This window comes from Nymphaea colorata, chromosome 12, assembly GCF_008831285.2.
Source record: "Nymphaea colorata isolate Beijing-Zhang1983 chromosome 12, ASM883128v2, whole genome shotgun sequence".
NCBI classification, from domain to species: Eukaryota; Viridiplantae; Streptophyta; class Magnoliopsida; order Nymphaeales; family Nymphaeaceae; genus Nymphaea; species Nymphaea colorata.
In genome coordinates, this window is record NC_045149.1 from 15,939,056 (window position 1) to 16,057,774 (window position 118,719).

General features: G+C 40.2%; 8 protein-coding genes across 13 annotated transcripts; 7 read left to right on the forward strand and 1 right to left on the reverse strand.

The window, feature by feature from the left end:
- The first annotated feature begins 13,497 nt into the window (after positions 1-13,497).
- On the forward strand, positions 13,498-18,106 carry LOC116265154 (cytokinin riboside 5'-monophosphate phosphoribohydrolase LOG1). Its single transcript, XM_031645679.2, has 7 exons — positions 13,498-13,874; positions 14,482-14,579; positions 14,673-14,703; positions 15,011-15,110; positions 15,688-15,758; positions 15,899-16,042; positions 17,804-18,106. The coding sequence occupies exons 1-7, from the start codon at positions 13,755-13,757 to the stop codon at positions 17,894-17,896; spliced, it is 657 nt and encodes a 218-aa protein (XP_031501539.1). The 5' UTR covers positions 13,498-13,754; the 3' UTR covers positions 17,897-18,106.
- Positions 18,107-27,533: 9,427 nt separating this feature from the next.
- Positions 27,534-37,061, forward strand: LOC116265542 (clathrin interactor EPSIN 2). The gene is made up of 14 exons (XM_031646223.2): positions 27,534-27,758; positions 28,876-29,007; positions 29,113-29,164; positions 29,364-29,443; positions 29,525-29,603; positions 29,694-29,777; positions 29,885-30,030; positions 30,123-30,485; positions 30,748-30,789; positions 30,880-30,972; positions 31,094-31,251; positions 34,012-34,199; positions 34,866-35,607; positions 36,167-37,061. Exons 2-14 carry the CDS (start codon positions 28,973-28,975, stop codon positions 36,634-36,636), a joined length of 2,532 nt encoding a protein of 843 aa, XP_031502083.1. The 5' UTR covers positions 27,534-27,758; positions 28,876-28,972; the 3' UTR covers positions 36,637-37,061.
- Positions 37,062-39,617: 2,556 nt separating this feature from the next.
- Positions 39,618-43,865, reverse strand: LOC116265399 (BTB/POZ domain-containing protein At1g30440-like). Its single transcript, XM_031645980.2, has 4 exons — positions 43,574-43,865; positions 41,844-41,913; positions 40,531-41,739; positions 39,618-40,369 (listed from the first exon to the last, which is right to left on the reverse strand). Exons 1-4 carry the CDS (start codon positions 43,630-43,632, stop codon positions 39,869-39,871), a joined length of 1,839 nt encoding a protein of 612 aa, XP_031501840.1. The 5' UTR covers positions 43,633-43,865; the 3' UTR covers positions 39,618-39,868.
- A 6,276-nt stretch (positions 43,866-50,141) lies between these two features.
- Positions 50,142-55,454, forward strand: LOC116266373 (uncharacterized). 3 transcript variants are annotated; one of them, XM_050081042.1, is made up of 4 exons: positions 50,142-50,294; positions 51,477-52,570; positions 52,981-53,651; positions 54,075-55,454. In XM_050081042.1, exons 2-4 carry the CDS (start codon positions 51,489-51,491, stop codon positions 55,091-55,093), a joined length of 2,772 nt encoding a protein of 923 aa, XP_049936999.1. In that variant the 5' UTR covers positions 50,142-50,294; positions 51,477-51,488; the 3' UTR covers positions 55,094-55,454. The 3 variants fall into 3 exon arrangements, with proteins under 3 accessions (XP_049936999.1, XP_031503414.1, XP_031503413.1); XM_031647554.2 differs by having other exon boundaries at positions 50,150-50,727; positions 51,473-52,570; XM_031647553.2 differs by having other exon boundaries at positions 50,150-52,570.
- A 1,875-nt stretch (positions 55,455-57,329) lies between these two features.
- Positions 57,330-62,353, forward strand: LOC116266198 (UDP-xylose transporter 1-like). The gene is made up of 8 exons (XM_031647313.2): positions 57,330-57,489; positions 57,732-57,867; positions 58,007-58,191; positions 60,497-60,564; positions 60,914-61,046; positions 61,133-61,294; positions 61,605-61,886; positions 61,975-62,353. Exons 2-8 carry the CDS (start codon positions 57,744-57,746, stop codon positions 62,062-62,064), a joined length of 1,044 nt encoding a protein of 347 aa, XP_031503173.1. The 5' UTR covers positions 57,330-57,489; positions 57,732-57,743; the 3' UTR covers positions 62,065-62,353.
- A 137-nt stretch (positions 62,354-62,490) lies between these two features.
- Positions 62,491-69,673, forward strand: LOC116266196 (pentatricopeptide repeat-containing protein At4g39530-like). 3 transcript variants are annotated; one of them, XM_031647309.2, is made up of 4 exons: positions 62,491-63,073; positions 63,189-63,217; positions 63,542-63,628; positions 65,933-69,673. In XM_031647309.2, the coding sequence occupies exon 4, from the start codon at positions 66,453-66,455 to the stop codon at positions 68,547-68,549; it is 2,097 nt and encodes a 698-aa protein (XP_031503169.1). In that variant the 5' UTR covers positions 62,491-63,073; positions 63,189-63,217; positions 63,542-63,628; positions 65,933-66,452; the 3' UTR covers positions 68,550-69,673. The 3 variants fall into 3 exon arrangements, with proteins under 3 accessions (XP_031503169.1, XP_049936979.1, XP_031503170.1); XM_050081022.1 differs by lacking the exon at positions 63,189-63,217 and having other exon boundaries at positions 65,933-66,017; positions 66,112-69,673; XM_031647310.2 differs by lacking the exon at positions 63,189-63,217 and having other exon boundaries at positions 65,933-66,017; positions 66,365-69,673.
- Positions 69,674-72,129: 2,456 nt separating this feature from the next.
- On the forward strand, positions 72,130-79,642 carry LOC116266197 (dolichyl-diphosphooligosaccharide--protein glycosyltransferase subunit 1B). Its single transcript, XM_031647312.2, has 9 exons — positions 72,130-72,611; positions 73,368-73,412; positions 73,524-74,155; positions 75,305-75,452; positions 77,145-77,324; positions 77,461-77,529; positions 78,543-78,632; positions 78,934-79,079; positions 79,304-79,642. The coding sequence occupies exons 1-8, from the start codon at positions 72,489-72,491 to the stop codon at positions 79,057-79,059; spliced, it is 1,413 nt and encodes a 470-aa protein (XP_031503172.1). The 5' UTR covers positions 72,130-72,488; the 3' UTR covers positions 79,060-79,079; positions 79,304-79,642.
- A 2,405-nt stretch (positions 79,643-82,047) lies between these two features.
- Positions 82,048-115,663, forward strand: LOC116266165 (DNA polymerase epsilon catalytic subunit A). Of its 2 annotated transcripts, XM_031647272.2 has the most exons (50): positions 82,048-82,339; positions 84,345-84,410; positions 84,556-84,615; positions 84,837-84,932; positions 86,224-86,384; positions 86,765-86,859; positions 86,935-87,152; positions 88,579-88,665; positions 88,800-88,934; positions 89,219-89,341; positions 89,927-90,010; positions 90,227-90,391; positions 90,693-90,869; positions 91,644-91,757; positions 92,569-92,673; positions 93,854-93,972; positions 94,071-94,212; positions 94,282-94,376; positions 94,592-94,697; positions 94,781-94,860; positions 95,071-95,247; positions 95,867-95,951; positions 96,055-96,135; positions 96,246-96,389; positions 97,456-97,551; positions 97,789-97,989; positions 98,922-98,976; positions 99,074-99,216; positions 99,294-99,751; positions 100,020-100,170; positions 100,250-100,447; positions 100,527-100,601; positions 100,813-101,003; positions 101,153-101,336; positions 101,424-101,488; positions 101,740-101,872; positions 107,493-107,594; positions 107,707-107,790; positions 107,982-108,056; positions 108,822-108,881; positions 108,991-109,253; positions 109,325-109,373; positions 109,545-109,705; positions 109,781-109,847; positions 110,553-110,699; positions 111,536-111,706; positions 111,810-112,025; positions 113,103-113,209; positions 114,900-115,259; positions 115,350-115,663. In XM_031647272.2, exons 1-50 carry the CDS (start codon positions 82,181-82,183, stop codon positions 115,357-115,359), a joined length of 6,696 nt encoding a protein of 2,231 aa, XP_031503132.1. In that variant the 5' UTR covers positions 82,048-82,180; the 3' UTR covers positions 115,360-115,663. The 2 variants fall into 2 exon arrangements, with proteins under 2 accessions (XP_031503132.1, XP_049936812.1); XM_050080855.1 differs by lacking the exons at positions 82,048-82,339; positions 84,345-84,410; positions 84,556-84,615; ... (3 more) ...; positions 86,935-87,152; positions 88,579-88,665 and having other exon boundaries at positions 89,931-90,010.
- Positions 115,664-118,719: the final 3,056 nt, after the last annotated feature.

Genomic DNA, 118,719 nt, shown 5'->3' on the forward strand with positions numbered 1-118,719 from the left:
TTCCGAAATATTGAGCACTGAATTTTAGTATTTAAATGGTGTCCAATGCTTACATCGTGCAATTGCTTCCAGAAGCCACCATAAATTTCAAATAGCTGACCATCGGCGGAGGTTTTAAGATGATCTTTTCCATAACAATATAGACCTTTTCCATATTACGCGATTTTGGCTTTGACTCCATCTGCGAGCTTACCATGAACGTTTGGTCTGAAAGGCATGCGCGGTCTCAAAACTTCGATCGAGGCTACAGTTTCACCCTACAAAATTGAACAATCCATAAAAGTGACTCTTAATTATACGCCAGCATCACTTATTTCTTGTGATCAAAGAAAGCAAGGTAAAATAAGTGGACCATGTGGAATTTTAACGAGCAAACCTTTTACCAAATAGACACAGATGTGCTGGTAATCAAGAAATTGCAACCTTTCCTTTCCATCAATTGGTAAGGGTCAACACTAATGGCATTGGTTACTCAACTAATCGTGTACTGAGAGTGGAACAAAACGAAGTTCATTTCGAACGGAAAGAACTGAATACCTATTAGATCATGAAGCACTCCCGTTAATGATCGTTAACTTAGGATGGTAGAGCTCGACAAGGGTATAATCCCTTGGCCAAGTACGAGAGTGATGAACAAGAAGCCAAGGACGGTTTCTACTATAGCTTGGATACTAAAGATCGTCCGGAAATCTACTCTTTATTCCTATTGTTTGTCAGGCCAGATCCTTTGGAATCGTCGGACAAAGCCTTGTCCTTTCGCTTGATGCTGAAGAATCTATGAGCCGCACGCTCAAAAATTAGTTCTGGCCACCCACAAAAATTCCCGTTTCTACAAATAAAGATTCTAGCCAAACGAGGTGCGGGGGGAGAGGATGCAGGCCGGGCGAGCTTCTCACGGCTTCCATACAATGGAATTAGGAAATTCAATGTTTCTGTGAAACAATAAAACAGAGAGACGCAGAGGTACTGTAACTGAACTTGTCCGCTGCAGAAAAAACTTTCTTATGAACTTTTTCCTTAAGGTTTCCGGCGCTCTTGTACAGTGGGAATCGCAAAAGAACGCATATTCATGTCATAGCTCTAGCTTACCGTTCAACGTACAAGCTAAAGTTTTTCTTCGTATAGTAAGCTGCGCTCAAACTTAATACCGCTAATTGAGCACTTGACTTCAAGCATTTTTGAAGTCCCTTGACCCCTACCCAAGTTCAGCAAAAGTGCTCGAGTAATTGTATCCATAATGATTTGCCTACTCTCCTCAAGCGCTGTTCATCTTTGGGTTTTTCTGTCACTCACAATCTCAAGTGTCAAATTTCAGTATGCAGTGCCACAGTGCAGAATCCTCTCCTTTTATCAAATAGCAGCACAAGTAAAAGGTTAAACCAAATCAACCAACAGTTTATAATAGATTTTTACGTGACAGTTCAGCGCGGTGTCCGAAAACTCAAGCACCTTTTTTGGCTTTCCTTCTTTGCAAGTTGGTGGCGTTTTGTGTAGGCTCTCTGGTCAGAACACAGTCAATCTTGAAGCTCTAATGCTCCATTTATTTCCCACAATCATCCCACATCTCAAGCATATCCAGTGCCCTTTGACCCGTATCTTCGGCACGATTTGCAAGATTATCAGCGAATCGCAGCAAGCCTTATCACATTTGTGACATTGACTAAACATGCTTTTGTCTCTTGCTTTTTTTGTGGTGTCTGATCTTATCAAATCTTTGATACAACATGTTCTCTTGCTCCATGAAAAAGAGTGACCGTCCCACAAGCTTCAAAAATCTAACAATGTCAACAGTGGCATACAAAAAGCAGGTCTCGTGTTTAGGATCCAGCAACAGTGGCACATGAATGACAGGCGGAACCAAAAACTTGTGAAGTTTTTAGATATTACAGTGGAGCAAAGACGTTTCCTGCTTCAAGATTAAGCCTTTCAAAATGCGCGCACGGCAGCTATGCTTTTGAATCAAAACATGGGGTACACAACCCTCTTTTAAGAGAGATGGTCCAGTACTTCCCCTCTGGATCTATGGCCCAAACTTTTGGCACATACATAGAGCCGTGACTTCTTCATGCCTTTGTAAGTTCAGTGTTTTGTACAATGTCTCCCCCTCCCAGACCCCTTGGAGATGCCGAGGACCACATGCATTGATGTCAGGTGACTTCATTTAAAAATGACTGATATCTTTTAGGCCTCTATCATGGCTCAATTAGGATGTGAAACTAAACCTGGTTGTCACTTGTTTGGTCATTCTATCAGTTTTGTTGCCTTATGTGCCCTTAAATTCCTCAAACAATTGACATTTAGCCCCCCTCAAGGGCATAAAACATTTCACTGTTGTCTTTCTGAAGATGTAAACATTCTAAAGATGTAAATTAAGGGAAAGACAATGTCTTTCACTTTATTTATGAATAGATCTTCCATTTTTTTTAAGTAAAAATTGAATTTGCCACTTTTTACTTTTATTTGTTGTAGTAGGCTCCCAAAAAGAAGGCGCCCGTAACTTCTTTTTTTTTTTTTGTTTTTTTCTTTCACCTTCCCTAGGAATGAGGGCTCTGTTTCCCTTTGGCGTACGTGTTGAACACCCATCCGTTAGGATCAATTTTTGGTTCTATTGCATGTTGCCAAGAAAGGAAGAAAAACATCAGGTCATAGATTCCAGTGTCCAATGAAGACCGCATTTGTCGTTATCATCAGGGAAACAAACCTTTTATCCTTGTCTGATATTCTGAGAACCTTAGCTTCGCACTGTTGATCGAAGGATAGGTTGACGCCTATCAATCTACGAATTGATAAGGCGTTGTTATCTGGACCACGTGTTCAGATTGCACTTGCTAAAAAGACTTGAAAGATTTATCTCCAAAGAAAGAAAAAGAGAAAGCATGCGAGTGATTGACTTCCAATCTCAAAGATCACAGTGGATGTGGTTCACAGCTAGATCGCAACCACAAGCACATGCATGGCCTATAAAAAAGAATTAAAAGCGAAAAGAACATCAGCTTGGTCAAAATTGGTGCCTCACCACCCCGACTGCTCAAGTTTTTTATTATTATTATTATTATTCATAAACAAATCGTGATTAATTACAACATTAGTGTCAAATTAATATCCGACCCTAATTTTAGGGCCCGGATACCCATCCAGGCAGATGCCCACTCACCCTCCAATTAATAATAACAGTAGTAATAATCAAGGCCGACGCTTGGCTTGGATGAAAGCGGCGGACAACATGGGACATCCCGATACTTGTGACTACTGGTTACTGCCTGAAATTGAAATGAAAGGGACGGTGGAGGGAGCAGGCAAATGAGTGCACTAACACCATATGGCTTCGAACAGCGAAGCAAACACCAACTGACCATCACGCCTTTAATAATTTACTTGCAATTATTTCTACCCTCTCCCCCTCCTTTTTCTGGGTCGCACTCGCTTACAAAACGCTGTTTCGGGAAAAGGTGCACTGCCCAGCCTATATTTTATTGCATGTAACTCTTTCTTTTACCAACATGGAACAAATAACTACACTTGCTGTGTTTCATACGGAAGCCACTGCTCTTGTGTCATCTTGTCTTTTTTTTTTTTTTTTTTTAACAAAGAAACAAACACCCCGCGGGTTTGTGTGTGTCCATATCTATACACATAGATAGATATAGATATACATATATATATATATATATATATATATAGAGAGAGAGAGAGAGAGAGGACAGTAATAAGAAGCTTGCTGCAACATAGTCGGTCTTTTTCCAACAGAAACATGAGACCCATACACTTTATTATGTTTGGGCGGGAATGCTTTGCTTTTTGGAGGCATATTGGGTAGGGGTGAGCCCGATGGCTAATGAATGATGGCACAAAAATGAATGTGCCGTTCCACAGCTACACCCACGAGGGCCAGGGTGGTGCAGAACTGAAGATAATGCACGGTCGCTAACAGCATATGGTGATTCATTCAGTCCATTGTCATTTGTGGGCTTGTGTCGGTCAATTTCACTCACAGGGCCATATATATATAATGCGTAGTCATTCACTTATTCACATGTCGCTTGCCTCTTAAAAGTTAACAATTGGAAGTCTCAGTGGCCTTCAGTCAGTATACATTGTGAGTCTTTCAATAGCAAAAAGTGTTATTAATTAATGACGTCAATTGGTAGTATGTCAAATAAGTATATAAAATTCTTAAAAATTTCTGATTACAACACGTGATTATTTCAAGATTTAGTGCAAGAGTATTATGAGCGAGCTGCTCAATTTGACGATTGTAATAATGTTGTCCAAAGCTAACTCACCCAGTAACGTACGTCATCTACTTGGGTTGGTTTCAAATTTTAAAGCATTCCGAACCAAAGCAACAGATGAACGGAGAGATGAAATTTCTTGGAGACCAGCTTTTACGTAAGTTATTCTCAAGCCCCATCAATTTGCTAACGGACGTGGCAGTCACACCTCATCAATGATGAAGCCATTGTCAACGCGTTGGGCAATGATCTGGCCAGGGTGTGAAAAGTAAAAGGAAGAAGGTTTCAGTGAAAAAATCAAGGTAAGAAACAACAGTGGGTAAAGGTACGGGTAACGAAAGAAGATTGTACCACAATATTTATCTTTTCCGTCCTGTTCAACTCCGTAAGTGACTGGACATGGTGGAATAAGGCAACGACGGGACGAGATGAAAAGCAGCAGCAGCAGCAGCAGCAGCAGCAGCAGCCGCAGCCAAGTATGGCCGCTCGTCCGCCAATTGGGCCATGTGAATGAAAGCGTGGAAACTTTTAATCGAGCCCACGAGCAGGAAACGTGGTTGGGGGACAGGGAAGGTGGCTGGAGTCCGGAGCTGCTGTTCCCCTTTAGAGGGATCGTCATTATTATGAGCCCCGGCCCTTTCCTTTCTTTCTAACACTTGTACACCACTCACTCCTTTTAGTTTTATGTAGGGAACCATCATTCTAGGGGCGCGGCTTCAAGAACCCAGTCTTTGAGAGAAACCCATCAAGTGGTCACGTTCGGAAAATGGATTACAGTTCACGAACTCGCTCGATATCATTTAGGCTACCACAAAATCTTTTTAGCACTCTTTTATGTATTATTATTTTACATTGATAAATCTTGATCCGTTAATTTTCTAGGACAACTCACGCTCAAGTTCTTTTCACATAAATCAAGTGTGGAGGTGAGATGCTCTAAGATGAGCCCCATTTTTTGCTGCATCAAGTAATGTGCCCAAATGGTGCTCCTTTTGAGTTATGGCCATTCAATCATGGTGTCCACTTGTGTTCTTGAACAATTTGGGTGTGAAAGAATATTGGAGAAAGAGGAGAGGACCGATTCTGAACAATGACAAAATATTTTTTTTTTTTTTGTCTAAGTTGAGCGAACTAGATTGTCTCCTACTCAAGAAAGGAAGTTTTGTTCATTCAATGTGGTTCAAGTGGCCGGCAAATGATTCACGGCCATTGCGCTCCATGTGCTAAACGACAGAAGTACAGCATCCCATCAGCCGCTTCTCTTCCTTTGGCTTCATGTATGTAAGAATTCATTTAACTGTTCCCGACGATGCTGCGAAACGCCACCACCAAACTGCCAGGGAGGTCACTGCCGCGATGTTAATAGTAGTTTAGGCTACTAACCACCTTTCTGCTTCCGCTTTCACTATGTGATGTAGGCCAGGTCAGAGAGAGAGGGCGCGGAATAGTATTGGCATGCTATAATAAGACAACTGACTTGGCATGAGTTCCGGTGCAAACCTTTCGAGAGAATCTCCTGTTTGAGGTAGCAACAAAGATCAGACAATCGATATGGCACAACCATGGCCACCCATAAAACAAACAAACTCTTCTGCAACGCTGTTCCTTCACGATCACACAGTGTAGCCATTACGAGCCAAGTATCATACATCATCTGTGCCATCATGGATGAGCGAACTTATTCTTGTCTACACAACCTTTTTTCCCCTCAAATGAAAGCTTGACAGAAATGGGATATATGAAACGTTTTCTCATGAATTACTGATTCTTGGCGCCCTAGAAATGGATATCAACCGTTCCTGTGTGGATCATGACTCACCAGTAACACAATGCCCATACGGAAGATGCTTCTGGCTTACAGTGTGCAGAATCCTCTCTTTTGGTATATGCATGTACACTTTTCCAAGGTCCCCATTGCAATTTTGGATCTCTACACACATCGGTTTTACATGCATCAATCGACTCCACAACACTGTCTATCTTTCCTCCCTACATGGCTTTTCATATAACCATTAAGATCACCTTAACTACATTTCATTTTATGCAGCCGAGTCAGTCCTTCCCGGTTTTGGCTGCCCAGAAATATACAGTAGCACTAGGTCAAATGTTGGGTCTTGGCCACTCGGCTAGTTCAGATCAAGTGTGGTATGGGTTTCATCATAGTCTTGCACCTCAACTCGTCCACATCTTCCGAATGTCTATATCCAAATTTTTATCCCTAGAACTCCATAGACGTCAAACTTAGTCACAATTGCCGACGGACCAAATTTGTGTTGGCTATCAATTAGCTTGGTTTCTTTTAGTTACAGGTGACCTAGTGCCCGGCTTCCTTTTTCCCCCTCAAGCTTAACCAAGTTCTCATGTTCATCTCCATGGTAAACGTCTAGGCAAATGCATCGTTAATCGATACACATATCACACTTTGTTAGTTTCTTGGTCTTCTTTTTTTCCGTTTCTCTGTATTGCCAAATTTTATTAGTCGAAAATATATGTCGAGAAGGATCTGATACGGATATTTTCTGAGGAGCACCAGTTGTAAACAACATTGTTTTGCTAACAAAGTGAGGAGGATCGCTCGACTGCTGAAGCCCACGTGGCTCAGCAGGGGAAGGAAAGGCTTATCCTACTGCAATGAAGGCCAGATAGACATAATCGCGGGACCGGAGGCGAAAGAGACAGTCCTCCACAGAACCCATCAGCAGGGGAAGGAAAGCGGTCCGTCCGTCCTCCTCTCCTAGGCAACCGCAAAAGCAGAAATATACGATCAATAACCCTGCTGCGCAGGTTGGATAATGCAGCCAGACTGAAGAACGCGTCCGTAGCCGCTTTCCCCTGCATTCCATCGGTTACATACATGTTAGAGCAGGCGATGAGCGGCGCAGAGTAAGCTACTTAAATGCCAACTCTTCCTTGTCAGTCTGTCTGCCAAGATGCAATAATGTTCAAAGGGGAACTAACATTGATTTGCGCATAGCGATGCAAGGAGCTCGAATCGGGACACTTAAACACGATCGAGAGAGTGAGAGTTGGAATTAGGTTTCCGTGCAACCAAAACAGACAAAAACTTCCAATACCAAATTCAGCCTAAGGATGCTACCGCGGTTGCTAGCTAGTTTTCAGCCCGGCCACGTTCTTCCGCTTTCCAGCGATAGTCGATAGGTAGCTGCTTTAACTTAGAACGACGGAATGCAGTTCACTGTAATCTTCATTGTCATGTCGCGGCACCCAAAACAAGCGCGTTTCTCCGGTTCAACCAACTCAAATAACTTTTTAAGTGGAATCTTTATTCAGGGGCTATAAGTAACCTCATACTGCCATACATTTCCTATTTTCCTGAAACAGGAAAAAAGGATATCAACTTAAACCCCGACATCTTGGAACACATACAAAGTCTATAATTTTCAACAATGTTCGCTTTAGTTAAAAAATTGCTGTGTCCTTTATGCCGAAAAAACGAATTATCATCTGTGCATGTGATAGCTTAGCATCAGGTAGCCCGGTGAAGGGGGAGGTGCCCGTGCGGGTTTACAGTTCAAGGAGTCCCGCACCGCCATGAGATTATGACGGTAAATATCCGTATGGTACAGACATGCCAAGATTCAGATCGATCGCAATCGCCATGCACAGCAAGACAAATACATCACACAGAAATCCATGATTTATATTTTGAGATTGTCCATAATAAGAGATCATAACGGATTGGATTTGAAATGGACGTACCTTTTACATATCCAATTTATTGGATGCTTTTCACATATTCAGACTTGAATGAGGATGAAGAAAAATTTATACCATATTCCAATCTGATTTGTGAATCCACCACTCGAATATGAAAAGGATCCATTTTTTTTTTTATTTTCACATCTGAATTTGTATCTAACTTTTAGATGCACCACCAAATCCAAACCACATGATGACAGTTTAGGAACCGAATTTCAAAATACATAGATATTGAATGAACAACAATTTTTTTTTTTTAAATTGAATCAAATCCAAATCCAATCGAATGTTTATTTAAATCAATTTAAATCGAAGGTCACAGGTTGTTAAATTTGACTCTATATTCATCTTTTCGAAGCAGGTCAATCAGGATATCTGATCCGAACCCAAACCATTTGCATTCTCATCCATCATCAAAAGTATATATATTTTTTTTTATTGAAAAAAGAAAAAAAAAGTGTTAACCTTCGGTAAAAGGACAGTCATAACATTATCTAAGGTATTGTGGACATGGTCTGGAGGGGAGTGATACAGAGAGAAAAAAGAAAAGAAAAAATCTAATTTGTACATGAACAATTAATCTACCGATAATAAGCCGTGAATGGGAGTGAAAATTTCTTTGTTTATACCTTAATCGACTGAACTGAAAGCATTAAATTTTGCTATCTGGTTGACGGTGGATGGAAGGGGCAATAAGGCTTAAGAACTAAGTGCTCTTTTGTCCTCTACGAATACCGATATTACAGGGAGCGATAGTCCTTATCCGTTAAAAAGAATGGGGATTGAATTTAGAATTTTGAAAAACAGCACGCCACTGACATGACTCGTCAAAATCTTGAGCGTCGCCAGCAAAACGAAAAGTGATGTTGCAGCACTTAAAAAAACGTATGGAGTCCACGTTGCCGGCAAAGCAAACTGGACTTCGTCTAAATTTTCCGCTTGATCTTCACCTTCGCCGAGGGCCAAAGAGAATCTTTTTCTTTGCCTCTGAAAAAGGACCGCCCGGTCGATTCACGAAACCCACATCACCACCATACATAAGGTGCTCTGCCTTCCACATCTCACGCAAGCAAAGCAGCTTAAATGTTCGGGGTCGAGCACAAACAACCGGTCCCAATGTCTTAAAAAACTAAGGAAGGGCCTTTTCTACTTACCAAGTTCTGAAGACCAACAAGTCTCCTCAAACGGCGAAGCACAAGAGCAAAAAGCCAAAGAAAAACCTCTCCGGTAACAATAAAATGGAAAAGAGGTGACTGTGACGACCGGGGCGTGCTCCCCGAGAAGATGGACAGGACGCGTCGCAGGCGGCGTTGATCTCTACATACGCGAACCCAGGCTCCAGTTATTACATGAAAAATTAAAAACAGAAAAACCTGCTCTGACCATTGCCGTGTTTCACTGATTGTTGCATGCGCGCAACCCGAGCATTTACGCATGCACAGCATTACACCCTCTATCTCTGTGTCCCTCTACAAACACTATCCTCTGGTGCCGTATGGTATGGGTCAAAAAAAAAATTTAAACAACAGATTTTGGTTTGAGCCGCCTATTTTAATCGTTGCCTAAGCTACAAATTCCCGTCTCTCTCACACACTAATATTCATGGGACTTCAACGTCACGTAGGAAATGTCTCTAAGCTGCTCCGATATGGCCCAATGCCACCCCAATCCAGATAGTGAATACATTTTATATATCTCCTCTGCCTGGTGAGCTAGGGGTTAACAGCAACAAGTGCGTGTAGACACTAGTATAGCAATAATGGCGCTAGGTATGGGCCTCCAGAGCACTACTCGCGTATAAGACATTACTTTATTGGTCAGTTGCAGAACCCCACAGTGAACTTGGAAGGCTATGAAACAGATTTCGAGATTACGCGACAAAGGAAGCTGTCTTTAACAGTTTGGTGTTGTTAGTTCCGAGGCTAAACCATTTAACTATACGCATTCTGTGTTTGTCCGAACACTTCCGACCAGAGACCCACCTTTTCCTTCCTTTTGACAAAAGAAGAAAAAAAAATATGTCGAGAATGTTCATACTCTGACAAAATTCAGAGTAATGCAGTTTTTTCTCCACTTGTCTCTCTCAATATCAATGCTTCCATCTTTTTCTGTGCTGGTTTTGGACCGGTAGAATGGAAGAGAGCTTCGTTCTGCTTCCACATTATATGTCTAGTTTATAAATGTCCACAATATCTAATTAATTAAAGTCAGTTTCACTGTCATAGTCATAGTATTTTTTATTCAAAAAATTGTGCAAGTAATTTGAAGAACATTGATCTGTGGTAGATCTGTGGTATGAGAAGGGAATCTAACCCAACAAAAAAAAATGAACGAGTCTTAGTAATGTAAAAAACTTATATACTCTATCATTAACTGCCGCAGAGCTCGCAGTTTTGTCATCAATCAATCAAACACAATTGCTTTTATTTTTTTTCTAATTGATCTTCAATAATTTCCGATGTTTAGTCGAAACACATGTGAAAGTGAACTGAAAATATAACAGGGTCATGATTGATTCATAATTTAGTGGCCAATAATGTTTCTTATGGGTGGGTCAACCTTCCAAGGAAAAAATGAATCCATGTCATTCCTAGGCCTACTCCCCAGGCACTACTATGGCACTCTTAAGAAACAATTACTACTACCGGAGAGCATAACCAGATTATCTTAGAGTGGTACGGCTACTGTAAATGTAATACATGCTCTATGGCAAATTATAGTCTCGACTGCGCATAAACTTATAACAGACGAAAATTTTGGCAGATAATTGCAGGTCATTTGTTTGGGTTTCTCAGGTTCCTCAACATTAAATACTTCAATACAAAGGTTTCGTTGGTGAAGTAACCAAGATATATCATTCCAGTTTCAAACGTATACAAGCTTGTACAATCATCAACATAACCTAAACCTTCGTTCATAACAGCCTGTGTGTTAGGGACAATCATAGTTGTAAAATAATATCAAATATTTTGTCTGAAAGACTACCTAGTACTGGCTTCGGTATCACGATTTCATGCCCTATGAAAACGTAGCAAACAAAGAATTGCAATTCCCATATTTGACTATGCAAAAACAAATCATAAAGGTAATCTAGGACAAAATTTTTTAGCTTAAAAACCGCAAAACAACAAGCTTTAATTAGTCGGTTTTACTCCCAATAGAACCAAACGAGCAAAAATAGCAGCCTCCTTAGTTGACTAAGCACGCGATTGTCCACATAAACAAGTTGGATACAGCCAGCTGCTGTATAGCTGATGACATATAGCTAAAGCAATGTCCGTTCTGGATCATTAGTTTAATCATTAATGGCATACGTTCCAGTAAGTTTACATAAACAACAAAATTAAATGACGATCGGATTGTACACACTCACACTTTAACACGTGACCCAAGGTTGAGCCATGACGGAAATTTGAAATTCACGCATTGAAAAGCTTGGGTCAATCTTGGTTAGAATGCTTCTAGGTTAAGCATCAGATGAAATGAGACTGGATTAAGTGTTAACTGAGTCATGTGGTACTCGATCCATCGAACCATTCTGGAATTTTGGAGTTTGAATTAAAGAAGTCTAACCGTCAGGTATGTTGAACTGAGTCATCTAGTACAAGACATAAACTCCCCGCATATGCTAATGAACCTCTGATGACTTCTAACAACTCCAAAGGAGCTAGACTCTTGGCTAAATCGACTCCCAAACAACTCTGATATAACCGCTATACAATCTGAATGTTGCGTGCAACGCTTAGCGCTAGGCGGTGCGATTATCAGCTTGATTGGTCGAGATGTCCCTGGTTTTCAACATAGAGCACAAGAGAGACGCAGAGCCCCGCGGGAGATGTGGAACGGCAATGAATGAACCTGTGATCAACCGCATTGAATGTGACCTGATCTGCTGTTCTTCTATGGGGCGTAGCCGAGCCATAGTTACAGAATAGCTATAAAGGATTACAAGATAAAATCAGGTGGTTGTGTAAGTAGGTGCGTGGACAACAGCATTTCCATAGTAATACTATTATCATAACTGTGAAGCCGGCACTAAGTTTTTACTTTTTAAAGCAATGCATGAAACAGACTGTGGTACGCGTGCCACTGTCAAACCGGAAGAGGGCGACAACGTTAAGAGTAAGGGCATGTCTGGATGGCGGGACGCATTGTCCAAAATTTCTTTCTGAAACCCTCAGTGTCAGGTTTCAAAAGTAGAGCGTAACAACATCTGTGGCTAAAAACAAGAGTCGTTAGCGCGGATTCACTGAAGGGAGAGAGAGAGCAGAAAAAGATTTCATCGTTACTAGGCTGGGTTCCAACAGGAGCAGCGAGAGAAATAAAGAGAGAGGACTAAGAATTGCTAAAAAGAGAGAGAAAGTAAATCATTGAGTACCAGAGATGAATCATCGGGAAAGAGATCGCTGTAAAGATTGAGGTTTCGGGTTGGAAGACCAAATTGAGTCAATTAGATCTGCTTTCGGAATGGAAATAAGCAGAGACAAAAAAAGGCTACATACGTGAAGGAAACCATCCGAAAAGATAATACGTTCCATGTTTAAATCATAAGATGAATTTATTCAAAACACTAGGTCATACTCCTGTTCAATCGTGTGCGCATGCACGAGCTACACGGGTTCTTTCACCTTTCTCTGTACCCTTTACGTATAAGCTTGGCTATCTGCCACTTAAACTAGGCGTAGAAAATGATGCATCGAACCGACTTCCATCGGATACCATCCGCAGTCCCTACCAATATCATGATTGGCACTAACGTTCTAGACAGATAAAATTATGTTTTGCACTAACATTCTGCACACGTAAAATCATGATTTGCACTAATATTCTCCACATGGATACTTGCTTTTGCATCCCAACCATTTTCATCTACACGGCCGGTTCCAGGCATGATGATGATGGACGAGGGATGTCGTATAATTTTGTCGAACTTGTAATTATATAAGCATATGAAAGTCATACATATGTGAGCCAAAAAAGAGGGAGAAAAATATCAAGGAGCAGTGCATGAATTTCTAAAAGAAAAGAAGAAGTGCTAAAGTTAATCAGGAAGCACACGCGACAAAAGCAATCAACAGTGACACATCAGAGACCAGCAAGACAAACCCAGAAAGCTTACTGGAGACTTACTACAGATGAGCGAACGCGAGTGGTCGTAGCGGGCATTACATGTTTGGGAAAAAAAAAAAAACAAACAGACAGACAGACACCATTACCGACACTTATTAGTTTACATTTTCCATGAAACTCAAAATTGTGAATAAGAGGGGAACATAATATTTCTGTAAAATAGAGAGGAATTTATTGGCAGAAGTGAGCAAAACAAGAAGAAGAAGAGGGGAAAAGAAATTAGTAGCAGGGATGGCGACTTCTCGGGCAGCATGGCTGGTTGGGGTTGTCCAAAGGTGAGCATATTAATAAAACCAGGATGTTTCGACCGGTACAACACCCTGTGTCGTTTCGGGGGGTGTGGCGAGGGCTACAAAACAAGATGGGGATAAATGTTTAAAAAAACCATATAGGTGTCTTTTAATGCTTGGATCAGGTGTAAGACTCCCGCCCTGTCTGCTTGCGTGCCCATCTGATCCACATGTGCGAGCACGAGTATATATATTCATACGCGTATTTGGAGATCGCAGTGGACATTGCCATTGGGGGCTCACTGAGAGGGGCACTGAACTGATAAAGAGGAGGAGACGGGTGCTGGTGCCACCAGGTGGGCCGTTGCAGGACAGAAGAGAAGAGAAGCGGGTAGTAAGTGAAAGAAGGACCTTGTAGGTAGCTTCGTTAGGTAAAGCAAAAATGGAGAGGGAGAAGGAAACGAAGCTATCGAAATTTAGGAGGATCTGTGTGTTCTGTGGTAGCAGCCAGGGGAAGAAGAAGAGCTACCAGGATGCAGCTATTGAGCTTGGAAAAGAACTGGTATGTGCTGCATCATCAACATGCCAAAGCATGGCATCTCTCTCTCTCTCTGGGTTTTTTCCAGAGCCTATATATTAAACGGTCATTCCGAGGATTTTCTCTCTGTCTTCCCCTTTGACTTCTATTCCAGAACAGGCATTATAGGGGCTTCGTTTTGTATAGTCATGATCGTGATGTTCTTCCTTCTTGAGCCTATCCATATACTTGTTCAGGGAGCCCAAAATAGGCATGTCGATCTTGATTTTAGGTTTACCTATTTTCTTGCCACAAGTTTGCACAAGTGGAGGAGTAAAAGAAGAGCCAGATCCTCTTCGAGGCGATTTCTCTTTGTTGGTTTATTCTTCCTTCTCTAACCTTCGCCCCGAGACAAAATTGCTGCTCGTCCATCTTTATCTAGAGAAAACAACTTCGTCTCTTTATATGTGCAAATCCTGTAATGCATCTTACCGTCGAGTCTATATGTGTGGCAGTGTGTCGAAAGTAAATATGCCTGATGCATCGGGTACATATAAAGCGCCCCCATCTCATGAAACATGAGACTTGTATTCTACGCTCAAAGAAATTTCGTGAGCAACATGAACATTTTTCTTGTTTCTTTGGTATCCAGGTGTTGAGGAACATAGATCTCGTTTATGGAGGAGGAAGTGTTGGGCTGATGGGTCTGGTGTCGCAGGCAGTGTACGATGGTGGCCGCCATGTCGTTGGGTAAGTCCTCAAAATTTTAGTCAAGACTTTCGGTAAGCCTCCGGTTAATTAACCCTTCGTTTCTGTTCTTGTCATGGTATGGTCTTTTTGCAGAGTCATTCCCAAGACGCTCATGCCCCGAGAGGTAACGTTAACTCATTGCCTTCGGACTTGGATTCTTTGGGAACTTTTAAGATCATCCAAACCTCTCACTAGTTTTGCGCCTCCCTTCTTCCAAAAACTTGGCAAGTCCCGGTCCCGAGGAATCACCACCTGCTCATGTGCCCTCCATGACTTGGCATGGGCATCATGAGAGTCAAAAGCAAAAAAAACCGAGTTCCTTGTCAGATTTGGGAGGCAGACATTGCGTTGTCACCCTTGCAGTATTTTTAAAACCACCCACCTGAAAGCATAACAACACGCACTCTCTCATCTATAGCTTGCTTCCGCAGATAACAGGGGAGACTGTGGGAGAGGTGAAGGCAGTCGCAGACATGCATCAAAGGAAGGCAGAGATGGCACGAAGATCGGATGCCTTTATCGCCCTACCAGGTGAGTGTAAAAGTCCAGAACCTCAGAGGAAAATACCAAACACATCCCCACCACCATCCTTTTCCTATCCAAGTTGATTTCCTGAAATGCCCCTGTAGGTAGACGCTAGGGTTGCCAATCTTTTTGTCGTCATTGCAGAATGGGCATATTGATGGGTCTGTCTGTCTGTCTACGCTAGATGGCATCTTTTTCTTTGGATCTCAGCCTCAGGCCGGGTGAGAAAGTAACTACTGCTGCTCAGAAGATAGATAAAGCCCTCCTCCTCCTCCTCCTCCTCCTCTCCCTTTTGTCATTTTTTCTTCTTTTGGTCAGTCGAAACAGACTGCGGACACAAGGATGCCTTCCAAACCCATGATAAGGATGCCTTAGTCTAATAAAATAAAACCATAACCCATGTAGGAACTGAGGGCTGTTGGAGAAACCCAATCACCGAATAACCGGTGATCCGTGTGCCAGACAAATCAAAAGTAGAATAGCACGGCCCAACAATTCTCTGCAATATTATTATTATTATCACCACCACCACTAAAGCATTGAAAGGACAATTAAAAGAAGGTCCACCTTCTATTTCGCGCAGGGGGATACGGGACACTGGAGGAGCTGCTGGAAGTCATAACGTGGGCGCAACTAGGGATTCATGACAAGCCGGTAAAATACCAATCTCTGAAAACTGGAAGCTCTTGGAAGGGGAGAAGGATTTTTTTAAAATCCTTCCTGCCGATACTTACAGTCCCACTTACATATCAAATGAATGTCGGTTGAGCAGCTCCCTTCTCATGTTCTTGCAGGTTGGGCTACTGAACGTTGACGGATATTACAACTCCCTTCTCTCTTTCATCGACAAGGCTGTGGAGGAAGGATTCATTAGCCCCAGTGCCCGGCATATTATTGTCTCCGCGCCAAACGCCAAGGAGTTGGTGAGGAAACTGGAAGTAAGCTCCTTTCTTACTCAAACTCCTCCTCTACTTCAGTTAAACGCATCACCATTTGGAAAAGAAAACCTCGCCAAGAGAGAAAGAGACCAACGGGTAGAAAAAGTGGCCAAACACCTCCTCCTATGAGTGGGGCCGTGCATGCTCCATGCTACTGAGTACCGTAAACCAACTCAACTCCAGTCAAATTAAATAATCACTCACTTGACCGACAACACATATAGTGCCAAGACACGATGGTCCAACTGCGGCACCATTTACGACGACGCTTACTGCGCTAATGTAGGTTTAATGTCATCTCTCTTCTTGTTTTACATGCCACGTAAACTCCTCTAAACTCTCTATCAAATCAAGACACCCTCGATTAACATAAAATTATCGAATGCTACAACCTGGAAGACTAGGGACTTTCACTATAGTGGTTCAAAAGTCATGTTGGTTTTTGTTTCAGCACATGACTATAGCAAATAGGTCCAAACTTTACTCACAATTTCAAAACTCGTCTGCTTTTTAATATGCATGGATCAGTTCAGGTTTTGTTGTAGACAAAAAAAAAAAACATAACACGCTTTTGAAAGCGATAGGTTTCATGCATTAGTTTAATTTTGAAACACGAAAATAACTTTTGCACTTGATATTAATGTACTTTCATCCTAAACCGATCCGGCAGTTCGATCTGTGATTCATGACAAAGAATAATATAGCTGTTTCAAAATGCTTTACTTTTTCAATAGTAAGTTGTAAAAGAATTCATGAGAAAGAAACCATTTCGATGCGTAAGTTTAACACGCGCACACATAAACACCAAAAGGACCCGTGAAGGAAAAAACCTTGGTCTGTTGCCGTCATTAAACCATGACATCTTCATCGCAGTCTGAGTAAAGGCATTTTAAATGAAGCAGTTATCTTGTCACACCGTAAATTACCTTCAAAAATCCTGGTTAAAGTCCTTTGAAATAGGAATTTTGTAGCACCAAACATGGCATAGGTCTTTCAACATAAAAAAGAAAAAATGACCCACGCTACGAAATGATAGCATCCAAAACACGTCGAAATTTCTCAGCGGTTATAGAACATGACAACCATGATAAGTAGGCACATGATATTTGATTTCTCATGTTAGCAAGTTTAATCATATCGGTAAGGTTGAGTGTTTGACAAAGAGGGTAAAAATTACTAATTTCCTGTAGAGATCATCATTGATGATCTTTAACCATTTTTTTAACATTTGACACACCGCTCCTTCACCATGTCCGGTTTAATGAAAACATGCTTCTCGTATTTAATAGTTTAAACAGGTTAAAATACAGCTAAAAAAGTGGCACAACGCGTGATGGGTAAGGCATCAATTCTATGTTATTGAGAAGCTCAACTCCATGATTTGCTCCTTCTTCCACCGATCAAAATCCCATTTATTATAATCCGCAACATCCTGTGAAATTTCCATATAGGCGAAAGCGTCAGCCATCGATGTAATGCATCCTGGGATTTCCTACCTCCAGGAAGATTTGATCGTTAACTTATAGCCCCTGAAATTCTTAGATCTATGGCTCGCCCCATCTTCCCTCCTTGAAAGTCTTAGATTTAGGGCTTGCCTCCTCCTCCATCTAGTTCAGCTGGAGACCCGACCAGAATTCAACCACACACTTTTTTGCATGAAAAGAGGGCAAAAGAAAATTTATGGTTCGTTTTCTTGATCCTCTGGTTTTAATGGAGTTGCAACAGAAAAACTAACCGGGACTCTGACCCGTTGTATTGCAGGAGTACGTGCCTCGCCACGAGAGAGTGGCGTCGAAGCTCAGCTGGGAGATGGAGCAGCTCGGCTACTCCTCCAAATGCGAGATGTCAAGGTAGCCCCACGGAGAAGATGATCATGGTGAAAGAAAGAACGGAAAACGCATTGGGGAGCGGGAAAAAACAAAAGGAGGATGGTCGAGAAGCTTCCATTTGGGGAGCTGCATTTTTTTTCTCTCTTTTTTATCTTTTGTAAAAATGCAAAGCAACGGAATGGCTGGGCATGAATATATCTTATATAACATACACAAGAAATCCCTCCTCGTGATTTTTAACTGCTTTAATTTAGTTGGACCGCTTGAACTTGGACGCCGAATTCGAATTTCATCACTTGGTAGGTAATTACGATTGGATTAGATTGTTAACCATTTGCTATGCGGTTTTCACTCAAATCCGAGCTGTACATGTAAAAGTTGGATCCACCGTCACCGTGCAGCAAACCATGAATCCAATAAACCAAATTGCATCTGGTAACGTGTCCTCGGCCAACCGAAATTTGATCCGACCCGGATTATATATAAGAGCGAGAGAAGACTTACAAAGCATGAAATGTAAATTTCTTGATGTTCCGCCGTTATGTCCTTCACCGTGAGTTAAAAAGACTGACAATATTTTCCAATTGCCTTGAAAAATTATCTCCTAACTAGTTATGAAGTTGTTAAGTTGGAAAATTTTTTGTCGTTGCCTAGGGTTGAGGAATGCTAGCTCTCTCTCTAAATTTTCAATTGTATCATAAAAAAATTCTGCAAGTGATAAGCTGGAAAATGCCCTTTACGTCTTTTTAGCTGTGTTTCTTAGAAGTTGTTGTTAGTCTAAATGGCATAAGAAAAGTGCCGCTAATATATGAACATGCCATTGCCGATTTTTAGTGACGCTTTAGATGTCAGTGTGGACATTCCCGGTAGCCGGCTCTTTTTGCTCTGGCACCTTTTCTTTCACTGTATTGTGTGAACCTACTGTCCTTTTTGTTTTCCCTTCGACAGTATCTGGGGCTCTGTCCTCGTTACCTTCGTAGTTTCCTCTCTCTCTCTCACATCCCATTTAATCAATTGTTAATCATCAAATTTCTAAAGATTGAAGGCTAAGGATTGATGGCAGCAGTGCACAATGAAGTGCCATGCATGCGAGGTTCCTGATTGACTTAATTTGTCTAAATGATGCAGGTCAGGCTTCTTTTGAACTCAAGCAAGACTATGAAACCTAAGTCTAGCTCAAGAGAGTAACGTATGTCCTGTTGGATCAAATATGTACTTTCTTAAGTCTAAAGAAGCACTGCAAAGCATAGTTGATAGATGAATAAGAGGCCTGTTGGGGACGAAACCATCTCCCTTTCCCTTGCCAAAAACCATCCCCTCCTTCCCTTTCCAAACATGGTAGCTATTGATGATTTTGAACTTGAACAACTAGATGTTAAAACTACATTTTTACATGGTAGCCTAGAAGAAAAAATATATATGCAGCAGCCAAAAGGATTTATTCAAGCAAAAAATAAAAAGTTAGTGTGCAAATTGAAAAGGTCACTCTATGGCTTGAAGCAAGTACCACGACAGTGGTATAAAAGATTTGACATCTTTATGTTGGCACAAGGCTACAATAGGAGCAGGTATGACAGTTGTGTTTACTTTCGTTTTTTGAATGATGGTTCCATTATTATTTTGATGCTCTATGTGGATGACATGCTTATAGCATGCAAACACGTGTTAGAAATTGCTAAGTTGAAATATGAACTTAGAAATGAATTTGAAATGAAAGATTTGGGGGCAGCCAAAAGAATTCTAGGTATGAAAATTCATAGAGATCGAGAGAAAAAGAAACTATGGTTGACACAAAAGGAGGATGTAAATAAAGTGTTGGCTAAATTCAATATGAAGAATGCAAAATTAGTTTCTACTCCACTTACTCAACATTTTATCTTTGAAAGATTGTCCCAAATCTAAAAAAGAGAGCAGCATTATGAGCAAAATACCATATGCAAATGCAGTTGGATGTCTTATGTATGCTATGGCCTGTACTAGGCCTGATTTTTCTCATGTTGTAAGTGTTGTTAGCAGATATATGGAAAATCCAAGTCAAAGACATTGAGAGGCAGTAAAATGGATTTTGCGATATTTGAAAGGCTCATCAGATTTTGGCTTACTATTTCAGGCAGGTATAAATATTTCTGATGCTCTTATTGACTATGTTGATTCAGACTATGCAGGTGACTTGGATAAAAGAAGATCTACAACAGGGTATATATTTACTCTAGATGGAGGCCCAATCAGTTGGAAAGCTACATTACAAGATATTGTTGCTTTATCAACAACTCAATCGGAGTATATTGCTGCAGTAGAAGCTACTAAAGAAGCAGTTTGGTTAAGAAGACTTGTTAATGAAATGAGTATTATGCAGAAAAATGTCAAATTACATTGTGACAGTCAAAGCGCAATATGTTTGACTAAAGATCCAGTCTATCATGGAAGAACTAAACATATAGATGTCAGATATCATAAGATCAGGGAGTTTGTGGCAAATGGTGAAATTCAACTACAAAAGGTGGAGTCGCAACATAATGTGGCAGACATGTTGATAAAACCTCTTACCACAATTAAATTTCACCATTGCTTGAGCTTGGCTCAGATTTGTGCATGTTAGCATGTTTTGAAGTCCTAGGGAGAAGGGACATTTATACTAAACAGAATTAATCTTATATATTTTATGGATTATGACCAAGCCAAAGAAAGGTGGAGATTTGTTATTATTTTTTTGACTTGGCCATATGTAAGTCAATAGTGGGCATTTATGTCTTTGTTCTTAAAACCCTTATTTTGCTTTTATGGAAGGGCTCGACATCTTTCTCCTTTTTTGCCTCACGCCATCATCTTGTGGTATGCTATTTTGGTGGAGCAACTCAAGGAGTGGCCTGCGATTTTGGTGGAGCGTCTCAAGGTGTCGTCGTCAACATGGAGACTCCACCACCAACTCTCTCACTTGCTAAAATCTCTTGTGGGCAGTGTCTCTAGAAGAAGAGGTATGTTTTTCAGTTTTGTGGTTATGTGAAGAACATACAGAAAACAAAGAGAGAGATTTGGGGCTGAAGGTCACGCAGTAGCATTATTGTCTTGTAAGAGGATTTTTGTCTATTTTGGCTTCTTGGATGTCACTGTATTTTGATGTTTCATATAATATAATATGAATCCTGCTGGTTTCTTCTCGTGGATGTAGGAAGACAAACAGTCTATCCGAACCACGTAATTTGGGTGTCTTCTGTGTGATTGCTTTCCTGTCTCGCTCTCTGCCGTTTATTTCACTATTCACTCTCTTGATATCACGAACACATATTTTTTTACAGAGTGGTTGTTTTTCACCTTACTCTGTTTTTGCTTGCAATCTGGTCCTAACATTCGCAACACAAACAAACCCTTATTTAACTTCAACTGCCTGTCACTCACTCCTCTTGTTCAGATTATGAGGCAGTCGTGTTTATGACAATATGTTTTGAGGTGTATTTGCACGGAGTTCTCTCATTCCTTCTTCGGTTGTTTGTCCAGTGGATTCAGCATGTATTTAAGGGAAACAAGGCACGTTGATTTTCGAAATCGAGGAAGTGATCCAGAAGCTTCCATTTGGGGAGGGAGAAAAATGAATGTCCGGATTTGTTTCTCCCTTTTTTATCTTTGGGTTGTGATTTTTATCTGCTTCAATTTAATTGGACCGCTTGAACTTGAACTCCCGCTTCTTTTTCGTCACGTTTGGTCTGGTTAAGTACTTGGATAGTTGCCCGAACTCGAATTTCATCACTTGGTAGTGAAGATGGGATTAGATTGTACTTACTCTATGCGGTTTTCACTCTCCAATTAACATAACTTCCAACCTAATTGCATCTGGTAACGTGCCCTCTCGGCCTACCGAAATTTGATCTTGTGGAAGCCTAGCGTTGAGGAATGCCAACTCTCTCCCTCCCCCTCCCTAAATTTTCAATTGTATCATAAAAAACAAAATCTACAAGCTGTAATGCTGATAAGCTGGAAAATGCTGTTTCAAGAATGGGATTTAAGAACGCCAGCTCTTTCGCTTTGGCACCTTCGTTTAACCTTATTTCTTTTATGAACCTATTGTCCTTTTTGTTTGCCCTTTCATAATATTTGGGGCTTCGTTACCTTCCTTGTTTCCTCTCTCTCTCTCTCTCTCTCTCTCTCTCTCTCATATTCTCACATCCCATTTCATCAATTGTTAATTATCTAATTTGTAAAGATTGAAGGCCAAGGGTTGATGGCAGCAGTGCACAATAAGGTGCCATGTATGGATGGTTCTTGTTTAAATGATGCAGAACTGGTCAGGGTTATTTCTAGCACAAGACTATGAAACCCAATTCTAGCTCAAGAGAGTAACATATCCTGTTGATCAAATATGTACTTACTCTAAAGAAGCTCTGCAAGCACAATACTATGCAAGCTAATTCTAGCTCAAGGGAGTAACATATGTCCTGTTTGATCAAATAGGTAAGGATACGCAAAAACATAGTTGATTGCTGAATAAGAGTATCTGTTAAAAACCTACCTCCTCTCAAAACCACCAGGTGCAAGACCATGTTGGTGCGAGGTGTAGCCCATCATACACCAACTAGTATCCCTCGGAGGAAGGATCCGGAAAATGGAAGGGAATCCTGCTCTCCGACTACTGCAAATTCCTCTCCCCGCTCGCAGCAATGTGGTTAGAAGAATACGAAAGGCTTCTTGTTTCTCTTTTTGTGTTAACGGGTGGAGATTGCATGTGATTTCTTTGCGTTCCTCTGCTCTCTTGATTTCTCTGCTTCTCCCAGGATCGCTAATTCTCACAGGACAGTAATTAAGATCGCTTGGACATCCCCTAAACCTTGTCCGTCGTTAAATATTTGTCATGTGATTGTTCCTTTCGGTCCCTTCGGGATGGAAGCCGGTTTAGCTTGTATAAATGTATTCTATTTTTCCATGGGCAGTTTGCATCTTCCATGCTTCCATTTTCCTGCACGAGGAAAGGCAGATACTTTTCCCATTCATAAACATTTTCAGGGATTTTCAAAAAAAAAAAAAAGGACCTTTTGTAGCCAAACACGTTCGTAGATCCCCTGCACACTCTCAACATAATGAAATTCTTATGAAGGAGTTATGCGAGTTGATAGTCAATGTTTTGGCTTTTGTCGTTGTCATGCTGCTGACACTCCACATGTTTGTTCCTCACTTCTACGCGCGCAACCCCTTGGTATCACCCTCCTCACATGATTAAATTGGATGGACGGACAGCATTGTTCAAGTCATACTGCTTGCGATCAGCTTGACATTGGTTTATTTGTCAGCCAAATTCAAGCTTGAAAATTGCTCTGGATGGACGAAGTCCTACGCTACTTTGCTGTAAGCATCCTGCTGTCAAACTCTATTTTGAGCTATGGTCCGGCTGATCTTTTTGTCACATGCCTAAACATTTACTTCCTTTTCTTTTCGTGAAGCAAAGTTTTACCGCGTACTGTGTTAGCCCTTCTCAGTTAATGTTTTTCTCTGCCCCCGGAAGTAGTATAGTAGATGCTTTCGTTCTTCTGCGTTCTCATTTTTTTCTGCCTTTTCCCTTTTCTTGCGCTTGAACCATCATGTTTCTATTATCTGTCACTGTTTCACACTTAGGAACAAGGTTAATTTAGGCTTCTTCGTGAAACTGTTGGGACAGTGTTTTTCTTTCATAATTTCGGGTGTTCTGTAAATTTTTCTTTTTTTAAGATAGTAGTCCACCTCAACTGTTGCTACACCATGACATGCTAAACTTTTTTCTTATGAAGTATTAATTGTGTTTGCAAGTCTTTCACATGTCTCTGTTCCAAACTTGAGCTTCATCTGCTACATTTTCTTTATTACTTTTTTGTGTTTTCTCTATCTGTACCCATCACAGAATAGTTATTCCAGTTAACTTCATTGACGGGCTGGAAGATTCTTGCTTACTTGATTGCCATGGGATCTGGAATATCGGCTGGAGCTGAAGTCCAACCTTACCAGTTATCGCAAAGCAACTGCAAGTCGGTATGATTTTACTTGCTTGTGGAAAGAGGTTAAAGATGTTTTATCATTTCACGCACATGTTGTGCTAGAGAAATTATCTACTTAGGATTGTAAGTTGGAAGGGTTCTTATTCGCTGGTCGAAATTGCATATGCCTTGATGCCATGCGAGAGCAAGAAGTAAGGTAGATATTGGGTATGACAGAAAGATCGTCCTGGGATGCATTCATGAAGATCAGTTACTTTCTGCTAGTTGGAATCATTTTCCCTGGAAAGTACTGAGTTGGGCTGCCATTCTAAAACTGATTTCAACCAAGATGTATTATATCCACATGCCTTCAGCTACGTGTGCATACTGCATGGTCTGCAACAAGCCCAACCCCATAATACTTGATTGTTCGTGTGCCTTCAGCTACGTGTTGTTGCACTTACTGTCTGCAGACATGCAGTGGCTAGATTGTTGTGATCTGCTTAGGAGCTAGCGTTGATGCTCAGACGTTTTCTTCAAGAGTGTGGGGTGGGGGTGGGGTGAGGGAGTGGCTTTCTGCAAAACAACTTGGTGAGGGGGACCTTGCTTTTGTGATTCGTACATCAACATAACGTGTTATTTGATATCCAAATCAAAAGTGACAGGGCTAAAGAGTGGTTCGATTCACTACAAAGGAACCAGCCTGCTGACCTCTCTCCCCCTCTCATTTTCATGGACACACACACACAAGAGATATTAGCTAAACCTCTTTCTTATGAGCAATTACTAGGATGGATGTACATGTTGATGAACTTTGTATATGCGACAATTAAGCAGATCCTACGTGGTCGGTTGATTTTACGGTGTGGAGTGTAGATCTTGTTGAGGAAACATGTATTTTCTGTTTTATGCCACTGCTGTTATCTGCTACCCTTGCATACGGAAAGATTTTCTTTCAGATGTATTCCAGTACTCTTTGCATGAGTCCAAATCACCTTATGGAGGGAGACTCATGAGTTTGTCTAGAATCAATTTCAGAATCGACTTGAGCTTGTACGCCTCTATGTACTGGAATATGATATCATATACTTGAGCGCATCGGAGGCCATACTGGATCCAACAAGGACATGGTGGATTAGGTACTCAGCGCGGTTGGCTAGTGGCATAATGGGTTTCTTAATCCGAACCTGACTTTCTTGCACAAGCCAAGCAAAGGGCATGGTGCTCTCAGGCGGAATGGCTGTGCACTGATTAGAGCTGTCTTCAAATCACAATTTGCATACTCGTCGCGGAAACCAGTACCAGATCCTGGCGACGGTTGCTCATGCAATTTGCACTTCAAACTCTCAAATTTGTAGGCTCTCCGAAAAAGGAAAACGGAAGCCGTTTCTTTGAGTTCTGGGCCGTGAAAATTGTGTCCTATTAATCAAAGGAAAATGTAAAAATAAAGCGCTGGAGTATAACAGCGCAAAATATGCACGATCGTAACATTTGTGCAAACCAGTCATGGGTATACATGATTATTAAACAGGATGATAACCGGCACACAGGAGAAGGAACAAGAGGGAAAGACGGAAAAATGGGGGATGAAGGGGCCAGCTCTCCAAAACCGGTATTGCCCTTCTCCCCTGCGAATTCGTTTCTGAATCTGAAGCTATGAAATTAGGTCAGGCTCCAAAAATTAATTGATAAGATGGATGAACTCTTCCAGCTCAGCCAAGCATATATTCTAAAGTGAAACGCAATTCCCTTACTTTTACTTTATGGCCGCCATCTGTTCCCTCTCAAATCGGTTCCTATTCGAGCACCCTACTAGGCGATTTCAAGAAGCTGGGTGGATCCCAGCATCATGCTCCTTCCTTGAGACGTTACTTGGCTTGTCAGTTGAGTTGGGGTTGCAGATACATGTTTCATTTGCAAACCCATTCTAAATGTAACACTAACGCCCCGCAGAGTAACTTGGGACTCGATGATCAGATAAAGCGCCGCTCGAAAACGCGTTTTTGTTAGAGCCTGCTCTGCTGCCCCAAGAGTTTACGACTGCGCATTGACAAGTGTGGTCGTCGTCTCGACTTTTTCCATTTGGATTTTTGGAGTCTTTTTATTGCTTTCTCCGGTCAAATTTAGTTTCGATCTTCCTTGTCCCGTCGTCGTCGTTTATGTCATTGTCTTGTAGGAACCCTTGGCCGCCTAGACCACGGGGGGTACGAGGATGTCCCGATTGGCTCAACATTCAGATCTGGACTTCGTAGCGGAACCGGAGCCAGAGTTGGCACCCGGCGCCGGTAGTAGTTGAGAGGTCACGCCTTCGTTGTTGGTGGGCATCCCAATATTAATTAATTAAGGAAAGGTACACTACTTTTTCTTTTCTTTTCATTTGAATGGTAGAACGCCAACTTCTACAAAAATTTGTTAGCCTTTTGTTTATACGTAACATTTTGCCGTCTGAGCGAAAGCAAAAGCGGATCTAGAGTATGTGAAAGTATTCTCCCGTACTCGAAAGGGAGATTTTTTGCTCTCCCGAAAGAATTATTTGTAATAAACCCATCACCGGCTGCCCCTTGAAGTGTAGCCGGGCGTCGGTGGCGAATCCACGGTTGCTGCTGGGAAAAGGTTCTGGACGCCACGACCTTTTCTTCCACGGCTCCGTGCAGGTAACTTGGTTGGTAGTTCTGTTCGACTAAATTACCATTCCTCCCGGAATTTTGGGATTCAGGCAACGAGAGGGAAGGGGGGATGTCATGTCACATGATTCCAACAACCGGCAGCAGGAATTGGGTGCAACCACTGCACGCATTGACCTTTTTTATTTTTTTTTTTTTTCTTTTGGCAGCTCAAAGAAAATGAAAATTTGCCAGGAGGGGCTCAAAATTTGTAGGAGCCTTGCTCTTCAAGCCCCTACTAATTAGCCGCCGACATTTTAATTTATTCGTTCGACCTTCCAGTTGTTCTTTCGGACGGAAAAACTGAAAGTCTGGCCTTTTGTGTTTGAGAGCTTACCACCCGAAATTTCAGTTGGGACATGCTGAGATGTCATATCCTCCGAATTTTATTCGTTCGCTTGCTTCGTGTTTCGACTCCAACTGGATCAGATCATTGACGGACCCGCTCAATAATAGTTTTAATTGCCTATGAAAATGTTTTTTCACAAGAGAAACAATTGAGCTTAAAACCAACAACTTTTGCCGTCGATTTGCAGAATCAAAGTCCATATTGACGCTTTTAATCTCCGGACTTGAATTTAATAAGGTCAAAGAAGAGCGGAGCATCGCCCACGACGATTCGGAAAAAAGAAAATAGATACAGCGGGATGCGCATTAAAAGAGACTGGAAGGAGGTGATAGAATAAGCGTCAACAGTTTCTCTCCTGTTTGCTTTTCTTGTTTTCTAGAATTCACCGCAATTTGACAAATTCATCCTCCCCTTGTTGCCATTGACGGACATACCCAATACTTGTATGCAATGTTTACTAACCTTTCTATTTTCTTCATTTTTTTATTACTATTCCAAATGTTAAATTTAAAGTTGACAACATTTACATGGATGGATTTTATTTCAGGAAATAATTTGAAATGTTCACCAAGGAAGATTTGTTAACTACAGTTGATGCGGCCACGAATTTGAGGATTACATAATGAGCTTGAGTGAGAAAATAAAGACTCGTTCCGTTTACTTTAAATCGAGGAAGGGCAAGGAGAGGAGAGTTGGAACGTCTCGCTGTCTCCCTCTCTCGGGACCTACGGCCCCAAAACTCTCCGGACACGATTGTAAGGGAAAAGAAAAATACCAACAGCGAAAGTAAATCTACCAAAAAAAGAAAAAGAAAAAGAGAAGACCCAAAACGAGGAGCGAGGAGAGAAGGGAAGGTAAAAGGCCTCAGATCTCTCTCTCTCACCCCCCGCCCCCCTCCCATCTCTCTCCCTCTCGTTGCTCTTGGGAGACTCCCCACAGGTACGAATTTCATTTCTCTCTGTGTTGGTTTATCTCGGTTTTGTTTCTGAATACGGATCTCCTTCTTTCTAACAACCATTTTGCTCTATCCCGATTGTTCGTTCTAATTCTAATTCGGTTTTCTTCTCCATTTTCGGTCGTCTTCATATTTTCCTTTTTGCGCCCATCCTTCCTTCTTTGGGGATTGTTCTACGGCTCATTTTCTTACAGTCAGCTGCCTTTTTGCATCGTAGTCTTTTTTCTTAACGCAATGGATGTTTCCATATCACGTGCAGAAGATCTTTGTTTTGGGTTCGTGACATGCTAATGGAAAGAGAATTTTCCCCAAGGCAGATGATTCGGTTTTCGGGTTGTTTGCAGATCTGTGCTTTTGTGTATTGCTTCCGCGTTTGCTTTTACGGGGATCTATTGTTTGGGGCTCCTCTAGGTCGTTGTCGTTCGATCTGAGGCGTTTGAGTTCTTTTTTGGTGATTATATCGCCGTAGGATCAGCATCGATCTGAATTGTGACAGAATTCTTCCTTCTTTTCCCTGCGATGTAAGCTGGATCCCTTTCGGTTCAAAAATTGCTGTCAAATTTTGTTGCGCCTTTTGGCGATTGGAGCACTTCCTTTAGCGTTTTCGGGCATCAGACGGGTTCCTTGTCTATTCACAACGCCCTCACCATCTTCGCAAGGAATTCTCGTTTTGTAATATGTATACATAGTTCATGTATCTGCGGGATTGAAATCGGCCAAAATTGATCAGCTTGGTTAAAGAATTGAGGTGGGGCTGTTCTATTCGTTCATGATATTATGATTCTGGAATCGTGGTATCATTCCTGATCTATATAGTCTAGTCGAGTCATGATGGTGTAATTTTGAACTTAGCGTCTGTTTGATCCCCGCAGACCCATGGTTTTTACTCCCTTTTTCTTCTTTCTATCGGAAAATAGAATTGAATTAAGTTTTCCATGTCCCTCCTTAAGCATTCTTGGGAGGAGTTCGTCATGGTAACTTTCCCCATCTCTTATACTCTCAACTATGATTGCTTGTTATATTCTCAAATTTGTTTGTTTGTGTTCTCATGTCTCAACTGTCTTAAGTCTTTTGACCATGCAATTCTGGTTTTCTGAATAGGTACCCTCTGTCTGCTGGTCCATTTGCTGATAGATAGCAGCTGATCTTTTAGGGGATTGCACTTCAACAGTACCACTACAGCGAATTTTCAGTGAAGATGAAAAAAGCCTTTGATCAAACTGTTAGAGACCTGTAAGTAGTTTCCTTTTTAATAGATTTTCTTGTTTAGGTACTGGGAAAATGAGCTAATTACATGTCAAAGACAAGGAAGCCTTACATTGTTTTTCTGTCTTTCAGCAAGAGAGAAGTCAACAAAAAGGTCTTGAAGGTCCCTGTAATCGAACAGAAAGTGCGTAATTAGTTTCATTCTTCGTCTACTTTGCTGTTTGTGTTTCTATTTCCTTCCCAATAATTTCATGTGGTATGGCATATGTTAATAATGGAATTCTTGGACATGACTTGCATTCAGCCTTGCACTGGCTACATATCAAGTGTTTTGCTATATGTCAGTGTGATGAATCCTTTAATATTTTCTGTTGCCATGATAGATTCTTGATGCAACCAGCAATGAACCTTGGGGTCCTCATGGATCGCATTTGGCAGATATAGCACAGGCTACCAGGAACTTGTGAGTTTTGTACTATTGATATCAGGGTGTTCGATTGTTTGGTTGTCAAGCTTATTCTTTTTGGCACATTTCATCTTACAGCCATGAGTATCAGATGATCATGTCTGTTCTCTGGAAGAGGGTGAATGACATAGGGAAGAATTGGAGGCACGTCTACAAGGTGTGAATGGTTTGAATTGGATCTTGCAATGGAGTCAATGGTTCAATATTTTACTATTTATTGAGTGGATATCATTTTTATGAGCTGCAGGCATTAACTGTTCTTGAATATCTGGTGGCACATGGATCTGAACGAGTTATTGATGAGATTAAAGAGCATGCCTACCAAATATCGGTATTTGTGTATTTCACTGTTTACTAGCAATGACGATTCTCGATGGCTTTGTGATATTTTTGTAGCTTTTCCTATTGATCTCAAACAGCATTGTTTGCCTCTTGCAGACTTTGTCTGATTTTCAATATATTGATTCAAGTGGAAGAGACCAGGGAAGCAATGTAAGAAAAAAATCACAGAGTCTTGTTACACTTGTAAATGACAAAGAAAGAATACAAGAAGTTAGACAGAAGGCTTACGCTAACCGGGACAAGTAAGTTGACAGTCCATACATGAACCAATTCTGTTAAAAGACAATGGAAGTTATTGAGTGATTTGGTAATTGTGGTTATTGTCATACTGTAGATTCCGCACTGGTGGAATGCACAAATCAAGTTCTTATTCAGGTGCTGTAGGGGGTTATGGTGACCGCTATGATGATGATAGATATGAAGGCCAATATGGGAGTAGAGATGATGACCGAGGTGGATACGGGAAGGACAAAGATTGGAATTACAGGGATGAAGACCGTTATAGAAGAGGTGCTGATTCTTATTCTCGGGATGGAGATCCTTATGGCCGCACTGATGAACGCTACAACCGAGATGGCTACAGAGATTATGATTATAGAAGTAGGGGCAATGATGATAATCAGTTTGGCCCAAGAAATCAGAGTTTTGATGGTGAAAGGAACCGTCCTGGTGATGAGGATGATCGGTATTCTTCTAGGTATCTGTCCTTTTGTACTGGATCTGGTTTTGACATGCTTAATCGACAAGTTGGACAGTAGATGAGTTTAGGTTCCCCATAACTTTTGTCTGCCAGCAACTTTATTTTCATGCTCATTGAAGAAAATAGTGATTCAGATTTCTTTTTCTTGATTTTGAATTTTAGATGCTGGTTGTTAAGTCTACTTTTTTTTTTTTTTTTACTTTGTCTAAACTCTAAAGAAACTAAGGTTCATCTCACTATCTTTGCCTTCTTTGTGCAGAAGTGGAGGAGGAAGGGGCGATGAGTATTATCAAGATGAAAGGTGATTTAGACTCTGAAGGACTTGAAACCTAATCTCAGCATAGGTTCCATTTCATACTTTTTTTTTTTCCTTGTCTTTCCTTTTTTCCAGGCGACTGGAGCGTAAGCTTTCTTCACAGCATAGTGCACCACCGGCATATGAGGAAGCTGTTGCTGAAGCTGAAAGACACAACAATGAAGAGAGGTTTCTGTGAATTTCTATTACATCCTTTCTGGAAATTAAGAAGTTATCATTTTTTTCATGGCCCTGATACATCTAGAAATTTATTTAACAGTATTCTGCTTGTGTATTTGTTTACCTAAAGTGATGGAGGAAGTGTAGGGGGCTCTGTGCACAAAGCGTCCACTCAGCTTGGAAGTACGGATCAAAGTCAGGGCACTGCTGCTGCTCCTATAACTACTACTCCTGTGAGCAAGGAAGTCAGTGACTTTGATGAGTTTGATCCTCGGGGCTCTGTAGCAGGTCAGGATAGTGTTTTGTTGGGTTTACTGAAATCAGGATTTTATGTTGTCATGATAATCTGCTTGTCCATGTTCCAGCTTTTGCTCGAAGCAGTCAAAAAGCTACTGACTGCAGTTTCCTCTTTGATCATGTTATTTTAGTGTTGTTTTGTGGTGAGGACTAAATCAACATTTAGAAACTATACATCAGTGTTGCAAAATGACAACTAAGTTGTCATTTTGCTGAAAGGGTTGCTGAAACTAAATGAAGTAGCTTAAGGAATTCACTGTTGGTCTTCTTTGTAGATCAGCTGTGGTCCTGGGGACCACCATTTTTTTTCTTTATCTCCAGTTGCTTCTCCATGAGTTTGTGTATTTCTTCTTTTCACCTTTGCGTGAAGGCCTATCCACATCTTTATGTAACCTTGCTGTGTCTTCCAATCCATGATCTGGGGAACTTGCTATGTAATTTTGGGTCATTGATGGGGTAGGGTCGTCCATGTCCAAGCATCCGCCAATATATTTCAGTAAGAAAAGTTGAATGTCAATGTCACCTTATGCTGCTAAGTCCTACCATCCTCCTTATTTGTCTTCAGTACCATAGCTTCTTGTTGCATCTACTAGTCATGGTACCATCGTATCGTACGTTACGTATCGTACGATACATATTGTATCGTTTTGGATTTACGATACGATGCACCACCTGTATCACAAACAGGTGGTTTATCATATGTGTATCGCATGTATCGTGTGATACACGGCCTGTATCATACGATACAGGGGGATACATGCCGTATCGCACGATACGGGTCTATTTTGAAAAATATGGGGTTAAAACCACTACTTTTCAAACCAATTTTTAAAACTTGCGTCCCTTTTCATTTCTAAACATATCTATAGTTGAAGAAGGGAGAGATTGTGGCAATTTTCAAAAGGAATAATCAGTTTCACCATGAAATCGTCAATTTGAGGGCAAATTTTTGCATGGATGATTGATTCTTGTTTAGATAAAGAGGGTTTATATCTTCTATGAAAGATGAAAATGAGATTGGGATGATAAAGATTACGAATGAAGTTGTTTTCATTTGTTATTTGCATTAACATTGTACAATTTTGTCTTGTGATGTGATGTATAGTGTACGTAAAACTTGGTTTTTGATGTGTTGTGGATCTTATGACTTATGAGTTATTATGTAGATCATCTTATAAGTTATGTTTCTTGATGTCTTAGTTCATGTTGTGTTGTTATATGATATTATGACTACTTATTAATGTTTGTGAAGTAACTTCTTTGTACCTATAATGAGCCTGCCATTATTTATAACATGTTTTTTCATTAAAAAACATAATTTTTGTTTTTCTTGATTTATCTGATTTTCTCTATTTTTTTCTTTTTTTTTGAATTACAAAAATAAATTTACGATACACGTACGATACATTACGATACTTTACGATATGGCGTATCTATTGGCTTGACCAATACGGCTTACGATATACTTTTTACAACATTGCTTAGTACAACTATTATCTGGTTAGTTTAGGAGTACCCTATGTTTAAGCTTTTTCCTTTTAACAATTTGTAATGCCAAAGTAAGTAGCCTTAAACATGAGACACTTATGGACCTTTGTGAAAATTGAAAGTGTGTGGACTTTAGCATTACCATTTGCTTCTGTCTTGCTTGTAGCATATCTTAAAGTCATGTATATGCATGTCATGAAGCGTCATGGTTAGATTGATGACTTTTGTATAGCTTAATCTGATCCTATGGATTAGTGTAAAATTTAAGAAGAAAAGTCCTGAATTAAAAGTCAGTCAATAATCACGGAAATGGTGGCCCTGAAAGGCATGACCATGTAAAAAGGCTACAGCATGTGTCATTGACCTGAAATTGAACTATGGAAATCAACTATTCCGTCTATGCTTGAGGTACTGCATTTGGCTAAAAGTCTGAGTGTGTTGCTTACGGATTCTTTTTTTCTATTTCTTATTTTCTAAGCATAAATAAAGAAGTTAATGAAATTTGCTGATTGTTCTAGTTTTTCATGGATGGCTCTCTCTCCTTTGTCATTAGGGAACATTTCAAGGGGTGTAACTGGGTTGGGTATTGTGAAATCATTTCTTGGTGGCTTCGGTTGGTACACCGGCAATTTGGTTAAATGAATAAAGTGTTTGCATCTTGTTTTTTTGGTGGGAATGTTCCTTGATCACAGCATTCAAACCTTGGGTCCTCCACAGAGTGGTGTTTGTTATATCAATTCAAAATCTGCCTGTATCAGCCAATTATAATTATTTGAAGCTTTTGACTTATTTGTATTTTTGCTATTATTGGCACTAGTTAATTATTATTTTTCAACTAATTGAACCATATAAATCATTATTTTAATGTTTACTTCATTTTATATATTGTAATAAAAAAGTTTCTTCAAATACTTTACCATTGTTTTGATCTTTTAGAAATTCAAAATTTTAATTTCTGGTTCAATTCACTTCACCTGATTCTTTGAATTATTTGAGAAGAGGTTCAATTCAAATTCAAAAACAAATTTGAACAACATTGACATTCTTGATTAGCTCAAATTCATAATTGACCATTTTTGGAGCATCAGCATCTCACTCTCTCACTCACACACTTATAAATTCAAAATCTTAGTTTTGTAGCAAAATGAGATACACCTGAAATAAGTGTGAAGTGAACCACCTGCTTATGACCCTGTGTCAACATGATGCTGAATTTCGTCCCTCCTGAACTTACACAATTTCTGCGTTCCATTTACACCGCAGGACCTACTTCCACTGCTGGTGCAGATAATGATCTTCTTGGTTCACTTATGGGTCCATCATCCCCATCTGCATTGGCGATTACACCAGTCCTTGCCTTAGCTACAACTTCTGGTGCTGATGCATTTGCAGATCCTGGTTTTGGGACAACTTTTGTGGCTATGCCACCTACAAACTCTACGCTGGGCCAGGTATGTTTGACTGCTGTTCTTTCTTTTGGGTGATTTTGTTTGTGACTGTAGGAAGTTGTAAGTAAATGAAAATCCCATTGTGAAAAATAAAACTGTAAAACCGCTGTTGCAAAAATATGACCTCAAAGGAAAATCCTTCCATTAAGAAGAAAATTTATACATTTAGACAGTAAACTCATTCCATTACCTTATAACTTATAAGACACTAGGTTCACCCTCAACCTGAATAGTTCTTTACTGTTTAGTAGAATAAACGTAGTCCCTAAGCATTCTGTCAACTCACAAGGCCGTGCAACTATTAGTTGAAGTTAGCATGAGTTATAGAAATATCAATTTATGAGAGCAAGTAAATCTCAAAGAATCACTAGTAGGTAGCTAAGATTTGTTTTTAAGCTTGTGGTGTCGATCTCACGTCTGTATAGCATTCTATATAGTATGATAAAGTTCTCGTGTTACTCCTGTGATTGTTTCTGTTTTTTGGTTTGTGTATATTTAAGTTTTTAATATTCAGACTACCCTTCGAAGGGTAGCTCACACCTTGTTCATATTTTTAATCAAAGCGACACACTAGCCTTGTTTTTTATGATGTATTTTATTCACCTTTATTTTTCTGATTGGACTCTTCCTTTGTTAAGTTAATTGTTTACCACTACATATTCTTGACAGCCTAGTGAGGATCTGTTTGGCAATTCTCCTTTCAAGGCGATGCCTACTCAAGAACCAGCCACCTCTCAATCACAGAATTCTGCAGCTACAACAACTTTCTCTGCTTCCATTACAAATGAAGGATTAGACACTCTCCAACCTTCTGTATCCATGGTGGAGAACATCTCTGATTTTGGTTTTGGCGAGTCATTTCAGGCCTTAACTTACACTCCAACTGCTGCACCACCTCAAGAAAACCTAGCAATTCCACCCGCCCAGCTGCCAACCCAACCCCCTCCACAGCAATATCTGCAGCCACCACAGGCCCAACAGATGCAGCAGCAATATATTCCAGAACAGCCACCACAGCTGCAACAACTGCCACCACAATATGTGCAGATGCAGCCAACAATACAGCTACCATCACAGCCACCTATGCAGTCATCTCCACAGCTACCATCTCAACCACAAACACAGCAACCTCAGTCGTACCTACAGTCCCAGGTGCCAACACAGGCCCAGCCCCAGCCATATATGCAGCCACAACCAGAGTCACATATGCAGATTCAGCCACATCAAAGTGGTGATGTCCTGGGAAATCTTCTTCCACAGTCAGCACCAACGGTCACACCATCTGCACAAACAGCTGGTCTAGCTGATATGACTTTGAAGCCTCAGACTCAGAAGGATAAATTTGAGCCCAAGTCAGCAGTTTGGGCTGATACATTGAGTCGTGGACTAGTCAATCTTAATATCTCTGGACGTAAGTATATCCTTTCTTTTCCTTTCTCCTAATGTTCTTTTGTAGTATATAATCGATTTGTGGAAACTGCATTTATATCTTCCATGCAACTTTGTGGAAACCTTTTACCTTTGTCAATTTTAAGCTGCATTGACACAAGTCGGAAAATAGTCCCATTGTCTTAAGTCATCAAGCAGCCTCTAGAAAAAGCGTGATGCTTTCTCTATGCCTGTTCCCCCTCCTGCTGCTGGTGACTGAAATTAATTTGACCAGTTTACTCTGCCAAATTTCAACTAGTTCTTAAAAGTTGAAAGACTTACCCGTGCTTAAATTCTAAAGAACTTTAACTAAAGCACTATTTTTTTCTGCCATGTATGATGATTGAAGATGTGATGTCTCCTGAAAAGGCAAACTAGCATGAGTAAATTTTATAGATTTGGGTTCTTATTGTTTGACATTTTCTTTAAATAATACAAGTGAACCTCCATATAATGCAAGCTCATCTCTCTTTTTTCCCAATCCACTTCTATCTAGTTCAGAAAATGTATACACTTACGTGTTGTATTGGTGGCCTTTTCAGCAAAAATCAATCCCTTGGCAGATATTGGTATCGACTTCGACTCCATTAACCGGATAGATAAAAGGAAAGAGAAAGAGAAAGCTGCTGCTGCTGCAGCTGCATCTTCTTCTGGGGCTATGGGTAAAGCTATGGGAGCTGGTTCAGGAATTGGTCGTGCTGGTGCAACAGGTTTGGCTCCTCCTCCGAACCCCATGATGGGTTCCGGGATGGGCATGGGTGGAGGAATGGGGATGGGGATGGGGATGGGAAACGGTGGTGGAATGGGCATGGGTGGTTATGGTGCTGGAATGAATCAATCCATGGGTATGGGCATGGGCATGGGAATGGGGATGGGAATAGGCATGGCCCCAGTACCACAGCCTCGACCAGGTTCAGGCCTGCCACCCACTGGTCCAGGCATGGCTGGTTACAACCCGATGATGGGCATGGGAGGTTATGCCCCTCAGAATCCATATGGTGGATACAGGTAAAGTTCTTTTGTTTTGAAAGCGGGAGAACAAGCAAAGATTGGAAGGAAAGAGCTCAATGCAGCTGCTAGTTTTGGCACAGAGAAAAATGTTGTGTTGGTGATTGTGCACGAGCTGCTGGTCTGATTGCTGGTGGTATGTGTAATTTTTTGAACTGGCTCTTGTATAATCTGCTGCTTCACCATCTTTTTCGGTTTTTCGATCAACCATTCTCTTACGTGCTTGGCATATTGGCAGTATGACATCATCTTCTGCATCCCCCCCCCCCCTTTTCTCTTACTGTATTTGTCTTCCTTATCCTTTGTTCTTTTACTAGGAAGAAGGTGCTTATTAGATGGTTGGGAACCTTTGAATGTATTATGAGTTTTGGTTGTCTATGATATATACGTTCCTGATGAAGAAATAAAAGTTCATTTATCCTTGATTCATGATGGCGGAAAGAGAAGGCATCCTAATATTTTTGTTTGCCTACGTAGAGCTCATTTGGCAATGGTTTAGAGGGACGATCCGCTTTCGCAAGAGAAGGCATCCTCGTGTGCCCTTGGCCCTTAACTGCCGCCCTGTCACAGGCTTTTAGCGGCACATCGGAAATGCAGGATGAACGGTTTCCTACTTTTTGAGTTAATAGTTGCCCTACCTGAGCTCTTTACCGTATCGAGCATATCCAGAAAGAATTTTTTACTAGAAGATGGCATGTTCTTAATTTCCTGATGCTTGCACTCGTGTCCCTATACCTACTTGCCTCTATATACGTAATAGTTATTGCTTATTCGATAAGTAACTGATTTTTCGCTTTTTAAAAAAATGAAAAAATTCTTCCGATAGAATGCTTTAGCGCCGTATATGAACTAAATCTTCTTAAAATACAATTGACAAAAGAAAAAAACACTGACACGACGATCAGGATTATGAAGCATTGAGTTGGCGGATGAAGATCCTCCTCATTTTGCTGTAAGTAGCTGGAAAATAAACTGGAGGATAAGCCCAACAGCCCCATCGAATATGAAACCATCACGTGGTACTGCAGGGATCGTTTGGCACTTTGGCTAACGGAATGGTTAAAAATGGGGCAGGTTCATAAAACGATAGGCAACCGTTCTATTAGCCTCAAGTGAACAAGTCATGTTTCTACCTGTAGGCCCACCAGTGGACTAGTTCGACTACGTAAAATGCATATAATGCAGAATTTTGCAAGTTTTTGGCAATAGCTCCATGTAAAACAACCTTTTAAAAAAGTGAACAGCAGCAATTAATTGTAATAAAAAAGGAAGTAAAAAATCTAATATTTGAACTGTACTTTTCCGCATTTCGATTCCCCAAAAACATTATGTATCAACAAATACGCAAACGCATGACATAACTCACAAGCGTCTCACTCATATTATATTTTTGTAAGCTTATCATCGTGGATGGTTCGTCATTGATTAGATAGAATAGTAAACTGAAACCCTTGAATAAGTTTGCAATCTGCCATTCTGCAGCTTGAACTCTTTTCTTGATCTTATCTTCACAACATCCCTATATCCCTCAGCAAGACTCCCTCTTTGTCCTTTTCATGTTCCGCCATGAAGCAGTTCCGAGTACGCTGGGTGCAAAAAAATTCCTACCGCTACCAGAGTTTTTGTTCCTAGAATTTTAAATTTTGAATAGGAGAATTTCCGCTACCAAGGTTGCTGTTTCTCCATGTCTAAAACTAACTAGCTTGAAAATGCAATTTTCCCGTTGTTAGAATGCGACTAGAGGAGTTGCATGTGGCTTCATTGCTTCATCCCAAGCCACAAGCAACTAAGGGAAGTCCGGTTCTTCCCACTGCATCATTTATACTTACGAACATATATGCACACTTGCTGCTTATCATATGCCAAAATTGATTTTTGAATGCTTTGTTTGATCCCAATGGAATCTATAGATGCACAGCGGCTTGTTGAAGAACTTGCTATATTCATTTCTCAACCTTAGGAAAGATCTCATAACATAACATTTATAAAAATTTGGACCGTAAGATTTCTCAGTCTATGACTCTATAAAACTATACTTAGACATTCCAAATCACTATTGAAGACTGGATTTCCAACTTTTGAACTATGCAGATCACATCTTTAGGTTTAAATATGCAGAGGTAGAAACGCTGATCCTTGAAGTATAATTTCATGTTCTTTATATACATATATACAGGAGCTGAAATCCTCCGGACATCTTTAGTTTCATCTAATCATGACCGCCAATGTATTGCATCGGGTGGGTATGAGTAAACACACTGCCCGGTGCATGTATTTTGAGAGGCCGAAGAATTTCTTCGCCCAAATTTGGATGGAAAAATTTACAAATCCTATATATAGGTATAAGAGAGAGAGAGAGGGCGCTAGTCTGCAGTCATTTGCAACGGATGACCAATGCATAGAGCGAGGTGGACATGGCTCATTGGAAAGTAGCCAACAGAGGTGGAGATCAGCAGAAAGTTCTTGAAATCTTGTTGTTGTGCTCTTTCCCAAGTTTGCCAGACTGCTAATGAGTCGGGCGCCAAGTAAAAAAAAGACGACCTAAAAGGATTAGGAGAACGGCGACAATAGGAGGAACTGACAAAGGAAGGTGAGGCTAGAAAGGGAGGAGGCGAGGGAAGGCCAGGTGTTAAAGAAGGAACTGGAGGAAGAATAAACAGATAATGAAGGGTTAAAGAAGGAACTGGAGGAAGAATAAACAGATAATGAAGGATTGCTGGATGGACTCAGGAATGGAGAGGCAGAGAACACGCTATTTAACAAGATGACAAGATGAAGACCAAGGCACCGGAAATGGTCGAAGGTATTAACATGGCCGGCGAGAGCATCCGGGCAAAAGCAGAAATGTGTGCATCTCCATAAAAGAAGCAGAACACGTAACCCACTTGGAAGTGATAGAAAAGACGTTAGCATGTGCTCAAAAATGAGTTGTCCTACTTCAAGCAAGCTATTGAGGTTCTTAAGGAAGCAGCAACAAAATCCAAATGAATAAACATGATTTCCCATTCAGATATGCTGTGACAAGCACTGCCACCAGAAGCAATAAACACATTGATACAACCACATTTCATGTTCCTATTCCTCGGCTACCGAACGTGGCTACTGTCAAGTTAAATGGTAAACAATAAAAATTGAATTAAGGTTAACTACAAAAATTAAATTGAATGATGACCAGCTTGTGGAATACCGACCTAACAGAACACTATTTCTCTATAGGGGAACAAGGAGACAGGGACCTAAGCTGGGCCACCCTTGGGTGGATCTTGGATGGCAACAGAATTCTCTCTTGGATTGCAAAACTGTGGCCTAAACTTGAACCCAAGCTTCCTGGAGAATACGCTCCAAGAGCTCTTTGGCTTCCCAAGCTTCTCAATCTCTTGTTTCATGCTCAGATACTCCTTCTCGAGCTCGCATACCCGCACTCTCATGTCATCGATCCCCACCTTGAGGTTGTGGCTGTCCTTGATATGGACAGGAGCGGCGGAGATTGTCCCCTCATTTTTTGGAAGGTCGAGGCTGTGATGTCCCTGCCCATTGTCAATGTTGTCTGACACGAAAAACCAGCCAGCGATAGATGTCCTGAGGCGCAGCTGCTCGAAGAAGAGTACCTGAACCACAACCCTCAGCGGCAGCCTTTCGTTCTGAGCAGCATGTGTACAGGCTTCAAGCGATAGCTTCTGACAGTTCATGAGCCTACACAGCTGTTCTCTTTCAGAGTCCGTCAGCCATGGATGAGCCTGAAAAGGAAGCATAGAAGAGAACTTTTTACTTATGAAACTCTCTGAGAAATATACTGAAAGGTCCGGACAGCACAACTTCCGGACTGTGAAGCAGCCGGTCCGAACAAAGTCGTGAACTCGTCCATTAGAGGCAGAAAGGACTGGAAAAAGAGAACTACCTTCAGGTATATATCAATAGCACGATAAATGCCATCGTCCAGTGTCCGAGCATAGTCGGGTATCATGGCCGCTAGAGCCTGAAACTTGGAAAACTTCAGATTAACATCCGGTGCAATTTCTGCAAGGAATCCATCGATGAGCCTGGACACCATGGTGATCGGTGACAGCGAAGGTGAGCCAATCAACTGCCCTTCATCAACCAAGCAAGGGCTGGTAGCTGCAGAAGCTTGATCAGACACAAGAAAATGGTCTAGAATTCTCTGTACACAGTCAATATCATAGAGAGTTTCTACAGAGTAAGTTAAGTTTGGCAGAAGAAGATCCTCTAAGGAGGCCTGGTCCAGCTGTATCCCTACTCTTTTCTCCAAATTTTCCCTGGAGGATGAGCTCGCATGCAAAATTACAGCCGTACGAAGCAGTCCAAGTAGGAATTTTGTCGACGTGACACCCTTCTGCATGGGCAATAAACCCACAATCTCTTCGAGCAGAGCCCTCTGTTCGCCCTCTGTTGGGACAGAAATGCGGGAATTCTTCTCCTGGTTCCCTGAGTTTCGTTTCTGCAGTCCAGGGAGATGACTGTTCGCATAGAACGTGAGGCATCCAGCAATGTTGTCTGGGCTCATGCCTTTAGATTCCATTGCCAAAATCAACCTCTTCAGGAGAGGGAAACTAAGAACTGCTAAGTCCTCGTACCACCAATCTGAAGTCACCGGCTTTGGTGTGGCTCCTGTACCAATTCCATTCCATAGCAAGCTACCACCTGGACTCTGAAGAGTTCTCTGCCCTCCTCCCATAGGCCAACCAAATAAACTGGCATCGCTACAGGCTTTCATAGCTAAGGAGTTGATGCATCTTGTGACAACGTGAAGCTCCTCGGCGTGAAGGAGCACTTCCTCACATGTTTCCAATGCTATTATGGTGTCCTTCCAGCTGGAGAAAACCTCGCTGAGGAATTCCTCTGTCTGTAGAATCAAGTTCCCTTCCCCATATTCTTCTGTCATACGTAGGTGCTCAGCAGCACATCGAACGGATACCACATTTAATGCGGTGAGTTCCAGCCTAACACCATAGCAGAATTTTGCAACAAGTTCAAAAGCTTTTGCACCACCGGGGATGTCATGGAGCTGTATAATGCACGCTGTTCCATCTGCAGTAGAAGACTCTTCAATTAACTTCTCCAACACGCCGCTCCTAGAAAGCAAGGGGAACTACAAAAGCCAGAAGTAATAGATTATTAGGTGAGAGGGGGAGAGAGAAAGAGAGAGAAGGGCGGGGGAGGAAGAGAGAGAGAGAGATAGAGATCATATACGACCTTGTGAAGATGAAAAGAAATTTCTCCGATTTCAATGACAACGTCACTTGGAAGTCCAGTTGTACAGTACCTGTACAGGAGATGAACACAAGGAATTACGGACAGATGAATACTAAGAATTCCATATGTAAGCTACAGTCATTTATTATCAATGTTGGATGTCAAAACAATTTTTTTTAGTACATTCATCCACATGCGTTCAAAATTTGAACCCGCTGTTGCTGTAGAAAATGACCACAAGGGAAGCCATGAAAAAGAGAATTGACAATTCAGCTTAATAATGAGCAACGGTTAAGACAAGGTACCATCAAATAAGCGGTTGTACATGAAACATCTCTGGCATGCAAGCGGTTAAACACGAGTTGCTGTTACGAACTTCGCAGGAAAAACGGCACTCTGCGTTCTTAGCTATCTTTTCATTCCCTTCAAGAAAGAGTCCTTTTTCTGTTCAGCAATTTCTTTTTATATACCTACTCCCAATATCAAGTGCTCCTACGGTTTCAGATCAGTTGGCTTGTCAATTATGTGTAAACCTCTGAATTCATCCTTAATTATAACATCCATATCCCAAAGTTGAAAAGATCCGGTTGTTTATCATTTGAAGGTTTTTGAAAGCAGTCTAACTGGATCAAGAAGCCTATTTAACAATTGACAACCACCGAACGAGTTGAGAAGTTGCAAAGCATGCTCTACGATTACCCTTTTGCTCTGTGGTGTCGTACTGTCTCGCTCTCCCTGACATACACACCCACCCACCTGTGTGTTGGTAGGCTTCGCTAGAACTGACTGGGATTCCGTGTTTTCCCTATTTTCTAACTACGGTCTACTTCCAGCCACAGCAGATCAAATGATGCCAATAGAGCTTGAGTAATTCCAATACCGAATTTTTAGATACATTGGAATCCTAAGAAAAATGACAACTGGGGGAGCAGCACTAACAGACATAAAGCTAAGGACCAACTAACGCCAGGGCTATGTCAATCTTGGCAAAAAAGAAAAACAGGGATCATAATCAGAACATAGAGAAGGAGTTATAGGTAGATCTTGTAAAGTTCATTAGGTTATGTTTATGCCACAGCGGGGTTAGGGAAAAGGCAACCGAGCGACCTCCATGCCAAATACTCGATCCAGCAAAATATGAACAGGAAACATTCACCATGCTCGTCATATTTTGTTTCCGATAGACCGGAATACAGGGAAAAAAGAATGGCAGCCACTTAAGGCTGGCACCGTCAGGAAACCGTCCGTATGTGCGCCTATGGGGGCTAAACTTGGCATGGTTCCGGATCGCCTACGAGGTGGCACGCAGCCTAAAAGACAACTTAATTGGCCTATGTTATTGTGAAAAAGCAAAGGAAGAGAAGGCGAAGACTAACTTACCTCTGACAATGCAGATATCGAATGTTTGTTTCTCACTGATCAAAGGTATTTACATTTAGATGACTCGAGAAGATAATAAAGCCTAAAATTCATTATCCGATACGCGTACGTCATTTGTCTCGGTTCGATGACAAGGGCATTAGTCATGTTCTTGTTTACAAAAGCATCAGAAAAGAAGGAAGACCTCTTGGCCTCCTGCCCTAATGGAAATGAGTCAGACAGAGATAAATGAATAAGAAAAAGATCAATTCCCATTTTCTTCCAGAGAAGGGGAAAAAAAAAAACAGAAGACATAAAAAGAGAAGGACATGTATGAGAAAAGGAAATGCACGAAGAACAAGGGCGCATACCAAGCTTGTCCTTGGCGTTGAAAAGCGTCGGGCTTGGATCCCAGTTTCAGGGAAGCCATTGCATCATGGGAGGAGCAGGGGAGGAGATATCATCTCATCCAGAGAGAGAGAAAGAGCGGGCGGAGAGAGAAAGAGATGTAAACCGGAATGAAAATTAAATTTTGAGAGTATTTTGTGGGGTGGGGAAATTGCAGCAGCTGCTGGTCTTCAGGGGTTGAGCACAAGAGGGTTGTTGTGTCCCCGGAGGATGGTCCAATCGCCTAGCACCACAATTGCACCCTCCCCCTCAAAATCCTCCGCCAAATCCCCAGGTCCTGCGAGCTGACCGTTAGTCGCTACTCGTTTACCCGGAATACCCCTCCTCCTTATCTATTGTTACCTCATCGAGCTGATAGAATTGTTGCTTTTCCTTGCGTTCTCCGCCAGAAGTTAATTACATCAAGAAACCAAGCCCATAAACTTATGCTTGAAATTAGATAACGAAATGGCAAGGAAAATGACTCAACTAAAATGAATATGTAAATCTATACAAATCTGCCTGTGTGCGTATAATTTGAGGTTCTTTATTTTCCTTTCTGCAATTGAGGGTCATGTACTTGGAAACAGGGAAAGAAATAGACGTATCTCTATCTACCTGACAAGAAAAAATGAGCAAAACTGGACAAGTTCTCCTGTCCATATAATCGAAAGGGACTAGTTTGAACAGATAAATAAATTTCTGGCTGTTACTTGTGCAGCCACAGTTTCATTCCCATTAATGTCTATGTTACTCTTTAAGCAGGTAATAAATTTAGAGGTATATAAGTTGGTCTATAACTAAGTTGCACCCGTGGGAGTTTTTGTCGACGCCTCTAAGGTTTCAACCCCGAGTTTTTTGAAACCTTGCTAATCTTTTCCTTGTTAAAAACATGCGGCTCCAGTTTTTCAAATTATTTGTTCCGTTTGTAGAACCTGATTCAGTATGTGAAAAGTATTTTTAATTAATCTTTTATAATTACTGTTAAGCATTACAAAAGTTGCCCACCATGGCGGCTAAGTAGTGTCCGCCGCTTCCTGCAAATTCCAGTAGTCGCTTCGAATTTGTGTTCAGAACATAAATGTTTTGATGAAAATGCATATCTATTGAATCTGGTTTAGAATATAAAGTGTCCCATATCCCCGGGGAAGGAAACCCGCAGTCACTTAGTTAGTTGGCTTACATTGATATTATTCACACGGTTAGTCGTAGAAAATGAGACCTGTTGATCAAATCACGGTAATGATCTTCAAGTTTAAGATTCAGTAGTAGTATGCTGGGCGATCACTAAAGCTGTTTTATGACCAGAGGTTGCCAAAACCAAAAGTTGGTGCAGCCTGCTTCCATCGGGAGGCTATGAATGAAGGGTAGTCGGCCAATTAAGGAGCTAAGCAACTTTCATGAGGAAGGGTACTCTCCCATACCACATCAGAACTCCAGTGTAGGTTATCTATGAAGCCCTGATGGTTGGATCTGCAACGGATTTAGAGCTTAACACCAACATAAAGTGTAAGGGGGCTTTTTATTTTGGACCCTTTATTTGTACCCAAAGTCCAAATCATATGTAATTGGATCCAAAAGATTCAAATTGTATTTAAGTGGATCCACACAGAAGTTGCATCGCAAAGAGACGGTGGACTCATTTTGCAAGTTTGTTAATTTCAAGTTGTTGAAGTTGTGAAGGAAAGTAACTTGGACTTGTTAGTTACGCAAGCCGTGCTTACTTTAGTCACCCTGCTTGCTTAGTTTTAATATTCAGGCTTGGAATTGAAAAATCCTAAGCCCTGTAACAATTTGGTCGAAGAGACTTGGGTTGCATTGGACAAGGCAAAAAAAAAAAATTCAATGGTGGGCTGGATTAAAGGATCCTGGTATGGTTTCTTCCTATGGTAGGCCAGCTCAACCCTTGGTCGCATCCGAATGTTGTGAGATTTTCAGCTGTGTCGCTTTCTAGATCAGATTAAAATCACTATCGTTTCTTACAAAATGTTGTCCATATATATATATATATATGTATATATAGTTGTTGTTGTTGTGAGACATATAACATGAATAATGAATATCCATCACATCTCATCTGGTTCCAAAAGTTTAGCGATGCCATCATTTTCGCATCATGCTTTCAGTACTTTCTGATCAGAAGTCCAGTGTAGGTTATGTATGAAGCCCCCGTAACGTTTGTCACTCGAGGGAATTGGGAATGAGGGGAGCTCAATTGGAAACGTGGGGAACGGTGATGAAGAGAAGACGGGGGAGGGAAACTTAGCGCCCGCCATTGATGGCGGCTGCCCACTGCTTTGTGTGAAAGCGATGACGGTCAAAGGCTGAGGGCCCAATTGTGCCACCCTTCAGGCCAAGATCCAAAACATTGTGGAAAATCGAGTTTCAGCTTGAGGAAGCATGCGCTTGATGGATGGCAAGTTGCATGGAGGAAATTGTTGATGTCAAAGTCCAAAGCCTAACGCTTTCTTTCTGTTTTTTCTTTTATTAGTAGTGCTTTCCCCGCTGGCCACAAGACAAGAAGAAGATTATAAATGAATGTTGGATGTGGCCTGGCCGCCACTCGGGACTGCCTGCCTACCTTATCTATCTCCGTTTCCGATTTTGTCCAACTAAATGAAATCCGCGTGGCGAGAGGAAATCTAAGATTGAGACCTTGCAAAATATGATAATCGGCCAAAACCTGAGTCGACATGACATTCTTGCGGGATGCTTCACCAAGTCCTTCAACTTCAAGGTTCAACGCTTTTTTTTTTTTTTTTAATGGGTCAGAGGGGACTTATCGTTTTTTTTTTCTCTTTGATGATTGATTCCTGGAAAAAACAAGAGAGAGGAGTACATATAAATATAAAGCCACAACCAAGGCACGGCCAATTTGTCAAACTGCTTTGTAAATGGCGTTTCTGCCCCCTTTTGTAATTAAAAATTTACATAAAAGGCAATTTATTGTCAACCATGCATAACTTACAGCAATTTGGGGTCAGAGAGTGAAAAATGTGCAACAAAACACGGCCTTTTTGGGGTAATAAGTCATAAGAACCATGATGTCTTATCAACATATGGCAAAGGCTGGCTAAATTAAATACCTATTACATAATCTCAAAATGTATTATTTCAGATCATCCACCAAATTTATTTGTTGACAGTCAAGTTGCTATACATATTTCAGTGAATCTTCTTTTTCACGAGATCAGATGATATCACTTAGGGGTGAAAATGGTAGAAATAGTTCAAATATTATTATACGTCGCATTTTGCCAAGCAGATCCCTAATTTAAAGAATGGCTGGAAATTGTCGGTTATTACTCTAAAAAGGCGTATATCATTTCGTTAAGGCTTTAATTTGAGGGCATGTCCTTATCAACCCCTTCTGTCAAAGAGGGATCACATAGTCTTCTTGTGTCAAGCACAAGGTCTTTTTGTGTGTTGACTTCCTTTTCAATTGTATTTGTTCTATATCTCGGCCTATACATAGTCAAGGAGTGATGCGATGGCGTTTCAGTTTTATTTATCGTCCCGTCGTCGCTATGCGAAAACAAGTCAACTTCCATTTTGTCATGTTTTGTTTGCACAAGTATCCCCTTCCCTCTATGCAAAAAATAAGTCCAACATCCATTTTCTCGATTGCAAAATGAGAGAGACTTTTATTTTGCTTAACCCAAGACCATGGTGCTTACACCATTATTTGTGCTAAACTTCTACTTTAATGACTGAAGCATGGACATGAAATGCATGTAAAACTCACGTCCGTAATTCATACGGACATGGTGCGACACCATTAAACGATGCCAGATTAATTTGACTCACAAAAACCTCCTCTTAAGGCCACATTTGATAGCTTTAGATTTGAGAGCTGATGTTATTTGGGATCGTTGAAAATCTCACAGATCTGTGGATTTAAGGTCCCACTCCTCTCTCATCTGACCTGCTTTTTGCCATAAACTGAAGTTGTTCAATCCTCTTTTTCATGATGAAATCCCGTTGTTTGTTGACACAGTGGGCTCCGTCTCCACGGGGTACAAACGCACCCTTGTAAGTTGTAACCGGGCAAGGACATTAATGATTTGGATGTACAGTATCCAATATTTTAGATCCAACTGATTGAACTTCAGTTTTGGTTTTGAGATCTTCATACCAATAACTTTGAATCTGGTTTTATATTCTATACATCTGAATTTGATTCAGCCCCACTCCTGGTATTACCAGGGTGGCACACTCTGTCTAACCCCCCCCCATTGATAACCAATTGTTTAAGACATCTTTGAGTGGCAAACAAATACTTCAGGTAGAGTTTAGCCTGTTTTTGGTATGCATGAGGGGAATGTCAAACCTTGATGGAGTTGGATTATTAATAGGTTGCATACCGGCTAATTAACTTGTGAACACAAAAACCAATAATCTCCCACTTAAAGTGTTTTAACAAAAGGGAAGGAAGATTGCGTCACATCGCAGCCGTTTTTAGCTAGTCAATGCCAATTTGCTTGCTGCTCTAATCTACTTTTTGCATCTTTTATATAAGCTACAAGCGAAGGTGCCTCTGCCTGTATAGTATACATGCGTCCATGAGAAATTCAGCACAACACTAGACGTGCGTGCAAGGAGACACGACCTCCCAAGCACTCCCGTTGCTGGCGACATCTTAATTTAGTTTTCCACCCAAAATGCGGAAAAGGGGAAGCAGTGGCGACCCAACGATCCAAAAATAACATACTCACGTTGCCATGCCAGTCGGTCAAGCTAGTGCTTAACCTATACACTTGTGACCTACTTACTACTTATGATTATACGATTGCACTTAGATTTTCAAAGCTTCAATTTGCTTCCTCACATTAAATGCGTCGTGGAAGGCAGAGAGTGCGAATCTTGAAGGAGCGCGGATTAATTAAAACCCATAAAAAGAAATATTGGTGTCTTTTCCTGGTGAAGGTGCAATGCCAGAAAGCCAACTTAGTCGTTGCCGCATCTGCACTTGTTATGAGAAAGCAGATTGCTTTTTGTGATCCTAAGTAATGGAACTTATACTTTTTTTTTTTTTTTTTTTCTCTTTCTTTGCTTTACGTGATCTTGTCTAAAGAGAAGCCCTTCTAAATTAACGGCCAATTAACCACCAAACATATACATCCGGAAGATTAATTCCTTCTACAGCTAAACACACTGTAACAGATCAGGAGAATGCATGGGGACGGATCGGCATTCGATTTACTTTTGTCTGTCTCCTTACTGCTTTGTGGAACCCAAGAAAAGAAAAAACAAAGAAAGCTTTCACTCCCTGGGCACCGCCGTGCACCTTTCCATCGACAAAGTGAGAGATATTATTACTACTTAACAGTAATCGATCGGGAAGTTCCAAGAACCGACCAATGTGAAAACTGAACAGCTACTCGTGGGAACCTTTGTAGTTTGTTTCTCACCGTTTTCATCATAACCAACAATGTATGTAGTGAGATATTTTTTGGTCGTTGACATCATACGTTTAGCTTCCCTTGCAAATTATTTATCAACTAAAATACAGTCTCGTACCACCATCGATCTTTTGCATACAAATTATGTGTCCGACCAGTTCCATACCACTTTCGATTATGTTTCTGTAGTGTTGATTTATTGATAAGAATTCTGATTCTATGGTTTATGAAATCATGTAACCTCATACTGGATTTTCAAGCTCAGAGTCCAAGACCTATTTGTAATCCTACCACTTCTGGTTGGGTACAAAAATGTTTTATACTGAATCCGATGAATCTTGCATGTAAATATACAATTGCATGTAAACACAAGGATATGGTTTTTGTGCTTCTGCTATCTTCAAGATTACCAAGTTGACTTAATGCGAACGTAGCTGTCAAAGGAAGCATTGTCCACATGTAAGTTATACATCTTTATGTTGACGATTAGTTTGGATGGCCTCTTAAGCAATCATCGTGCCCGTTCATCACGGTTCTTGCGGAAGTTATGTTTATAATCAAGATTTTAGATATAACCGCACTTCGGAATCTGGAAAACTCTTGAAAATCCTTTCTGACCTCAAGTTCGTTCATCCGAACCTTTACTGTTTTTTTTTTAAAAAAAAAATGGCTCATTGAACTTCGTGGCCAAATCTGACCAATATCTTTTGTTTTCGTGGTGCAGAAACGTGTCCATAAGCTGTGGGTAGGGTTCGAGCCCACCCATCGAACAGTGCAGGGGCCCCGCCCGCTAGGATTAGATTGCAAAGGAGTTGAATTCGGCATGAAGGTTTGTAGTTTCTGCATTCTACTCTACCAAAATTCAAACATGATTTCACCTTCAATCTATTTAATTCTCACGCGTCTGAACCGTCTGCATACTTATCCGGCCAAAGAAGGTAAAAAAGAGCTCGAAGGGTCTGGTCGTCTTTTCCCCTCGGGCTCTGTTTGAAACGCTATGCAGCGGTGAGGCAAGCACGACCTGCCGAACGCTTTTCCGCCTGCGTCTGTGCGTTTTGCGCGTTTCTATTCAAATTGTTAGGCGAACCAAACGCGGCACTACTTTTTGCCATTTTCCTACCGCCTTCTCAGGGTGGCCGGTTCTCGTTCATCCACCCGCCCGTTGACCTCTCTCTCTAGAAATTGGCCGAAAAATGAAAAATCAATCTCCTTCGTCTGGTATGCGGACGGCAAATTCAACCAGCCTAAGTTCGGCGGGGAGCACTACATGGGGAGAGGATTGCTGGGCTTCTCAATCAAGCAAGTCAAACTACCTTCCCTTTTCTTTCTTTCTTTTTTTTTATTGTCTCCCGCCATGCACAAGATTCAATGCCCATAGCCACGGATTGGCGAAGGTGAAAGGAAACGGTTGCCATTTCCATATGCAATCACCACACTAGATTCGGTGTCCATAAATGCGGTTATACTTTGTGCTTTCTGTTTTCATCCGCCATTCCCTTCCATTCTCTCTCGATTGGAGCACAAAGTTTTCTGCGGGGTTCTTCACTTCACCTCCCTCTCTATTTGGGGTGACTGGAGAGTTAGAATTTGGTTGTCTCTCTGGGTTCTGTCCGCACCGGTGGTTCTTTTATTAGTCCGGGCTGGGCCTGCAACATTGCCCTTTACCTGTTCCCCGCCTTCGAGGCCGGCTTTTTACGGGATCGGAAAATGGTCATAGAGCTTTGGATAGTGTGAAGGTAACGCTTCAGTGTGTTTCTGCGGTTTAACCCATGTGGTTTGACACTGTTTTCTTGGTATATATATATCCATACCACTCTGCACATGATATGTTCCTACATGAATAGATAGAAGACTTGAGCAGTTTATTCTCTTGGTTCTTCCATCGATTCTCCGCCTTACTTTCGGACACTTGTACCTCCACCATTGCTATTTTCTTCTCCCAGTTGATTGGCTGTTTGGTCCTCCATTGTTTGGCCGATTCTATTGAATGAGATTTCCTTGTTTCTACCTGCGATATAAAACCAACCAATCTTTTTTCATTCGTTGATCTGACTGAATCACCTTCCTGTGCTCCTATTTTTTCACTATAAAACGGTCTCTGTGGGTTCTTTGTTTTCTCAAGGGGGCACTGCCGAGATCAATATCACTTTGTTATTGGCCACTTTGCTTTTCTCTGTTTCTCCGGTATGCCACATCTTTCGAGCTTGTAGCATTCTTTGTGCCAAAAACATTGAGCCGTCGTTTCCTTTCGAGCCACTTGTGAAATATTTCGGAAACAACAACTGAGATTTGAGTTGGAGTATTCCACCCTTTCAAATTTCTGTTTCCTACCTGTTGTGTAACGATTCTCGTTAAACCCCTTCATTTCGTTCAGTGTCTCAGCAGTTTGTTGAGTTCCAAACTGTAGGAGGTTGAAATCTCCCTCCACATATACTGGATTTGTCGTCCTTTCTCTAAAGCCTTTTTCTTTTTCTCCATCAGTTAGACATAGGCCGCCATGGGTCTAGTAAGAAGTCCGAGTATGCAGAGTGGGGACTACTTGGAGGGCATGTTCCGTGACTACGTTGGAGGGAAAACCAAGGTTCGAGCTCCCAAGAGCTCATGTGCTCGCTTGTTTACCATGTTTACCTATCTGCAGTTCGCATGTGCAATCTATGTGACATTTCTTGTGTACTACGTGAGCCCCACAATCGATTTACCCCCAAAACCAGACTTCTCTTGGGCGACCCGGATCGCCAAACACTGGAGGCAGTTTATCACCCAGCCGCATGTGGTGAGCCATTATCAAGAAGCTGCTAGCTTTGATTTTAGCTCCCCTTCTGTGGTATGTGAGCAGGAGACCATCGACTTCGTACAGAAGAAGTCGAACGATGAACAGATGATCAGAATCAAGAGGGAACTCTACGATGAAGTCTTGGAATTTCAGAAGAAGTCCTTCGGAGCCGAGTCGCTACCTGAACTCATGAAGATGAAATCAAAGTGGGGTCAGGGAAGAATTCCGAAAATCAATGTGATTTTGAATCACTTTAAGAGGAAAACCTTGTGTGCACAGCTCGAGTCGCTTCTCCACCAGACGGTTCCCTTCCACAATGTATGGGTTCTCTCTTTTGGCAGCCCCAATGAACTCAACCTAAGGAGAATCGTCCAAAGCTACAACGACTCTAGAATCAGCTTTGTCAGCTCGAGCTATGACTTCAAATATTATGGAAGGTTTCAGATGGCTTTGCAGAGCGATGCCGATTTCATATACATTCTTGACGATGACATGATTCCCGGTAAGAAAATGCTGGAGATTTTATCACACGTTGCAGGAACAGATAAGTACAAAAATTCTGTTCTAGGAAGTATCGGGAGGATATTACCTTTCAGACAAAAGGATTACACATTTCCTAGTTACAGAAAATTCCGCTCGAAGGAAGCTGGACTTTATTTGCCAGATCCAGCTTACGGCATCACGGTGGACCGAATCGTTCAAGTGGACTTTTTGTCTAGCTCATGGTTTCTGTCCTCCGATTTGGTGAAGACTCTTTTCATCGAATCTCCCTTCACTTTCATGACCGGTGAAGATCTTCATCTCAGGTATGGGGCTTGTTTGAACGATCTTCTAATTTGTGTGCAATTTATAAAATTTCTTTTGCAGACGATATTGAATCCCTTCATCTGCATGTTCAAGTGTGTGTCCTCTTTTTAATTCCACACTGTTTAAATCATCGAAAACTGCCTCTAAATATGCATCTACCTTTCAGCTTTTTAGTTTTTACTAATTTGCATGGTTAACTTCACAAGCTACTTGTGCCCATAGATGTATGGGCCTACTAGGCACTCTACCAGAGCTTGTCCGTGGGCTTCAGTATTAACTTAAAATTGAAAAATAATAATTTCCTGCAGAAAATGTGTTTTTTCCTCATGGGTAACTATTTTTTATTTGATCATAATACTTCTGTTTGGTAGATGCTCATTTGGTCTGCTCCTCGATCTTAATCTTGCAGCTACCAGCTCCAGAAGTACAGAAATGCAGGGTCGTTCGTCTTACCAGTGGACTCTAATGACAAGGATACATGGGGAGATAGCGAACATAGACTTGCATATATCTCTGAGACAACCGTAATTTTTAAGGATGTAGTTCAAGTCCGAGATGAACAATGGTGGCGTGCTCTCTCAACTGGCTACATGACGCAGTGGGCTGCTATGTACCCTCAGAAAATCGATGCCCTGTTCTATGCTCATTCTGTCAATGAAGTAATGGCTTTGGCACCTCTTCTGGAGCAATTCAGAGCAACAGCTGGCAAAAAGGCCTACATCGCGGTCTCTGGGGGTCACTTTTGCCCATGCGAAGATGCAGCAGATGCACTGAAGTGGCCAAGGGCAAACTGCCGGGAAAGAAGATTCAAGATCTTCGATTTATCCATTGGAGCTATTGGAGGAACTTCTGATTCTTCTGTGCCCGTTGTGCAGGCCATTTACTCTAGCATGAAAGGCCTGATGAAAATTCACAATCCAAGCGTGGTGATTGCAGTTGCTGATGTTGATCCTAATGTGAGGGAGGCTCTTAACATGGCTATAGGGAGCAGTTCAAATAGCACGACTTTGGTTCTCTTGCCAAGGCCTTCCATTCCCAAGGTCTTCTTCATGGCTGATATCAGATCAACGGCATTGCCAAGTAAGATATCATACTCTTATTTGTATTCAAGTTTAGGTCTGCTCAAACTTTTTGATATGCATGAACGACACATTCAATCGAGCTCATAACTAGTAAGACCATGCTGGGGTCACATGTCTTGCAGCAGGGCAATATTTACCCTGCATGTGCATCCAACAAACTGGACGAATGTATCAGAGGAGACGAGTGGTCTTTGGCAACTGGTGAACATGTTGCTGAGGCCTTGGCCCTGCAGGGACGTTGACCCCTGCTAAATCCCAAGTTCATTCAGATTTTTCTCTACTGCAATTTTTCTAGCCTTTCTCCTGTTCCTTGGTTCGACTAATAATTTTTTATTGCATATCTACTGCAATTTTTCTAGCCTTTCTCCTGTTCCTTGGTCCGACTAATAATTTTTTATTGCATATCTTATTATGTTTACAGATTGGAACCGTATGCGAATTACTGTAAACATAATCACTCAGAATCGTGCAACTTCACTGCAGCGCCTCCTCAGATCACTGAGCAATGCATACTATGTTGGTGATGAAGTGAAACTCACCTTTAACATGGACACACAAGTGGATGAGGAGACGCTGAGGGTGGTAAATGCCTTCCCTTGGCCTCATGGTAGCAAGATACTCCGCCGTCGGATCATCCAAGGTGGCCTGATTCGAGCTGTTAGTGAGAGCTGGTACCCCTCCTCCAATGATGAATTTGGCTTGTTATTGGAAGATGACATTGAGGTCTCCCCTTACTACTATCTCTGGCTGAAATATGCACTACTGAAGTACCATTATGACCCTCAAGTCTCCTTGCCGGAGCTTTCCTCGATCTCTCTCTACACTCCCAAACTGGTCGAAGTAGTGAAGGAAAGACCCCGCTGGAATGCTACTGACTTTTTCAAGAGAATTCATCCAAACACGCCATATTTGCATCAACTGCCGTGTAGCTGGGGTGCCCTGTTCTTCCCAAAGCAATGGCGGGAATTTTACACATACATGAACATGCGTTTCACGGAGGATGCAAAGCAGAACCCTGTTCAGATTCCAAGGTCTCGGACAAATGGCTGGCAGGCTTCATGGAAGAAGTTTTTGATAGATATGATGTATTTGAGAGGTTATGTTAGTCTATATCCAAATTTCCCAAATCAGGCAAGCTTTTCGACCAATCACATGGAACCTGGTGCACACATTAGTGCCAAAGATAATGTTGTTAAGCACAATAAGGTCGATTTTGAGGTGCCATTGTTGCAGAGAGATTTTAGGGAGCTGTTGCCTGCAGGAAAGTTGCCACCAGCTTCAAAGCTGCCTGTTATCAATCTCTTCAATCAGGCAATGTCCCTTAAGGGCCTCAAGGCTGCTGGGGCAAAGCTTGTGCAGGACGTGTTACGTTGCAGTGAAACAGAGGTTGTAGTCGTCGATCATGAGACCGGCAAGCCTTTGCGATGTGCAAGGTTCTGATGATTTATTTATTATACACTCCAGTTTCTGAAATGGCCGAGGAGACTGAGGGCCAATAAAAAGGTGGAAGGCTTATCCTTCTCCATTCTTTCTTTTCTTCTATTTATTTCTCAATCCTCCTTTTGTTTTTCTACGTGTAATTTCTTTAAGTCCCTTCGTTCTGGGTGAAGCGTGTAAGGCCTCGAATCCTTCTTTCTTGTTCCATTGATAATGACGACATTAGAGTGGAGGGTTTTTCAAGATCGTGTACTCCATTGTCTTATGAACCACTAGAAAGCAATGGTGGTTGATCTCATAATGTCGTACTTGTAGCTTAAATTGGCTTTTGTTGCAAACAGGATCTCTCTCAAGTGAAAACAAAGCTAAGGATGCAAAGGTGCAATGGCGCTTCTTCTTTTGGTTTTTACTCATTTTATTTTCCTTTATGCCCCTAGAAAGAGCAGAACCCTTCAAGTGAGATCATGAGCCCGACTTGGCAGGGACTATGTCGAAGTATGGAGTAAAAGACTACTAAACTCGAGGAGTTTTCTCTTAGTTGTACAAGATGGCAGAGAATGCTCGGGTCCGTTGCCTGCGATGCACAATCTTCCTTAACTATGCTAGCTCCTTGGGTTTTCTGCAGAAATATCTCCGTTTCTCTGCTTCGACCAATAACAAGGAAAGAACTAATGTTGTCTGACATGAAAAAAAAAAAATGCTCCCAAGGTCTGCAAAAGGGTTGTTAACAACTATGGTCTATGAACACAAAGGAGTCGAAGTCATTCTAACTCCAACCAAAGGAATTGGAAGAGAGCTACAGAGTTATCATGTTGTTCTGACATGGAGTTGTGATCTAATTATATAACACAGAACGAGGGCGGTCTCATTATACTGCAGGCAAAGTCGTAGCTCACGCGAATTTTCTTCGAAGAAAAGCTGTTTTCTGAAGCATTTCAAATTATCGCAGGAGAATACATTTCAAATTATCGCAGGAGAATAATTTTTTCCGTTTGCGAACGGGCCAAAATGATCGAAACAGACATTTATGTGTGAAAACTGAAAAGTCGTCGTATTTTCCTGATCAGAAAGAGGAGGGTCGTATTTGAGGATTATGGGTGTCATTTGACAGTTTGGAATTTCGAACTTCCAAATCATAATTCCTCCTGAAACTGGAATGGGATTAAAATTCCAGGTTTTAGTTTTTCTTAATTCCAGAAACAAAATACTTTGTTTGTTTAATAATTTAAATTTATTAAAAAAAAAACAAGCATTTCGATTCTAAAATTCCATGATTCTAGGCCCCCCCTAAGTATTAACATGCTAAGCCAACCCCCCAGCTTTTATTGTCACCAGGCTTAATGTCCACCCAAAGCTTAATTGCATGGGAGATGAGAGGGCATGACATGAATGCTAAGTTGCACCAAACATAGGATGGGGACTCGAGTAGCTGGAAGGCCACACTTGCTTCCTTTCTCAGAAACTCTGGAAATCCTTTTCAATCCACCAACCTCACTTGGATCCAAAGTCTTGAGGCTTTTTCTTTCTTTCTTTCTTTCTTAGACCGCCAAAAAGACAAAAGCTAAATACTCCTCACCTAAAAGGCCTTAACCTCCTCGACACCAAACCACACTTCCCGGATATGACTAAATCGCCCTCATGAACGGCTCACAAACATTCCACTGCGTTGCCATTCCTGAGAACTGAGACAGTTGTATGGAAATGGATCGAATAATCTGATGTTGCTCATGGTTGTAATCAACAAACGGAGCCCCCAATCATGTCCATGATGATTCTTGGGCAAGTATTCTATTCTTCCTTTCCAACTTCCATACCATACCACAAGCGGCGTTTTGCTTAGAAGCAATAAGAGTTGGTGTGTCGCACGCAGAAAAAAGTGGGTGCGATCGAAGCACCTTCATGGTTAGGTCCTTCAAAACAAATGCTCTTCTAGCCTGAACATAAAGGATGGTGGTGGACCTACGCTACCCTACAGGGATTGCGCCAATTCCACTGACCCCACCCAACCGTTCCAACGCGTTACGTCCTTCGCGCCTGGAGGGAGGGCGGTTGGTCCGAAGAACAGTGAACGCTCAACAGAACAGAACAGAGCAGGGCCTCCCTCCCATAATTCATGACCTTGTCACGATGCCCGTAATTGACATGATTAGTTGAGGGCGTGAACGTAATTGAGGTGGCGGATGAGAAGGTCGTTCGTTCCCTCAACCGCATCTCCGCAGGATAAAATGCGGTCGGGCGCGCCAAGCATCGGCGGTGCGCTTGCCGGGAGAGGACGGTTGGCCACAGCCGCTTTCAACCCTCTCCTCTCCGGTGAGCAGTCGCAAAAACTCGTTTCTCGAAACGCAAGAACGTGACCTTTCGGTGCGGAGTGCAAGAGAAAAAGAGGACCACATCGTAAGGTTAGGGACCTATTTCCTCTTGAATTTTTCTTCCTCTTTAAGTTTCTTGCCGGTCCTTCTGTTGAACGACGAGCTCCCTCGCTGGAACAGTCGGAGCCGGAGTCGTGTCTTCCAGCAACTCAGAAAGTGAGTTGCATTTTTCCGAACAATTTCCGACGTACCCAATGCGAGGTTCCAGTTGGGCGTGATCGCGATGCAAAACCTTCTTAAATGTTTTTCCTTCTTTTTTTAAATAATGGCAGGGCAGGGAGGAGATGGAGGGCAGCAGCTCGCGGTTCCAGTTGGGCGTGATCGGTGCGCTGAGCCTCTCCGTGGCGTCCTCCGTGGCGATCGTCATATGCAACAAGGCCCTCATCAGCACCCTCGGCTTCCCATTCGGTACGCCTCTGCTCTGTGCCCGTCCCCCTCTTACCAAGTTACCATCCGCAGCGTTGTGATAGCCAGCATCGATTTCCGTTACTTGCTGTTGTCTAATTTTCCCGTGCCCCTCTGTCTTTGCTGCTGCCTTCTTTTCCAGCAACGACGCTGACAAGCTGGCATCTGGTGGTGACGTTCGGGACTTTGTACGTGGCTCAGCGCTTCCGCATTTTCGAGACGAAATCGGTGGACATGAAGACTGTCATGCTCTTTGGGCTGCTTAATGGCGTCTCCATCGGCCTTCTCAACCTTAGCCTTGGTTTCAATTCTGTTGGCTTCTATCAGGTCAAATAGTTCCCTCTCGCTTTGCACATGCAAAATAAAGATAAATCACCCGATCAGCGTTGCAGTTAAAATTGGCGTGTACGCTTCTGCGGATATAATATTGATGATGGTATATCAAACAAATAAAAATAAAATATTATAACTTTTATGTCTGTCATTAGCTTAGCATTGTCTTTGGAACCATTGTGATTGAAAATAACGTGAAAAATTACTAGATCACGTTACTGCTCCACGGATTTGAGGAACTTGGCGTTTTCATTTGCCCACTTTATACAATGCACGCAAAGCAGGGGTATTTTCAAATTCATGACTTACAGACTCATTGCTGCCTTATTGCGATTATCCATCACTATCCTTTACATTTTCAGGTTTAAACCAACTTTTCTTTAGCAGCTTATATGCTCATGCACTGGACAAAACGAGTTCATGTTATTCCAAAAAAAAAAAATACTTGTACTTGGTGCTATATGTGTACGCCGTTCTTTTACTTCTCTTATGTTATGTTCCATAGACACTCACACGAATGTAAGCATCAGACATTCAGAAAAAATATATATATACTTAAAGCAGGACACTGTTTCTCTTCTCTTCCTTTTTTGTTTGTGTTGTTCTTGTTACTGATTACTGTGCTGACAGCTTGTCACCGTTTTGTTTTAATGATATTCCCATTTTGTCGGCTCCCTTTCTCTCCCTCCAGTCATTGACTCATTCATCAACTTATCTTCAATGTGAATTTTGAAACACGTAGGTGAACGTTTGAATGACGAAATATTTAACAATGTCAGCAAGGTATAGATGGTTTTATCAAATATCTGAGCCTATTTTAAATTTGTGAAAACCTTATGTAAACAAAAAATAACTGCCAACATGGCTTCTTATTTGGACGATGACTAGCAGCTTTCTAATCTGTGAGACTGTGAACATCCCGTTTTACTATGTTCACGTCCCGCTCCATGAGAGCAGGAAAGAAGAAAGGCAGCGACAATATGATAATAAATGCTAGCAGACCTTGTTAATAAAAGGTTACCATATTCCTGAGGTTTGGAACCATCTCATGCCAATTTGCGTTCCCATTTTCTATCCGGCGTTGTTCGTGAAAAGTTTATAGTATGATAATGGCAAAAGGAAAAAAAATAGGGACGACGGCCGGCAGTCATTCCTCATATCAGCACATGTTGATGAGTAGATGCTAATTTTATATGATTTATTATGGATATTAGATGCTATTTTTTAATATTTGATGCTATTACATACACGCATCCTTTGTTGTGGCCTATGAGGAGACATATGCACCGTTCTGATTTTACAAGCATACGAAGACACATGTCCGGTTCTAAATTCCAAGGGGCATGGTACCGTTTGGTGCTTGCAATGTCACGAAGGCTCGCATGGTTGCCCTATGCTAAAGTACATTTCCACTTCAAGTGGACAAGAGATGCTTGCACTCAACTTCTTCTCATATTACCATTGATTCTATTTCCAAACAGGCTAGCTTTTCTTCCGTTTGTTTGGTGTGCATATTGCCTTGAATTCCTTGCTCGAATAATACATTGCCTTGAATTCCTGGAATACCAACTTTGTCATATTTGTGTAAATCCACAAAACTTGCAACTTATACCACCATAAATGGTCAAATGCTTTTCCTTTCTTCCTTTCCATTACATTTTTTGTGATAGTCAGTGAGCACTAATAGCATAGGCACGTTCTGAAAATAATTTTTGTCACTAGCCCCGGCCCGAAATAAGCTAGGGCTACCTACCGGCCACTGGACGGCTGCGGGCGAAGTCTAACCTACCTGACCTTTAGTGGGCAGACCCCGCTCTGAAAACCCATAGTTTGGTCTGACCATTTATGTACATATGATGTTTAAGTTCTCCATTGACGCTGTGGCCTTCTTAGTTCTACAAATCTGGACGGTTCCATCGCTTAAAGTTCATATTCGTCCACAAGGCCTCCAAATTCCATCGCATTTATTCAGCAGACCAGAACGATTTAAGTCTGGATATTAATCTGGACTGGACATTAACTGTGCGTAAATTATTTTTTAGGCATCTTTATTGAGGGAAATCTCGTAACCAAATTGCTTATTAATCATAATAAAACATTAATGGTATAGAGGAAATGTCCTTTTTTTTTTCTATTCAAATAGTTTCTATATACTTGCAAGTCCTCCTTTGTAATTGGGTATCGTACTCAACCAAAAAAAAAGAAAAGAAAAATGCCATTGTACAATGACTTCTACGTTGTCTTTAATTAAATTTGGAGATATCAAGCAAGTGATTAACTTTGTCCTGGCTGATTGCAGATGACAAAACTAGCGATTATCCCCTTTACAGTACTGTTGGAGACCGTGTTCTTGAAAAAACAATTTAGGTACATGCCTGCTCCCCTTGATGTTGGATACTCGGTGGGTTGCGTGATTGAGTACCCAAAAACATATCTTTTTCTGCAAGATTTGAAGGCGGTTTTAATTTCTTGGACAAGATAGACGCTAAGTTCTTCTTAATTGGAAGGAAAAAGGGACATTTAAATTGAGATGTTGGATTTGCTATTGAAAGGCTAAATTATCTTTTTCCCATTCTAAGATGACAAAATGAGGGTAAAGAAATCAGGATCCTAGAGTGGGCAAGTGGCTATTATTGTTTTAGAATAAACCTTAATTTTCTGATTTGATGTTCTCTCCTCGAGGGGATTTATTCTTCTTTTTTTTCACATTGTGCAGCCAAAAGATAAAACTCTCGCTCTTGGTTTTGTTGGTCGGAGTTGGCATAGCATCTGTGACAGATCTCAAACTCAACCTTCTCGGTTCCGTTCTTTCTCTTCTAGCCATTGGGACGACATGCGTGGCTCAAATCGTACTCACTTCCTCTGATCTCTCTCGTAGCTGGCTTTTCCCTTTGCTTGGTGTCCGTCTTCTTACATCCAATTTGTGGTGATGCAGATGACTAACACAATACAGAAAAGGCTCAACGTTTCTTCAACTCAATTGCTGTACCAATCGGCTCCATTTCAGGCCTCCATTCTCCTCCTCCTCGGTCCTTTTGTGGATCAATGCCTCACAAAGCGGAGTGTATTCGCCTACAAGTACTCACCGGTCGTCATGGTATGCTCTACTAACTGCTCAATACCGTGGCCAAATTCTACCTGACTTGACTCGGACCATCGTGATCAAATTTGACCACAACGAACATGGAAGGTGTTACAAAACCTCTATGGTTTAGTACCATTTTCAGTCACGGGATTATTTGCATGAGGCCTAATGAAATTAATATGCTTCCTGAAGAAAATTTAAAGTTGATGCAATAGTGGAAGCATGACGCCCTAAATATGATACGTCTCTGTTAATGTCACCTGCAAAATTCTAGAATCCTGCAGTCTTAATTAACTTCACATTTGTCTCGGCCAAACTGCAGGTGTTCATCATACTCTCTTGCCTGATCGCCGTGTCTGTGAACTTCAGCACGTTTCTGGTGATAGGGAAGACGTCACCGGTGACATATCAGGTGCTGGGCCACCTCAAGACTTGCTTGATCCTCACTTTTGGCTACACTCTGTTGCACGACCCCTTCACCTACAGGAACGTGATAGGCATACTCATCGCCATCATCGGCATGGGCCTCTACTCCCACTTCTGCACCAGAGAGAGCAAGAGGAGGCAGAACGACGACCACCATCAACTCAGCCCAAACTCTCAGGTACTCTCCCTCTCTCTCTCTCTCTCTCTCTCTCTCTCTCTATCCATCTTTCTCTCTCTCTCTCTAACTAGTTTGTCTTGCTCTCTAGACCAAGAACAGAGAAACCACCCCGTTGTTGATCGCAATTAACTTGGACAACTCGGATACAGGAGCAGAGGCTAGAAAGTCTGGTCGGTAACAAACTAAGTGCCCCTTGGCCTTGGCTTAAATCAGCTCAAGCTTATGCCACAGTCCTAAAATCTTTCGAGATTGGTTCCGTTGCACGTTTTGGCATACTCGTGGGAGCATTCCACCTTGTGCTGTCACCAATCAATCGTCCATCCTCCTTGGTGTAAACTGCCCAATCCAATTTTGGGTCCAACCTTAGAATTTTTTAAGTTACGTATTGTGATAATATGTATTGCAAATTCACCAATGTTGCGGTATGAATGCTGGTCATTGAAGGGAATCGTTCACTTTGTTCTTCACTCTCTTTCTTTTTTTCTCTTCTTCGGTTCAGTACCTTCTGGTAGTTGGATTGTGGACCATATGACGAAACGGATGCCATTTCACTTTTGAATTTGTGTCTAACACTTTTCGGTGCTAAGAAAAAGGTAATTGCCTGACATGCACGGTCCTCTATTTGGCATTGTAAAGCAAATCACATATGTTAATACATCCGGAGAGGAATTAATGTGCTGGCCGTTTTGATTGTTCGTAATCCTTGGGTCTTAGGTCCCTCAACTTCATCTCTGGCCATCTTAATATAAATTGCACTTTTTAACTCGACCAATGGGCGATAGTTGCTGGTCTAGTGACAAATGAACAAATTTTGCTGTCTGTAACTGTGGTAAACTGCATATACAAGCTTTGTACAATGAAACAACCAACTCATATGTGAATTAAACCATCTGAATATTGCTGGTATGTTCTTGTATGATACTTGCAAGACTGTTGGTAGCGCTCCAGCGGAGCCATCGTGAGCCCAAGAAAGCTCCGTGTGAAAAGTAGCTTCACGCCCGTGTTGCCCATGCCAGAAATGGATGGGGTCGGGCTCCACAGTTAACAGCGGTCCAGCTCCAGAAAACTTAAAGCAGTCGAAATTTTTTCCCCGCCCATTGCGCCCAAATTCACCAGAAAGGGGAAGCCGCGAAGGGGCGAAGCGGCAAGGCCGCAAGGTCCAAAGGCCGAAGGGCGGCGGGCGGCAGGTGCTTCTTCTTCTTCTTCTTTTTGAATCGTTTCTTCTTCTGTTGGGTTTTCATTTCCCCCCCCCCTTTTCAACGCTTTTGCCTCATGCCTCTTGGTCTGATTTTTGTGCTGAAGAACGCGGTGACCTTTGTCCCGGACTCCTGGTTAGTGGTTACGATCTTCTCCCTCGTTTTTTTTTTTTTGGTTTATTGCTTTTGTCTTTTTTGTGGTTTCCAAATGAGTTCACATTCGGGTGGATGGAGGAGTTTGGCTTCTGTTTGTTGAATCTTGTATACTTGTGGAGTTGTGGTGTTTTCTAATGACTGTGTTATTTTATTGTCACTGATCGTACATTCGTTGTTCTCATTTTTGTGTTTTGTTGTTTTTACATCATTGTGCAATGTGGACTATTATTACATTTTTCTCATTTCTGTTTTGCTGTTATTATGCTGTTTTACTGCATATGATACGTTGATACATCATTGCAGGCACCGCCCTTGTACTCCTCCTCTCTTCGTCGTCTCTCCCCTTTTGTTGTTTCTCTGTGGGCGCTCATTGAGATTCCATTTCTGAAGGTATTGAGGCAACACTGGATCGACTTTCTCCTGTTCGTTCTTCAACATTTATTTAGCATTGGTTAAATCACTTCAGTGTCTTGTTTTGTCCTGTTGGTTGTTGCTTCTCCCTTCTGTTTGTTGTTGTCTTTATCTTTAACACTTGCCATGTGAGACGTTTCTGATTTTCGGTGCTAATTGAGTTAGTCAATTTGTTGGTTGTGGTTAAAGGACGAAGGTTGCCTAGTGAACCATTATTGATGTTCGTACCATGAACAAGGGAGTTTCCTGTTCTTGCTATGTTATACAATCTGTGGGTAGCCTCTGGAATGGAATCCTATGATGGGTATTGTTTTCTTATTGGGGAGAAGAATGAGAGCTTTGCTATTGGCAGTTTGGTATTTAATGTTTATTATGCTGCATTGCATAGTCTGCTTATGATAGATATAAAATTTATTTCGTTTTGCAACTACTTGGTTGTGCTTCTGCCATCTTAGATGGGTTACTATTGCAACCTAATTTATGGTATGGCCTAATATGCTTGGCTACTGAAAAAAGATACATTTGGGGATCATGTTCTCTGTACTTGTTTGACGTTTATCATGGTGTTAAAAACATTTAACATTCTTCTTGGAGTATGATTAAAGATTGGTTAATAGCCTATCCAACTTTGAAATAGATGCTGAGCAGACTTCAAGTTCATAACTAAAATATTTAAGAAACACTCTGTTGATTGTATGGATGAATGCATAGAACACTTCTGTACATGACACGTGGAACTGAAGTTATGGTGATATTTTAACCAATTATGCAATTGTTAAAAGATGTCTGCTCTTGATAATACAACCATAAAAAAATTAAAGAAATAAAACTATGAAGTATTAATGTTCTTTATATACTAATTATTTTTTATTTTATTTTTAATGAATAGGCATGGATAAGTTTGTGGTGAGAATGCCTACATCTGATAAACATTCTTCAAAATGAGAAGAAATCAGATCAAGGAAAGAAGGAGAATCAAGTGAGAAGCAAAATGATATAGAATTTGACGAAGCAGAGTTGCCTGTAGATCCTGCTTTTTGATTAAATTGGCACTGACTTTACCAGTTGCAACTGCAAGTGTTGAGAGAGCATTTTCAGCTATGAACATTATCAAAACTAGGCTCTGTAACAAGATGGGAGATGAATGAGTTAATGATGCTTTAGTCACTTACATTAAGAGGAACACATTTAATAGTATCAGTGATGAAACAATCATAACATTAAGAGGAACACATTTAATAGTATCAGTGATGAAACAATCATACATCGTTTTCAGAATATGAAAAATAGACGAGACCACATGTAATTTTGTTCATGACTATAGTTTTTTTACTTGTTTTTTGAGGCCAATTGTAAATTTGACTATAGTTACTTGATTTACTTTTTGATGCTAATTGTAAATTTGTTCTTATTTACAGTCATTCAATTGACTTTTTTTATGCCATTGGCCAATTGTAATTTTGTCCATAACACTAATGATATGATTTGCTTGTTGGGACCAATTGTAAGTTTGTTCATAACTATGATTATTTGCTTTATTTTTAAAATAACATATATTTTAGTTTGAAAATTTTTTCACATACTATGTACTAGTGCCCCATAGCCAAAAATTTCTGGCTCTGCCACTGGTTGGAAGGGAGAAAGTATTGCATGTTTTGAATCCATAACCTCACGAGATAAAAGAAAGTAAAGTGTTTTTTTTTTCCTCTTTTTTTAATGGGTTGTTGAGGAAAGGACGGGGATAGGATGAGGGGTGAGAATGTGGTGCTTTACTTGCAAGAAGTTCCATGTATGCACCTCAAAATTGTCCGTTGTGATAATTTGCAACTAACGGATTAATTGTTTCTTCGAGTTGAAATAGCTTCTCTCCTGTAATCCCCAGCCTTCCCTGTCCTCTTTTATTTCTTCCAACTTGGTAATGTAACTGCACTAAGAAATTACTACTACAATTTAGTTAATGGAAATTTATTACAATTGACACTGCCATTTTCTTTCCCCCTATTCTCTAGTTTGTACATGCCTTCTAACACCTGTTCAATGCTTACTATATATGTTGGTTCACTAGGTTAGTTTTCAAATTCATATCGAAACAGAGGACTAGACGATTATTTCGTAATTTTCGTTAGCCACATCCTCTAAAAATATCATTTCCTAGTCGGACCATCTTCCATAAGTTGTCTCCTATGTTATTTGCTTCCTCTTTGGGTTCTGATGTGAATTTTAGTTCTCCTTATGCGCTGGTATTTCACTTTCCCTTATACTGGTTGTCTTTTACCTATGCAGGCAGGTTATTATTCTTATCTTGATGTGTCTGGGAGGGCAGTCGAAAAAGCATAATTTAGTCCCAGAGCATAATGTTCTGTTCCAGGTGCGATTAGTGTGGATTAAACGACATCTTTAGTTATAGACAATGGTTATATAGAGCATTTAACTCTACAAATTGTCATGGTCTTACAATCTAGGGGTTGTACTGGTGTTGATGTAGCTTAAGATGCTGAAAATGAGGACCTTGGATCATATAAACTTGGACCTAGTTAATGCAGGGAAAGTAAAAGCTTGAGTTGCGCTTTTCTGCCTGATTTGGAGTCGGCATTATAAATAACAAAGACCTACAATATTTGTAATGGTCATTAAACTTTGGCAACTTGCCTTTTGTGCATGTCTACTACAAATTCAACCCTGTTTTCATGCCTGTTGAGCCATTCATGCTTGCAGTTCCATATGCCCCAAATGGTGGTGAACCGCATCAAGGGTGACGTCTGGACGTGTGTTTCCTACTTCTTTTTGTCTTTAGAGTTACACCATGAGTGTAGCTCGTCTTCTTCATATCTTTGGCAACTCTAAATGCGTTGCTTCAGTGAAGATGATCCATGGCAAGTTAGTCTCTTCTGGACTCCTGCCTAATGTATATAATGGCAATCATTTGATTGGCATGTACGTGGATTGCCACAGCTTGGAGGAAGCTTACCAAGTGTTTGTTGAAATGCCTGAACGGAATTTGGTCTCTTGGACCCGACTGGTTTTTTGTTACACGGAGAAAGGGTTTCCTGGAACTGCGCTGGAATTGTTTCGGTGCATGGTTGAAGAAGGGTTTAAACCAAATGAGTTCTCTTATGTGGCAGGTATTTTGGCTTGCACGGTTCTAGGTAACTTACGGATGGGTAAGGAAATCCATGCAAAGATTTTTCGATGTGGGTACGAAACCAATATGTTTGTGACCAATACATTGATTAACCTATATGCGAAGTGCTGCCTCTTGTTGTTTGCTCGTCGAGTCTTCAATTCGATTGCTTGGCCGAATTTGGTTTCTTGGACTTCCTTAGTTGCAGGTTATGCTCAGTGCGGGCAGAGCAGGGAAGCTCTGTACATTTTTCGTGATTCTCAGCAAGCTGGTATCAAGGTGAACCCACATTCTTCTGCTATTGTTTTGGGTGCTTGTGCAAGTATAAGTGGTCTGTTTTGTGGTCAGCAAATTCATGCTCATGTCATCAAGTGTGGGATCGAGCTAGACTCGTTTGTGGAAAACGCAGTCATCGATATGTATGCTAAATGCGGTGAATTGGATTCTGCACATCGCGCCTTTAAAGTGGTTGTTGAGCCAAGTGTAGTTTCATGGACAACGCATATTGCAGGTTATGCCCAGAAGGGAGAGGAGCAGATAGCGTTGAATCTTTTTGCTGAACTTCACGCCTCTGGTCCACAACCAAACGAGTATACGCTTTCTTGTGTTCTTGGTGCTTGTGGCTCCATCGTGGCATTGGAACAAGGCAGACAACTGCATTCTCTAGTTCTAAAAACGGGCTATAAACAAATTATATTTGTAGGAAATGCAATGCTTGATATGTATTGCAAATGTGGGCTTCATGAAGACTCCCTTAAAGTTTTTGAGGAGATGATCGAACACGATGTTGTGTCATGGAATACTTTGATTGCTGGACATGCACACTTGAGCTATGGCTGGAATGCAATCAAACTTTTTAAGCAGATGATGAATGAAGATGTACAACCCACAGTGTTCACATATTCATGTATATTGAGTTTGTGTGGTAATCTTCCGGCCCCGGAATGGGGTAGGCAGATCCACTGCTACATAATCAAACCAGGATTTAATGCCAATCTATTTGTTGGGAATTCTCTTGTCGACATGTATGCAAACAGTGGGAGGATAAGAGATGCTGTCAACGTCTTCAATGGCTTGCCAATGAGAAACTTGGTCACTTGGAACACCATACTTATGGGATATGCGCAGCATGGTTTCGGGAGGGAAGCTCTTGAGATCTTTGGTCTGATGCAGGAAGCTGGACTGGAGCCAAATGATATTACTTTCCTTGGGGTTCTTACCGCTTGTGGTCGTGCTGGCCTTGTAGAAGAAGGTTGTTCTTATTTTGAATCTATGTCCAGAGACCATGGAATTGTCCCAAGAGCTGATCATCACGCTTGCGTGGTTGATCTCCTTGGAAGAGCGGGGCAGCTACTAAGGGCTTATGAATTCATAATGAATATGCCTTCTGAACCAGACAAAGTGATCTGGAGGTGTTTGTTGTCTGCCTGTGTGTCTCATAAGGACATTATACTTGGAAAGTTTGCTGCTGAGCACATCATAAAGGCCGATCCTCAAGATATCTCAGCATATGTGATGCTTGCTAATATTTTTAGCGATCATGAGATGTGGGAAGAAGCAGCAAAAGTCAGATGGATGACCAGGGAAACAGGAATGAAGAAAGATCCAGGGTGCAGTTGGATTGAACTAAATAACGAGGTTCATGCTTTCATCAGTGAAGATCGAGCGCACTTGGATAATGATGCTATTTACGATGTCCTGTACGGAATAGCAGCTCACATATCAGATGCTGGTTATGTCCCTGATATGGGTTATGTCTGTGTCGATGGAGTAGTATGAATTTCTTTGTCCTTCACCCTGCGAAGGTGCGGCTGAAGCATCATCTTTTTGAGGACCTGATGAACTTTCGTGAGATTTGGTTGACTCGGATAGTCTTCCTTTTGAACTTGCTTATTGCTTTTCGATCTCTGGAAGCTGGTGCTATAATGGTCTGGTGGTTTTGTGGTGAAACAAGAGATGGACAAGCTTTGGGGATGAATTGCATGACTCCCAAACTAGGTAGCCTTTTTACTAATCTTAGTCGAGGGTGACCCCAATGCTGTGACACCATGTGACCAGCCCCTAGCGCATGAATAAATGAAAAGGGGATACCTCAAAAAGGCCAAAACACCTATCCCTTTTTCTCCTGCCCCAGGGTACAAAGCTGCCTTGAAATCTGAATGGGGAGGAGAACACTTATCAAGTAGAGTATTCTGCATCTAATATTTATAGCATCTAATATTTATAGTTTAGAGGAGTGTTGCCCATGAGAATCAAGCCACCAGCCCCCTAGTCCGACTAGCTACACTACGTTTCTCTAGGTAACAAGAGGATAAAGGGGAAGATCTCTTGACTGCTGAGTCGATCCACCATTCTTTGTCCCATCAGCTGGCCTTCCCTTGCGTGCCTCATGTTGCTCTCACCTCTCCCCCATCAGTTGCTCCTAGTCTCGCCTTTGGCAAACCCCTCCAAATGCTAGTCATTCACTTTTAACTATTGGTGGCAGATTCATATCGTCTGCCACCTTTATGGAGTACCTCAAAGGTGACATCTATCTTTTAGTTGAGCAGGAGAAGTATTTCATTCTATGCTTGACTAAGAGCTTAAGAGCTTAAGTCTCCCATTGTTTCCTCATTCCTTCAGGATACGAGGTTTGCTTTTGATATTTTGGGATGATGGCCCAACTTACATCTGCCTTGCTCTGGGAATTGGTGGCAGGTTGCAGCCAGCAGCAGACTAGCTTTGTTTTGTACCGGGTCTTTGGCAACAATACTTGATTTTAAGTGTTGTCATCGGCCCTTTTTGTTTAGTTTGGTTTCTCTTTCTTGTAAGGCCTATTCTCCATTAAAGGTTCTATCTAACACCATGTTGGGGCTTCTGCTCATTTGGGTTGCACCTAGTAACGTCGAAATCTTTTTATGCTCTCTCTCTCTCTCACTCTCTCTCTCTCTCTCTCTCTCTCTCTCTCTCTATATATATATATATATATATATATGTAAAGCTATTATAGGGAACTAGCACAACAATTTAAGGGGCATTTGGTTGACATTCTCATGTAACCCAACTTTATTAAAACAAGTTCTTTAGTGAGTTTTGAGAACTTGATTTGTTTGTTTGGGTGACACATCTAAAACTTAATTTTTTATAAAAATCCTAAGGGAGGCCAGGTTTTGTTATTCTTTTTTGCAAAACCATGTCTTGCAAAACTGGGTTTCTTCAAACCCAGTTTTGAGTCTTTTTTATTGTATTTGAACACTCCAAAGACATGGTTTTGGTGGCAAAACTAACTTGTGCCTATAAAGCTTGGTTTTGGGGTGTAATGTAGAATAAAGCATTGACATGTTAATTCTGGATAAACGGCCTATATTGTAATATGGAAAAAAAGATACATGAAGACAAACTACCAGAAAAACTTTGTGATGTCTGTCACGGTAAACAGTGGCATTTTCAGCATAACCATTTTTCCTGAAAATCTTGCATCTTCAGCATGAAATGGGTTGTTTGGAGATCGCTTGGCAAGAGCAGGAGATTTTAAAAAAGAGAGAACGCAGATGAAATTATACTCTCTTGCAATTCCCGTCTTGTGCAAGCAAGTCAAATCGAGGGGTGCGTATTCTTTCTTCCGGTTGCTTGGTTCTTTTCAATTGAAAATAATCTGTATGGCCTTTTAAAAAGATCGTAACGACCCAAAATCAAGTGCATGTCAAATACCCCAATATGTGCAATTTTATGAGATGCTTTATGTTTAGGTTTGTCCCTTTTTTGCGATTTATTGATGTTTTAATGTTGTCAAAAAGGAAAGGTACTATGGATCAGATGCCTTGAGTCGACCTCTAGGTCGAGGGTATAATTCAAAAAATGAACATCAATTGAAGTCTTTATATAATGGCAAAACTTCGCTTATTTCTTGCTTCCTCCGAGTCAACATTCTCGAATGTTAATTCCATAATGTTAGTTCTAGGATTGATGAAATTGGAAATACATTCCCTGATTCCAAAACTGTTTTATGTTTGCTTAAATGGATGATTATTTCTTGGAAACTCATTTCTGTATTTGATAAGCATAGATAAATAAAAACCAGAAGTAAAATATTGTTATGAAATTTTTTCAAGGGTCGTGGTTTCTTGTGATGAATTATATAGTATTAACACTATTTTCAAATTTTTTGAAACATAGTGGGCCGTCGAAATGGTTTCGTAAAAGGGCATTGTACCATTTTGGAAATCTTACCAAAATTCATGGGCTGGACTCGAAAAGTTTTATTCATTTTCATCTTTGTCTTCTATCTATCTCTCTCGCTCCACCGTCCTCTTGTTACCTAGTTCCGGTGATCTCCGACACCTCGGACTCACGGGTGGATGGAGGCCACCTACGCCGTGGCCTGCCCTAACTATTTGAAAAAAAATATATATTATAAAAATTAAAAAATTTTGATTAAGTAATGTATTTTTTATATTCGAATTTAGTTTGGTTTTATTTGAATTTAGTTTAGCTCTATTCGAATAAAGTTGGCACCCTTAAAACAAAAAAAATCAGGGCTTGTACCTTGTGTCGGAGGTAACGATGGATCGATGGAAAGTAATGATGGATAGTGTTGCTGAAGTATTTGGAGAACAAATCTAACGAGGTTTCTGTTTTTGCTTTTTTTCTTTTTTCATATAATGCTGGAAAGAAAAGCAGTCAACCTTCGCGCCCGTCGTCGGCTTTGGTCTGTTGTAGCTTTTTCACATTCTCCTCACACACACAAAACTTCGACAGAGACCCTTATGTGACATCGAGCGTGTCCGTCGATTGACGGAAACGCTCGATGTGTAAAGGATTTCCCACGCCTGAAACCCCCTTTGTTGAGGGTTTTAGAACTCCCCATTTAAGATTTCCCACGCATGACACACCCTTTTATATATATATACACACACCATGGTGTTTTTTTTTAGAACGCATGTATGGTGCTGTTGGAGCAGCCCCTGCAGCTGATGTTAACACGCTGTAACAATCACATATTTTTAGTCGTGGTTCATAGTAGGTTGTGTGTTCGTTTGGGATCTTAGATCCAAGGTTGAGACACTTTCAGTTTAAACAAATGTAAAAAACTACGGATTTAAAGATCTGATTTTAATCCGAATCTCAAATCAGCATGGATCCCTGCAGCGAAACAAACACAAGGTGAAGCTAAATTTCTGAAGTAATCTCCAACAGGCATTTTTTCATCCCTAGTTTGACAAATTTGCTTTTCTAGAACACATTTTTTTGCGTCAAGGTAACTGGTTAAGATAGGGCATGTAAAAAAATTTGTGTTTGATAGATTCCCGATTGTATTTAAGTCGAATCATTAATACCGATAGAGCTTAAGATTTAAAAAAAGGGGAGGAATAAGGGGTCTTCACTCTTCATGCCTCCGTTCCCTTCCCAGCTGTGGGTTGTCAACCCGTCCCGGAAAACTAGCCAGCCATAAATAGAAAAGGGTACCGGACAGAGGGGGACACTAGCAAGGGTTTCAAAGCTCGTCGGAGCCTTTTCTTTGCTCGTCTTGGCCCCGTGTCTTCGTCACGAGCAGAGCAAGTAACGCTATCCAAATCGGGTTGGTATCCGCTACAACCCAATCCGAAAGCACGTCCTAGCTTCCTTCCAAGCTGTGTGATCGCCGTCAATGGACGCCCTCCTCGTCTGCTGACCCGCGAAGATCTTTCTTCGTCTTTCCCCTGGCTCCTCTGTCTGCACGGCAGCCGCTGCTCGCAGAGGATGGTGGGAGCCATGGTAAAAGAAGCAGCGGGCCGAATCGTTCCTCTAATATTTCTCCTATTGGCTCTCCGTTTGGCAGCCTCCTCTCCTGCGGACCTCGTGATCCTCAAGGCAGAGCGACGAGTGAGCTCTCTCTCTCTTGGACCTGCTTATTTCCTTTCCATCCTTGTTGTAAATTTTTTGCTTAGCTTTGCGATTACATTTTCTTAGTTCGTGAACTGCTCCTATGCTTCCACCATCTAAAACTATAAGGACGCTTGAGATCCATTATATTGTTTTCATGATTCTTGTCAACTGCAAGTGGGATTCTTGTATCAACCGCGTGTAGTTTTTCGGTGCGGCTTGTTTGTGCAATTCTATAGATCCATTCGTCTTTCCCTCTCTCTTTCACTCTGGCAAGAGCCCGAATTTCTTTAGAAGTCTGACATCATTGTTTCGGCTTTTAAGCAACACCGTTGACGCGTTTGTAGTAAGTGAGTTTCCAGAAACGCAGAAACGAAAACGTTGAAGGCTAGTTTTGGAAGACTTATGCTATGACCGTATTTGTTGTAAACCAGCACTCGGTAAGTAGGAATGTAGTGCTGTTGCATATTTGTTTCTTTTTGAAAATTATGGTGAATAAAACAGTAGGCAGCTGGAAATGGTGTTCTTGATTACATTTATTTTGCAGTTACTTCCCCATGAAAATTTTAAAGGTTTTATAAAGTCTTGTCTGCGAGGGTCTTCATGCTGGTGACCAGTTGTCTAAGTAGGTGACTTTTAGCGATTATAAACTTGTTCCTTAAGCTGTATACGGCCTTTTCTCCTGTCTATGCTTAGCTTCCCTTGTCCTCCCATTTTTTCCAGACCTTCAAATTGTAGTGCTTCTTGTTGGTGCAGATTGACTTGACTTCTCCAATTGTGAGGGCGTCTGTTTCTCTAAAGGTATCTTCTGCTCAAGTTTTGCTTTAACCAATTCAAGATTATAGTTGTGCTTTTATCCTTTGAGTGCTTAAACGTGTAACTAGTGGTTGGTGATAACTTTTTCTCTCTCAGGTTCAAAATTCTGGTGCATTACCTTCTTCTGACGTCCTTATTGCCTTCCCTTCAACACAAATTAAGCGTTTATCTCTGTTGAATGTGGTTGCAGTTGAGGGGAAAAGGAAGAAAAAAAGTTTCAAACCCCTTACTGTGAACCCCACAAAACTATCTGATATACCAGAGGATGTTCATTTGTTCTCTATTTCCCTTCCCAACTCGCTAAACTCTGGCGAAACCATATCATTGGAACTACTTTTTATATTGACACATTCCTTAGAGCCTTTCCCCGTGGAGATATCCCAGTCAGAGTCTCAGTTTGTCCATTATGATGACAGTGCTGTGTTGCTGTCACCTTATCTGGTGAAGGAACAAGTTACTCACATTAAAACACCAAACAACAAAATTGAATCATACACAAGGATTAATCCTGTGAATGTTGTGGGTTCAGAATTAAAATATGGAACCTACAGTGACCGCTTACCTTTCTCGTCTGATCTCATAAGAGTGCATTTCGAAAACAACCACCCATTTGCAGTTGTTGAGGAGTTCACACGTGAAGTGGAAATATCACACTGGGGAAGTATTCAGGTGACTGAACACTACAGTCTTGCTCATGCAGGTGCTCGACACATGGGTGTTTTTTCAAGGTTTGCTTCCATTCCTGTCTTTTATGACAAGTAAAGAAATAATAATTCTCTTCATTTAGTCAAAATCCGACAAAAGAATTATCACGTGTAACACCCCTCAGTAACATTAAACTTATGATTGTCTCACTTATATAAATGAAATTCAGTTGTCTGACCAGAAAAAGTGATATTTATATTATTTACATGTAATGCTGCAGTATTGAAAACATTTTAATGGGAGGGTATCAAGTTGTCCTTTTAAATTTTGCATGTCTTTCCTTCCATTTCTTTCCACTGATTCATCAATATATTTAGAGACAAACAAATAACTTTAAAAAGCTGCCTCAGTTCCTTTTAATTCCCATGGTAAGAGCATGCTGAATAAAAGGTCTTTGTGATGCTGTTAGTTCCCTAGGACTTGCAAAGACAATTCATGCCACTGATTTGCCATGATCTAGGTTGTTGACTAATCTAGCTTTTATGTCCTCGTACAGATAATAATTAAAAATATACCCAGTTAGTGAGTTTGTGTGCATACGTATTTGTAGTTAAATGCGTCCCTTCTTGTTCTGGAACATGCATTAAGAAAATTAGAATATGATCTTTTTAGTTTTTCCATTTCTAATTTGTCTAGCCCCACATTTTAAGTGTTTAGCCATGTGCATTATTATGTACCATTGGGTGTTGTGGCTTGTATTGCATTATTGAGACATTAGGTTCACATTAAAACACTGGTAGGATGACAACCTAAAACTATGTTTAATCAAGGGGATGAAACATAGGGTACATGATCCCTTTCCTTGAAGGCTGTTAATTTCACATTGCTCACTGGATTTGTTTCTTGAACCCTTATTCCCCTTGTGTATGTGAAATTTTGGTACATGATTTTTCTTCTGAAAAATTTTCTTCTACGAGTAGGAGTTGGATACTGGATCCTGTGTCCTCCACATGATATGCTAATTTTTGGACAATGGGGGTATGCTGAGTTGCAGTCTAAAGGGACGAAACTGTATGCTGAAAGTGAGGTGACAGAATGCTGTCATGAATGAAATAATGCTACTTTGATTGGAATGTTTGGATGGCAATAATTTCATGTTTAACTCCATATACGGGCAGCTTTTATTTGCTTTTATCTAGATGCTTGTTTGTCATTATAACTGTTTGCTGCAGGCTTGACTACCAATCAAAACCATCATTTAATGGCATATCATCATTCAGACATTTGCTTGCTAGATTGCCACCTCGTGTACACTCTGTTTATTATAGAGATGAGATTGGAAATATTTCCTCGTCACACTTACGTGGTGACCGTCTGAAGGTATGTGTTGTTGAGTTCTCATTTAGAAATATTTGGCATATGGTTGGCTTTCATAATTTCCTGAGAGTTTGCAAAGTCTACATAGCATGGTTGCAAGAGAAGGAAACAAAAAACAAGAAGAAACCTCTATTACAAATTTGCAATGGGAAATCTGTTGGTCACATGTGTGCATGAACAGATACAAATAAAAGTGCTAATGTGGTAAACACGTAAGTATCATTATAAATTCGCTCAAAATCTAATCTTATTGACTTGTTTCCAGCACCATGCTGACTAACAAGAAGTTGGTTTCTTTCACAGACTATGAAAAATCGTTGTGATCACAACAATAAAACAATCTTCTGTTTTTTTTTTTTTTTTATATTTTGGTGTGACATTGGACATGATCAATGAGGCGTCTAAATTCAACATAAGGTATAAGGATTTATGTGTTCTTCGTCATTAGTTAAAAAAAAAAATAGTGTAGTAACATGAAATTGAGTTTTGCCATTTCATTTAGCACACTATGTCCTTAACTAAGACATGTTAAAGCTAATATAATTTTCAATAAATTGATTATACGCCTTAAACAACATTATCTCAATTGTTTTTTTTGGCAACAGTCAACAGAAGATGATTTTTCTCTATGGTAAAATGCATCAGAAATGTGCTTTTGGTGCAAGGAAATGGGTTTTTTTACAGGCTTCCCTAGCATTTTCAACAAATTTTTAGATGCTTTGAAAATTTTGATTTATTCTGGAAAACCCCAAGAAAACAGATAGTGGAGTCCAAGTAGCGTCGAGCAGTCAGACCTTAAAACACCAAGACACTAACCCCCTAATGTGAACAGGAATTGTGGTCATATAGTTTGGACTTCGGAACAGTATCTTTCTTCACTAGTATTATTGTGCCATAGAATTTGATTATAATAAACTTGACTGCATGTGTTATAAGCGATACTGCTAAGACGAGGGTTATTTATATTTGAAGCAGCTTGAGCCAAGGTTATATACGTGAACTTGAATCCGATATCATCTGCTTGAGGTTTTGTTTTTGCACTGCTGATGTTCTTTTGCTTGTTGACATGTTATAGTTTGTAAAAAACCTAAAAGGTGAATTTTGTGCCTTATGAAGATATTTAGCTAGAACCTGAAATATCTCAGTTGTAAGGTTACACCATAGGGAAGCCTTAAATCTAAGAAGATGTTTTATCCACCTTTTTTGTTCCCATGTTTCTTTTTCCTCTTGTTTTCTCTCCATTACATAAACATCATTGTGGTAGATAAAAATAATATTTTACAACAACTTACAGGAATGGACTGCAATATTATAATATAAAAGGCAACATGTTTTATCTGCAAATATCTATATATGCCTTTTTTATTAATGCATGCTTGATTTGCTGTTCTGCACATGTCCTGTGCACTCCAAACGGATGCAAACAACAGAGGTGTGGAATTCACCAGGTGTGTTCCATGCATGCCTTGTCCACAATACAGATGCTCCATGATGATATGGACTATGGAGCATCCTTCTGCTCCACACAAACATAACCCCTCTCATTATTCCCATTCTTCATAGGGTTTTTCTTGTGTTCAAGACCATATATAACAATATCATCTTGTTCTTTCTTCTTGGAAGAGCACAATAGATCATCATCGCAGATCAGCTATGCTGCTATGTTGTGTTACTCCTGAATCTTGCATTTTGCAGTCAGAACTTGAGATCGAACCAAGGTATCCCTTATTTGGAGGATGGAAAGCCACTTTTATTATTGGTTATGGGCTACCATTGCAAGACTTTTTGTTTGAATCCACTGATGGGAAGCGCTACCTCAACTTCAGTCTTGGTTGTCCCCTAGTTGAGACAACGGTAGACAAGTTAACAGTTAAAGTAAGCGTATTATCTTTTGGTTATTTTACCCATGTCACTGATATAATCCGATCCATATTGTTTGGTTGTATTTGGTTCTTTTTATTTGTGGAACTACCCTGTTTGTGGTGCTTAACAGGACATTTGAACTTTCTAGGTAGTTCTTCCAGAAGGATCTACAGACCCTTATGCAGTAACCCCTTTTGCAGTTGCGCAGCGTCAAGAGGTAATATTTGAATATCCTATTCTAATTTCATTCAATTTTCTGCCAGCATGATAGTTGTTTAGTTGCTGGTCTAGTGACAAAGGAACAAGTTTTGTTGTTCTGGTGTTGTTAAATTATCTGACATTCCGTAACTATGGTAAACTACTTATAAGCTTTGTCATAATGGAACAACCAACTCATATGTGAATTAAACCATTTAAATATTGCTCTTATATTCACGTATGATATTTGCAAGCATCAAAATCATCCACTGCAGTTGGGTTTTTGAAGTGAGAAAGTGTTGCATGTTTTGAATCCATGACCTGATGAGATAAAGAGCATAAAGTATTTTCTTTCTTCTTTTTTTTTTTATGGGTTGTTGAGGAAAGGACGGGAGGTAGGGTGAGGAGTGAGAATGTGATGCTTGACCTACAAGAAGTTCCACACATGCACCTCAAAATTGTCCGTGATGATAATTTGCAACTAACAGACTATTTGTTTCTTCCAGTTGAAATAGCTCTCCCTGTCCTCTTTTATTTCTTCCAATGTGGTAATGTAACTGAGCTATGAAATGACTACTACAATTTAGTTAATGAAAATTTATTGCAATTGACAATGCCCTCTTCTATTTCCCTCACTCTCTAGTGCTAACTGCATATGCCTACTAACACCTGTTAGGTTTTCTGTTTTGGGGTTGGGGGTGAGTGCACGCCTATGCTACTACATTGACTTTCTAGAGAGTCTTGAAGCTGGTCAATTAAATCCTTTGGCGTTGCTTACTATGCATGTTGGTTGAGTAGGTTAATTTTTACTATTCATGTCAAAATAGAGGACTATATGGTTATTTCATAATTTTCATTAGCCACATGCTGTAAAAAATTAAAATATCATTGCCTAATTGAACCATCCTCCACAAGTTCCTTGTGTTATATGTAATTTGTATAATCTTTGGGTTCTGATGTGAATTCTGGTTTCTTCTTATGCACTGGTATTTCACTTGCTCTCGTACTCATGTGGTTTTTCGCCTATTGCAGAAAAGCTATTCTTACCTTGATGTGGTTGGGAGGACAGTCATTGTGTTGGAAAAGCATAATGTAGTCCCAGAGCATAATGTTCCTTTCCAGGTGCTATTGCTGTGGCCTAATACTGCATCTTTAACTATAAACTGATGGATATATAGGGCATTTAACTCCATGAATTGTCATGGTCCTGCAATTATGAGTTGAACTGGTGTTGGTGTAGCTTAAAATGCTGAACATGAGGAGCTCGGATCTTATTAACTTGGGCTAATTAATGCAAGAAAACTAAAACATCTTGCTTGAGTTGCACTTTTTCTGCCTGATATGAGGTCGGCAGTATAAATAACAAAAGCCTACAATATCTGTAATGATCATTAAACTTTTTTGTAACTTACCCTTTGTGCAGGTCTACTACAAATTCAACTCTGTTTTCATGCTTGCTGAGCCATTCATGCTGGCAGTTGCTTTTTTCTTGTTTTTTGTTGCCTGCATTGCTTACCAGCACATTGATCTTTCCATTTCCAAGTCATGATGATCCTCCAAAGCAGACAGGTAAGAGAAAAACTACTCGTTCTCTTGGCACTTTAGATAACTGAATTTAGATCATTATCTGCCATGAGAAAGTGCTTTCTGATCAATTTTCATGTATGATCTTAGGATGAACTTTCATAAGTTTATTCCAAACATATTGGCATTGTTTTGGTGGCCTTACGCATGTCATTTGGTCAACTTAGGATATATTTTTGTTGCTTTATCCATTTGTTTTTCTTTGGCAGGAGGAGTTCGGAAGAGTGGTTGGTCGTAAAGATAATAACCTTACTTTCAATGAATGAGAAGAGATAGCCTAGGATTTGTAAAGAGCCATCAATCTACCTGCTGGCTTGAATATATCCTGATACGTTGCAATATTTAAGTAGAAGTAGTTCTTTCTTTCCCCAATCCTGAGAATGTGCTTTAAGTGACGCGTTGTTTTTTACCTTAGTTGATCCGTTAAGCTGCCCCGAGGTGGTGCTTTTCAAAATGTATTGGTAAGCTACTTATGTGCTGCGACTCATGTAGTTAAAAGTCCTTCTTTAGGACCATAATTTGTTTTCCAGCAGTGACAATTTTTTATAGATTTCCTTCTGACGGCAAGAGTGTGTTTTGGGGTCGTAACCAATTAATTTCATGGTGATCGAATTTTAATTTGTTAGATAGGGGGTGATGTCCAGTTAAAGACAATCTTAGGAAAAACAAAGTCAATAGGTGTGATACTACAAAATGGTGGAAGTATCCTGAAAAAGGCAGTAAAACTCTTTTCTTGGGGATATTTTAACCACACCTCTTTCATCGCTAGCTGCTTGACTATTAATTAGCTGGCACAATTCATGAACCCTCTATATATGTGTGGAGTGGCCACTGTGCTCGTACAGTGCCTATATTCTTTTCATCGAGGCTCAGGTATCTCTTTTTCAGCCAAGTAATTTTATGAACGTGATTTTATGTTTAAAAATGAATGCTTTGCGTAGAGATCATGTTTTATTCGTTGTGAGTTCACGCAGAAATGCCTATAGCCCTACACGTTCGAGGTCGTGTATTGCTGCCCACTTGATGTAACTATCTCGTCTGCCCGGACAAGCATGGCGAAGCACGGAAGGGACCGTACGAGCGAGATGGTTAACATTATTATGCATTCACACCAAAACTATGTTGACTATCTGTTAATAATCGACGCGCTTCAAATCGGGGGGAACCGTGAAAAATTGCTGGGTCTTGTAACTGTCCCCTTGCAGGAACTGGATTGGAACCTGAAATCGTAAGGACTAATTGCCTATTTGTTGCTGGTATGATTCAGAAGACAAGTAGGCCTTACTATTTATCGTATCAGTTTGTCCCGCCCAGATCTGCTGAACGCTGGAGGCAAGGGACGATAGGACAAGTCTCATCTCCATCGCCCCCACGGATCATATATGGTTTGGGAGCTAAATTGGATCAGACCAGCGAGCTAGCTTTTAAATCCAGTAACTCGCAGGGGCGCAAAAGCATTGGGATGTGGGGGGAGATGGGTTCATTGGGTTGGTTTGTCAGATTTCGGTATCTCGGTCATGCCTAACCTATTTGTAGGGCTAGGATATGAGCATGGAAAATCCTGACCCGGAAATTAGCCGACGAATGCCTGGGATTGGTATATCGATCCATATTTTGAGCATATAGGCCGATAGGTATCAGATCATATTTTGAGCATATAGGTTGCTGCGGGTTTATCTTTTATTCTCCAAATCAATTTAAAATAATTTAATTCAAATGTTTGGACTTTAAAATACAAAAATTAAGGCAATACATAATGGAGAGCTCTATTGTGAGCAAATTGATAACTGATGTGGTGTCGATGTACAAGGGCACAAAGTAGTAGGTCACGTTATGGACCTGTTACTAGCATGTTTCTAGTTTGATTCATGTGTGTTATGTTATTGTGTTTTAAAGTGGTGAGGTGCAACATTCAAGTTTATGAGTATACCGTTTTCAGATGCAGCTCAAGACTAAATGGAGGGGCCTTGAGGACTTTTTAGGGATAAACCTATCACTCACCTGATCATACAACGTTGGCTGGGACATAATTTCTTCTAACCTGGGTGATTATTTTTGATAGAGCACAATTTATGAGCCCTTTTGTGTGTTTGTCCGATGATTGATATTTATGTATTGGCTCCAAATAAATTGTGGGTACTAAGTCCCACTTATTACCCCATATGGGTGGATAGATTAAAGTTTAAACCCTGATCCAACACAAACTACTACTACGCCCCCTCGAATGAGAGCGAATCCACTCCCCTCCGAACCGCGCATTAGATTAGACGGGCTCAGGTTTGGTAGTCTTGTCTTCACTGCCGGTTTGGACACAAGTTGGGTGAGACCGAGAATAAGGGGCAACGGCGGCTTTCAAGTCAGTCATGGGTTCCGGGTCCGGGACTGTCTCCATCCATCCATATCCGAATCTGCCGTCATGCCAGGGATCCTCTCATCTGGCGCGTTTGAGAGCGTCAGACTTATTATTCAATGATCTCACGCGGCACCAACTTCATTCTAATTACAAATGGACTCATTTTTAGAAGGCATTGACCCAAGGTAGGCGAGAGAGGGGTGGCTACAAACACAAATTAATAATCGAAACAATGCAGATGCCATGCAGGATCAAATATAATAAGCTTAGATACCCGGTGTCTAAATCCGCCTCGTCAACGTGTATTGACATCTTTTAATAAGAATGCTAATGAATATACCTTTTTAAAAACTTCTAAATATAAGAGGATTTTTAAAAGGATCGATTCAGGCCGGTTGGTATTGGCTGATGTGGCTCGATTCGGTGTCTCGTTTTGAACAAAGGGAGACGGCTTCGGGCCACATTGGCGAAAAGTTCCGACTGAAGTGACTGAAATGTCCTGCAACGATTCCTTCGTTAACGAGCTTGCCCCTGAAGCTCCCAGGTATAAAATACAAGTCGAGTGCAATTGCGCGGGAAAACTCCCTCCCTCCCTCCCTCCCTCTTTCTCCATCCGTCATCTGTGAAGAAACTTCGCACTGGAGAAGGCAGAAACATAAAAAGAAGGAGAAGAAGCAAAAACCTTGATTTTTTGCCTGTTCGGATCTGCTAGGGTTCTTGGATCGATTGGACTATGAACGGGGAAGGCCGAAGAAGGGAGCGTGCGTCGGCCAGAAGCCAAGCGAGATCGAAGCTGTTGCGCAATGCCGAGGAGGAACTGGAGGCGAAACTAGGGTTTGATTTGTTCTCCGAAGGGGAAACGAGACTTGGTTGGCTGCTTTCTTTCTCGTCTGTGAGTTTCTTTCCAATCCATTCTCCTGCCTCTCGTTTATGACACGGGTCCAGTTGTTTCCGGTCCGTCTGTTGGATGTTCCGACGAGGAGCACGTGTTTAAGTTTTACAAATTCTTCGCGCGGCGCCAATTCGTGCCGGTCCAATCATCTATTTGATGCTCCAATGGGCGCGCGGGGGGTAGGGATTTGATTTCTACATTGTTGCAAGTTTAGACTTGCAGTGAATCACATCCCGATGAAAGCCATGGTTGTTTGAAAGGTCTTGTTCAACCCAGATTCTTTCACTAACCCAGCGGAAATCCTCGATTAGTTTTTTGGTAGATAAATTGAATGATCGATGTGATTGATTGTTATAAACATGGGGCAGGGGCATAATTAATAAGTCGAATGAGGGCAACTTAAGACGCAACTGCATCTTCCAAGCGTGGGTGTGGGTCCGTGTTCTAGGTTCTTCCATTTTACTCGTTGGAGAAATACAAGCCCCATAATTGGAAATCGGTTTCTACCTTAGTTGTCAAGGCGCCCAGGCGCTGCCTGAGCGCCAGACAGCGCCTCGGCAAAAAAGGTGACCTTTTTTTTTGGGTTTTTTTTAGTTATATTAACCATTACATAATAAAATTATGTAGTTACTGATTGAACTATAAGCTTCTATTCCACGTAAAACTTGAAAAACTGTTCTGTTCTGTTCTTTTCTAATTGAATGATTATACTTTGTAAGTAAAGCCAAAAAGTAAAGCATGAAAAGCTATTATGTTCTTGTTTACATGACAGATTAACAGTACATTTCCAGCTTGCTTACATACTAGAAAACAGTGCTGTTCTGTTCTAGCTAATGCCTTAGTTTGATACACAAAAGAAAACATGTCATTCTTGTTTACATACTGGACAATGCTTGCATTTCTTATAGACTATTTCAGTTATAGACCTATAGACTATTTTCATTTGAATCATTTCAAACAAAAATCATATCAAATCAGTACATATAATATACATTACAAGTTTACAAGTTACAACAGATTGTACATATATATAATATACATATAACAGACACAACACCCCCACAAATGAGGAAATAAATCTGTATTCAGGTTGCAAAAGTGAGGTCTGCATGTATTTGTCTGATTACTAGACATGCACTAAACAAGAGAAACTGGTGGTCTTTTTACCATATACCTAGGTTTTAACATGGGTAAGAAGGCTGGCATAGGTTCCACAAAATATGTGTTAGAGCACATAAGATATATACATACAATTCATTGGTTTTATAGAATATGTACTTAACGTCTATCTGGAACTTCCACTTGATGAGTTGATAGAGAATATGTCATTAACATACAACAAACTATACTTAAAGAACAAAAATTATATAATGTAACTGCATATAATATAAGTATTAGGAGGTATAACAGTGTATAATAAAATTACAGGACTTAATTTGAAGGGAAGGTGATTTTTTAGCTTCCCATGGACTAGGCGTGCTAGCGCCTAGTCCAGCCTAGGCGCACGTAGGTGCCAGTCTAACACATGTTGCCTAAGTGATGGACTTAGGCGATGGGTGTGGAGTGTGGACTCACACCTAGGCATGGACTAGTCCACGCCTTAACAACTAAGGTCACTGCCCCTTAGCAGGCAACTCGTTTGACAATACTTTTCTTCCTTACTTTGTCTGTTTGTAGAGGTTAAAGAAATTTAGTAGCTCTTTTTCATCTGCATATAAACTCATTATTTTCTTCTATGTTTATGGTGTCATTTACATATTGATATTTTTATGGAACCCATCATGATTGAAACTCAATGCTCTTTCTGTTAAATATCGGTATCATTAGTAAATGAAACTCTGCTTTTACTATATGCTATCTATTGTATATCGAGCATGTTTTCTGGTCTTGATTTGTGTTATATGTGAGAAGCCTCCGCAAATACTGCTTCTGGATGTTTATCCCATCTACTGTAGGCTGTCCACAAATTGCTCATTTAGTAACTATATTTTTTCATGACATGCAGTCGTCATTGGAAAATCAAGATAGTGGTAAAACGTACAGCTGTGTGGATCTTTACTTTGTTTCACAGGTTAGTTTCTGTGCATTACATATTATAGTAGTAAAGTAGTTTTTCTAATTTCAATTCAGATTTTTCTTTTTCAGATTCTACTTGTTGTCGTGATGCTTTGCCATTTATTTTAGCTAAACATCAACTTATTGTATTTCTGTTACAGGATGGATCTACTTTCAAATCCAAATACAGGTTTTCTCCTTATTTTTATGCTGCAACAAAGGTAAGGGAACATTATTTTTCCTGGAAAATTTTGTTGAGTTCATACCGAGCAGCTTTTCTGTTGTTTTAAATTTTTAATTTAGTTGCTCATTAGGTTACAATATTCTTGCATGCGTTCTTTTGCACGGAATGGATGCTTACATGCATATATTCTACAGGATACTAACCTAATATTCACTTTAATATATGTTGATGTAACACCTTTTTTTTTCCTATGATTAGGAGACATCTGAATTGGATGTTGAAGCACACCTGAGGAGACGCTATGAAGGAAAAATATCAAATATCGAGATTGTAGAGAAGGAGGACCTTGATTTGGTATTTTCTTCCTTAGACTTATTTGAATCAGGCTGCATTGCAGAATTGTTTGTGTGTGCATGTTTTCATTTGTTAATGTCCCTTAAGAATTAAGATGTTTTTCCCACAAACTGCAAAGACTCTAAGTTCCATCAAAGTGAAACTCTGCAGAATTTATTGCATGTTTCAATATAACTTTCATTCTTTTCTACCTTATGAGTATTTCAGACATCAGATGGTTCCATTGCACATGTTTGTCGTTCATAAATTGAACTAAGAGATGGGTTAAACTTGAAAACTGAAGCTTCTATAAATAAAGACACAGCAAGTGCACCAGACCTCAATGAACACAGATTAAGAGAAAGTTACAACATAAAAAGGACAAGGGAATGAGGCTAAACCTATAATGTTTGGTTGGTAGTTTTACCCAACTTTGATCTGTAGATAATCCATAATTGGGAGCTTTTCTGATCCTTGACTAATGAGGAGTCTTTGTTGCCTCTATGAAATGAAACGGAGGCTAAATTTACAACAAGAACATCATATTACTGTTTGCCTATTCGTGGATATCTTCAAAAGTTTGTTGTAACATTCAAGGTGAAAAATACATTTCCCCAAGTTAGAAAAATATGCATCTTATGATGGTTTCAGAAAGCATGTCTCAGCAAACTTAAATGTGTTTTGGCAGGTTAAACTAGTTGATCATTTCTTCATTTAAAATTTTAAACTCAATGGGCTGAAAGAGTTTAAAGTGTCTAGTATGTACATATAAGCAGTTGCATATTTACAGTTTGACAAGGAATAGTTAGTTTGTACATTGCAGTTTTCTTTTCAAATGGACTTGTTTGGAAGCTTAAGATCAGGCCCTTGGCTCTGACATGATGACAGAGTTGTTGGACTGGCATTGACAACATACCCAAGTAACTTTTCCAAAATTCTGGGGAATCTAAGGTCCTTAGAAATGATGATCTCATACCCTCACTTTTATGCATGAAGAGGAGGGGGTGAATCTGGACGGCGGTTGACTCTGACAATCGAAGCCACCATTGGTGGATATGTGATCTGGTGAAACCTTTTTTCATCAGTCACAAATTTTATGGTTTTCATGATCTTGAGTTGATAAAGTAAACTGCTTATTATTGGCCATTATTTGTTCTCTGGTTCATTGTAGACATCATAAATTCACGTGCTATTTTCTGTACATCATATTTTCCTTTCTAGTTCCTGATCCACTTTGATGTATTGCTTATGTCATATTCTTCTTTCTAGTTATTGATCAACTTTGATGTATTAACTTGCTTACCCCATGCAGAAAAATCATTTGTCTGGCTTACACAAGCAGTATTTAAAGATCAGTTTTGACACAGTGCAACAATTGATTCATGTGAAAAATGATTTATTGCATGTTGTTGAAAGAAACCAGTCAAAGATTGAAGCAGCAGAAGCTTATGGATCATTGTTCACTTGGAATAGGTAAAATTCATTTACAGTGCCTATTTTCTATTTATTTTGTGTTGATTTTGTGGCTTTGAATATTTTACAGAAAGGTGTATTACCTTCTGTGAATAACGAAATCATGCTCAAGTTTGATAAAATTTTCATTTAACCATCTTGTGTTACATTACCTCAACTCAAGTGGCTATTATGAGCCTATTTTTGTTATCCCTTCAAAATTTAAGTATGTCATTGTACATATTCATGTTACAAATTATGGCAATTTGGAGTATTTTCCCCAAAACTAAATGCTCTCTTTCTTTATTAGAGAACAGGTAATAAATTTGTTTAATTGTTTTATTTATTAAATTATTTAGAATGTCAATTTCATGATTCTTAACTATGAAGTTTATCATCAGGCATGACAAGCAAAGGGTACATGACTTTTTGGATTATATTATTGATCTTAGAGAATATGATGTTCCTTATCATGTGCGTTTCGCAATTGACAATGGTAACTCACCTAGCCCAGAATGATTTTATGGTATGCTTCTTTTGGAGACTTTCCTAATATTCCCATGACATGCAGATGTGAGGTGTGGGCAGTGGTACAATGTTAGTGTTACCAGTACTGGTGTCATTCTAGAGAAACGGGCTGATCTTCTCCAGCGTGCCGAAGTCCATGTCTGTGCATTTGATATTGAGACAACCAAGCTTCCTTTGAAGTTTCCTGATTCTGAATATGACCTGATTATGATGATCTCTTACATGATGGATGGTCAGGGTTATTTGATAATTAATAGAGAGGTAAACTTGGCAAGATGACACCCCATTTGTCTACCATTGTTACTTACAGGTCTCGTAGATCTGTAAATGCTTAGTTTTGATATATTGAATCTTTTGGTTGCTAATTCACATCGCTGCAAGGGTTCTTTAATGTCAAATAACTCATACCTTGAACTCATTTCTTCTTACACTTTCTTTACTTTATAATTTATATGTTTTTTAGGACTAGGTGAGGCTTTTGGAATATTCACTTGCTGATCTTACTTAAAGAACCAAAGATCGTACCAGCTAAAATTTCAGCACTTGTGAGAGATGCTTGCTTTTGAAGGACTGGAGGTTTTAAAAATTTTCTTGCTGGTCAAGATATGGTTGCAGGAATATTGATGTTTCACTTGGAAATTATGTTATTGGGAAATTTTGCATCAGTATGAAAGTCCTATGTCACATAGGTACGGGTATCAGTGCACGTACGGGTACGGGTACGAACCATTTTCAAGAAAATTGGGTGCGGGGGTACGGCCGTACACACACGCGGACATATATATATATGTGTGTGTGTGTCAAAAAATTTCAAAATGAATAACATATTCACAAAATACAATATGGAAGTAATTAACATACAAATATATCAACTTTCTTGATTCTCCGTCTCATCATCAAGATTAGAAGGAGCAACAGGTCACGCTTTTAAGATATATTGACATCGCTATGGTTATGACTCACACTATTATTGAAGAGTCAAATTATAGAGAAGGAATGGATTTTCGAAACATTGTATGGAAGATTTTAAATGAAAAGTTGTGAGGAACTATGTACAAGAAAGGTTTAGAGTGAAAAAGGAAACAAGAAAAAAGAGGGGGTTTTTTAATTTTCAACTCAAAAACTGAACAACTTTGGACTTGGTCAAAGTTGACCGAGTCCGAAAATGATCCCGGGTACATTGACCGTACTCGGTACTGCGTTGACCGCACCAGGGCCGTACCCGTACCATACGGATACGGGTACTCCTCCATAAGAGGAGTACCCGTGTGACATATAATGAAACGTTCTGCTCTCTTTCAAATACTTTGACAAGTTCTAGCTAAACTGACTTTAGCTGGTGACCAAAACAATAAGATACAAAGTTCTCCCATTGATCAGTTCATCTTGGATCTGTTTGCCTATTTTTTGTTTGTTTGTAGTGTCACAGAAAATGCTTTTTATTGAAAAAAAAAACGTGAAAATTATGTTAAAAACAAGTTAGCCGAAAAAAAAGGGAAAAAATGTGTTTTTTTCCAAAAAAAACATACAAAAAAAAACTTTTTTTCTTGGTTTTTCATTTTTCCCCCTTTTTAAACCTAAATGTTGAATCAGGAACTAATTTGAAATTTTCTTTCAGATACTCATCCTTATGTGAAAATCTGTCTATTGATTTCTTCATTCCCTATTGTCTATTTCCTCTGTGCAGTGTGTGGGAAAGGACATTGAAGATTTGGAGTATACACCAAAGCCAGAATTTGAAGGTCATTTTAAAGTTAAGAATGCCAAAAATGAGGTAACTTTCTTGTAATTTGCCTATACAGTTTGTGGTATTTGAGTGACACTGACATGTAATCCCAAAGCAGCATCTCACCTGGTGCTATCATACGTTGGTCTTTAATTATTAATTATTATTTTCATTATTTGCAGAGGGAATTACTGATGGTATGGTTTGGTCACATGCAAGAAGTGAAGCCTCATGTCTACGTTACCTATAATGGCGACTTCTTTGATTGGCCATTCATTGAAAGTCGGGCTGCATATCATGGGATCAAAATGAGTGATGTATGCTGTTGTTTCTGTTTTGCGTGCATGGTTATCTATACATATAGGGAAATTAGATCCTGCAACTACGAATCCTAACAACCCTGACTATTCTCTCTCTCTCTTCTGCCAAATTAAGTCACATTTAGTAAGGAGAGAGAGACTAGGAATCAAGTTTGTTAGGACTTAGGATTATTGATAGCATGTAACGTGTCATTGTTATGCTTTGTCACTAAATAACTCTTGGGTCATTGTGGTCCCTAGGAGGTTGAAGGTAATATTGATTGATTGCAATATCTTTGCAGGAGATAGGATTTCAATGTGATGCTAACCAGGGAGAGTGCCGATCAAAATTTGCTTGCCACCTGGATTGTTTTGCATGGGTGAAAAGGGACAGTTACCTTCCTCAAGGAAGCCATGGTCTAAAGGTGCATGGTTATTCTATAATTGACCTGATCGTCTACCAATGCCTATTAAAACTTGCTTGTGCTTAGTGACTCTCTTTATCCTTAAATTACATTATTAGATGTGCATAATGGCAAGAAGTTGCTCTTTCTGTATTATAAGAAATTGTACTTTCTAATATTTAAGTTAGTCCACGATAAATCAAGACAAAGTTGTTGACTCGTTCATAAGTGGAATTCATCAGATGCAGAATACCTTTGCAAGAAGCCGGGTCTTCTTTGCTGTCAAATATCCCTTTCATGAAACACATGCTGAATGTGGCATAAAGACTGCAATACAGCCTCTGAAATAGAAGTTACACAAGAAAGAATTGCAGACATCTTGCTTAATTTCTCTGTCTTGGAGACTGGCATCATTTTAGCCCATTTTATGATGTTGATTTTCAGGAGACAGGATCTAATCTGTACTGATTCTATGTGGTTGTGAGGCAGGTTATGGACTTATGGGCATACAGTAATTTTGTGTTCATATGCTTAATGCTGTTCAAGTCCATAACTTTTTCACCTTTAGTTGTATGGAAATATTGATCATCATTTTTTCTCATTCAGGCAGTTACAAAAGCTAAATTAGGCTATGATCCATTGGAGGTGAATCCAGAAGATATGGTTCGCTTTGCCATAGAACAACCACAGGTACAAAATTACATTTTATTTATGTTCTATTGCATTTTGAGAAATGTTATGTCAATGTTTGATGCAGATTTGAATTCCCAAGCTCCTCTTTGGTTATAGATGTCAGCCGTTGCCTGTATATTAGTTGGATTTTCTTTTACATCTTAGTCAAATTTAATTCTAAGGATCTTCAGCAAGTATATTTGAAACAGTTGTTTTTTGGGAAAATTGGTACAGACAATGGCATCATATTCTGTCTCAGATGCTGTCGCCACATACTACCTGTATATGACATATGTTCATCCTTTCATATTCTCACTCGCAACTATAATACCTATGTCACCTGATGAGGTGCTGAGAAAAGGAAGTGGTACACTATGCGAAATGCTCCTTATGGTCCAGGTATGCTTGATCCATCTGTATTACTATTTATTATAGTCTAATTTACAGTTAGACAGCTGCTGATTCCTCCTTTTGTCCTTGATCCATATATCTTAGGGCCAGTTGTAATCTCTCCTCATAATTCCCTTAAGTCTAATGCTTCTATAACCCCTGTTTGCTTTCTTGTAATATTTGTTGAACAAGGTTGTCTGTTGCATTTCTTTACAGCTTATATATGAACATCTAGAGCTTGAAAATTTTCTGATTGTTCAGCATATAAGACGAATGTCTAGTAATAACTGATGTTTCTTTGTTCATGCAGGCATATAAGGCAAATGTGATATGTCCAAACAAGCACCAGACAGATCCAGAAAAGTTCCACAACAATAGGCTTTTGGAGAGTGAAACATACATTGGAGGACATGTTGAATGCCTTGAAAGTGGTGTTTTCCGATCTGATCTTCCAACTAAGTTTCAGCTTGATCCTTCTGCTTTTGAAGTATATCTAACTTTCCCTAGCAATTTATGTTTTCCATATGTATATGGTTCACACAAATATAACTATCCTTTAGAATTTGCCAATGCTTTTTACACCCATACAAATATATGTGCACACATGTACATATCTATACACCCATATCAATATGTGTGTGCATGTATGCAGATATGTTTGCATAAATAGTATATGTTGTTTGTATGTGTAAGACATGCATCTCAAGGCGGGCTGTCAATGGAAGTACACCTGTGAGATTTATTTTGGTGTAAAGACAAAGTGTGGGAAAAGACATTCACTTAAATGTTGACTCAGTAGATGGTTCTGTTGGATGTTTTTTCACTTTGTTGAATAAGTGTGTCAAGTTAGAAATCTGTCCAAAACAATGCAAAGAGTTTATGTGTTAAAATGTCTTTTTATGTGTTAAAATGCCTTCCTAAAGTTGTCATTACTAGATTTTCCAGTTTCATAATCTTTTTCAGAACATATGTGGCAGCTTTGGGATTTTGTTGGTGAAAACATGGATGAGATAGGAAATTCTAATTCAATTTTCTGTAGAAGTTTATTAAAATCAACCTATTTCACCAAAACTTTTCAGTTGAAAGATGATTATTTTTTATGAATAGCATTTTGATTAGGGTCAGTTAGATGCAACTTTCTAGTTTCTACTGATTAAGTATGATATGGAAGAAGTGTGTCTGGCAATTGAATTTTCTGCAATTACATGTAAAGGATTCTTGATTCAAGTGACTCATTTTTTTAATTCTGTACTTTATTCAGCGATTACTTGCCAACCTTGACCGAGATCTACAATATGCCATAAAAGTAGAGGGCAAGATGGAGTTAGATTTAGTTGCTAACTATCAAGATGTGAAGGAATCTATTGCCGTAAAGGTACCAACTTATGTTCCTTAACCACAAGGTCATGCCTGAGCAACTGGACTTTTTGGCTTATATAGCAGTATCTTACCAATTTATGTTTCAGTTAGGCATTCTGAGTAGATAATTGTTGGTTTGATAAAATATTTAATATTTAAGGCAGTATATATATATATATATATATATATATATATATATATATATATATATTGAGGAATTAGAATCAGCAGGCTGCCAAATGTTGCCAGATGACAAAGTCCTTTAAAATGGTCATTGAAAACACCTTGCACTGGAAGCATTAGCAACAGTCTACGGTATAACCACGGTTTGTGGTGTTTTTAATGATGGTTTGTGGTGCTTCTTAGTGACAGGTTTAAATATTTAGCCATCCAGCAACATTCGGCAGCCAGCTGATTTCAATTTTTCTATATGTATATATGCATACATACATACATATATATAGTATATCTTGTTATGATATTTATGCTTTCTTATAGAGAGAGAGAGAGAGAGAGAGAGAGAGAGAGAGAGAGAGAGAGAGAGAGAGAGAAATTGTGCACCAATATTTTCCATTTGGTGTGATAGTAGTTTTTCAAGGATTAATGGCACAGGTGGTTACAAGTTACAACGTGTTTGAAAATGCAGAAGTAAAGAGAATCATTAAATTATGACGTCTAAATCAGATTTTGTGAACTAAAAAGTTAAAGATTTTTAATTTTTTAAAAAAATCCAAGTACTCATCAATTTTATCTGAAGGCTAAGTTAATTTATGATTTTGGTTCCAGAATCTGTATTGACTATTCTGTGTTTATTCCATTGCTTGTAGCTTGCAATGTTGCGTGATGAGCCAAACCGTGAGGAATGTCCCCTTATATATCATCTTGATGTGGCTGCCATGTACCCAAACATCATTCTAACCAATCGGCTTCAGGTATTAGATGTTGTTAACATTGTCTGCATGTTCTTTGTTAAAAAAAGTTTCCATAATTTAACTTCTTTTCTTATAGATGTTTGAATTATGAAGTTCATTTCTGAATGTATTAGCTTGTCAACCATTTTTTGGAATTCACGATCCTAATCATTTCTTTCATGCTTCCTTGAAATTTTGGTGCTCTGATGTGTTCTTGATCTCATGGCCCCTTTTATCATTTTTTTAGTGGGATGGATATGATTTACAAAGTTTGCATGAACTGCTATTACTTTTGTAACTCTGTAACTTCAGATTTTGGAAATATTTTTTGCTAGGTGGTCAGTCTTTGGTATGCAGCAAAATTTTGTTGGCAAAGGAGAAAAAAACCTTTTGTCTCAACATGTCCATTCACATTCTCTAGGCAGTGTGGTGGTGTGGTGCTGCATCTCATTACATAAACCCACACATAAATATTGATAAGTAATTTGCGGGAAGAAACCCCAGGGATTTGTATCCTATACCATCAGTATTTATAGCCTATACGGCTATACCACCAAATTCAGCTGTAGGTTCGAACTCCTTAGGATTGTTTGGATGCACTTGCCAACAACACTCTATATTTGACGATATTGTTTCTTCTATATTCTGTCTAGAAGGGATTGAGTGGTCTGATATAGCAAGTCCTAGGATTTAGTTATATGAACGATACAAAGTTTATCTTATCTTGTTCTATAACCCAGATCTGTCTGTGGAATATTTTAGTCAAGAAGAATGTCACTCTACTTTTTCTTGTACATCCATTATTGTTTTGGTGAATCTACTAGCATGGAACCTAGATACTCTGTGCAATTCTCTAGCACTTGCTCATTTACTCGAGGCTGGAAAGATGAGGGAAGATGAACCACTGGACCAGGCTTCAAAATGTTTTATGTTGACATACTGTCTATATCTGAATGTGTATGTTTACATCTCCCATTTTACACTGTTTTTCAAAATATATTTGTTTGTTGTTGTTTAGCCATATAGGATATTTCCTTTTGCATTACATTTAGTTTTGCTATTTTTCAAAGATTCATTCCTTTGAACCTCCTCATCATTTTTATGGAACTTTGTCCCATATTGAAGCTTTTGATTCCAATCATTTCTATATGTTCTTGTCAAACTCATGGAAGGTTCTGTGTCTGCCTTTTATTTGTTCTAGCCGCCATCAATAGTTACAGATGAAGTTTGTACAGCATGTGATTTCAATCGACCTGGCAAAACTTGCCTTAGACATCTTGAGTGGGTTTGGCGAGGAGAGACGTTCATGTCCAAGAAAAGGTGTGTGTGTGTGTGTGTGTGCAAGCTTTAATAATCTTCAGTGTTGGTTTTGTTGGACATTTATCTTAAAATTGTGTGTAATTGGATGTATCTTCTAGTGAATACTACCATCTGAAAAGTCAAATTGAGTCAGAGCTTGTAGATGATGTAGATGGTGAACCATCAAAATCATTCCTTGACCTCCCAAAATTGCAGCAGCAGTTGAAGCTGAAGGATCGTTTGAAGAAGTATTGCCAAAAGGTAGGAGTAATGTACTTGTCTAAATTTTCTAGTGGTTTGTTTATTCATAACTTGTTCTGCATGTATCAGGTATACAAAAGGGTGGTTGATAAACCTATTACTGAACGTCGAGTTGCTGGGATATGCATGCGTGAAAATCCATTTTATGTTGACACTGTAAGAAGGTTTGTCCTTTACATTCTTCATTAGGTGTTGATTTCTCATTAACTTCAATCAATTTCAGAAGTTTTTATGCACAAGACCCCATAGAACAATATTTGTTGTTTTTTTTTCATATAATAATGCGGGAGAGAGTTGATGTATTGCGCCCCAGTGTTTTTCTGTTGGCTTTACAATTTGGAGCCTGTATGGTTACCTTCCCTTTTGCTACTCCTGTTAGCTTTCGAGATAGAAGATATGAATACAAAGGTCTCAATAAAACTTGGAAGGGAAAATTAGCTGAAGCAAAGGCTAAGGGAAACTTGATGCAGATACAAGAAGCACAAGTAAGTATAGTGCTTTGTGATGAACCAAAACTTTCTATATGTTTCTAACTGATGGGTTCCTCTTTTTTTCTGGGCTTATGCAGGATATGGTGATACTGTACGATTCTCTTCAGTTGGCTCATAAGTGTATACTTAATTCCTTCTATGGATATGTTATGCGCAAGTAAGTATTAATTCGAGAAGGCCATTGTGCTTTGAATATTTTTCATTATTCTCTAAGAAGCAGCTGTATGGAATAACAGAGCAATCAGGATCTCTGCAAATGGGAACTTAAAACTTCAAAGTTTGAAGTTTAAACTTTTGTAATAACTACTGTTCTTTTCCTATTCTTTTCACTCATCTGATGCTTTCTACTTTGTGAAAATTTGTATAGGGGAGCTAGATGGTATTCTATGGAGATGGCCGGAGTTGTTACCTACACGGGAGCTAAAATTATTCAGAATGCTCGCTTGCTGGTAGAAAAAATTGGAAGACCACTTGAATTGGATACAGATGGCATATGGTGTGCACTGCCAGGATCATTCCCTGAGAACTTCACATTTGTTACAAAGTAAATCCTTTCAGACATGCTTTATCTTTATAATTAGTATGTTCATTAATTTATCTGTTGCTCCTGTCTCTTTTCACCAAGGTCTTTGGGGAACACAGGTTTTGTGTATTTATTTGTTGTAACCTTCTAGAGTATTAGCTCTATAGAAATACATGCTGGCAAGCTCTTTATGTAGTCCACATCACATTCCCTGGGATATGTTGGTAAGAGAACATCCCATGATGTTGCTTAAGTTTGGTTTCTTATGCAGACATATCAGCATGTAAGAAGTGTTGAAGGAAATAATGAAAATAGTTGCCAGAAAAAGTTAACTTGACAAAAGCACAAAACTGCAAAACAGAAATACTATTGGAAAGTATCTCATGTAAAAGCCTTTGCAAATATATTTTCAAGATTCAGATGTCTGAATTAGCAGTATAGCTTTATAGGGCATATTGCTTGGAAGCTACATGTGCTTGCCATTCGTAACATATTGAGCCTTGTTGCAGTTAGGTGAGGGGACAATATCAAACCTTTGATTCAATATAGCAATTAAGCTCGTGGTTTTTATTAAGGATTTGAACCTTGAACACTAATTTTCTTCAGATTGTAATAGCTGGCACATTGTGTCTTCTCACAGAAATTCAAAGAAGTTCACAATTTCTTATCCATGCGTGATGCTGAATGTTGATGTTGCAATAAACAATACAAATGACCAATACCAGGTTGGAGAGGTTTATTTCTTTGTTATAATTCATGGTGACTTATCTAAAGTTACTGGCTTATTTCATATGTCAACTTTATTGGACTTGTGGTATTGTATGTCAGACACTTGTCGATCCTGTCAACAAAGTATACACTACCCATAGTGAATGTTCAATTGAATTTGAAGTAGATGGACCATATAAGGTGAATGCATCCAACTATCCAAGTGCATTGTGATAATTGGTAGCTGAACAAATGCGAGATGACTTCCTTTGAATTCTCAACTGTTTTTTTTTTATTCCTTCTCTCCTTAGGCTATGATACTACCCGCTTCAAAGGAAGAAGGGATATTAATTAAGAAAAGGTATGCTGTTTTCAATGATGATGGAACTCTTGCGGAGCTTAAAGGCTTTGAGATTAAGCGACGGGGAGAATTGAAGCTCATCAAAGTCTTCCAGGTCTGCTCTCAGTGCCTTGGATGTTTATAATGCTTTCCAATGGCATAAGTTAACAAGAACCTGATGCATGTTCTTGAGATTTAAGTTGTCTAAATGATTCCCATTTACAGTGAGCCATTTCTTTGCCCATCAGGGCTGGTTACCATCCTTCATATTGGTGATTTCACATGTTTTTTACTTGTTTAGTAGAACTACATCTTACTAAAAAAAAATACTAGAAGTGCAAAATTTTTAACTAATCCAAGATTTTGTGTGTATGCTTCACTTTTGAAAATTCAGTTGTTGCTTTGTATTTTAGTGGTAAAAACAATGTGTGAAAGCATTCCAATATTTGTCACATTCTACTAGCTTCTAAACTATTAATGGTTAGTTTAATGGAAATTCTATCCGACAGTGACATAGTCAAAGCGAGAAGTTAACAGACAAATTTAATCATGAAGACTGGTTTTGATCAAAATAAATTTTTTTATTAGTTTGATGCAAATTGCAGATGGCCATCCTGTTTCTATGCAAATGCATGCACAGCAAGCTGTCCTTTTGGGATACTTTGGCCACTAAAAAAACTGTAACAGCTTTGAGCCTGTGTGTTTTTTTAGGTCTTGAATTATGTAAGGCATAGGTCCAACTTTCAGGTAACTTAAAATTATTGCGCTTGTGAGCAGCACTGCTGCTGCCTTTGCAAAACACAGCTGTCTTTGAACATTTTGATAAAGGAGGTCTATCTGCTGTCCTCTGCATTCTCTATCATGTGTCCATCCCATGGATCTTATTATTCCCACCAACCATAGAAAGGTTGAGTCTCTTTGGTTGTAGCATGGGACTAACGATATAAAAGAGGGATATTACATGTCTGTCCTGCTTTTAGTTGGCCACAAAACATGGTCATGCATGGGACTGTGTAGTTGCTCGTGGTTGTTGTGAATCTTATGCACAATCTCTTAAGCTTCCTTGCCTTACTTGGAGATGACACCTGGTTTTACGATTGCTTCCTAATTTAATTGGTTTAATTATTGTCACTAATCCTAATCTTCTTTTTCATTTTATTTTGTTTTCTTTCTTTTTTCAGGCTGAGGTTTTCGACAAGTTCCTTCACGGGTCAACCTTAGAAGAGTGCTATGCTGCAGTTTCATCTGTTGCAAACCGCTGGCTTGATCTTTTAGATGTAAGAATAATTTTTCATGGTTTATTGCAAGCCTTAAGGGAAAAGTACCTGACCCCTGCTTTAGTTCTAGTCCGACTGCTGCTATGACATGCTCCTCTTGTAGCTTCCTGTTATTTCCCCCTTATTTGATATTTTGAGAAAGACTATACTTTCCTGCCATATTTTCCATGTAACTATCAACTATCAATGGAGATGGCAACTTGACTAAGAGATACTCTGTTCTTTCTTTTCTCAAAGAATCAAGGGATAGATATTGCTGATAGCGAGCTGCTTGATTATATATCTGAATCCAGCACCATGAGCAAATCCTTGGTGGACTATGGAGAGCAGAAATCATGTGCCCTGACGACTGCAAAACGACTTGCAGATTTTCTAGGGGATACCATGGTCAAAGACAAAGGTCTTAGGTGTCAATATATAGTTGCTTGTGAGCCACAGGTATGCTTACCAAGACTTTGTTTAGAGTGATATCTACATTTTTTCCCTTTTTCATGAGTTATCTGAGAAAGTTATCTGCCATGTACAAGAGAGAGATAAAAAGTGTATAGTCTTTTACTATATGCATAAAATATGTGTAACGCAGCTGCAATTCTCAATATCTTCATTTTGAAAAGAGAGTTCTGAGGCTAGTCATCTTGAAAGCGAGAGTCTACAAAGTGCTGTTTTTGTTTTTGTTGCCGCTTAGTAATTTAGCTTCCCATTTCTGTCATCCAGGCTATAGTCCAACTCCAATTGAAGCTGGTCATGCAGCTGCAGGTCAATATCAGGGAATATAGATGTAGGTTCACAGACACTCAAAGCACTATATAAAATATATCATATGTGAAAGAACACAAAGCTATGGAATTTCAAGTTGTATACTTTACAATTATATGTTTATCTAGAAACTCATAACTCCATTATGCTGAATTACTGATGTCAAGCAATAAGAGAGTTAAACAACTGAGCAACTGAAGTTGATTGTTAGATTAATTTTACATATTTTTTTGGATGGGGACATGGAATTATGGTGGCATGTCAACTGCATGTTTCTGCTCCAGGTGGATGAAATTGCTTAACTATAATCCTGTTTCATCATAATAGGAAATAAATAGCTTTTCTTTACTAAGCACAACTTATTGAAACTAATGAAAACTAAAAGTTTATGGCTTTGTGAATGGTGAACTAAACTTTTTTGCTGCTCTGCCAGCTCATTTGAAAGTTCTTCTCCAGTGAGGAGCTTGCTCAGACATCAAATTTTGCTTAGTGAAAGCTTTTCTCTCACGTTAAAAAATCAGCTTCATAGTTGTAAATATTTTTATACTTTCTTGATGCTTTGCATGTGTAAAACTGTAAATATACCTTCATTGCGTCTGGTAATGTTTCAACAGGGCACTCCAGTCAGTGAACGTGCTATCCCCGTTGCGATATTTGAGACTGATGCTGGTAATTATTATCTTCCACATGTATGTTAATTTTTTTTATGAGTACCTGCAGAAAATGCTTTTCATAGCCTGATCTGAGTTGCCTTGTATATTCTCAGAGATTATGAAATTTTACGTGAGGAAATGGTGCAAGATCTCATCAGATGTGGGTATCAGATCTATAATTGATTGGTCCTATTACAGGCAACGGCTTAGTTCAGCTATCCAGAAGATCATCACTATACCTGCGGCAATGCAAAAGGTCTTGCTGTTAATTTCTCTCTGTCATTTTAAATTGTTAATAGTGCTGCGCATGCTCAGAGAACTGTCTTGCTGCAGGTCTCTAATCCTGTTCCAAGAGTGATGCATCCTGACTGGTTGCACAAAAGGGTTCAAGAAAAAGAAGATAAATTTCGACAGAGGAATATAACTGACATGTTCAATTCATCAACACATCGCAATCTCCCTGTACCTCATTCCAACCATCTATCAGATCAAGAAAATCTTATTGACTTGGAGGACATGGTTGTCATGGACAATGTTTCCTTAACAGGAGGGCAAAGGTTGATTCATGGTTGTCAAAAAAATAGGGGACATAAAATTTCTCCACAAACTGTTGTTTCTTCTGCTTGTGAGAAGGAGGATGGAGGCACTAGCATGGCACCCCAAGTATTGATGGAATTGCATCAAAATGGCAGATCAATGGAAAGCATTGATAGGAACATTGATTACCATGGGTGGCTTGAAATAAAGAAGCGGAAATGGAAAGAAACACGTGAAGGAAAAAAGAGACAGAGGTATTGTGAAAACAGGGAGATTGATTGTTATTCTTTGATTTTTGTAATTTTTTAGCCTTTTTAGTGTGCAGGTTTCTTTTATCTTTTAGTTAATTTTTTGAATCAGAAATTGTTCTCAATGTGTTATTTCTGTGTGTACATCCAGACATCTTATTTTAGATCTAGTATATGCTGTCATAGTGTACTCAATGTATGTGTTGCCTAAGGTACTTGCTTTACAGAAAGCATTGAGGAATGCTGTGTCTTTATCTTTTCCTGTGCATTCCAGGTTAGGTGCTGCTCTGAAACATCCTGCCCCAACAACTAGTGCAAGCAAGTCACCTTTTGCTATAAGAAATCATAAGCTGGATAAGCGTGCAAATGGACTTGTTGCTTACTTCAGGAATCGAGAAGCAGCACTATTGCGTTCACATTGGCAGGTCAATGACATTTATTTTTGTTATGTCAGATCAGCAATGAGTTTTTGGCAGGCACTTGATGAAGTTTCTGTTATTTCAGATAATACAACTTGTACCAAGTCCAGATCTTGGGAATTTTTTTGCTTGGGTGGTCGTAGAAGACATAATGTTTAAGGTTCCACTTAATGTTCCTAGAGTATTTTACCTCAACACAAGGGCACCTATCACTGAAGAATTTCCAGGGAAGCGTGTTAATAAGACTCTTCCACATGCCCGTCCTAGCTTTAATCTCATTGAGGTACTTATTTCCAATTTATAGTTTGGAAAATGGCACGCCCCCTATACTCAGGAAATACATCTAAGGGAAAAATTTGCAGGTGGTTGTTGGTGAAGACCAGTACAAGAATGAAAGCAAGAAGCTTGCAGCTCATATGGCTGATCCAGAAGTTGAGGTCAAAATAACAAAATCTTGCCATTTCAGATTGTGTTACTGATTTTTGGATGTGGACATGATTAGGAAAACTTAAAGGCATTGCCATAAGCCATAACATTTCTAAAACCCAATTCTTTTGCTAAATGTTAATCAATATGGTGTATGTTGTCTATTTGATTCTCAAGTTGTGGTTAGTGCTCTCTGAAACTATAATTTTTATGCTTTAATAGGGATTGTATGAGACAAAGATGCCTTTAGAATATAGTGCTATTCTACGGATTGGTTGTGTATGCAAGTTGATCCAGGGTGCCAACAGTCGAGGCCTTGAGGATGGATGGAGTCTTGATGAACTGCTGATGAAGACCACTACTGAATGTTCCTATTTAGAACATCAAATGCCATTCTTTTACTTGTATCATAGGTAAAGTCTTAGCAACGACCTTTTGATTTGATGAAACATGAGTCAGCAACTTTACAACTTACACAAGTAAAAGATTATCTATGATTTTAAGACTTTGTCAACAGCATTTGTCTAACTAATCTGTGAACTGCACTCTTCCTTAAATTTAGCATGTCAGAAGGAAGGGGCATCTTTGTGATTTACATCCCTGCATCTAGCTCTATATCTGTGGTGGTACTAAATCCCTACCAGAACAAGGAATTGTCGATGACTCTGCTGGAAAAGCAGTTCCGAGAAGCTTGCCAAGTTCTTTCTGTGGGTCCAAATCTTCAATCGAGTGGAATCTTCGTTAAGGTTCTATCTTTACAGTTTTGGAGTATATTATGCTGCAGCCAATGAGATATAGTTCTGATTTTGTGTTGTATTACTAATACATTGTAGGTGGACTATGTGGTATCTATCAAAGATGCAGGAAAACTACTGCAGAGAATTTTAAATGAGTATCGGTATATATCTTTTTCTTTAGCTTTTTTTTTTCTGAGTATGTAGATATTTTATCTGAAGTGTTTGTCTTCACATATCTGGTTTAGGATTCCATTTTTATGGAAAGTCCTTCCATGTGATGTGAGAGGAGAAAAGCCTAACCTGAGTTCCAGCTCACAATTTTTCTTAGTTGGTGCTTTTGTTTTCTGAATTTGATGTGTTGTGGCTAACAACATTTCAGTGTGTAACGGACACCGTGCATCTTTTTGTACAGGCATCAGCATCATGGCCCTGCTATCAGTGTCATTGAATGTCCAAAAGTTCAGGATCTAAAGTTTCTGATACCTACTCTTGATGATTTCCCATGTGTTACTATTCCATGCAATGCTCGAGACAGTCAGTATCAGGTACCATTATTCGCGGCAAGTTATTGCTATGATCGCTATTGTTCCCCTGTGTCTGGGAGTCTGTACAGTCCTTTGCTTTGTTTTGCGTTGTACTTCCTTTGCTTATGTTGATTCATTTGCTTATGCATGTTTACTTGTAAGGGAGTACCCTCCCACCGGTCTAAGTGTCAAGTATTGGGATTTCTTGTTTTGGATGGTCGGCATGGGAATCCTGTAAGCGGCCTCGGCCATCCTACATAAGTAAAGTCGAGATCATTCTCATTACTTATCTTTCTCGTGATGTACTAATTCTTCAAGCGAATACATTGCGAGATTTCTTTATTCACACACATTCTTTATACACTTGTTTTCTCAAACTACTTTTGCGCCCCGTTCGGTGGTTTGAAGGCTTGCGGCAATCAGGTTCTTGCCGCGCCGCACGGGCCGAAGTTGTCAGCCCGTGACAACTGGTATCAGAGCCAGGTTCAGCAATCTGGGGAAGCGGTTGGATAGTCGGTGTAGAACTACACGCCGACGATCGTTGATCGAAAGAGACCTCCGACGATCGTTGATCGAAGAGGAGGAAGCCCTGGCGACTCAATACAATCTGCGAAGTGCCAAGGGCAAGGGAGTAGCCCATTCTGACGAGATGGGTACATCCCAGGGTCAGGAAGACCTGACCGAGATGGTGAACAAGCTGGCTACCGACGTAACTGCTCATGAAGAAGCGTTGGGTAATGCAGCTGAGTCCTTCGGGGAAATGAAGGACGAGATGAAGGTACTGCGGGAACAAATGGCCGACCTACTGGCCATGAATCGGGCACTGACAGACACAGTGACCACGTTACAGGCTGAAGTCAAGGAACTTCAGGTCAAGAACCGCACACTACAGCGACAAATCTCTGTAGGTGGAGGTAACGATCGGCCAGCAAGGGTCGACGTTCAGAGACCAGCTAAATACAATGGAACTCGGGATAGTCGAGTTATCGACAACTTTTTATTCCAAGTGGAATATTACCTGGACTTGCAAGGCGTTATGGGGGACGACCTTCAAGTCAAGACTGCGGCTATGTTGCTAGAGGGCGATGCTGTGGCATGGTGGAGAAGGAAAAGGCTCGACATTCAAAAGGGGATCTGCACAATAGACACTTTCGATGATTTTCAACGAGAGTTAAGAACTTACTTCATGCCCCCGAATGCGACACGCCATGCCTATCGGATGGTTGGTGAATTAAAACATACCGGATCCTTGCGAGATTACGTGAGGGCTTATCAAAGGCTGATGTTAGATGTGCCAGATATGCAAGAACAAGATAAATTGAACTGGTTTATTTTGGGACTGCAGTCATGGGCGCAATCCGAAGTGGAAAGGAGTAATCCAGAGACCTTGGAGGACGCTTATGTAGTAGCAGAACGTTTGGCTGATACTCAGCGCAAGAGCTACACTAACGCCTTCAAGCCGTCGAGGAAGCTTGACCATGGAGGAAAGAAAGATGATCGAAGGGAACGGAAAGATGAACCATCAACTCAGCGCCAAGTCGAAAGAAGAACTTTCTTTCACAGAAACGACAACCCTCAGAATAGAGTGTTGAAATGTTGGTTTTGCGATGGTAATCACTTAGGAAGGCAATGTCCAAAGCGTGTAAATAGGGACAATCAGGCAAGCTCTTCAAGGCAATCTGCTAATGCGGCACAAGGTGAAGAAGGGGAAGGACCAAAGATGGGTGCACTTCAACTTCTTAACACCATAAAAAGGGAGGAAAAAGTGAAGGTGACAGCGACACCTTCTAACGAGCTCATGTACTTGGAAATCCTGGTAAATGGAAGGCCTACCTTGGCTATGGTAGACACGGGAGCCACGCATAACTTCGTCTCAGTTGAGGAGGCAAGGAGACTGGGCCTAACCCTTGAGAGGGGAGAGTTACGCATGAAGGCGGTGAACTCAGAGGCCAAACCCATCCACGGAGTGGCCCGGGATGCGGTTGTGAAGATTGAGAGTTGGTTAGGAAGGGCCAACTTCTCGGTGGTCCCGATGGATGATTTCCGGATGATCCTAGGCATGGAGCTCCTCAGTACAGCGAAAATGGTGCCAATGCCACACCTACGCAGTATCAGTATCATGGATGAAAAGTCCCCTTGTATGGTTCCAGTAACATCGATAAAGAGGGATAAGGGCAAAGCCGCAATGATATCTGCCCTTCAGTTGAAGAAAGGCCTCAAGCACGGCGAAGACACGTACTTGGTGGCAATCAGGGAAGTAACTAATGACTCCCCTGGTTTGGTCCCAGAGGCGCTTGCGCCTGTCTTAGCGGAATTCGCAGGAACAATGCCTGTGGAGCTCCCTAGACGGCTGCCACCTCGACGCGAGGTGGATCATGCCATCGAACTCATCCCTGGTGCCAAACCCCCGGCAATGGCACCATATCGAATGGCCCCTGCAGAATTAAGAGAACTTCGGCGACAGTTGGATGAGATGCTAGCTGGAGGTATAATCAGACCCTCCAAAGCTCCTTTCGGTGCACCAGTGTTATTCCAAGCGAAGCATGATGGCTCCAAAAGGCTATGTGTGGATTATCGAGCGTTGAACAAGGTAACGGTGAAGAATAAGTACCCTTTACCTTTGATTGCAGATCTGTTTGATCAACTGGGCAAAGCTCAAGTGTTTTCCAAGTTAGACCTCAGATCAGGATATTGGCAAGTTCGGATTGTTGATGGCGACGAGCCAAAGACCACTTGCGTCACTCGTTACGGTGCCTTTGAATTCTTGGTAATGCCGTTCGGGTTGACGAATGCCCCAGCCACTTTTTCGACTCTAATGAATAAGATATTCTATCCGTACTTAGATAAGTTCGTGGTAGTCTATCTTGATGACATTGTAGTGTATAGCAAATCCATGAGGGAACATGTGGAACACTTGCGGACAGTGTTCAAGGTATTGAAGGAAAACGAACTCTATGTGAAGCGCGAGAAGTGCCTATTCGGCCAACCGGAAATCAGTTTTCTCGGTCACATTGTGGGAAAAAGTCAGCTGCGAATGGACACCGAAAAGGTGAGGGCAATTCAAGACTGGAAACCGCCAACTAATGTACCAGAACTACGTTCTTTTCTTGGTTTGGCAAATTACTATCGACGATTCATTGAGGGGTATTCTTTGATAACTGCGCCTCTCACTGATTTGTTGAAGAAAAACCGAACTTGGGCTTGGGAAGAGCTCGAAGAAGATGCCTTCGACAAGTTAAAGAGGGCCCTGACGCAGGAGCCTGTGCTCAGGTTGCCCGACCACACAAGAAAATTTGAAGTCCACACGGATGCATCAGATTTTGCCATTGGTGGAGTTTTGATGCAGGAAGGTCATCCAGTTGCCTATGAGAGTCGGAAGCTGAAAGACGCGGAGCGACGGTACTCCGTGCATGAAAGGGAAATGACAGCCGTTATTCATTGTCTTCGCACATGGAGGCATTACTTATTGGGGTCCCAATTCGTGGTAAAGACTGATAACGTAGCCACAAGCTACTTCCAGACTCAAAAGAAGTTGAGTCCGAAGCAAGCTCGATGGCAGGAATTCCTTGCGGAATTCAATTTCGCCTTGGAGTACAAGGCAGGGAAGGCAAACGTCGTGGCCGATGCACTGAGTCGGAAGGCAGAGTTGGCAGCTACCCGGATAGCATCATCCGAAGCGCAACTCGAGGGTGCTCTTCTTGGGCGGATTCGAGAAGGCATGAAGCAGGACCCAGTGGCCAAGCACTTGGTCGAAACAACGGAGGCGGGAAAGACGCGACGATTTTGGCTACAAGATGGACTTTTGATGGCAAAGGGCGGACGAGTGTTCGTGCCCAGATGGGGCAATCTCCGACGAGAGTTGCTAAAGGAGTGTCATGACTCATTGTGGGCTGGCCATCCTGGCCAGGAGCGGACACTGGCACTACTCGAACGTGGCTACTACTGGCCACAGATGCGCGACGACGTTGAAGCATATGTGAAAACATGCTTGATCTGTCAGCAGGACAAGGGAACAAACCAGAAGCCTGCCGGTCTCCTGGAACCTCTTCCTATTCCAGAACGTCCATGGGAATGCCTCTCCATGGACTTCATCGTCAGCTTGCCCAAAGTTGACGGCTTCAGCTCCATCCTTGTGGTTGTGGATAGATTTTCAAAGTATGCCACATTTATCCCAGCCTCTAAAGAATGTCCCGCGGAAAAGACGGCCGAGTTGTTCGTGAAGCATATTGTCAAGCATTGGGGCGTGCCGAAAAGCATTGTTAGTGATCGGGACGCTCGCTTCACAGGAAAATTTTGGCGCGAAGTATTTCGTTTGTTGGGTTCGGATTTATTATTCTCAACAAGTTTCCACCCTCAAACGGACGGCCAAACTGAACGAATCAACGGATTGTTGGAACAATACCTTCGACACTATGTTAGTGCGAATCAAAAAGATTGGGTGAAATTGTTGGATGTAGCTCAATTTTGCTACAATTTGCAGAAGAGCGAGTCTTCTGGACATAGTCCATTCGAAATAGCCACTGGACAACAACCGTTGATGCCACATACCCTTGCAGCCCAAGAAAAGGGAAGACCCACTTTTGCCTACCAGTTCGTTCGCGATTGGCAGGACCAGACGGAAATGGCTAAGGCGTTCTTACACAAGGCCGCCAAAAAGATGAAAAAGTTTGCAGATCGGAATCGAAGGCCAATGGAATTCCGGGTGGGTGATCAAGTCCTCGTAAAGCTCTACCCTGATCGCACGGGCATTTTCCGTGGTCGACACCGGTCCTTGATCCGCAAGTATGAGGGACCCTTCACAGTGCTGAAGAGAATCGGAAAGCTAGCCTACAAGCTAGACTTGCCGCCAGACTTTAAGGTGCATTCAGTGTTCCATGTTTGTAACCTGAAGCCCTTCTATGTCGATGAGGAAGACCCTGAGCGAAGCGTTCCAGAACGATACCCGATCCTGCAGCGAGCCCCGCCGACCAAGCGAGCGGCGGACCGTCGGATGGAAGAAATTCTTCGGCACAAGACAAACTATTTGGGGGAGCCGAAGAAGTACCAAGTGAAGTGGATAGGCGAACACAACCCCACCTGGGAGTATGCATTCCGCATGAAGCAGCGCTACCCGCTGGAAGTCAAGGCCTATCATGAAACTGCTGGCGCCGAGGACGGCGCATAACTTGAAGGGGGGAGCCTGTTCCCCTGTGTCTGGGAGTCTGTACAGTCCTTTGCTTTGTTTTGCGTTGTACTTCCTTTGCTTATGTTGATTCATTTGCTTATGCATGTTTACTTGTAAGGGAGTACCCTCCCACCGGTCTAAGTGTCAAGTATTGGGATTTCTTGTTTTGGATGGTCGGCATGGGAATCCTGTAAGCGGCCTCGGCCATCCTACATAAGTAAAGTCGAGATCATTCTCCTTACTTATCTTTCTCGTGATGTACTAATTCTTCAAGCGAATACATTGCGAGATTTCTTTATTCACACACATTCTTTATACACTTGTTTTCTCAAACTACTTTTGCGCCCCGTTCGGTGGTTTGAAGGCTTGCGGCAATCAGGTTCTTGCCGCGCCGCACGGGCCGAAGTTGTCAGCCCGTGACAGCTATTGTCTTCGTCTATTTCTGTTGGAACTAAATTTTTTCTGTTTCTTGTTCAGGCTCTTGGTTGGCAGGTTGTGGCTGCAAAAACTGCGATGCAGCGATGTGCTGCATCGTCTCAATGGCTCAATGAGCGGATTTCTCTCGCTAGATATGCACATGTAATTTGTGAGGGCCTTGTGCTTCATTCATTTCTTTGATTCTGGGGGATACAGCGCACTGATGCTTCACCTTGTTCTCTTTTTTCCTCCCTCGCTACCTCCTGCATTGTAGGTACCTTTGGGCAATTTCGAACATGATTGGCTTCTATTTACTGCAGACATCTTTTATTCTAGGGCTTTGCATGATGCACAGCAGGTACCTTTAATGCTTTTAAATTTTAAGGTCTATATTCCCGTGAAATGAGATACCAGTTGCAAAGCCTTGGCTTTGTTTAGCCTTTGTGGTGAATATTTCTTGTTTCTGGCCTGTCTTTTTCATTATGCAGTATCATGCCACAATTTAACTCTTAACACAATATTGAGCTGAAAAAATCTCTTTCTACGTAGGTTCTTTGGATATCTGACTGTGGTATTCCAGACCTTGGAGGCCTATTTGAGGAAGATGCTAGTTTCATAGATGAGGTAAGTGCATACATATGTGGTTTGGCATTTCTTTGCTTGGATGCCCTTAGTATTTTTTCAGTTTGTGGTCATGGCCTCTGAATTATATCCTTTGCTTTGTGAATTATGTACTGAAACATTAGACCAAATTTCAGTGGCTAAATTTAAAATTCCTTCTGGCTGTTTGATTGAAGGTTGCGGAGCCCACTGATTTTGGCCTAAATTAACGAACATACCTGAAATTTTACTTGAAACTTTTCATCAAATACTTGTTTTTACCTAATTCTTTTACCTGCAAAAGTTTTAGCATAAAGCAGAAATTTTGTGTAATGTAAAGCTTCTACCATCAATCAGACAGCCTCTTTGGGAAAATAGTGAAGTGATGATAGATATATACACAAGGTAGATGCACCATTTATATCTTATACCCTTCAATACTTCTCCTTATGTTTGGAGTAGAAAATTTTGTAGAAGTCAAATGTTATTAGCTGTTTTCTGTCCTCAATGGGAGTTATATATTCATGGTAGTGAATGCACATATCAAATCAAAGATTTCAACACAATGAACTTCTATAAGATAAACCAAATCAAATTGTTTCATGTTATATGAAAAAACAAATCAAATTGTTTCATGTTATATGAATGGTGATGGAAGAGTATTTGACAAGTTTGTTAATTTAGAAAGCCAACTCAAGGCTAGTGATTTTCTCATCAAAATCTGTTCCTAGTGCAATCATTCTATTCTTATTTGCTCTTCTGGAGTTGTCTTAACTTTTTTGTTAGCAGATCCAGCAGTTGGTTATCACATATCCTGGGGCCTACAGAAAAGTGACGGTTGAGTTGAAGGTTAATGAGTATATTTAATCTGGGGGCTGGTCATCTGTTTCTTTAGTTAAACCTTTTTTTTTTCACATGATTGATTGCATATTTAGTATTCTTTAATTGTTTTTTACAGATTCATCACCTTGCTGTTAATTCTCTTCTCAAGAGCAGTCAGCTTGATGAAATTGAAGGAGGCATGTTATTAGGACATGAGCCAGATATGCCTACTGGACCCCCTTTCGTATATAGTTCATCTTGTTTTGATGAGATTGCTGCATGCTCTTCTGCCTTTCGTGTTCTGAAGCATTTGATACAGAGATGCCTTTCAGATGCTGTTACATCTGGCAATGTGTTTGCTGATGCAATACTGCAGCATCTTTACCGCTGGATTTGCAGGTAGAATATTTGTGAAGCTCTTCATTTTTGTACTCCCAGTTTGTTCATTTGAGGTCATTCTGAATTTGCAGTCCGCAGTCAAAACTCCATGATCCTACCTTGCATCGTGTCCTACAGAAGGTACATCTTGTAGTTCATATTCTCACTATCAGTTACTATGTACTGGATGTCAATTTCTTTAATTATTGCTCTGTATAGTAGAAGCTGTACATGGATGATCTCATATATTTTATCTTCCAAAGACATCTATTCATCTGCTCTTTTGTGTCCTTGGAAAATTGACTTTGGCAGATTATGCAGAAGGTGTTTTCACTCCTATTAGCTGAGTTCCGCAAACTAGGTGCAGTTGTAATCTTTGCTGATTTCTCAAAGATCATCATAGATACAGGGAAAACAGATATCTTGGCAGCTCAAGGATATTGTGAATGCTTATTAAAAGCATTACAGTCTAGGTAAGTTGGGAGAAATGTAGGTTAATTCAGTGACTTCTTGATCCATGCTTATTTGCCTTTCCTTTCTTGATGTAGAGATCTTTTTGAATGGATTGAGCTCGAGCCAGTCCGTTTTTGGCATTCCTTGCTCTTCATGGATCAGGTTTGTTTGAGGCTCACTATTTCTATGTGAACTTACATTTGTATTGGAGGTCCTCCATTTTTCTGCACTGGTATAAATATGTACCAATACCTGTGGATATATATGTGAATATCTAATGCTATATGTTGTGTGTCAATGCTAATATGTATGATGCCAAATGTCCTCAGTAGGGCTTATGAACGAGTTCAATGAGCTTAGTTGAGGCTATTTTGAGTGCAATCCTCAAGGCTCAGACCAGCTCAAGGTTCATCTAAGGCCTGTTATGAGCCAATGGATATGCCAACTTCTGACTTGCATAGCTGGTAAAACCTGCACAATCCTCATATTATGGGAATCATTCTCTTATTTCTTTTAGAGATGATTTTCGTAACGACCCGACCCACACCGGGCTTGGGCCCTTGGTTTGACGGATCCTAAGCTGCCCCCTAGCAGTTTCAGTTTCGGCCCCAAAAAGGCTAGGAACCATGACAATCAACTACTTTAACAACTCCCATTACAAGCTCTTGAAGATCTCTCACAATCTTAATGCGGGACTAAACTTTTAGGGTGTTACGATCCGCCCCTCTTAAGGCACACAGATCCGCGCATGTGGAACCCCAAGTGTTGAATAATATGTACTTTTTACCAAGTCTTCTATTGGCTACACCCTTTGGATTTGTCTGAGTTATTTAGTTTTCCTTGATGTAATGTGGTTATAATTTGCAGTACAATTATGGAGGGATTTTAGCTAAGGTTCTTAGCGGATGTAGTTCCAACATACAACAGGCATCTGGTTCGGGAGTTCTGAATGATACACATCTGGACATTGTCTCAAGCTGGAATATTGCTGAATATCTGCCAAAGAAAATTCAGGCTAGTTGACGATAGCTTTATTATTAGTTTTGAATTGTTTGTAATCACGGTGAATGTTTTGTTCGTACATGCTATATTACACATCTGAGGCAGGCAAAGTTGTTTATATGCTGCGATAGTTTTTTTTTTTTCTTAAGTTTCTTGTTTATGCCCAATATAATACCCTGAATCTGCTGGGAGTTCAATTTTTTTAAGAAATGGGGAATCGTCAGCAGGTGTGTGTCAAAAGCCAACTCACTTTGTTTCTTTTGGTTGAGCTTAATGTGGCTATGATGGCATAAACCAGTTTCACAGGCATTGGTGCTTTTTTGAAAATATTGCTTTAAGCCTTTAACAACGAGAAAGTAATTATATCAATGTGGAACAATTGCAATATTTTGAAAATATCAGCAAAATGAAAAAAGAAAAAATATAAATTTTTGTTGCAATCTTTTTCCAAGTAAAAAAGTATTTTCTAATACACTTTAAACTTTTTTGGATTTCTTTTAACATTTTAATAACCGTTTTAAATTTTTATCGATGTTCTTGTAAGAAAATTAGTAGAAAAACTCATAATATTTTTCTATAAATAATATATATATATATATATTATTGTTATTTTTCTGAGAAAACCTTACTGGTAAAAACTTGAGAAATATTTGTGATGATGCGGCAAATTGACTTATGTCTGGTTCATATGAAAATATTGATTTTCCACTTATTGCACATGCATATGATTGGTTATACACTCTTTAGCCTTTTGCTGTCTATTAAACTTCTGAGGAGTGACAGCTGCTCATTTTCTTGAAATGTGCATGCATACTACAAACTCTTCCTGATATTCTTTCTGCAAGCAGGATTCGTTCCTTTTGATTGTCTCTGAGTTTATCTATATACCATGGAAATATGCGAAGGAGCAATCAGCAATTAGATCAGCTTCAAGAGAAGATAGTTTCTCCACACCTTCAGTCACAGTTGCAGTTGCTCGAACACAGGAGTCTGATGTTACTGAATTTCTAAAAGAACAGGTGTTCTTGCATCCTTTCCTTCAAGTTTTCCAGAATTGGCATTTTTTACCTTTGAAAGTGTGTCATCTTTTGTGCTATCTAATGTCTTCTATGCATGTTGCAGATTGGATCTTACTTCACAGATAAGCTTTTGAGGATTGTTAATGATATTATGTGCCATCCTAAAGCACAGAATTTCAGTGGGGATGATAAACCTTCTGTTTACAAACTCCCTCATCTAGGTGGCTCTCATATGCATATGTGTGATGCTGCATTGGAGTTGATTAAACACATTTCTGCTGTTTTTGTGCTTGACCAACATGTTCAACATGATGTCCTGGTAACTATTAATATGTTTCTATTATTCTAACTGTACTTTGTTTTTATTGTGTTTCTCAAAGGAACGTGGTGTTATTTGATCCTACACTAGCCTTAAACAAGTAACTGTTCTCTTTCCTTTTTTCCACAAACTTGTTGGCTTGCACATTAAGAATATTATCTTGTCCCTTGCTAATTTATGCCCAGCACACATGACTTTGTGGAAGAAAGAAATACTAGGGTTGATTGACTTATCTATTATGAAAATGGGGAAAAGTATTCCTAAACTCTCTGCTTTTGCTACTTGAAATGCTTTTCTTGGATATGAATTGGTTGATTCAATGTTTAGAACCTCATCGATGTCAGTCAAGTTGACTGGGTAGTAACTGGTCCTCAATCTGATCAAGAAAATGGGAACCCCAAAATTGAAAGGACTTGCCGGAACCATGGAATGAGCAGACCTCAGGAAATATATGGACTAAGTAATATGAGAAGTATCTTGAATAATTGAGTCGTCTGTTCAACTTGATTGCTGATTCACAAAGTGTTATGTGTAAAACTAACTTTCCAAAACCAAAGTACTCAATATGTTCCACTTTTTTGAAAAGCAACTTTACGTGTGACATTTTATCAACTATTTTATCCACACACCATCAGATTTTCTATATATATATGCATAAACAGTTTCATATACATATATTAGTAATGTAAGTATGTAACTATAGTAAATATGTTACTAATATTTGCATTTTATAACTACGTGTATATTAAAATGCTATTATGTACATATGTAATATAATTTATGTGAGAAAATGAGGTTGTCAAAATCAGGCCAGTCATTGATTGACCCAATGAGTCACGAATCAATTCACTCCAAGTTGAGTAGAGGTCATTGGGTTTTAAAACCTTTAATTGAATGACTCATTATCCAATTCAAAAAGAGTTCGAAAACATTAATTGAGCATTGGAAGGGGGAAAGGAGGGAAGGAAGATCCAAGCATTGAGTGCATGCAAATTTACGAGAAAAAAATTGCAGGAATGCCTTTTCATGAATAAGGCAAAATGATGACAGTTACTGTACAATCCTGTGGTTCTGCAGGTCATGAGGAAAAACCTTCTAAGATTGATACGTGTGAGGGAGTTTGCTCCAGAGGCACACTTTTGTGATCCATGTTTATCCTTTACATTACCAAATGTGATCTGCAGGTCAGTCTCTCTCTGCCTCTTAGATATCTTTTTCTGTAGCTATTCATTTGGAGAATAATGTCCTTATGCTGGTACTTTGGAGTATAGTCACAAAAGATGTGTTTTTTTTTTTAAAAAAAAAGCATTTAAAATGCAAAAAATAAGTCAGCAAAGAAAAAAGCAAAAAACGTGAAAGAAACGCTTTTTCCTGTTTGACCCTTTTTAATGCATTTTTTTCATATTTTTCAATGCCAGACTGCTGGTTTCATTTTCTAATTTTTATTTGTTTCTTATTTACTTAATTTTTATGTTGTCTCATTAGTTTCTCATTTATTTTATTTCTCCCTAATTTTTAGTTTTTTTTTTTAATTTTTAAAATTTTAACGTATTTTTCTTGTTTTTTTTAAGCTCGCCATGTTATGCCCGAGAAAAAACTTGCCGGATAAAATGCGAAAACAATATTTGTGACTGCTCTGGGAGCACCTTAATGAATGTCAATGAGTGTAATTGTAGTCATCCAACAATGTTTATGCAGTTTTTCACCCTCCTTCACTAAGGCTCTGTTTAATTACTAAAGTAAATAGTTATTCTTATTACTGATAGCATCTGTCACCTCTGAAAAATTGGGGAAAGAAAGCCGAGGAAATTATTATAGTTTAGTTTTGAATGTCTCAATCAAATGCTGGGATCATAGGAAAACCTGAACAAATAGTACATGGGATTTTTTTTCCACCATTCGAAATGGCCCTACATGGTAGATTTTGAACCATTGACTTGGTTACAATTTAGGCATGTGTGCTCATTAGTTGTGTGTGCTATTATTGTGGCCAAACTTTTCTTGTACTGTCGAACATTTACCAGCAACATGGAAAATATTTTGAATTTACGGCAATTAGAATATGATATAGTCGTTTGAAACTTTGAATATAAACACAATGTGAGCTTGATATATTGATTGTACAATTAAAATCTTATGCCATGCACTTGTGTGATTCTTTGAGAGGATCCTCATTTGACAATAAAAGCTGTCTTTTTGACTTCTTTCTCTCTCTCTTTCTTGGACTCATATGTTTATGTATGTAGTTTTAATTTTTAACTCGTTTAGATTTTCCTAGAATAACCCGAAAATGATATTATCAATTGTGAACTAAATTGTTATAGTCACTTTAGGTTTGTATCTTATGCGTGTTGTAGGGGCATAGCACCCACATGAATGGGCATAGCACCCACATGAATCGAACTGGCAACACGTTCTCTTATGCCCCTTGAGGCCAACTTTATGTTTGCATGTTTAGCTTAGTGAAATTATCCTGGGATATCCCAGAAAATGGGATTTCCAATTATGAATTGAATTCTCATACCATCTTGACAGCTTGAGAGAGAGAGAGTGAGTGAGAGAGAGAGGTGAGGTAAAACAAGTAGTTATGGCGAAAAAAAGAGAGAAGTATTTATAGCCACAAGGCATGCAGTCTAATTCCTAGTGGTCGGTCCTTGTGCTGGCTTGTGGCTAATCCAATTTCCTAGCAGAAAATCCCTGCTACAACATTTTCAATCCTAATTTACGAAAGTGATCTTAACTGGCAGTGACTGACACTAATGATCCTGGCACGCCTATTAGAATGAATAATAGGGTTACTTCCAGATCCTTTAATTTATTGACTTGCTGGATATATATTCCATTTAGACGCTTTAATGAGAACTTTTTTTGCAGCTACTGCAATGATTGCAGAGATCTTGATTTATGTCGTGACGTGTCACTGCTTGAGAATGATTGGTATTGTGCGGTGCAACAATGTGGCCAACCTTATAATCGGGAAGTGATGGAAAACGCGCTTCTCCAGATTGTTCGACAAAGAGAACGACTCTACCACTTACAAGATCTTGAATGTACCAAATGTCGCAAGGTGAAAAATGCTCATCTAGCAGACCAGTGTGGTGAATGTGCAGGATCATTCCAGTGCAGAGAAAATGCCAATGACTTCTTGATGAAAATGCAAGTTTTTCTGAATGTTGCCATTCGCCAGAAATTCCGGCTTCTTGAAGATTGTACTGCTTGGATTTTAAGCTTAAGGTGAAGCCAGAGCTTTTCTGCTGTTATCTCATCTCTCTTCACCTTTTAACCAGATCATCGCTTTTAATCGAAACGTTATTTCTTATCCAGGAAAAAGTGAGATGTTTAATAGCATGGCATCATTGTTGACTAGAAGCGAATTGACAAATACGGACATCATATCTGTTGTACATGTAATGCCTGGGTTGAATCTGGTTGAGCATCCCTGGCTCAGATGTTCTGTCAACTTTAGAAGAAAAGCTTGCCTCGTGTGGAAATCCTTGATGCATTTAGGTTTGTTATATTGTTAAAGCTTTATGCTTCTATATTGTACATATTAAATTTATAATGCTTCACTGTGTAAATATTTGTATTATATCTGTATTTGTTTACTTGTTGGGAAATAATAAATCTTTATTATTTAACTGAGTGATGTATGTGGGCGACTTACCCATGATTTCCTTTATTGTTGTCTAAGGTAGCAATTCTCTTGAATGCTTTATTTGGCTTTCTGCTTAATTAAATTGCAGGTCTGGATATATATTATATTTCTAATGTGCAGTCCAATGTGTGGAACTATCAAGGCTTGTACCATTTTTGTTCTATTGTACTATAATGACGCAATTACTGATCAAAGGGAAGAAGATTGACTGACTGATGGATAGGGAAGGGTGGCCTGACTGACTTGCCCATTACCACTAGTTCGCTTACTGACTCAGGAGCAGCGCTCCCTCCACCTAGTTGGTTCCCCCTTTTGCTATTCACGGGATAGTGGTAGCCGTTTGTAGCTGTTGACCTCCTCACAAGGGCAAGCTACTCATCCGTCCGCTACTGGTGTTGCCGGTTCCTTGTTCAGGCAGATGATGACAGTCAGCGCTGGGCGCCCCAGGTCTATTTGGCGAGTGGAACAGGACAGAAGCCAGGTGAGTGATTAGCCCAACAGTTAGGATACGTGGCTACGATACATATAATGGAATCGACAAGTTGTTTACTGTAGGCTTCATCTTCGTGTCTGCAATTTTTGAGTTAGGGTCCTCAAATAGCAGGCCCATAAGTGCGTTACCAGAATCGGTTGAGTCTATTCAATCGATGATAAATCGATTAAATTCTGTAGCCAAATCAAGACTGTAATCCGCAGCTTTTAATTATATTTTACAATATTTTAATTACTTGTATATATATTTTATTTCTTAGAAAATACATTTGTAAATATTTTGGTCGATTCGTAACCAGCCGATTCTGTCAATTTGGTTCACAAACCGACTTCTAGTCACAGACTTGAATTTGATGCAAGTGGTTTGTACATATATATAAGCCATCAATCCAGTGCCGCAAACAAACTAAAGCAACTTCCAGATAAAAAGCGGATTCGAAGTTGACAAACAAATTGAATTCTCTCCTAATACAGCAACTAGCAAGGGATCTGGCTGGTATGGACAGACTGACTGACAAGCGGAGCTTTTATTATGTTACTCCACAATGACATTGAAAATACTCTTTACAGAAACAAATGTGATTGACAGAGCAGATGTAGAATGTCCATATATGTTTAGCATGCAGAGACTACTCTTCGACATCTTCGACGGCATCCCTACCTTGAAGGGTAAAAATGGAACAGTTTGCATTAGAAGATGAAAAGTTGGGCCCAATAGAACTCCGGTTGAAGGTCATCAGTTTCAGGTGGAATGGACCGATCCTTGTACTTGTGTGGACACCAAATCAACCAAAGAAGGGCCCAGAAGCCGACAAATTAGGCCGACGTTAATCACCGTCGGTTACAGGCTTTCATATTTGGGCAGTGTGTGGCGATGAAGAGCGTACCTGGCCTTACCAAGTGTTAAAAATGCCCACTGATCATTATGTACATATGTAATATAATTTATGTATTTGGTAATTATGCTAACCGGATCTAGCAAAAGCTTTTGCATCTTAAATCCATTGAACCCCAAGACCCAATTTTGGCATAATAAATTCGCATTAAATTACTGAACATTTTGCTCTCGTTTAAGGTTTCAAATTTCAAAATATTGCTTCGCTTGTCGTTTTTGAAGTATGATGTGCTCCTATTTCCAAGTAATGTAAGGCACTCGAGATTGATTTGTTCATTCAGTTGACTTCCTCTCATGAACTCGGCTGGCTGCGCACGGGCAAGCTAGAGCATGGCTCACATGGTGATAATTAGCCCCATGCCCCGACCTAATCAATAGATAATGCCGTCTTCCTCTCTTTTTTTCCTTTCCCATTTCATATGACTACTTTCTGATGGGGCACTGGGCGTGACGCTTCAGAATCGGTGAAACGAGGGTACCAGCGGCCGGCCCTTCTCGCCCGTCAACGTCCAACTCCATGAATGAGGTTTGGCTTCAGTCGCTGCAGACTCCCGAACCACACAGCACAGCATTAATGACTGATTAAATGCATGTTGCAGTGCCATACCCATCTATGTTCCTGTGAGAGATGGGTACGCGACAACGTAGTTGACCACACCTTCTAAAAAGACCCGCATTGATGGGAGCGCAATCATGTTCCTACCTGCTAACGGAGCTACATGTGGGTTTCCATCAAAGATTTAATGATTCAAAAATTAAGCTCACATGGATGGCTGCATCCAAAAATCCTGGCTCCCCCACTGTTCCTACGCAGTCGCCCTCCATACATAGCCACCATCAAAGGCCATAAATTAGCCCTCCCTGCCAGTTACTTACGGAGGTGGAGATCATTTCTTTGCTATTTTGATATCAAAGGCCATAAATTAGCCCTCCCTGCCAGTTACTTACGGCGGTGGAGATCATTTCTTTGCTATTTTGATGTTTGGGCCTTTCTCTGTTTGTTTGATAATTCCCCTTTTAATTTTGGCTGCCGTTTACACCCGGCATAGCCTTTCCTGAGGTCTCATATTGCTTTGTACAACATATCAATACGGTGTAGATGCCTTCAGACTTTACTTCTATTTGATTAATTCAATTTGGAGAACGCTCTGCCAGCAGGGCTGTTTCGGCAGTTCCTTACTTGCCTGCGAAGACCAATTAAACTTCATGAACCAAATACGCTCCTTACTAGGCGCGAACGTAAAATATTAATGGCTTTCTCGGCTTTGCTACCTTTAAGAGAGGAACAACAATTGTTTGTAAGCTTTTCATAATCGGCCCAACTTCTAAGATTTCATCTGCGTGAGAACTATTGCTTCTTCTACATGCAATAACATTTCATGTACATGAGAAAAACCCTACCTTCTTAAGTTCAATTCCATTTAATGCAAGACCGACTTCTCTTCAACACCTCCCTTGTACCTTTCATATATATCATGCGCGAACAGAGACACCTAATTAATCACCGTCATTGTAATGGTAAATTAGATTTTTACTGTTATTAAGCTTTGAATTCCAGCCACCCGGCCTGTACCATGCTTCTAAATGTCTTTCGCATCTAACGTGAACAAACGATCTGAGTGTCTACATTAGAGCCCTCAGCTAGCACTTGA

Bases quoted from the DNA above. Each gene is read 5' to 3' on its own strand.
- LOC116266198 (XM_031647313.2), top strand. From the start codon at position 57,744: ATGGAGGGCAGCAGCTCGCGGTTCCAGTTGGGCGTGATCGGTGCGCTG. The intron at 57,868-58,006 runs GTACGCCTCTGC...CTTCTTTTCCAG, and splicing joins CACCCTCGGCTTCCCATTCG to CAACGACGCTGACAAGCTGG. The intron at 61,047-61,132 runs GTACTCACTTCC...GTGGTGATGCAG, and splicing joins CGACATGCGTGGCTCAAATC to ATGACTAACACAATACAGAA.
- LOC116266165 (XM_031647272.2), top strand. From the start codon at position 82,181: ATGAACGGGGAAGGCCGAAGAAGGGAGCGTGCGTCGGCCAGAAGCCAA. The intron at 92,674-93,853 runs GTATTAGATGTT...TATTTGTTCTAG, and splicing joins TTCTAACCAATCGGCTTCAG to CCGCCATCAATAGTTACAGA. The intron at 107,595-107,706 runs GTAATTTGTGAG...CCTGCATTGTAG, and splicing joins CTCTCGCTAGATATGCACAT to GTACCTTTGGGCAATTTCGA.
- LOC116266196 (XM_031647309.2), top strand. From the start codon at position 66,453: ATGAGTGTAGCTCGTCTTCTTCATATCTTTGGCAACTCTAAATGCGTT.
- LOC116265542 (XM_031646223.2), top strand. From the start codon at position 28,973: ATGAAAAAAGCCTTTGATCAAACTGTTAGAGACCT. The intron at 29,008-29,112 runs GTAAGTAGTTTC...TCTGTCTTTCAG, and splicing joins GATCAAACTGTTAGAGACCT to CAAGAGAGAAGTCAACAAAA. The intron at 29,165-29,363 runs GTGCGTAATTAG...TTGCCATGATAG, and splicing joins TCCCTGTAATCGAACAGAAA to ATTCTTGATGCAACCAGCAA.
- LOC116266373 (XM_050081042.1), top strand. From the start codon at position 51,489: ATGGGTCTAGTAAGAAGTCCGAGTATGCAGAGTGGGGACTACTTGGAG. The intron at 52,571-52,980 runs GTATGGGGCTTG...TTAATCTTGCAG, and splicing joins GGTGAAGATCTTCATCTCAG to CTACCAGCTCCAGAAGTACA. The intron at 53,652-54,074 runs GTAAGATATCAT...TTATGTTTACAG, and splicing joins CAGATCAACGGCATTGCCAA to ATTGGAACCGTATGCGAATT.
- LOC116265399 (XM_031645980.2), bottom strand. From the start codon at position 43,632: ATGGCTTCCCTGAAACTGGGATCCAAGCCCGACGCTTTTCAACGCCAA. The intron at 41,914-43,573 runs GTATGCGCCCTT...TCTCCTGTACAG, and splicing joins CAACGCCAAGGACAAGCTTG to GTACTGTACAACTGGACTTC. The intron at 40,370-40,530 runs GTAGTTCTCTTT...CTTCCTTTTCAG, and splicing joins CTATTGATATATACCTGAAG to GCTCATCCATGGCTGACGGA.
- LOC116265154 (XM_031645679.2), top strand. From the start codon at position 13,755: ATGGAGAGGGAGAAGGAAACGAAGCTATCGAAATTTAGGAGGATCTGT. The intron at 14,580-14,672 runs GTAAGTCCTCAA...GTCTTTTTGCAG, and splicing joins GGTGGCCGCCATGTCGTTGG to AGTCATTCCCAAGACGCTCA. The intron at 15,111-15,687 runs GTGAGTGTAAAA...TATTTCGCGCAG, and splicing joins TGCCTTTATCGCCCTACCAG to GGGGATACGGGACACTGGAG.
- LOC116266197 (XM_031647312.2), top strand. From the start codon at position 72,489: ATGGTGGGAGCCATGGTAAAAGAAGCAGCGGGCCGAATCGTTCCTCTA. The intron at 72,612-73,367 runs GTGAGCTCTCTC...TTGTTGGTGCAG, and splicing joins TCCTCAAGGCAGAGCGACGA to ATTGACTTGACTTCTCCAAT. The intron at 74,156-75,304 runs GTTTGCTTCCAT...TGTTTGCTGCAG, and splicing joins CACATGGGTGTTTTTTCAAG to GCTTGACTACCAATCAAAAC.